We start from the raw sequence: 144,179 nt of genomic DNA, 5'->3' as shown, positions 1-144,179 counted from the left end.
GCCAGGGAACTAGGGTGACAGGTTTTGTTTCTAAATCTATGGGAGGATTGTTGATTCTACTTTCTTCTCAGCTTGTTCCATGGAGTTTCCTATAGTGTCTTATGTCCAAGTAATATTTTTAAAAATATTTTTAAAACATCTATTCATGGATAGTGAATTTTCTTTTGTTTAATAATTGTTTTTATGGATTATTGGAAATAATAAGTAGCAAATAATAAAGGTGTTCAACAGATAAAAACTAGTACATGGTCATGTCAGATATTAACAAGATGGCTCTAGAATGAATGAAATTTGAGTATGAGGGATTAAGATGACTAAAATTAAGATTTGTTGGAAGAGTGACCAGGTAAAGAAGGAAGAACATTTCATTCTGTGTGAGGGTGCATTATGGGCAAAGACCTCATGTCAGGCATAGACAAGAAAGAAGGTCACTATGGCTGAAATGAAGGTACATGGCAGAGTGAAATATAAGATGAGACACAGAAGTAGGGGTTGGATTTTGTGCAAGTAGGTCATATAAATAGGTCATATCTAGAATTTAGGTACTTATTAAAGCAATGGGAAAAACGAGCATTTTCAAAGGATAGGTGACATGTATAGATTTGTAATATAAAAAGATTGGATGCTTTCAAGCAAACAATTACTAAAAAGAAACCAGAAATAATATAATAAAAGGGATAATGAAGTCACACAATATTACCACTTCTTTGTATGTTAGAAACATAAAACAGTTAAAACAGTTTCTTCTGGTTAAATGCTCATTCTTTGGTTTTCTTTTCCCCCTTCCTCTGCTTCTCTCCACAGGGTTTCTAGGTTCAAGCATTCACATTGCCCTTTGGGTCCCCATTGGTCTCTGTGACAAAATGGTTTTCCTCATAGGCTCCTAACCTAGTACCTACTGAAGTATAAATGGTTCTATTGTGCTGTAAACTGCTCATCCAACTCTGGCTATGCTTCCCTGAACATTGTGGCTCCCTATTTTAATTCCAACATTCTTTAGATCCACAAATATTCTTAGCATTTCTGTTCCATTTCTCAACAACCCTCCTACCCTTGCATCCTAGGAAATGAGAATGCATCCAGGTGCTCTATAAAACATGTGTAACCTATTGGGACCATTTATGTCACCTTAGATTCTTCTCTGTCCTACTGCCCTTACCCACATTTACAATTGTAGAATATAGCACAAGGCCAAATGGAGACTTTCATGGATCTCATCCAGGAAATTGGGTCACTAGTTCCAGTGTTCTCATGTATACTCTTACCTTTCTGGAAGTTTCTATTGCATCCCCAGAAATACCATCATATCCATCCAGCAGAACCACAAAAATGCACACATATCCTTGCATTTCCTCACAGAGGACATAGAAAGGACATTGATGTTGGATCCTTTGCCTTTCGCCTTCTAATGACAACAGAATTCTGCCCAAACCACCCTCCCTCCCATGATAGTCTGAGTTCTCTTAATCTCTTGCTTATAGTGAAACAAATATCCAAGGGCACTAGTCCTGGCTCATAATTTGTTAATAAGAGGTTAATGAATTTAGAGAAACCTTCTAACTTGACACCATTATATTGCTAGGGAATTTTTTTAAGGTTTTTGTTTTTGTTTTTGTTTTTGATCATAAAAGCTAAGCACTGACTTTTTTTTTTTTTTTTTGGCTCTTTGTATAACTGTAACAGTTTTAATTCTTACTCTGTTTATACCCCACACATAGTATACATATGATATTAGTTAGTCAAATAGAAGTTGAGTGCAGGAGGGGTGCCTGGGTGGCTCAGTCAGTTGAGTGTCTGACTTCAGCTCTGGTCATGATCGCACAGTCCGTGAGTTCAGGCCCCATTTTAGGCTCAGCACCGAGAGCTCGGAGCCTGGAGCCTGCTTCGGGTTCTGTGCCTCCCTCTCTCTCTGCCCCTCCCCTGTTAGCACTCTGTCTTTCTCTCAAAAATAAAATAAAAACATAAAAAATATTTTTAAAAAAGTTGAGTTCAGGAACATTAAAAAATAAAACAACTTAATATGTTTCAAGAGATTTCATCATTACATAAGGAAGACAATTATCTATTGTAGTGATATAAAAGGGAGAGGATTGGATTATGTTGGTGGTGACAGAAATGGTAAAAAGTCAATGGATTTAAGAGACAAATCTGGCCTGTCACCTATTTATGCTAATAAGATTTTATTGTGACACAGTCATGATTATTTATGTAGTCTCCATGGCTGCTTTTCATTACAACAGTAAAATTTATCCATTATGATGGGGACCACATAATCAACAAAACCTAAAATATTTACTACCTTTTCCTTTACAGAAAATGTTTGCCAACCCCTAATTAATAGCAAAGTTATAAATTCTATGCACTATACACACTGTTTATGAAAGATATCAAAAAGATTGTTTACTATTGTAAACAATTGGCTTTGATCTTAATTGTTTTTACTTCATGGTCTAGAGACAATTGATGTATATGTTATTTAACTTCATATAAAAAAGGCCTTTTGAAGTCAGCATTTACATTCAGTTTTTAAAAATTGATAATCAGTTGTTTTATAATTATTCTTTTTTAGAGTTACTTTTTAAAACATATGAAAAATTTAAACATAAAAGTAGAAAGAATAACATAATGAACTTTCATTACATGTATGTCCTAGTTTGAACAAGTATAAAGTTATAATAATTTTTATACCTCCACACCACTTTACTCGTGCTTATTTTGAAGCTAACTCAAGACATATATCCTTTTGTCTGTAAATATTTCAGTAAATGTCTGAAATATAACTACCCTTTTGTAATATAACTGTAAGACATCATACCAAAAATGACAGTAATTCTTTAATATCAAACTATCTTACAATTTTAGGTACAATTATATTTTATATGTTTCAATCACTATCCTGTAAAACCTATATGGTACAATTGGTTAATATGACTGCTAGGTCTTTAGATCTAAAGTTCCACATTATTTGTACTGTAGAGTTTTCTACATTCTGGATGTTGATGGTTGAAACTTTGTGGTTCCATTTAACATGTTTCTCTAACACCAGTACTTCCTATAAATTCACAGCCAGATCTAGAATCAGGTTTATATTTAGCAAGAATACCTTGTATGTGGTATTTATAGAGGCAGTGTATAGAGGTTATAGAGGCACTTGATCATTTGTTTTTCTTTGTAACTGGCATCCATTGATGATTATTGCCTAGATCTGTTACTTCACTAGGGCTGCAAAATTGTGTGAGTTTAATTCTATAATTATTTATTAGCTGAAGTATTTCTATAAAAAGTCTCTAATGAATTATTTTTGTTTTCCCTGAAGCATAGTCCATATAGGAAAAGTGTAAGTTACTATTTTTTCAAAACAATGAAGTGCTTTCCAAGCTTGTTCCCTAGATGAGCATGGAGGATGTTTTCATTATTATAAAGTAAGTAATGGATTGAAATGTATGTGATGTGTTTCACTCCATTGCAACTATGTTATTCTTAAGATGCTCAAATTGTCCCAAATTTAGGCAAAGGGAACCTATTCAAATTAGATTCTGGAGTCCTTTTAAAGAGTTAGTAATCTTTTATAAATTCTTCATTATTCTATCAGACATGAATAACCCAGTTTGTTCACATCCTGATGCAGACCTAGAATCAGCTATTTCTCCAAGGAGTTCTGTATATTTTTCATGAGAAATGGTAATAAGCACAATCTTGATACTAGTAATGCATGTTATTACTGGATTGGTCATTATCTATATTATTTTTTATAAGACAGAACTAGAGAATACACTTTAGTGTAAGTATATTGATGCTTCCAATTCAATATCAGGGTTTTTCTTTTTTTTTTTTTATTAATTTATTTTGAGAGAAAGAGAGGGAGGGGCAGAGGAGAGTGAGAGTGAGAGAGGGAGGGAGGAGAGAGAATGCCAAGCAGGCTCTGAGTATCAGCACAGAGCCCCAGATGGGGCTTGAACTCATGAACTGAGAGATTATGATCATGATCTGAGCCAAAACCAAGAGTCAGACACTTAACCAACTGAGCACTCAGGCACCCCAGGATTGTTCTTAATCTCACTAATCTTACTTCTGTATCTCCTCCTTTTAGTGTTAAAATTCCTTGTTCTCAAATGACACCAACATATCCATTTGCTGTACCCTGTGTAAGAAATATACTACAGTCTCAGAATAATGAAACCAATAGTACCAATAATATTACTAAAAATTATTTTTTGTATACGTAGACGTTTTCTGTACTTTAAACAATTACTTTACTTCTAAATTTTACTTCTAACAATTACTCCGTGTATCTTAGTAATTAACAATTTATTTGTTGACTTATTTTAGTGGATTTCCATTAAAATCATTTATAATTATGGAAATTCCTATATGATTTTGAAATTGAGCTATGTAAAACAAATACATAACCACTTTATAAAATGACTTGGAAAATTCCATAATTCTTTGTCATATATGTTTTGTTTTAGAAAAATCTTTACTTCATCCCCACAAAAATTTCAAATCCCTTTTCTTACCTACCACCTGTATCTCTTCTTCTACCCACCTCCCATTTAGAACATTTCTTTAAATGATAATCAGCCTAGGAAACCATGATGAAAAGGAAAATAAATATTATACCATAGTTATTTAAGCATTTCTTTCAAAAGAGAAACCACAGCATTTCCTCCCAAAACTATGCTTGAAATATATTACTGAATTCTATCTCAGGGAAAATAAGTATCTATACACATGTAATAGAGTTTATAAAGATATACATATATACTTTAAATAGCACCTATTCTTGTTTCTATGGATTATAATCTTTAAATAATGTTAAAATGTACTCAATACCCTTCAATTATCTATCCCTTTTTCATATTATCTTCTTTATGGTTAGTCTGTTGAAGGGTACAACAAGTAATATTTATGTCATAAAAGCTTCATTTCTTCCCTTAAATGTGGATTTGGTAACAGATGAAAGCTGGATGTTCAGCTAAATATGGATTTGGAAGTATCACAATTAAAAATGTGATGTATCATGACTATTTTCTCTTGAGGGCTTTGAAAATGTGTCCTTACTGATTATAACATAAAAATTCGCTGTCAGCTGCAAGCTACTCATGACTATATAACTAAGTGTAAGTGATTTGACTATGAGTCAACTTATTATGCATTTAGTAAAATACCTTGTACCACAATTATATTTTAAGGACAATCCAATTATAGCTTTTTTAAAAAATCAAGGAAAGATATTGAGTACACCCATTTATTTGCAATTACTTTCAGCTTCATATTAATATAGATGATAAACACAGTTTCTCTTCCAAAATTTGAATTTTATGAACTGTAAATTTGTCATGTTGTCTGCATTGTAATTTATCATTTATATAAACTATTTTACCTAAAAGAGTTTATATTCATAATCACTGATTTAATATACTTCCCATTTCAGTGAATGCTCTCACTACTGCTATAAATGATGCTGAAATTTTTATTTAAACTATGAGGAATCTTTCATACAAGTAAATTAAGTAGCAAGACCAAGATCATAGAAATTTGTAGTACAGAGAATATCAATTTTTATCTAATGATAGCTTACAATTTATTGTATTTATACTAAATACAAATGTATACTAAATTACAAAACCAGTTTTCACTGAAGAAAAAATTAAATTTAGGCAATTTAAACATGTATAGCTAAATGGCAACCAAAACAATGATAACTATTTTTCTCCTTTCAGTGTTTTCACATTTGGTCTTCTACTCTTGATCTTCTACTCACCTATTATTACCATGTAATTCCATACCAAACGTGGAGGGTTTTGTCTGTTTCCTTTTTTTCCACTTTTAACTCAGTAATTGAATTTTCAAAAAATTACTTAGGATTAAGTTTCTTTAAAAGAACTTATAGGGGCGCCTGGGTGGCGCAGTCGGTTAAGCGTCCGACTTCAGCCAGGTCACGATCTCGCGGTCCGTGAGTTCGAGCCCCGCGTCGGGCTCTGGGCTGATGGCTCAGAGCCTGGAGCCTGTTTCCGATTCTGTGTCTCCCTCTCTCTCTGCCCCTCTCCCCCGTTCATGCTCTGTCTCTCTCTGTCCCCAAAATAAATAAACGTTGAAAAAAAAATTAAAAAAAAAAAAAAAAAAAAGAACTTATAAACTTATAAAAGAAGTTATAAACAGCAGCATGCTAGACAAAATTTAAAGCCAATCAATAATATTCTCCAGTTCTTTCTGTCCTTGTTCAGGTTCTCTCATCCCCACAGCAAGATGTTTGTTCTAGTAATATCAGTTTATAAAGAACTTTATGGAAGGCTCTGCAGGAGAAATTGCAACAGGTTATTACTGAGTCTAGAGAAGATACATGCAGTGGATGAAAGGTTCTATTCCTTGTCAGGTAGCTGAAGTACCCATTGTTTATCTATAACCCTCAAGTCTTTTTCACAGCTGATCATCAGGTCACTGAAGTTCAATTCTTTAATGGTGATTTGGTAGCTCCAGAATTTTCTAACAGATAAAGTAAGATGAAGACAAGTTCTTTAATTCATGAATCACCATGGAATTTTGGCCAGAACTGATTTGATGCATAACCAATAAATATATTGTTGAATTATGGTTAACTATACCTAATAACAATAAAAAGTAGGAAGAGGAGGAGGGAGAAAGGAAGAGAAGTAAAAATGTAGTTATTACTCCCTCTTCCAAACACTTTAGCAGAGTATTTAGGAAAAAGAGGAATGCATTTATTGTTATTCAGGATTCTGCTTGTCTGTGAAGGGTGAATAGATCTCCCTTTAGTTTGCAAGCGTTATCAGGAACAAGCTAGTCTGGGCCACTCTTTGTGGAGAAATCAAATAGAAGTTCAATCTACAGTGCTCAGTTTGTGGCCAGCAAAGGAAAAAAGATTGCCTTCTCTTTTAGAAGAATCTTGGTCTTGTTTATGCAATATGATTCAGACTAATTGGGTTTTGTAGTAAGTATTAATGTACATGGAATTTTAAGAGAAATAAATTTGGCATTCAAATATAGCAGGATTCTGCTATTTTAAAATGGTATTTTCTGGGTCACTAGGTGGCTCACTCGGTTAAGCATCCAACTTCAGCCAAGTCATGATCTCATGGTTTGTGAGTTCGAGCCCCACGTGGGGCTCTGTGCTGACAGCTCAGAGCCTGGAGCCTGCTTCAGATTCTGTGTCTCCCTCTCACTTTGCTTCTCCCCAGCTCATGCTCTCTCTCTCTCTCTCTCTCTCTCCCTCTCTCTCTCTCTCTCAAAAATAAACTTAAAAAAAATTAGTGAAATTTTCTATATTGTCATCTATAATCTCAAAAATTCTCTTATGATCTTAGTTTGATTTATATATACTTGTTTTCTCTTTTTCCATTTCTTCTTCTGTTTCTTTAAAAAGTACTTCATGTGCTTTGTTTATGCAATAGTTTAAAATATCAATTAGGAAACCATGGTTTATATACTTTGAAGTAAGTTTTCAAGACAAAACTATAAAAATATTTGTCCTAAGGAGTCTTATTTTACTAAGAATTTAGAAACTGAAATAGCCTGAGGAATGTAGGAAAACATGGACATTTCATAAAATAATTTGGTTCTTAAAACAACATGAAATAAAGCGAAACCATTTTGTAATCTCATTCCCTGAATCAATTCCCTTTGAAAATCTCAGTAAAAGCCTTTTACATTTGATAGAAATCTCTAGATTTGACCAAAGAAAATGTATTTTAGATTATGTAATTTGAAAAAGAATGATTGATTGCTTTGCTTTTTTAAATCAAAATAAAAGTTTTAACTACTGTGGAGGGAAAATGATTTCAAAGGAAATGAATCATTTATGGGTGAATTTTATGCATGTTTTAAATTAACTGCTCAACATTGTACATATTTCTCTTATTCTGGTTAGGAATGTTTGCAATAATTGGGGCGCCTGGGTGGCTCAGTTGGTTAAGCGTCTGACTCTTAATTTCAGCTCAGGTCATGATCTCTCAGTTTGTGAGATAAAGCCGAACACCAAGATCTGAGCTGACAGCGTGCAGGAGCCTGCTTGGGATTCTCTCTCTCCCTTTCTCTCTCTCTCTCTCAAAATAAATAAATAAATATTTTTAAAAAGAGAATGTTTGCAATAATTTAAACATCTTATCTTTTTTTGGAATAAATTTACATTAATTTATTACCAAAATTATTTAGATATTTTTTTCAAAAATTTTAAAACTTATTTTGAGAAAGAGAGAGAGAGGGAGGGACATGCAGAGAGAGGGAGAGCGAAAATCCCAAGCAGCCTCTGCACTGACAGTGCAGAGCCTGATGTGGGGCTCAAATTCACAAACTGTGAGATCATAACCTCAGCCAAAATCAAGAGTCAGATGCTCAACAGAATGAGCCACCCAGGTGCCCCTTAGGTATTCTTACTCTCATATAGTCATGATATTTTTTTTTAAGTTTATTTACTTGGTTTGAGAGAGAGAGTACACATGCATGAGTGGGGGAGGGGCAGAGAGAGAGAGAGAGAGAGAGAGAGAGAGAGAATCCCAAGCAGTTTCTGTGCTATCAGTGCAGAGCCCTATGTAGGGCTGGATCTCACAGACCATGAAATTATGAGTTGAGCTGAGATCAAGAGTCAGATGCTTAAACTGACTGAGCCACCCACATGCCCCCATGATAAATTTAATTGATCATGAGTCAATTTAAATTTAATTTGATTAACTTACATTGAATATATTTTGAAGATCTGAAAATGATTTTAGGATTTTTTCCCATGCATAGGCCTATTGAAATTAAATATAAATCAAGTGTTAGAATAAAGTTAAATTTAGCAGATTTTAACCAATTTTACAGCACAAATTATGTTCCCTATTGAATTCATTAATAAACCAAACAATTAGAGGGGCACCTGGGTGGCTCAGTTGGTTAACCATCCCCAACTCGTGGTTTTGGCTCAGGTCATGATCTCATGGTTTCATGAGTTTGAACCCCACATCGGGCTCTGCACCAATGGTGCAGAGCCTGCTTGGGATTCTCTCTCTCCCTCTCTGCCCCTCCCCTACTCACACTGTCTCTGTCTCTCTCAAAATAAATAAATAAACTTAAAAAACTTTTTTTTAAGTAAACCAAACAATGAGAGCTTTTTGATAAAGTTTTCTGAAGTCCCTCTTTTATTCTCAAGCGGCAATTCAAAGGTACAGATTTTCAGATTGAGTTCTTAAATATATCTTAAATTCATTCACTATAGGACTTATTTTTGGAAACATCAATACAACTGGCTCTCCCAGTTTTAAGTTTTATGATCCAAAGTTCTAAATTAACATCGTTTTCCAAATAGAAGTTGATGCATTTTGATTTCTGATGGTAATACATATGCCTTAGCATAACAAAGGTGATAGATTCTAGGCCCCTTAAAGAAGTTATGGGTGGCCCAGTAGTGAATTTAAAAGAGCAAAAATTTTTATTTAGTTTTTTTTTCTAATTAGGTTTATAAGATAAATGATTTTACTCTCCATAGAATGAACCTAGTAAAGTTTATCTAATAAAAGTTTAGCTCTCAGGATTAGATGGATCCACAGGTTTAGAAAAGGCAACATAAAGGTGTCTATGTGGGTAGGACTTTGGCATGAAGAAAGTACTGTAACAGATGATAGATGTATGCTTCATATAGATGGAGCACAACAGCAAAAGGAAACCATTGCCTGACAATAGAAAAAGATATGCATAAAATGCCTCAAAACACAGATGCTGGTACATACTTAGCAAGTGCTGGCTCTGTAGGCTATTCCAGCCTCTTGAGGAACCCTCCAGGGACCTCAACACCCAAATTGAAATCATCAATCTCACTGGAATCAATAAACAATGCTAACAAGCTAACAACCCCCCACAAATCTCCTCAGACCCATGGTCACAAAGCAACACTATTAATCAATATGTTTCATATCTTGGCCAGAGGGCAGTGTCATAAATGTGTATTTCTTATTTTAGCAGGAAAGCTAAGACTAATTCCAGACCTCCTTAAATTTTCACAACACAGTCAATCTGCCAACTGATAGTCAAGGCCTTCTTAGGACAAAAGGCTCGTTTTTAGTCTGTCAATAGCGCTTGCCTTATAACGTTATATAGTAAGATAGATAATCAAAGCTATATACAGAGTCCAAACATTTGTAATACCCAGTGTTTGGGTTTGGTATGGAATTAGACAGCAACGCCATCTAATAATATTGGCATAAACTTTTTCATATTTTTGTACTAACTATAATTTTTTACCTCCCTGATCATATAGCTTTCAGTACTTTATGGTATATATCTACTGAATGATTAAGAAAATAATCTACCATTAATCAAGTCTAAGTCTTCTTCAGGCCAATTGTTACTGATAAAGAGAATGTCCTGAGAGGGATTTAATTCAATTTCCCAGTATATATTGCAAAGATTTCCCAAATTTAGATACTGGAAAAGACTCACTATATTCTACACATCATACTCATGTTGGCTTTTATTTAAAGACAAATGAAAGAGATGATGTACCTGGCTGCCTCAGGTAGTGTGTGAGACTCTTGATCTCAGGGTTGTGAGTTCAAGCCCCATGTTGGGTGTAGAGCTTACTAAAAAAAAAAAAAGAAAAAGAAAAAGAAAAATGGAAGAGAATACAGGCAAGCATGAAGGTTCCAAGAAACATTCCCATGAGCGAGCTTCCTAGGGCTGTTTATTCATACACACTGACCTTGCTCCTTCTCCAGCTTAAACCACCAAGATCTGTGCAAACAATCTTAGCTTTGGGAGACCTCAAATACGAAGTTCCAAGCATGGCTTTTATGGCTCTCTGGCTACATAATAAGCCAGCATGATTTAACTGGTTATGCTGGTTGCAAACCATCAGTAAAGAAATTAAGTTTGGAGGATTTCTAGCAGAAGTTTAGAAATTTAAATAAATCATCATAAATCCCATCATCCTTATTGTAGCAAAGAATCAAAGACAAAACATTTGGGAGTCCCCAAAATTAGTATTTCCAACTCACCTGTAATTAAAATCTGTCTCACATATTTATGATAATCAATACCAGTATTATCATGTTCCTAATACATATATACATATAATACAAGTAGGTAGACAATAGGAAATTGTCTCTTTTTTTTTTTGTAATGATTGTGTGTGTGTTTAAATAAGCTCTACTTCCAATGTAGGGCGCGAACTCATGACCTTGAGATCAAGAGTCTCACACTCAAAAAAAAAAAAAAAAAATCACATACTCTACCAACTGACCCAGCCTGGCACCCTAGAGAACTATTATGATAGGTGACAAAAACCCAGTTTACAGAGACAAAGATGCTAAACAGTGGCAAGGGAGGGGGGAATATTGTAAGGACTATGTATAGGGGGAAAAAACATTACAAACCCCCCCCCCAAATATTAAGTATGTGCTTTGAAGCAGGGAATAAAGACAAACTGCTCAATTAGGGGCTAGGGAATAGAAGAACCAAGTGAAAAACTGACTTGCAGTCTTGACATTAAATTACTTACCCAAATTTCCTTAAATTATTCTCCATTTAGAGTCTGTTTTTCCTAAGAGCCAGGAGTATGAACAATTTTACAGATGGGTGCTGACAGAAGAGATACCATGATACCACAATAAGGTATAAAACATTCAAGTATATTTGTTGTAGTCAGTGATAATTAAACAGTTTGAAACCATCTGAAATATGGAAGTAAAAGTCAGAAAATCAGAGATTAAAATGCAGAGAGCTGATTGGTGACAGAATTGTTATTCCCAGGCCAAATGGGCTTGCTAATATTCTTCTTCCAACATTAAACCCTGAAATTTTGCCCCTCGACCCCTACAGGGATAAAGCTTGTCCAGGATTATTTTTCCCATATATGAGCGCAGAACAAGTGCTTCTGAAAATAGGAATTTCCTAAAGAAAAATCCCAGAATGTTAATCTCTGGATGCCCAATCTTAAATCAGGATCTCTACTCAAATATGACATGGCTTTATGAGGAGTAAGTGTGAAGATGTGGAGAAATAGGATGGAAATTGTCATTATACTCTCCAACTTTTTCTACTTTGTAGCAGCAAATTCCCTTTCCCATCTGAAACATGAGGTTTGGGGGATAAGCATATCCTTCAACAGCCTGGAGCCTACTTCAGAGTCTGTGTCTCCCTCTCTCTCTGCCTTTCCCCCACTTGCATGCGCTTTCTCTCTCTCTCTCAAAAATAAGTAAAAAAAAAACCATTTTAGAATGTACAATTTACATAATTTTTGCATCATATCCAATATTCCATATTTAAATTAATGTATTATATATGTATGTATGAAATAAAATGAAAATGAATTACAATATAAAATAAATTAGAATTATATATATAAGTTAAAATCAAGAAGAAGTATATTTTAAATAACTGGGTAGACTTGTTTTCAGTAATCTACCAGATTAGCAGTAAGCAATGGTCAGAATTATTCTTTACTCTGGTGTTCTTCCTATTCTGCTTCTTTAGTAAAGGTCCATTCTTCAATTCCTCCCAGTTGCATTGGTTTCATCTGATCAAGTGATAGCATGTACACTATATATAATGCGTTAGTTTTCCTTTTCCCTTCTTTCCCTTCTTTCAACTCCGATATGAAAAAAGAAAGTATCAGGGCACCTGGGTGGCTCAGTCGGTTGAGCATCTGACTTTGTCTCAGGTCATGATCTCATGGTTCGTGGTTTGAGCCCTACATAGGGCTCTGTGCTAACAGCTCAGATCCTGGAGCTTGCTTAGGATTCTGTGTCTCCCTCTCTCTCTGCCCCTCCCCCACTTGCATTCTGCCTCTCTCTCTCTCTCTCTCTCTCTCTCTCTCTGTCTCTATCTCTGTCAAAAAAATAAACATTAAAAAAATTTTAAATAGCATATTTGAAAATAATATGCACTGGCAAGAAAGAAAAATTAAAAAACAAATCTTAAAATGTTATCTCTAAATATTCAAAGGTTTGATATCAGACAAGAAAACTATCACTATTTGAGACTCTCATTGATAATTCTGGATAGACTGCTAGAATATTGAATTATTTAGTTTTTGTTATTAATAGTAGAATGAGAAAGAGGCCAAACATGTATCTTGAGGAGAGGCAAAGTCAAGTTATAGACATTTCGCCCATACTACTAATGTTCAGAGACAAAAAATAGATGAAGATTTCCTTCTAGAAATACTCCAGCTCTAACTTTTTCTTGAAGCTACTCTTGCTGGATCACTGGAAGAAGATCAGAATGTAAAACTTAAAACCTAAAATGATTCCCAAGTGTTCATATAAGTGAACAGCACAGCAATACCTACATCTGATATAATTACCCTTATCCTATGAGTAAGGAAAAAAATGAGCAAGGAAAAAAATATTGAACTAATGGTGAAGTCAGAGAATATGCCACTAAGATATGAACCGAAGATAGAACAAAAAATACGAGCATCAGAAACACAAAGTAAATAAATATATATTAATTTTAGAAAAGTATTAACACATAAATCAAAGTAAATCTTTTCTTCAAGAATATTTGTGTCAGTGTTACTTTTAAAAATGGAAGAAATTAAGATGCCCCAATACAGAAATATCAAATAGACTGAGATGTCCAGACAATGAAATACAACCTTTAAAACTGATAGGGAAAATGACCACAAGTGGTGTTTAAAATCACCTTAAAAATATAGTGTGTATAAATATAGTATATATATAAGCATATATATATATATATATATATATATATATATATAAGCATATCTATTGAAAGATAAAACAAGATGATAATAGCTATTCTCCCAGGGTAATGAATTTGTGGGTTATTTTTTACACACTTTTCATAGAATTTCTATATTTTTAAACTTCCTTTACAATATAATAATAAATTCTGTAATCAAAAATATTTAAAAGAATAATGATACTAGTGGAGCAAAAAGGCATAAAAAAGTAGCCAATGGTAGGAATGATAATTTACTATTAAAGGATAACAATGAAGAAATCTCAATTCATTTCTGCAAAGGTAAAGAAGAAAATGAATATTACATTACTCAACACACTGAGAGAGCAAGAGTGCTAGGGAACAATTATAAAACAATATAAAACAATCTGTTTTTTGTTTTTTTTTGTTTTTGTTTTTTTCATAAGACTGCCCCTGAAAACTCACTACATGAGACAATTTCGTCTCTGTCCAAGATAAATTCTGGGCAGCCCCACTGCTTTTCACTCTGTTAACAAAACCACTATGATCATTTTAGTGCTGAAACAGCTCTCACTCTGTAATTAATATACACATATAGGTATAAAAAAACCTCAAATTCAAAGTTAAAATGCTTCCATATTCTAGCCAGACAAGCTTCTCCTACCCCATCTAACAACTTCAGGGTTGGAAAGATAGAGGGGAGAAGATGTAAATGATAATGGGGTCTTTCTTAAATGAAGTTTTCTAATCTATACTTCCAATGTAAAGGAAATACAAGACCTACCTGGACATTATGACTTCTCCTTTGAGCTTCTGGTCCAAATTGACTTCCTTAATTGGGCCCTTCTCTTTCCTATTCTCTCTCCTTCTCTAATAGTCCATGATAGACCCAGTCCTTTGACCAGTCATTAGTGGGATTTCTTTTCCAAACCATCCAGACCTCTACTTTGCGGCCATAAACTTTTTTTAAAATTTTTTCTAGGAAGGAAGTATGAGTTAATGTGTCCCCTAAACTTCCAAACTTCAGTAACCTATCAGATTCTCCAACTAGTCTTATTTAAGTCTTTATCATTATGTCTGAGCTAAGGGAGAAGCATAATCTCCTCATAACAAATTTACAACTTTACTTGAAACTCCTTTCAACTTTGCTTTTATATCCTCAAGTGGTCGAGAAGCCAAAGGCTGCAAATACAATTTTTTAAAACTGTTGGAAATCCTAAGGCGCGGACAAGCACTTCATTTTACTATATCTGGCTGACGAAGGGGATGGGGTGATTGGTCCTTTGACTTCAACAGAAGCCTCCCCACCTCCCCTGCCCCCACCAAATACACATCTTGTATATAGACCTGGTTAATGCCTTCTACAGAATAGCTCAGCACCACTTGCCTTTAGGCCTTCTCCTAATTGACCTATTTCCTAGCCTGTAGCCTCACATGCCAGTTCTCATAGTTCAGTCATAAAGCCACATTCATATAACTCAAAACATTGTCTCAGCCTGTGCTGGGGTGAGGAACAGTCTCCCATGGCCTCCGTTAAAAGCATCACTGAAGGGAGTCTAGAAACTTCAGCATTGGGGCGCCTGGGTGGCGCAGTCGGTTAAGTGTCCGACTTCAGTCAGGTCACGATCTCGTGGTCCGTGAGTTCGAGCCCCGTGTCAGGCTCTGGGCTGATGGCTCAGAGCCTGGAGCCTGTTTCCGATTCTGTGTCTCCCTCTCTCTCTGCCCCTCCCCCGTTCATGCTCTGTCTCTCTCTGTCCCAAAAATAAATAAACGTTGAAAAAAAAAATAAAATAAATAAAAAAAAAAAAAGAAACTTCAGCATCAAGGAAACCAGACCAATGGAGGCTTGTCTTCTTCCAGATGCTGTCAAGAGGAGACAGAAAACACCACTCAGAAGTGTGGAGCACATAACACGATAGGATGGACTTTATCTCTTGAGAGACAGGAAATAGTGCTATTTAATGAGCAGTGTTTTAAACTGCCTCCCTGGAGGTATTCTTCGTGACTGAGCCAACATCTGAGTTTTCTTGGGAGTGGAAATGTTTGCACTTGCTTTTCCTCCTTCTCTGCTTCATTTCCTCTTCTCCTCAGCTTTCTTCATTTGAATGACATTCACCAATAAAACATTTGCATGAAAGTTTGCCTCAGGTCATGTTTTTTAGGGAGTTTAGGCTAATGCACTCTGAGAGAAAAGTAATTTACTGAAAATAATTTAGGAGATTATTGTGAAAGGAACGTGATTTGCAGATGGTCAAGAAATTACAAATGCCTCTGACATCATGTAGCGGCTAGGCTATTTACATCCTATAAAAATACAGTTTGAGAAACACCCTTCACTTCACTTTGGACCAGTTTATTTTAAATCTGAAGTTTTGACTCCTCATTTTTTAGGTAGATCTATTACATTCAGAGACACTGTAAACCTACTCATTCGACCTATGAAAATTCCAAGAGGTCATGATTCTCACTTTGAAAAGGAAGATGGTAAGTAGCAATAAACTTTTTGGGCAAAGACATATGTGTAGCAAGAATCATCCACAATGACCTCTATTTATTATGACCTCATATGAGAGCATTGAGCCAGTAACAGCTCAATGTCATAAAGATGAGCTGACCCAGAGGATGCAAAGCACTAACACTAGCATCCAAATTGTTTTGTACTGAAACATCATCTCAGCTTGCACCTGGCACATTGACTCTACTTGCTGACACTGAAACTGGAAATTGCCACTTGGCATTATCTATCAAAGTTTAGAAGGATAGAGGTTGAATATAGAATGTAATACAGTCAGGGTCAGCCTGTACTTATGAAGACAATTTTCTGAATTTCATTGATGCTGAAATGACACTCTTTATATTCATTCAATAACTATACTCTGAGAACTTTACAGTAAATACTAAAATAATTTCCTGCATTGCCATCAATTTAATGAACCTAAATTTCCAGAGTAACATCTAACTACTAATTGTATACTTCAGTTGGGGTAGGAAGAAGAAAGTCATAATTATAAATATGTCATAAATAATAATAATACCCTGAATGTAATGTTAGATTATTGTCACTGAATAATCAAAATAATTGCTAGAGTCATCGGGCACCTGGGTGGCTCAGTCGGTTAAGCATCCGACTTCGGTTCATGTCATGATCTCACAGTTCGTGGGTTCAAGCCCCGCATCAGGCTCTGTGCTGACAGCTTAGAGCCTGGAGCTTGCTTCGAATTCTATGTCTTCCTCTCTCTCTGCTCCTCCCCCGTTCATGCTCTCTCTCTCTCCTTCAAAAATAAATAAAAACATTTAAAAATTTTTAGATAATTGCTATAGTCACAGTAGGAAAAGGTAATGTCTGTTTAGTGCTTCTGCTGTGTCAGCCCCTATTCTGAGTGCTTTATGTACTAAATTTCCTTTTTTCCCACATGGTAGTCAGCCTTCAATATGGTTGTCATTTGATGCCCACATACCTGGTATTCACAGCTTTGTTCAGTGCCCTCCCACTTTTGTATGGGTTTGTTCTGTTTGACCAATAGCATGCAGAAGAAATGATGGTATGCCATTTGCATGATTAGATTATTAAAGGCAAAGCTTCCATTCTGGGTGCTCTCTCTGTCTTATCACTGACTATAAGGTAAGCAAGCTTCAGTGTTGTGAACATCCCTATGGAAAGGCTATATGGAAAAGAACTAAGACCTCCCGTCAACAGCCAGAGAGGCAGGGACCTGCCAACAATCATGTGAGTTATATTAGAAGTGGTCCTCCAGCCCTGCTTAAGCCATGAGGTGATTGTAACCCGACTGTAACTTTTGGAGTGACCCTGAGCTAGAGGACCCAGCCAAGCCACACCTGAATCCCTAATCCTTAAAACAGTTGTGTGAGATAAGATGTTTTTTAATTTTTTTTTTATGTATTTATTTTTGAGAGGGAGACAGACAGAGCGCAAGCAAGGGAGGGGCAGACAGATAGAGGGAGACACAGAATCTGAAGCAGGCTCCAGGCTCCAAGCTGTCAGCACAGAGCCCGAGGCGGGGCTCGAACCCATGAACAGTGAGATCATGACCTGAGCCACAGTCGGACGCTCAACCGACTGAGCTACGCAGGCACCCCAATATGTTTTTGTATATAAGCAGCTAAACTTTAATTTGTTATGCAACAGTAGATAATACATCCATAACAACTCTGAAAGGTAGGTGCTAATATATCTTCACATCACTGTTGAAAGGAGGTTTCTTTTTCGATTAAACTTTCTTAGCACCTTTATTGTATATCCACTGGTAATGTATGTGTGTGTGTGTCTCTAGAGTCTCTATTCTTTTCCATTCATTTATCTTTGCTAGTACCCAGCAGCCTGGATTACTGTAACTTTTAGTAAATCTTAAATATAGTAGAGCAAGTTTTCCAGCTTTGTTATTTTTCACAGCTGTTTGGCTATTATAGGTCCTTAGCTTTTCCATGAAATCTTGTAATTAGCTTATAAATTTGTACACACAAGTCTGATGGGATTTTTGGTGGAATTGCCTTGAATCTATACATCAATTTGGGGAGAATTAAGACCTTACAATATTGAGACTTCTAATCCATGAACTTGATGTATCTTTCCACTTATTTACCTCTTTTAAATTTCTTTCAGAATTGCTTTATTTCCAGTTTCACATCTTTTGTTAGGCTTATTCTTTGTAACTTTTTTTTAGAACATATTCCTCACTAAGGTACTCAATCTTTATTACTGCTATCACATGCTGTGCCTTCCACTACTTCCCTATATTTCACCATTATTTAAAAGTAACATTTTCAAGAGAAATTTATAATGTTCATAGTCACCAAGTATTACTAATGAAATATAAAACTCCTCATATTTTAATAAGTAAAACTGAAGATCCATAAAATTAAACCATGCCAGAAAATCTCTTAAAAATTGACCTCTTAATTTTCTTTAACATTTCTTTAGACTGGTTCTAACAATACTTTTATTGATTATAATACATTTAAAAAATATATTCCATAATTCTATTTCTTTAAAAATACTGTGATCTGTTATTTAAGAATTATTTACTTACCATCCATAAATTTAAAATTGGAATGCCTTGCAGGTCCAGATATTACCTTCTAAAGGACATGTGAAGGGAGCCTGAGTGGCTCTGTCTTAAACAGCTGACTTAATTTCGGCTCAGGTGATGATCTCACAGTTCATGAGATCACATCCTGCACCACGCTCTGTGCTGACAATGTGGAGACTGCTTGGAATTCTCTCTCTCCCTCTCCCGCACACATGCACTCTCTCTCTCTCTCTCTCTCTCTCCCTCTCTCTCTCAATAAATAAACATTTTTAAGAAGATAAAGGACGTGTGAAAACAGTTTACCCTTGTAACCCTCTCTCCTAAGTGCTTTTCTTCATTATGCTTATACTCAAAATGTCCCAGGAACTTCTTTCAAAGTACTTAGGTATAGGGTCAACCCACAATACAAAAAGATCTTGTGAATTTCAGGCAATTGTGTATTTTATTTTATTTTATTTTTTTAAATTTTTTTTTAACATTTATTTATTTTTGGGACAGAGAGAGACAGAGCATGAACGGGGGAGGGGCAGAGAGAGAGGGAGACACAGAATTGGAAACAGGCTCCAGGCTCTGAGCCATCAGCCCAGAGCCCGACGCGGGGCTCGAACTCCTGGACCACGAGATCGTGACCTGGCTGAAGTCGGATGCTCAACCGACTGTGCCACCCAGGCGCCCCCAATTGTGTATTTTAACAAAGACCCCCAAATTCCAGACACTAGCTAAAGAATATTACATTTGTTATTTCATTTTGTTTAACCCACACAGAGCCCTGAGAGATTGCTATTAGGAACCTCACTTTCCAAAAGAGGGAAAATAAGACTCAGAAAAGTAATTAATAAGGAAACCCATCTAGTTACTGTGCTTATACTCACCATGCTCTACTGTGTTGCTTATTCATGAATGGTTTCTGTAAAATCGACTAATGATTTCCAGCACTGTCAGTTTACAATCAGAAAAACAGACTGCCATTGGAAGTAAACATGAATGACAGAATTACCACAGGAAACAGACTATCACACCTGAATAGAAGAAGTCTCACAGGAAGCGGGCCATTATCCCTATTCCAGCATGGTCATGTTATGTTCATATCACTTCTTCTTCCAAGCCTGCCCTCCTGGCACCATGGGTGTGTAACCCCAACATACCAAAGCACAGAGGGGGTGTCCACTCTTACCCCTGCCAGCTTTCAAGATTCTATGGCAACTTTGTGAGAGTCTACTTTCCTTTAAAATGGGGGAACTTATAATTTACTTTATATCGTAAAACCCTCTGCTTTGGCTATTTGCTCCAGGAACAGATGTAAAAATACCACAGTTGCACCATCAGGTTTTAGGGAGAGAGTCTCAAATACTCCACAAGCAGTATGCAAAAGTATTGTTAGCAAAGAGATGGTCTTAATTGGTTTTACTCTGATTCAAAAAGAAGTCAATTTCTGCCCATCTTGGCTACTCAGTTTAACTTTTAATTTCACACTTTATTGCCTTTATTTTTGCTGTTCTTATCACTTAGACTGTTCTGTTATCTTTGTTTTGCTTGGTTAACAGCTATTTACTTTGGCAAGGCAGTCTTTACTTCAAGCAGCTATTCCTTCCTGATTCTTTCCTGATTTAGTCAACATAATCTACTTCATTTAATATTACAATGAAGAGTAATATGGGGAACTGTAAAGAAAAAAATCCATACATCAAAAATTAGCCTTTATAATTAACAACTATGACCTTGAACACACGAGAACAGTTTAGGCCTCCTCAGACACTTTAAATAGCAAAGTGCATTCTTCATTAGATCACAGAATATATCAATCTATGGCAGAATATTAGTCATTGATTAAGCAATAATCAATAGGGGTGTCTGGGTAGCTTAGTCAGTTGAGCATCCTACTCTTAATTTAGACTCAGGTCATGATCCTGGGTCACGGGATTGAGTCTTGTGTCAGGCTCTGCCCTGACCTGCTTAAGAGTCAGAGTCTCTCTCTCTCTCTCTCTCTCTCTCTGTTTCCTCCTGCCCCTCCCCCCCACTCACACACTCACTCTCTCTCTAAAAATAAAAATAATTTAAAGAGCACAACAAATACTTAAACTGAAAAAAGAAAAACCGTGTAGCTGATTACTTCTTCAACTTGTTAAAATTTCTTTTATAAATTTCCATGTATTGTATTCCCGTGACCACAACATAAATTTTTAGAAGAGATTCCCAAATCACAAATACTATAATATAGGAATTTTAATTTTGTCTGCTATTGTTGTAAAATGTGGTATTCCCAGAGATTGTCACCACAGAAATACATTCCTCAATATTATGTTTTCAACTGAACTTCAAAGACGATAATTTCACTGTTCAGACAAAGAGAGACTTACTGCCTCTAACAATATATTTCTCATTTTCTTCTGGTGCATACGCTCAGAGTTGTGAGGCCATATTCCCAAGTAGCCTGAGAATCTGCCCCTGTGTTACAAATTAAGTCTGGCTTTGGTCATTTTACAGATTCTCTGCAGAGAATAACAACTCCCATTCTCTCAAGTTTGCCCAGCAGTTCAAGGAAATGTCAATAAAATGGGAAACATAAAAATAACTTATCTTCTGGGATGCCTGAGTGGCTCAGTCAGTTAAGCCACTAACTCCTGATTTCAGCTCAGATCATGATCTCATGGTTCGTGATTTCGAGCCCTATATTGGGCTCTGCACTGACAGTGAGGAGCCTGCTTCAGATTCTCTTTCTCTCTCCCTCTCTTTCGTCTCCTGCCCTGCTTGTTCTCTCTCTCTCTCTCTCTCTCTCTCTCTCTCTCTCTCTCTCTCCTCTCAAAATAAATAAGTAAACTTTAGGAAAAAAACTAACTTCTTCTCTGGTGTTTTTAAAAGCATTCAAAAGTTCCAGAGGTTGAAGAGGGATAAAGAAAATATGACTATATAAAAGGAACTTGAAAGTTATGTGGGTTGTCTATAATTTTTATATTTGTGGAGCGTAATGATGGACAACAAAAACAATAGCTCACTGTGTGCCATAGTATGTGCTAGGTACTGTGTAAAATGCTGAAGAATCAATTATGAGAGAAAACAGTTTCTACACTAAATGACATCACATCCTTATAAATCCCTAAACTAGTCTTATTAGATGATCTTAGATACAAAAATTCACAGACCAACCAAATACTTTCTCAACCTACCTATATAGCTTTAAAGGTCACTTTCTCCCAAAGTAAAATGTGTTGTTGGCTGTTCCCAAAAAACCTGCTAAACTTTTGAAAATCAAGATCTCTTTTGCCATTTTAATGTAAGCATAATTGCCAAATACACATACAAGTAATTTTCTAAATTATACTTTTGTGTGTCTGGAAAGGAAGAAAAAATACCCTAAATTAGGAATACCTGACAAAGAAGAAGGAAAATGGAAGTAAATTCATTTGGTACTAACATAAGAGGTACTCTTGACTCTTTCATTCTTACAAATACTTCACTGACATTACTGTCCCGACGATCATTAATCTTCCTGATGTGACACTGCACTTCTGTTTACCACAATTCAAAACCAAGAGATAATTTACCTAATCTGATAATTTGCATCAAGAAGCAACATAGTTTTTACTGATGAAAGAGTTCTTACTTTTAGATGAAGTATTACAGATATTGTTTATAAATAAATATTGTAGTATTGAAAGTGAATAAGTACTGCTGGAACCTTTCAGCTTCTGACTACTGTCCCTAAAAATACTCGGAAATTTCACCTCTTACTTTGGTGTAACAATTGTTCATAAAATACACCTTGTCTTTTTTATTAAATCCTATTTTTTGATATATCGATAGCTTGCTAGCTACCAAGATATAAATATACCAGGTTTCTTTTAGACAATTAAGCACAAGAGAATTAAATTAGTTGTCTATCTGCTTAAATAACCTTTACTTTATTTAACCTCTTTGGTAACCATGGAGGTGGTTACTATTAAATACTATTAAAGAATTAAACTCTGAATTATATAACTTGCAGGGACCATTTTGCCAGAATTTATTTACCAAATAAAAAATAAATCTCTAACACAATTTTATAACTTAATGCTCTCAGCTTATACCTGCGATTTCCAGAAAACAACTTAATCTCCTTTTTTATAATGTTCCATTCTGGCTATATTTATCTTCTCAGAGGAGTTACAAGAGTTTCTTTATTTTTCTTTATAGACCATTTATGGACTGAGAATGCTGAACTCTGACACAATATCCGTAGATGGGAGAGTTCTTCAAGGACCTGTGACCAACAGAGATACAGAGTTCATTTACAAATCTAAGTGCAGTCTTATATATAGTACCCCAGAACAACCGGAGATTGTATGCAAAGTGATGTATCTTCATGTCGTACTTATGCCTCACAAAATAAATCCTTATTCAAGAAATTACTAAAAACAAAAATATTATTTTCAAATTGTAAGTACTTATTCTTTTTTTGTTGTACATTTAGGGAAATGTTAATACAAGGTTGATATAGATATTGATATTAATACATCTATTGATAGAGATAATAGTGTTTCCCTAGGGAATTCATATTTTCATATCACTTATTTTCATGTTCAAAAATATACCACCATGGATAATCTGCAAATTTGATCCATTAATTACACAAACCAAAGTTAATTATATGCCCATGAGGTATATGACTTAAATACTCACATATTATAGAGAAAAGGCACAAATAAGGTGAACAAATATCAGATAAAGCTTATTTTACACAAATTCTAAAACATTGTTAACTCTGTGATTTTGCACTTGATTTCCATCCTGTCTATTGTGTCTCATACCCCAATACTGTTCCTAAAATGCCATTTGCCAAGAGCAGAGAGTAATCTCTAGAGTCCCAGGAAATGTTTAAGGCTACACAAGAGATAGATTTTATTCTTCCCTTAAGAGCCATCGTTAAGAGCTTACCACTTGCCTATTAGATCTGTTCCATCAGGCATATTGGCCATTGGCATGACTACCAAAAGCAGTTTGCTTATCAGTCACTTCCGAGCATCCTTCAGGTCATTAAAAGCAAGTAGAACATGGTGTAGTAGAGCAATCTGACTGTTGAACATGAAAAAAAAATAGACTTTTTCTTTTTCACAGGCTTTGCAGATATTATTGCATAAATTCATATTGTGGAAGGTTAAAACAAAAGGCTAAAAAGTCTATCTCTCACGAAGTCAACATTGTATGCTGCCAAAATAAAATACCCTTTATTAACACAAATTCTATCTGCATTTTTTAAACAATGTGCTGTAAGCTAACTCATGAGTGGTAATAGAATGCCACACAGCTGAATGCTCCTTGCAGATCTGCTGAAGCATGCTCCTTTAATCAAGAGCATTTGGATCTTCCTTTAGAAGCCTTACAGTGATTTAAAGAATTTGACCACAGCAATTACCAAGCTCACACATCACACAGTTTCATTAAAGATCTTTTCACTGCTCATTAACATCAGCCAGACATGACACAAGAATTCTCTGTGATTACTCAGAGGAATTTTAATTTTTATTCTAAACGTTTACAATGGATTATGCTATTTGTCAAAGAGTATTATATACTTTGGGGTCTAACAATGTGGGGACTTAAAGGAACTGGGGCATTCCTAAACATGGCGATGTTTAGGAATGATGTAATGAATGATGTGACATCACAGAAGACAGCCTTCACTTCAGTATGAGATGGCTTTTCCTTTGTGGTTGGAAATTATTCTAGAAACTTAGTTTTATAATTAAAAAAAATTTTAATGTTTATTTTGAGAAACAGAGAGAGAGCGTGAGCAGGGGAGAGGTAAAGAGAGAGGGAGACACAGAATCCGAAGCAGGCTGCAGACTCTGAGTTGTCAGCACAGAGTCTGATGTGGGGGTTGAACTCATAAACTGTGAGATCATGACCTGAGCCAAATTCAGACACTTGACCAACTGAGCCACCCAGGTGCCCCAGTTTTATAATTTTTTTTTACTGTAAGGGAAAGCCATGGCATTTTTCATTCCCCTAAGATTATTAACTTTTTTTATTAGTTTTTTTAAATAATAATATTTTAACAGAAATAGTTGTAATATGAGTCTCACTTTGCACTACCTTTACTACCATGGATAATTTACATTTACTGAATGTTTTTTTAATAATTGTCATTATTCACCCACATTGAAAGCTGTTTTAAAGACTTGCTTTGTGATTGCCAAATATCTAATCAAGTACTGGGTTTGAAAGCATGGCAAAACTTTTACTAGAAGCTTAAGGCAGGGTTTAGACTCAACTGGATAGAAAACCCTTCTCATGAAAAGTTCCCACTGCCTTACTATGTTGTTGTTGTTTAAGTTTATTTATTTATTTTGAGAGAGAGAGAGAGTACATGAGCAAGTGTGAATGGGGAGGGGCAGAGAGCGGGAGAAAGAGAATTCCAAGCAGACTCCATGCTGTCAGCACAGAACCCTTAGTTGGGGGGCTCAGTTCCAAGAACCGTGAGATCATGACCTGATAAAACCAAGAGCCGGACTCAACTGACTGAGCTATCCAGGCACCCACGTGGTTCTAAAACGGACCCTAGAGGAGGGAAAAACACCTTAATCAACATTCTACTAAGACCATACAAAGTGAAAATGAAATGACACCTGAAAAAGAAATTAGGGTTGTCAAAGAAGGGGGAAATGAATACTGAACAGCCAAAATAGCCAAATATAATGGACATTTCATAATTAAAGTAAATCAATGCTTCTTACATGGTTATACTTTTACATTCTCTGTAAATATGAAGATCCATTATACATTAATATTTTAGTAATATTAAGGCCCTAGAGTCAGACAGATATGCCTCACATTCTAGCTCTACCATTTCAAGTTGTAAAACTTTGAGCATATTTTGTAATCTATTTATGCCTTATTTCACATACACTGGTCATCTATTATGGCACAGAGTATTTGAAATTTCTAAACAAAAATCCACCATAAAACAATATAATTATTGCACTCTGTCACTAATTTCATGGAAGTCATCATGAAGAGTAAAAAACTATACAATTCCAAATGTAGTTAGCTAATTAGTTGGGGCTAATTACTATTACTAGTATTACCTACCATTGTTAAAGGTTGCACTTAAAGAGTCCTTGGCACTAAACAAGCTCTCATTAAGTGCTAGCTTTAATGACAGCAAAAATAACCATTATTATTTTAAGAAACCAAGAATATATATACAAGTGGATATTTTTTGCGAATGAGAAATAACTGGACTAAGAATTTCCTTAAGTTAGATAACAATTTAAGTATTATAAATTACACATGCAAAAATTGTACAATCAGGGTAAACAAAATCACTTTGCCTTCATAGAATAACAATAATAATACTGCTAACATAATTATTAAAATTACATTTACATGTGCACCTGTTTTGATCCAAACACAATCCATAAAGCCTTCTAACCAGGAAAGATAATAGTAATTATGAAAAATAATAATATCAGAACTTCTCAAGGAAGTGGGCAGAAGAGAATGCAGATTTTCTAGGACCTGAAGATTTTAATATGAGACGCTAAAAAGTAATATAAAATTATGAATATATACTTAAGTACAGGATCTTGGAAGGATTTGTTATTTGCCACTTGGTTAGTCGGCCTCTGGAAGGAGGTACTGTCGTTATCATGATTTTATAGATAAGAAACATGAGCCACATAGTGTTGATATAGCATGACCAAAATCACACAGATGGTGAATGTTAGAGATAGATATCAAAGCTGATATTGTGCTTTCATTTTACACATGAGAAATTGCAGTTTCAGTCAGTTTATGTAACTTGCCAGAGGTCCAGAATTACTGAGTGGCAGAGGCAAGATTAAAACCCAGATCTGTCAAACTCTAAAGTTCGTACTCTCTATGCTAAGCTTTTGATGCCAACTCACGAAGAATTCTGGCACAGGATATTGTATTTTTTTTTCAGATTTTCATTGCTTTTGATCAAAGAATCAAAAGAATGAGAGTTAGCCTAGATCCTAAAGGAATTAAGGCTAATTTCAAAGATGAGATGGCTATTTTCTCTAGGTACATAAGCAGAGGTAGTTTTTATATGCTTTATATCAGGTATCACTGTATCTCTTATCTACAACGCAGTCCTCTATTATGTCATAGAGTATTTGAAATTTCTAAACAAATATCCACCATAATATAAATACTCTATTCTTTACAAATATAGAAAAGCTTTGTTATAACTTTAGAATTCAAGAAATTACTCCTTTCGATTTCATTACTATAACTCTCCATAGAACCACCTTTCCCCTTTCATAGTATCGCATATGTAAATTAAGTAAATTGATGGTTCTCCCCTTAAGAATATAAATGAAAAAGTGTATCTTGATATAATATGTTGAGACCAGAATAAAGTTAGTGGGAAATATAAATATTTCCACTAAACTTATTTCTCATAGTGTGTCTAGGCATTGTAAATGTTATGCAACTTGACAGGCTAGAGGAAGGTGTTTTGGTAGTCTAGCATTCCTTTATATTTTTGTACCATTAGGGTGTACATCAGATAAAAGGAGATTTTAGAATTTATCAATTATCCAACAGTTAGATTGATATGAAACAGTAGCCATAACATTTGAGATTCTTTAACAGGTCTTAGTAACTCTTTAATAATTCTTTCTCTTTTTCTCTTGTATCACTCAATACAAACATACACTACATTCATAGGTATAATGTTAATTAGTAATCTCCTTAAACTACTAGTTCCTAGGAAGGCACTTTTATGATAAGGAAGTGTTACACTGAGCTCATACTCATGAAGTTCACTGGTTTTACCTTATGCCGTGTTGGAGTTGTGATGGGATATTAGGACAATATAATGATCTTAAATGTTACAGATCAGTGGTTCTAATCTTTCAGTTAGTTGTTGGTCCATTATTTTTAAAAATATTCACAGAAAAATGGGGCACCTGGGTGACTCAGTCAGTTAAGCCTCTGACTCTTGATTTCAGCTCAGGTCATGATCTCACAGTTCATGGGATCAAGCCCTGCTTTGGACTCTGTACTGACAGTGCAGAACCTGCTTGGGATGCTCTCCCTCCCTCTCTCTCTTCCCCTCCTCCACTCATGCTTGTTCATGCTCTCTCTCTCAAAATAAATTTAAAAAATATTCACAGAAAAATAAGAAAACTAATGAAACCATAGAAAGTTTTTCATTATGCTAAATTATTTCTTTTAAATAATCACCTTTTATCTGAGATTATGTTTTTCCTTCTTTTTAGATGTTAAAATATTTTTTCTTTCATGTGGCTAAAGTAAGCAGAAGGGTTTTTTTCTTTTTGGCTGCCTTAGAAAAATTAAAAATTAGTATTCTCTGTAAAGCACGTAATTTTTTTAAGTAAAATGTTACTCGACTATAAAAATCTAAAAATATAAGGGGTTCCTGGGTAGCTCGGTTGGGTAAGCATCCATCTTTGGCTTAGGTTGTGATCTCTCCATTCCCAAGTTCAAGCCCCACGTTGGGGAGTGTGCTGACAGCTCAGATCCTGGAGCCCATTTCAGATTCTGTGTCTCCCTCTCTCTCTCTCTGCCCGTCCCCTGCTTGTGCTCTGTCTCTGTCACTCTCAAAAATAAATAAACATTAAAAAATATTTTTTTAAAAATCAAAATATACAAGAACCAGCATTACATAGAAATTAGTATGACCTATATTTTTAGCTAAAGGAATATGTATGTATCTTAAAATCCTTGTTGAAATAACCCTTCTCAAGAAAAGTATCTAGTACCAGATACCTTGTTTTCTCTTTCTTGTATCTTTGTATGGATTGACATATATGTGGATGTGGATTTGCCTTCTTGAACTACGTTGCTTCTGCAAGCACCACCCATTGGTAGCGTTACAGAATTCCTTGTTTACTATTATGTTATGCTGCACAAAATCGTCAGAGGCCAGGGGCATATTTTAGGACAAAGGAAGTATAGCAATGAGCTCACGCCCAAAAAATTTACTGGGCTTGCCATATGTCACATATCCTAGGAGCAATATGCTTGATAGGGAATGGTAAACTGAAGACTTAGTTAAAATAACTCCTGAGAGATTAAACCCTGTGCTGTCATTATCTATCTTACAGATTGCTGAATATTCCATAAAATAATGGCCAAGATATTGTGACAAAGTCTCCATTGGCAGGGTGCACAGATCTGTGATTCCAAAGCAATGACCTTTTCTCTGATACACTACTAAAATTTATATATTTTCTATCAACAGGACCTTTGGTTCCATAGGTTTAGAGATACCATTTACCAACAGTACACTATTTTCCTGGACTTAGTCCCAAGTCCCAGGCCATTCTGATCTCCTATGCCACTGAACCAACAAGGAGAGAAAAGGTCACTGTACCGAACAGGGTATTTGATGCTGATGACTAGGAGGTAATTGGACTGCTCCGACTCAGTAGTGCCAATGAAAACTTATGAGATGCCTTCAGGTACCTTTTAGTGCTGCTATGCCCAGTAGTGTTTCTTCTTAGAAAACTCTAAGAACACAGTAGACCAGTAAAACCAGTTAGTACTCAGCTTAAGCAGAAAAGAAGGTCTGGCTTATCCACAGGTAGAGTCTCACTTGGTTGAGGCAGAGGGTAAGAGAAATGTTGAATAGTGGTGGAAAACAGTTATAATTGTCAACTTTGGCCTCAATGCTAATGACCGAAAAGGACTATAGTAGCTACAGTTTTATATCACTTAATAAGTTACTTTCTACAACATCCTTCCCCCCCACCCCATCACCACCGCCCCACCACCACCGCTATATGGAGAACACAAGAGTACTTAAAACCTTAGGTTTTAGGTAGGAGTAAGAACTAATTAATGGTACCCTTTTATGATAAAGTAGCTGATCAGACCTCATGCTTTCAAATGTACAGACAAGTTGTAGAAAGAAGACAAGAGGCAAAAAAGTGGACTGTGCTAGGTATCTTTGATCCTTCGGATTCACTTTATCTCCTGTCTCCATCCTGCCCTATTTCTTCAGGAGGCTGATCCCTATGGATTACATCAATAAGATCACCATTTACACTAGTTTGGAGTTAAATGCAGTCTTTGGGGAGTCCTGGCAGGAAGTGAGAAAGAGAAACAAAGAGACAGAGACAGAAATACAGAGACAGACTAAGAGTGAGAGAGAGAGAGTGAGAGAGAAAACAGAAGAGGAATATCAAGGTATGTATTCCCATAGCTCTCCCTTTGTGAAGTTGCCTTGAGCTTTCAATGCCCTCACATAAAGGTCACATCATCAGTGTGGCTCCTGTCAAGGTGGTGTGCTCTATCTTGACTTTTGTTTGTTCCTTCTCAATTGTAGTTTCCTCCCTCCTTTTGACACTTCAGGCATAGGGGTACTGATAGCAAACTGCTGTTCTATTTGGATCCCTACATTATTCTTGTATTTCTCCCCAAATTTGTAATTTGTATTTTGGGAATAAACTCTTTTTGAATTATCTGAATGTATGTGAGCCATGGTTTCCTGTAAGAACTCTGACCATCTGTTTTCATTTCACTCTAAGAGTAGAACACTCTGGAGATGGAGGAGATTCAGGTCACAAAAAATCATCAGGGAGAATGTATATGCAGGAACAGAGAAATCAGGGCAGAGAAACAAACCCACAAAGTGTAGTACTTCACCAATAGAAAATCCACTATTAATTGTAGAACATATAATTTATAGCATACACTTTATACAATAGATTGGAACAATGGATTAATAAACATTCTTTTAAAAATAAATAGATTTCACATAAACTATGGTATGAACTTTCTGATGAAAATAAGGATTCCTGCAAAAGAGACATTGCAACTCAAATCAGCACGTGTAAAGAACAACACAGGACAAAAAGGAATCAGTAACATGTGATCAGTATCATAAGCAAAGGACATTCCGTAAGGACAGTACAAGACTACTCATAGTCATACCTGCCTAAGAGGATTTCAGTCTCTCAATGTGGACAAAACTCTAAGTGAATATATATTATATTCTTTTATAGAAAATTATTTTCAATTAAACATTACTGACTGTATTGTGATTATTAACACCTGATTTTGCTTTTAAGTTTGTTTTCATAAGGTTCTAATTTCTTTTAATGTAGAAAAAAAACTTAGGTATTGTGATAAGTAGAATAGTGTAAATAGTGTACAGGTTAATAGATGTATTATGGTCCTGACCATAATGTGTTTTAAGATACACTGTTCTAGGGGTGTCTGGGTGGCATTAAGCCTCCGACTTCAGTTCAGGACATGATCTCATGGTCTGTGGGTTTGAGGCCTACGTCAGGCTCTGTGCTGACAGCTCAGAGCCTGGAGCCTACTTCAGATTCTATGTCTCCCTCTCTCTGCCCCTTCCCCACTCTCATTCTGCCTCTCTCCCCCTCTCTCTCTCAAAAATAAATAGACATTAAAAAAAAAAAAAGATATGCTGTTCTAGAATGAAGTTGGAGGGGGAATACCATTATGACAAATGTATTTTTTAAATATTTTTACAAATATCTAGATATGCTGTTATTCATTAATGGAAAATACTATTTATGGGAAAAAAAACCAAACTACGTTTACTCCATTAAATGACAAGCATTTGCCTCTAATATTGAAACCTTACATTGCTCTAAGAGTTCCTGATTATATCCATTTCCTATTGCACTTCCTTTTTTCATGTTTTTGGATGAATGAAACAAGATTGAACAAGTTGTATGATACAATTTTATTTATTAGTGGGATGTTTTGTAGTTTTTCACAAAGCATATTTCCTTTCCCTTTAATTTGCCCCTCTGAAACTAACTGTGCTTGTGAACTTTTTATCTTGAACCAAAATATTTTCTATTATATCTCTGAAATAGTTACAGACTTACTTGTCTTCTAGCAAGAAGTTTCAGTCAGTTATACTATGCACTAGATTTATTTTTAAACTCCCTAAAAAATGGTTATCTCTGTAGTAGCTCCATCTATTATGCTATCTTATGGGTAGACCTCTTATTCATAAGAAGAGAGGAAATAATAGTTATGTCATTAAAACAGCTAAATACGGTGTGAACTGAAGATGTTAGTGAAAATGGTGATAGAAAAATTACATATGAATATGGACATAGATATGGATATAATAGAGATAGAGATACAGAAAGAGAATTTTAGTTTCAGTCACTACTTGATGTAAAATAAAAGTACAACTTTATGCTATGTTTAAAACCTAAACTTCTAAAAATAAATGACATTGACTTCAAAAGTCAAACTAAAATAGATATCAATTTTATCAACAAGTTAATAAAAGAAATATCTCACTTCTTAGCTTAGTGGTTTTATAGATGCATTGATAAATTGTTAGGTAAACTACACAATTCAAGTTTCCAAATAATAATTATATTATAATTTGATGTTAAAATTGAAATTACTTGGGGAGAATGGAGTAGAGAAAACAATGGAGTTAGAGGCACCAAACTACAGAGGGCTCTCTCAGGAAGAGCCCAAGAGGGAGGGAGGTATTTATCTTGGAGGTTTTGGACTAGGAAGGGTGAGGTAGTCAATACCTAGAATTATTTTCTAACATCTCATCTTATAAATATCTTTAAATGCAAGTAATTTATACATAGCTGTTATTTATTGCAGCATTTTAAGAACCTGGGATGTTAACAGATGCTGCCTAGTTTAGACAGTAAGAGGTTTTACTAATTATCAGCCTCACATTAATTATTTACATATGAAGAGCAGAGTTGTCAATTTTTATAATTTTTGTTATAACTTCTCCCCTCTTTTAGAAAACTTGCAATTTGCATTGAAGTTTTCTCCAATTGAAAATAATTCTTGAGGCACTTGGGTGGCTCAGCCAGTTAAGCATCCAACTCTTGATTTCGGCTCAGGTCATGATCTCAGGGTTCATGGAATTCAGCCCAGAGTCAGGTTCTGCGCTGCGTGTGGAGCAAACTTGGGATTCTCTCTCACTCTCCCTCTGCCCTTCTCCCCTGCTTGAGCTCCCTCTCGAAAGAAAGAAAGAAAGAAAGAGAGAGAGAGAGAAAGAAAGAAAGAAAGAAAGAAAGAGAAAGAAAGAAAGGGAGGAAGGAAGAAAGAGGAAGAGAGAGAGGGAGGGAGGAAGGAAGGAAGGAAGAATTCTTTGTAAAAATTAGTATAATTAGAACCTGTTGCAAAGCATTAATTAAATATGTAGCCTCAACAACTGACTTAATTCCTCCATTTCTGATTCTTGCTTCGACTTACACAACATGCATTTCAACTTGTCTAATGTCCTGTCTATTTAGGCAGGAAACTAAAAATGTTACATTTCTCAGATTCCTGGCCAACTATGGCTCTGGATGTGATTTAGATTTTTCCAAAGAGATGCATCTGCTTGAGACTTAGATTCGAGAAGTAAATCACTAGAGAAGAGCGGCTAAGCCTCAAGTTTCTCTTTTCCTTAAGTAGATCAAGTAGAAGATAATCATTGGACAGCAGTTTTCTGATTCCTAGTCTCCAGCCAAAGTGGCGGGATTCTAGAATCATCAATTCTGCTGGTTATTACCTCGCTCCAAGACTGACAAAAGTAGTGTCATTCTAGAATCAGTGACCAGAAATCTCAGATTGCGTTTGTCATAGATGCAATCTTCAGTGGGCTGGTCTTACAGTATTTTGCTGGAAGTGATTCTTAGGAGTACAGGTTAATGACTGATCCTCCAGTCTTTTCCAGAGTTTTGTAAGTACCATTCCCTGTATTAAAACCCTCTTCGCTTAAATTAGATAGGAGAATCACCATTAACTTCAGTTGAACCCATACTAAACATTAACTCATGGGGCTGTTATGAGGATAAAATGTAGGTGATGAAATATAAAAGCAATTCAGAAGCCAGTGTTTGGCCATCAGTAAATGTTAGAAAAATTAGTAAAGACATCTTTTGGTGAATGTATTTTATTTGTATAAATATATATCTTTTATTACATAAGCGAAATCTAAGATATTCTGTATGTTTTGCCAGAATTCTGAGTTAAATAAATTTTCCAGTGTCAGTGTTATTTTTATTTTTGACTTGTATAATGTTGCTTCTCTTTATTATGTTTTTTGTTTCCACAAAAGTCAAATACAAACATCACCAAGCCAATTGAAATTTGAAGAATCAGTCTATATGTGTGATTGCTGGTGGTGTCAGTCATTGATTTAGAGTGTCAAAAGATAAATTGAAAAGTGGTTTATTCTTACAACTAATCATTGTGGCTCCACTGTAATCACTGATTTCACTGTGTATATCCATACTAATATTTTTCCTTCAAATCTGGAATTGTTTCAAACAAATATTTAAAGTAATTTTATTTGGCTCTTCCTTGTGTCCAACAAAGAATTACAGACTACAGAAATACTTCCAATAATTGAAGGAAAATAAATAAATATATGGCTGTTTATGTAGTGTTACTAAATAAATAAATAAATAAATAAATAAAAATAAATATATGGCTGTTTATGTAGTGTTACTTTTCAAAGATAAAGGCTCAAGAAAATGTAAACTAAATAAATATATGGCTGTTTATGTAGTGTTACTACATAAATAAATAAATAAATAAATAAATAAAATATATGGCTGTTTATGTAGTGTTACTTTTCAAAGATAAAGGCTCAAGAAAATGTAAACTAAAAGCCTATTGCTAAGTTATGCAAGAGAGAAATAAATATGCTACTATACATAGTATAATATTGTACAGTATAAACATGCACACACACCGCCATGCTTCCTCAATTTACATTGCATGTTTTCTCCTTCACCATAGGTTTTCGCCCCCATTGCCTCTTCCCATTGCTTCACTCTGCTGTGTTTGGTATATGTCCTTAATATGTAGGTACTCTTATTTTTAAATAATTTTATTTTATGGCTGTGTTTTTAATATGTACAAATGATATTTACCTACGACTATAATTTCACCAATTTTTTTCATTTAACATTATAGTTGACGATTTTTGTTTTATGTTTATCTAGTTCCAAGTGCTAAATTCTGCACAGTATCCCATTTCAAATCATTTTTAATTTTTCTGTTCATGGATACATAAGTGCCCCCAATTTCCTGTTACCACAGTCATGCAGTAACAAATAGTGACAGTGTCATTTGGGCAAACAGTCAGTGGTGGGACTGCAGTGTGAGAGGAAACACACAGTTACAGTCTCAATAAGGGTTGGTAGTTAGCCTTCCATAGTAGCACTGACAGCTTACGCTCCATCAGCAAGATTAATCTGCTCTTAATTTTCTATAGTCTTTTCAACAACTTGGTACAGTCTGCTTACTTATTTCACGTCTGAAGCATAGAACACAATAGCTAATAAGAAAATATATAATCTAGGGGCGCCTGGGTGGCGCAGTCGGTTGAGCGTCCGACTTCAGCCAGGTCACGATCTCGCGGTCCGGGAGTTCGAGCCCCGCATCAGGCTCTGGGCTGATGGCTCAGAGCCTGGAGCCTGTTTCCGATTCTGTGTCTCCCTCTCTCTCTGCTCCTCCCCCGTTCATGCTCTGTCTCTCTCTGTCCCAAAAATAAATAAACGTTGAAAAAAAAATTAAAAAAAAAAATATAATCTTATCTATCCAAACCAGAGCATTTTTAATAGCTAAGAAGAGATCATGATAACTGCAAATAGATATAAATCATAAACAGGTTATGCTAGGCAAACCAGGTCGTTCACCCTGTGACACTGATGTTTTAAATATTTGTATTTATTTATTTGATTATTTGTAAAGTTGAACATCTCCTCCATTTTAGCCAGCACATTAATTCTAAAAAATACTTACCTCCTTTGAATGTTTTTCTCTTAGTTTCTGGTCTTTTTCTTGTTAATGGGCAAAGTTTACTGTTATCTTAGGTTCTAATCCCTCGGTATTACTCATCTTCCCCCAGCCTGTAATTCACCTTCTTGAATTCTCTATTGTTTCCTTCACTGAAGAGAAGTGTGAATAAATACATGTCACTCACTGGGGACTTTGGCAATACTTCATGACATCATAGTAACAAAAATAGTCTCTCTTACTTTTAGAATTAGTACTATACTTTGCCTTTCACACTGAAGTCTTTGATCCACCTAATAGTTACATATAGATTTGAGCTCCAGGTAAACTTTATTTTTCTATAGATTTAAGCCAGTTTCTCATTCCCACCACCTAAACAATCTGTCCTTCCCCCCACAAATTTGTTAAACCATGACAACCAAGTTCCCCTGTGTTAATGGAACTTTTTTTTTTATTGTTTTGTTACATTGTTCTAGTTGGGGCTTTTTTGGTCATATGCACATATCATGAGGTTTTGATTGTTGTATCTTTACAGTGTGTCTTAATATCTGATAAAGGAGACACTCTTTTGTGTTTAGAACTCATTTAGCTATCTTCGGGCAATAACTCTTACATTAAAAAAATTATTTTATTTTTTTTTTAATTTTTAAATGTTTATTTATTTTGAAGGAGAGAGACAGAGTGTCAGCTGGGGAGGGGAAGAGAGACAGAGAGAGACAGAGAGAGAGACAGAATCCGAAGCGGGGTCCAGGTTATGAGCTATCAGCACAGAGCCCAATGTGGGGCTTGAATTCACGACCTGTGAGATCATGACCTAAGCCGAAGTTGGACACTTAACCAATTGAGCCACCCAGGTGCCCCTTACATGAAAATTTTTAAATCAAGTAATCAAATTCTACAAAATTTCTGGAATGTTAGTTTTAAATGTATTGAATTTATAGATTAGTTTGAATGCTAGAAGCTTTACAGAGTATGTATATATACACCACCATCATGGTGTTCAGAAGCTAAGCTACTGTCCTCAAACATGATTCATGCTTGTTTTTTCTTTTCCTTCTGAATCTGATAGAACAACTGCAAGGTAGAACCTATGTCATATCTAGCTTAGGAGAGTCTGCGAAACTCTATTTATGTTTTATGCCTCTGCAGTAAAGGAACACAGGCTAGGGAAGCTGGTATCTATGTTGAAAGTCCTAAGTCAGAGCATCTGTCCCAAGGATAGTAAGCATTAAAAAATTTACTCCTACCCATACCTCATGTTTCCCATGCCAAAAACACACCAGTTTCTTCCTTATGAAGCAAACTTTAGGAAAAAATGTGGACTTCCATGTTGTTTATAGAAAAAAATATATATTTTTTTGGCTGGCACAAGCATTGTGGGCTTCTTGGCAGTCAAATCCCTTTGCAAATTAATAAACTGGTATGCTAGGTTAGCTTGTCATATGACTTCTTTCCAGCAAATCTTATCATTAACATAAAATCATCAAGTTTCTAGATCTTAAAGTAATGTGATATATTTCTTATAAAAATAGCTGCTATAATTACTTTTGTCCATGTATGCATGCACCTTTAATGTGGTTTTATACTCTCCCATCACTAGGTGATGTTTATTTCCCATTCCTTTGAATCAGGGCTGGACTTCTAACTTACGGTTTCCAATATAATCTTAGAATCCTCAGGTAATTGTTTGAAGTTGGGGTCAGCCTCCTGAAGGATGAGAGACACCACAACACAGCTTACAATCAGCACCAAACTCAGATGTGAATTGGGCTGTCTTAGACCATACAGTTCCAGCTGAGCTCTTAGTTAACCAGAGCCATGATCCCAGTGAGACCAGAAAAAGACCACTTAGCAAAACCCAGCCCAAATTTCTGATCCACAGAATTAGGGTAAATAAAATGGTTGTTGTTTAAGTGAGGCTGGGAAAACCACAACCACAGGCCAAATCCATCCCTCAACTTTTTTATATATGGGACTTCAACCTAAGAATCAATCATTTTTATATTTTTAAGAGATAAACAACAATAATAACAACATGCAAAAGCAACAGCATGTGGTCCACACTGTGTAAAATATTTACTGTCTGGCCTTTTACACCATTTTAAACCACTGTGTTTGGGTTGTTTATATGCAGGAATACATAAAGTGCATGTCAAAGCTTGAAACTTGCTTGTCAAACCAATTGAAGTGGTTCTTTGGTAGAACTAAATTTAAAAGAAAATCTGCATACATTGAAGGTAATTTTATTCCTTCTCACTCAAACTGAATGCATAAATATTCATATGTATCACTCATAATGAAACTATCAGGATCATGTATGGATATAAAAACATTTTATAAATTATCAGGTACTATAAAATATAAGGTGTGATGATTGATTTTGAGAATAAAGAGGTAAATGATGACTAGCTTCTAGAACATAGTGGAAGCTATAGCAAAGGTAGTTTCCAAAGTAAGTTAGCATTAGCCTTATCAAAACATGAGAAAATTAATTTCCCAAGAAAAACATTTTAATGCTTTTACAATTTTTCACTGATTTCCCACTCTTTAATGCAGTCAAGAATTAATTAAGGCGAGGGGCGCCTGGGTGGCGCAGTCGGTTGAGCGTCCGACTTCAGCCAGGTCACGATCTCGCGGTCCGTGGGTTCGAGCCCCGCGTCGGGCTCTGGGCTGATGGCTCAGAGCCTGGAGCCTGTTTCCGATTCTGTGTCTCCCTCTCTCTCTCTGCCCCTCCCCTGTTCACGCTCTGTCTCTCTCTGTCCCAAAAATAAATAAACGTTGAAAAAAAAATTAAAAAAAAAAAAAAGAATTAATTAAGGCGGTACTTGCTTATATCAGCTACATAGACATATGTGTTGAATCATTAATTTTGCATAATTTAGTCAATTTTGGTTGATTTAGCAATTTTTCTATTAAGACCATTTTCACCTTACATGAATTGTTTAAGATAGATAGGTGATGTTAAATAGATCGATCGATAGATTATAGATAAATTTAGTTATTAGTAATTGCTTGGATTCCCAGGCATATGCTTTGCAATTATGTTGCCCTGAGTTGTTACCTAAAGAACTCATTTATCTGAAGAAATGCATATTGTAATATTTATGTATAAATATTTCCAATATTATGAAATATACATTTTTACTATACATTCTTGCAATACAAATTCTTTTATGCACATTAATACGTTCTAATATCTCTTTTATTATCCTAAGAGAAGTAGAGAATGGATCTTAGGTAGACTGAACACGTGTCCAAGTTTGCTGTAAATTCAGGTAAAAAATTGCTGTAAATTCAGGTAAAAATGTAGTCCTTCTTCTGGAATCCCTTAATATTTAAGCTCCTTCACTGTTAGAGAACTTCCAATTTGCAAAATAAATTATATAGTTACCATAATATCGGGAGAAAGTAGCAATCTCCCCTACAAACTGTATTATATTTAAAAATGGTCTCCTTAGGGGTCGCCTGGGGTGGCTCAGTTGGTTAAGCGGCAGACTCTTGATTTTGGCTCAGGTCATAATCTCATGGTTCATGGGATCAAGCCCTGCATCAGGCTCTGCACTGACAGTGCAGAACTTGCTTGGGATTCTCTCTCCCTCTCTCTGCCCCTCCCCTGCTTGCACATTTGCATGCTCTTCCTCTCAAATAAATAATTTTTAAAAATGCTCTCCTTGTACCAGTATCAATAAATCTTAGATTTATACCTACTTACCATGGTAAGTAGTTTCAGTTGCCAATTGCCTTTCTTCATTACCTATATTTATATATTCCTTTGTTTCTCAGATATAAAGTCAACTTCTTTATCTGCTATGGTAATTCAGATTTGATCCTATTGTTTTATTCTGCATGATTATCAGATAGTCTATACTGATGGAAATCTTCTTTCCATCGATAATAAACTAATTATAGATAGTTGCAGGTCAAAAACTCCCATTACCATTTCTCTTAGTAACATCATTGAAATGTTCACATTCACATTTTACCACGGCAAATAACGTTCCCATATACATTGCTTTAGAAATCAACAGAATACCATGATGGATGGTTGCATGAGTCACTCTACATCCATATTAAACACCACCCATCCTTTAAAAAAAAACCACTGATTTTATTGGTGTGTAGAAAAGAGGGATTTTTTTATGTGTAGGTTTTATTACAAAAACAAGAGAAATTTCATAACTGTTTTTGAATATATATTACTTAACAACACTGTAATTCACGGTAATTATTTTCCTTTTTGTTCCTTCCAAAGTATTTATTCTTTTAAGTGAACCCAAATTTTTAATACACCTCTATCACATAAAGGTGATCATGCGCTGTGAGTTTCAAGTAATTTTTAGCAAACCACTCTTTCGCCATAATATCACGGATCATAAGATTTCTGATTCATTCTGCATAAGTATATTATTTTATATATGTTTTCCTAACTGTGACTTAAGAGTATGATTTTTGTCAGTCCATATTTTTGAAGACTTTTGTTAACAATCATCTTCCAAGGACCAACAATGAATGCTACCAATGGCTATTGCTTTGTACAGATAAGACAGAGTCTCTTGTATCTACATACCCTCTCTGATGTACTCAACAAATCAGGTTCATAGTGACATAATTGCTTGTTGTATAAAGTATTTTTTAAATTAGAAAGGATAATACATAGGAAAACGTGATCATGCATAGGAAAGATTATACATAGGATTGGTATGTTAAGAGAATGTATTGAATCTTCGTTGTTTTATTTTGGAGAGAGAGTTTGTCTGTTTCCTTTATTTTCATTATGTCAAGTTTAGGTGTCATTTTCATTATGTCAAGTTTAGGTGTTCAGAAACCCTATGCCCTAATTCTGTGCTGTAAATCCCAGAGGATTTTTGTCTTGTTACATTCCCATTCAAAATAGAGATCTAAAGTTGTGTTCCAATTCTGATATGAAATGCAAATACCTAAAACAATTTTTTGTATCCTTTGCAAAGTTCTGTGCAACCTCAGCAATGTGTTCTGAGAGCCATGTAGTCTCCACTGCAAACTGTTTCCGCTTCTGTTCCTACAAAATATACGAAGCTGAGAAAAACTTGCATAGAGCAAATGGGGGATTCATTGTTACATAAATCCAATTAGATGCCTAGGAATATAACCTGCATAAACAATTAACAAGACTAGAAATATTATGTTCTGTGACTAATATAACACACTGGAAGTGCCATCCATTTCAGACTTAGGTATAGATATGTAACAGAGTAATTAGTTATATCCTTTGGTCTAAGGAATAATTAAGTAAATTATTTATCAACTATATTTATTTTAGATTTAGAACTTTATCCATATCTCTCCAAATGAGTTTTTAGTAATATTTCTTATGATTGTAAGTGACTTTTAGTATTACATATTTTACACTGTTAAAGTAGTCATGCTAACCAAAGTTTCACAATTAAGCACATTTTTACGAATGATGTTATATGTGCTACTGGAAATTAGGAATCAATAAAGCAGATACTCTACCACTTTCAGAAAGTTTATAGCCCCATAGGGCAGATCTAAGATAATGTAAAATAAGAGATTCTAACCCAATATAGGAGTCTTTGAGGAAAGGATGCTTACAGTGGAATAGTTCAGCCTGACAATGGGGTGGGACAAAGTCAAGGCATGGAAGGACATGTGCAAAAACTGTTTCGGTATAAGGCATTTTGCAAGAGAAACTGATCTGTAGAGGCAGGTTTAGCTGATGGTTATGATATCTAGGGGTTATACGGAGGTTATGATAAAAAGTGTCTATAGGATGAATTTATTCCATATTAAGCATTTAGGTTTTTAGTGCTTGAGCATATATGTATGTAAATATGTTTACATACACATATTTAAATATATATATTACATATATTGATTTAAAATGTTTTGTAAGTAATAAAATAGTTTGAAATTTCTTAATGTGCTACATATTAGCCATGTACCATATGTGGACTAAATCTTAATCCTCTACCTTGAAAAAAATTATTGTTCAAAAAACTATCTTAGTTCTGTATAGTCTTCCTAGTGAATTCTTTGTGCTATGTGAAACATGTCTGTAAGTTTAGCAAGAAACTAATATCTTGTAAATTAAAAAATAAATGTTTACCTAATTATTGATATCCTATGTAGCTTGTACCTAAACCTAATTGACAGGTACTTAACAATATGGATTTTCTTCTTTTCATAAAGTGCTTATTTAGGAAATGTTCGAAACAGTCTTTATGAACAAAACAGTCATATTTTGTAAAGCAACAGTGACATCCAGTGACAACTGAGATTTAATCAAAGAATATGTTTTAGATTTGCTATACAAGGAAAAGAAAAAGTGTTATTAAGTATTAAACTACACACATTTTTTTCTATTTGTTTTAAATGTTCTAAGAATGTATCCATATAACAAATCATTGGGTGAAAATATAAACCAGTCAATCACTTAGAGAATGAAAAAATAAGCCATGGATTGGGAGAAAATATTTGCAAAGCATGGCTGATAAAGGATTATACCCAAAATATACGAAGAACTCTTCAAATGCAGTGTCCTATGTCACAAGGGAATTGCAAGTTAAAACAACAATATATCACTACACACTTAATAGATGGCTAAAATAAAAATATACTGATTATAACAAATGCTGGTAAGTATGTAGAGCAACAGGAATTCTCATTCATTGCTGGTGGGAATACAAAACGTTATGGCCACCTGCTGGGGAAGTCTGCAGTTTCTTAAAAAGCTAAAAATGGTCTTATCATCTGGTCCAGCAATTGTGCTCTTTAGCATTTACTGATATAAACTAAAACCTTATGTCCATACAAAAACCTACACACAAATATTTATGGCAGCTCTATACAGCAGTTTGCACCCCAAACTGGAAGCAACCAAAATATCATTCAGTAGGTGAGTGAAAAAACAATTGCGATACACCCACACAACAGAAGAGTATTTAGCCATAAAAAGAAATGAGCTATCAAGCCACAAAAAGGCATGGAGCAAAGCTAAATGCATATTTTCAAGAAAGCAAAGCTAGTCTAAAAAGACTATGTAGTGTATAATTCTAACTATATGACATTCTGGAAAAGACAAAGCTATAGAGAAATTAAAATGTTTAGTGGTTGTCAGAAGAGAGGGATGAATAGATGAAGCACAGAGGATTTTTAGGGCAGTGAAACTATTCTAAAGATTCCATATGATGCTATAAAGGTGAATACATGACACTATGCATTTATTAAAACCCATAGAACTGTACAATTGTGAGCCTCAATATTAACTACAGACTTTAGTTAATAATAATATATCAATGTTAATTCATCAATTGTAACAAATGTGCTACATAATGCAGTAAGTTAATAATAATGGGGTAATCTGAAACTGCTTGTATGGAATAATATGGAACTCTGTACTATCTTCTCATTTTCAATGTAAATCTAAAGTGTCCTCAAAAGCAGAGTCTGTTAATTAAAAAAGAGTCAAACAACAATCATTGACAATATTAATCTCTCGCAGTGAATGCATGTCTTCCCCTGAATGGTAGATCATTACCAAGATGTTTCATGGGATTATTCATCATTCTTATTGAATATTTGGAAAGTGAATATTGAGGGAAATGGTGAATGTGTAGGTATATTACAAACTTGCATAAATTAAATTGGGTGTTGTGTGTGTTTGGGATGTGGAGGACTTCACAGTCATGCTACTCTGTGGCATTGAGTAATTCAATATTTTCATTGTAGTTTATCATTTCTATCTTTATTTTATTATTTTTTAATGTTTATTTTTTGAGAGGAGGGAGGGGCAGAGAGAGAGGGAGACACAGAATCTGAAGCAGACTCCAGGCTCCCAGCTGTCAGCACAGAGCCTGACGTGAGGCTGAAACTCACCAGCCACAAGATCATGACCTGAGCCAAAGTCAGACGCTTAGCCAACTGAGCAACCCAGGCGCCCCTAATTTACCATTTCTAAAACCATAGTGGTAAAAGTTAATACATGGATTTTTTTTTAAAAAAATCACAATTTAATGCAATCATGATAGGATGAAAAAAATGGAATGCCCCCACTATGAAATTAACAGAGGTACATACAAAATGTCACATGAGTTACAAAAATATATTATAAGAGAGATACAATGTGATAATAGTTCACACTAAAAAGTAAATGTTAAGAGATCTTAGCTGACCACAGTTTTGATATAGCCTATTCACAATAAAGATTTTTATTTAAATTGCCTTAATTTTTTTAATTTCTATTTTTATTCTGGTTTCATTTTTTTATTTTAATTGTTTTTTTTCAAAAACAAAGGGAGAAATAAGTCAATGGTGAACTCCAGTGGCTAGACCGCATCTGGATACTATGTTCAGTTCTTGTTGCCTATTTTAAGAGAGTCATTGACAAGTTAAAGCATCTTAAGAAGCGTTTAGGTGTTGAAATTTGTAATATGAGAGCTGAAGAAACTTGAAAATGTTTAAGCCAAGAAAGAAAAGCATAAATAATCAGTAATAGTTACCTTTAAATAGTTGAAGTCTCCCTGTGGAGATACCATTTTTTAGGCTTACAGGAAAATTATTAGCAATAGGTGAAACAGGGAAACACATTTTATTTCAATGATTTTCACTTAAGCTAACATAACTTGTTCACACAAAACTGACTATATTAACATAACATTGAGACACTTATTGATATATCCTTTCAACATAATTAGAACCCGTTTCTATTTTTATGCAGCATAAGTAAAGTCGAACGATAGAAATCTTGAGAGAAAAACATAGTTTTTGCTAACTACCCATTATGAAATTGTTAACAAATAATGTTAATATCTGTCCACATGAAAGGCTCAGAAGCGTATAAAATTCTCTTTGTAATATTTAGAAATGACTTCTTTCTTCTTTCATCCCTAAGTTAGTATGTACATATTGTCTCAAGTAAAGACGATACAAAAATGTATAAAGAAAGCTTTAATCATCTCCACTCTTGTATTTCTTTTCCCACAATATTGACTTAATTTCAACAGTCTTTAGTATATTCTTTCATACTTTCCCTATATTAATATGAATATCTTAGATACATGCACATGTAGAGATTATTCGTTTCTTTTACAAAAATATGGGTCACAAATAGTACACTTGAACTTTGAAAAAATTCTCTTGACAAACATATTGACCATTCCTTAGGTCAAAAGCGTGTTCAACCTTTGTTCTATTGCTAGATGTTCAGTATTCCAGCTATTTAGTTTTATATTGAAATCATGCTGCCTGCAACAAACATCTTTGTATGTGTATGCATGTAACTACTATTGCATTTATTTTTACATGATATTCCATGGACACATCTTTTAAAGTGGAAATGCTGGGTTAAAGACTATGTATTTTCTTGTTTGTTTAATATCTTTTACAAATTGGTTTTCTAAAACTTGTAACAAATCATGAAAAAAGTGAAAAAGAGATTCATTTTCTCCTATTGTGTCATAGCACTGGATATTATCAAATTTTGAAAGTTTGGTAAATCTGAAGACAAAAATATTATTTAATTATTGCTTTAACTTGCATTCCTGTGAGGCTGAAATATTCCTAATGATCATGTTACTGTTTTATTTCTTCTTCTATAACTTGCCTGCTGTATTAGGATAATCTAGGATATGCTCTGATAATATACTAACCCAGAAACTTTGATAGCTTAACAAGGAGAATTTTATTTCTCAATCATGTTACATGCCCAGAATGAATTAGCAGCAAACCCAGATCCACAGTCACTCAGGGACTTAGACTGGAAAAGACCCTTCAGTGTTATATCTGAACTACCTATAGTATTTGTTCCAAGAGAGCTTCCAAAAACTCAAAGAATCGCAGAGGAGACATAAAAGCTCTTTGCAGCCTTAGCTTTCAGATACTATCTGTGACTTCTCACGCTACCTAGTCTTATGGTATCAGACTGTTAGTAAGTCTGGGAAATACAAATGAGGTATATTTGGGGAATATTTGATGGCTATTAACCATGTCTGCCACAACTGCCATTTTTCTAGCTTGGTATTTGTCTTTTCTTAAATCAACTTATCAGAACTATTTGTAGGATATATTAATTTTTTATATTAAGATATATTTGTTTAGCCTTTACTACTATCATTTGCCATTAGCTACTTTGTGGTATCTTTTGCCACACAATAAAAATGTGTAGTTAAATATATCCCTTTTATACTTTTATCCCTTTTCTATTTTCTGAATATGTTCTGCATTTAGTAACACCTATAGCACTTCATTTTTCTACTATTTTTGTAAAGTATTTGTTCATTTTCTTTACATTTAAGCATTTACTTCATTGACAGTGGTTTTTAAATAATGAAGTAAGATCTGCCTTTTCTTTTGTCAGATGATTAATCAACCCACAGCAACATTTATTAAATAAACAATTTCCCACTGAATTATTTCCTATATAACACCATGTTAGACTCTTTTAGGCTTTTTATATATTCCATGAGTTACTATGCACCTTAATGAGATAATATACTTTCTTTTGCATATGATGTTTTCATATTCAATTTTAATATCTAGTAAAGCAAGAACAGAACCTCTTCTTCCAGTTTGTCTTTGTAATTTTAGTAGGTATAATTCTTCTGAAATATAAAATCTTATTTAAAATCTAAAGTAAAAATCAAATTATTATGGAATTGCTTGAAATTATTCATTAATTTTGCAATCATTTCTATTTAGGTACATAGTTTCTCCATTTTGCACAGGTCCTGTTTAATGCCCATCAAAAATACACCAAAAACAAATTATACAGATTTTTCATTTTTGCCATTAAATTTATATATGGGTACTCTGTCATTTACTGTTTACTATTTGTGTGTTCATTATTTGCTACAATAACAGAGTATTTTTTATTTCCATTTTTCAATGGTAATTGTTAATAGAGAAAAAAGGCTACATTGATTTTTTTGTGTGTATTAACCTAAACAGTCAACAAATTTCCTTACTGATGTACTTGTAGTTTCTTCAGTTTTCTAGGTATACAATCTGGTTGCCTACATCTAAGAGTAAGTTTCTCTCCCTATTTTAATGTGTATACAATTTTTTTTTTATTGTCTTGTTGCATTATCTAGAAGAACAGCACTATCCAACAGAATTTTCTGTGATGATGGAAATGCTTTAAATCTTCACTACCAACAGGGGAGTTACTAGGTGCACATGGCTAGTATAACTGTGGAATTGACTTTTAAGTTTGATTTAATTGTAAATCATTTAAACATTCACATGTGAACAATAGCTAATGTATTGGGCAGTACAGACCTAAAGTGCCAAAAATAATATTGAAAAATTTCATGATAATGGACATTCCTGTCTTTTTGTTACTTTTAATTATCTCAGTGTTGCACTGTCTTACATATTGTTTGCTGGTTTATCTGTGTATGTGTGTGTGTATGAATATTCTTCATTGTTTTTAAGCAATTTCTGTCGATTCCTCTTTCCTTAATAATGTTTAGATATTTAATTCTGATTGCATATAGAATTTTAACAAATATTTCTTGACATATGTTTTTTCTTTTTTTAAATATTTGTATTTTTTCCTTTTTTTGTTGTTGTTTATTTATTTTTGAGAGAGAGCACCATGTGAGTGGGGGAGGGACAAAGAAAGAGGAGGACAGAGGATCTGAGGTGGGCTCCGTGCTGACAACAGAGAGCCGGATGTGAGGCTTGAACCCATGAACTGTGAGATCATGACCTGAGCCAAAGTGGACACTTAACCAACTGAGCCATCCAGGCACCCCTGGGGTTTCTTTTTAATGTGTATGTGTAATTGCTTATTTGGTGCCCTAATTCTGAACAAAACTTATATTTCTAACTCCTTTCTGCTTCTGGTGTTATTATTTTCATGCTATGGGAAATTATATTTCTAATCAATGTATTTAGAAAATTAATAGTGCTAAGTGAATTATTCTAGAGTTTCCTAATGTGTTATGATATTAAGGTTATGATAAATATGTAAAATGATATAAGAAACATTCCATTTTTCTATGATCTAGAATATTTCATGTTACATAAAGCTTTAATGTTTTATTCATAAAAATTTATGTTTATATAGAGTTGTTATTAAATAATAAGAGCTCTGTTTGTGTGATTAAAATTTAAAACACTGAAATAGAGTATGAACTGGGAAGAATAATATGTGTTAGTTGGCAAAAATTTTATCCTATACATGCAAGTTTTTACTGAATTTAAATAATGTCTTTAAAACTAAACTGTATTCCTCTTTTTGACTTTTAATTGATTATTGGGAAACTAAAGAACAAATAAAGAAAATAAAACAGTACATCATAAATAAAGTGTAGTTGTTACTCAAATTGTTTTGCAGACCTTCCAGTTGTATTAAAACTCACTTATTGGGGACACCTGGGTGGCTCAGTCCATTAAGTGTCTGACTGGGGGTCAGGTCATGATCTCACGATTTTGTGGGTTGGAGCCCTGCATTGGGCTCTGTTTGGATCCTCTCCCTCTTTCTCTACCCCTCCCCCATTCACTCACACATGTTTGTTTTCCAAAAACAGCAGTAAATTATGTTGTTCTAATAAAGTCAATGCATTATGACAATTTTATGAAATAAAATGCCTGTATAAAGGGTGAAAAAAAGTTTCCAAATGGGATAATAGCTGTCATCTGGAATACCTGGCAAATGCAAATGTACAAACTCTCTGAAAAGATACATAACCCAAGACAGGATTATCAAAAATAATCTCACTGTGAAGCTGAAAACATTTTGAAAGTTATTTGTGTCATAAATAACCACTAGCAACCACATAGTCAACAGGATGATTAGAGTACCTAAAACTTAAAAAAAAAAAAAATACTAAAGAAAAAAAAGGCCAGAAAGTACATATAAAATCATTAAATAAAAAACAAAAAACGAAAAGCATAAAACAAAAAACACCAAATTATGAAAAAAGGCAGAGTTCAAAGAAAATCAAATAGAATTAAAATACAGCACAAAAATTAAAAATTTATTGAATTGGGGCACCTGGGTGGCTCAGTCAGTTAAGTGTCAGACTTCACCTCAGGTCATGATCCCACTATCAGTGAGTTCGAGCCCCGCGTCGGGCTCTGTGCTGACAGCTCAGAGCCTGGAGCCTGCTTCAGATTCTGTCTCCCTCTCTCTCTGCCCCTCCTCCTCTCACTCTCTCTCTCTCTCTCTCTCTCTCTCTCTCTCTCTCTCTCTCAAAAGTAAATAAACATTAAAAAATAAATTAATTAAAAATAATAAGTATTGAATCAATCAAACAGCAGATTAGACACAGAAAGAATTAATGAACTGAATATGAGACCTTGAGATATAACCCAGAATGCAGCACAGGGAGAAAAATAACCTTTTCTTCCTATTTCATTGAGAAAATAAAAGCCAATGGAAGAGAACTTCCAAATACACCCACCACCCTATCTGCCCATGTTATGCCACTCTACCCATGTACTCTCTAACACCAGCTACATAATTTGGGGGGTCTAGTAGCAAAAGGAAACTGTGGATCAGTTGATCAGAAGTTAAGATGGTGATGGCACAGTATTAAACTAGGCATAGAACCCTTCTTAGTGCAGTCCCCTGCATGATTGCATCAGTCTCACTGGCATGAACCCAGTGAGTTCAACCTTTACTTCTGCTTTTATTAATGAGCTGCTTGTCTCTGAGCGAAGCTCAGTACATCTCCCAAGTCACTAAATCTTAGCTCTTCTTAGTTATTCAAGCTCGCTCTTCCCAAATTAATTTATTAATTCAATGCATTACCAGTCAACAGTAACTGGTTTTGAAGAAACCGGCACACCAATATTAAACTTCATATGGAAGATGTAAAGAGTGAAAAAAAAATAGCCGAAAGAACTTTGAAATGTTTGAAACAGAAGATGAAAATGAAGATTTCAAAGCTAAAGATTTAAAAGTAAAATTTTAGAAGAAAATGTAGAATAATATATTCATCCATGTTACGATAGGTAGAATTTTTTATATAAGATTTTTAAAGCACAAGCCATTAAGGAAAAGACTGATATATTTACCTGCCTCAGTATTAATCCTTATTTGACAAAAAAACAAAAACAAAAACCACCCACTCTAAGCAAACCAGAAAGACAACATACATATTTGGAGAAGGCATCTCTAATTCATATAACCAATAGAAAATATTTCCCAAAATATATAAGAAACATTTATTATTTAAATAAAAACAAGACTGAGATCGGGTGGCTCAGTCGGTTGGGTGTCCGACTTCGGCTCAGGTCATGATCCCATGGTTTGTGAGTTCGAGCCCCGTGACGGGCTCTGTGCTGACAGCTCAGAGCCTGGAGTCTGCTTTGGATTCTGTGTGTGTCCCCCTCTCTCTGCCCCTTCCCTGCTCATGCTCTGTCTCTCTCAATAATGAATAAACATTAAAAAAAATTTTTTTAATAAAAACAAGACAGAACAGCAAACCTAGTATTTTAAAGAGTCAAAGGATATGAACAGGCATTTCTCAGATCAGTAAATCAATAAATATGAATATTTTCTTACAAGAAATCTAAGAAATAAAAGCAAAATCAGCAATAAGATGGCATTTCTTAATATCAGTATATCAGAAATGTAAAATTCTGACAACACTTTTTGGCAAGCATGTGGAGAAATAAGTAGTTCTTATATAGTTCTGTGATGATCAATATAGAATACCTTGCATTAACTAAAAAGCCTCTTATTCTACAATGCAGCAATTCCAATCTTACATATCTATTTAGAACATACGTTTAGATTTGTGCAGGATGTCGTGTAAGAATGTTCACTGAAGCAAAAACAAGTAGAAAGCAAGCTAATCAAACTAACTTGCCCTAAGCATAGAGATGAAAAAAATTAATTGCCTTTTTTTAAATAAATGGAGGGGCGCCTGGGTGGCTCAGTCGGTTAAGCGTCCAGCTTCAGCTCAGGTCACGATCTCACGGTCCGTGAGTTCGAGCCCCGCGTCGGGCTCTGGGCTGATGGCCCAGAGCCTGGAGCTTGCTTCCGATTCTGTGTCTCCCTCTCTCTCTGCCCCTCCCCCATTCATGCTGTGTCTCTCTCTGTCTCAAAAATAAATAAAAGTTAAAAAAAAAATTAAAAAAAAAATAAATGGAATACTATACCAAAGCAAAAGTGAAAGGAGATCCACAAAGGTAAATACATATACATTTCAGAAATGTAATCATGTGTGAAAAAATGTAGTTGCAAACGAAATAGAGTAATATACTATTTATGTGTTTTTTAAAAAACAATTGGCGGGGGGAGGGGGGTTGCGGCACCTGACTGGCCCAGTCAGAAAAGGAAGAGACTCTTGGTCTTGGGGTTGTGAGTTTAAGTCCCGTGTTGGGTGGGAAAGTTACTTAAAAATAAAATCTTAAGTAAAATAAAAAACAATTGGATGAATTATTTGTGGAAAAAAATCATATATAGCAATGTACAACATCGTAAACAAAAAATATTCACCCCAACTTCATGATACTGACTACTAAAGAGGAAGAGAGACTGTGGAGTGGACTGGAGTTAAAGTTATTTCAGACAGTAAATAAATCTGGGTCCTTACTGATTATGAGTGGTACATGCTATCCACAAAGAATGAATAGAACAAGTATCAGGAGAAATGTTTCAAGATGGAAAACAGCCCCCTAACCCATGTGCCATAAAAGAATGTTAATACTCACCGAAGATTATTTCCATGCTTAGTGACATGTAGATAATGAAGCCTGAAATATTACACTAAAGCAAATGCATATCAGTTGTCATCTATTTTTGTAAAAGGAAGGATACACTCCCTAAATAAGATAAACATGAAAAATCTAGATTGATCTTGTCACTTATGCATTTCATTACTTCAATTTTTGTGAGAGAATGAAAACCAAGTTTTGTCATACTTTTCATGGTTTAGTTTTACTTTAGTCTTACTTTAATGAATGTGACCTGGATTCTGAATGACTTCAACATCAAAAGAAAGAAAAATGACTATTGTCAAAAAAGTGGAAATAGATACTCTTCTCCGTCCAGATGGGTTTTTGGCAGGCACCTCACTTTCTAAACTCTCAAATGAATAACTCATATATGGATTTGACACAATCCTAGTAGAACTCAGAAAAAAAAAAATCATGCCATGAAAATACCATTTCCTGAATTGGTTTTGCTTTTAATGGAACTGAATTTACAAGTACAGCACTTCTAATTAGCCTTGCTTTTCTGAGTGTGCAAAATGGACACCACCTGTTTATCACTATCTTTCCATTGGAATATAAGGGTTGTGGTTTTGTGATTGCTCATTACATGTTAAGGTACCAATTATTCAACCTTATTCTGCTTACTTTCTAGAATACCTTTCTAGCCTGAAACAACACTCAATTTAAATTTATATTTTCCTTGTTTCTTCTTTTAATTATACTCATTAAATTCTGAGAACGCTATTACTTACATTGACATTTTCCTATTATTCTTCTGCTTCCTTTTGCCCCTTAAACATTTTCCCCAAAGCCAGATCTTTTCTTCAAGTCTTCTGATAAATCCCTCTGCAATTATGACTTTGTCCTACCCAAACCACATGTTTATTCAGACAAAATTTGTCAACAAAGAAAACTGAGATAGTTTGTGCCATTACATGGCCAAAAGCTATGTCATATGCCTGAGTATTTCCCCTGACCCCTTTGATGAAAAACGCACTTAAATGTAAGTTCCAAGAAAACAGCAATGTTTATCTGGTTTGTTCACTGCTATAGTCCCAGTAGTGTCATGTAATAGGTGGTCAAAAAATAGCTGATAAATGGATTATTCAGAAAACACCTGTTTGGGGGCGCCTGGGTGGCGCAGTCGGTTAAGCGTCCGACTTCAGCCAGGTCACGATCTCGCAGGGTCTGTGAGTTCGAGCCCCGCGTCGGGCTCTGGGCTGATGGCTCAGAGCCTGGAGCCTGTTTCCGATTCTGTGTCTCCCTCTCTCTCTGCCCCTCCCCCGTTCATGTTCTGTCTCTCTCTGTCCCAAAAATAAATAAATGTCGAAAAAAAAAATTAAAAAAGAAAACACCTGTTTGTATTATGGTGAAGTAGAAAGCAGCAAAGCATTAATGATGACCATATGTTAAATATTAAAAGTTATTAATCACATTAGTACATTATTGCATAAGATATTTTCTATCCTACTTATACAATATACTTCATAAAGATGAAGTTGTAAAATATGTTATAAAGCTATAATTTTTATAGGGCTGAAAGTTTGCAAAATACCAAGGCATATCAATGTCTAAGGACATATCAATTGAATTTATATTGTGCATATTTGGGTATCGCTTAAATTGTCCAGTGATGCTTTGGATGAATAACAAACTAGATGCATGCACAATTCATAAGTATTTATGTATTTATTTCATAGCATTGATCTTTCTTGACTTCATTTTAGCAAAATTAATAATTATAATCAACATATTGACAATTTTGTTCTACTTTAAGTATATGCAATTTCAAATATTTTGTCAAGTGTAAATTAAATCTAAACATTTAAAAATTTCATATTTTCAAAAAGTTTTTTCTTTTAGAGTATTGAGGGGCGCCTGGGTGGCGCAGTCGGTTAAGCGTCCGACTTCAGCCAGGTCACGATCTCGCGGTCCGTGAGTTCGAGCCCCGCGTCAGGCTCTGGGCTGATGGCTCAGAGCCTGGAGCCTGTTTCCGATTCTGTGTCTCCCTCTCTCTGCCCCTCCCCCGTTCATGCTCTGTCTCTCTCTGTCCCAAAAATAAACAAACGTTGAAAAAAAATTAAAAAAAAAGAGTATTGAAAGTTATTTATTAAAATATATGTGCAAAGTGAACATTTTTAATGAATATCAAAATTTAAAAGAATGACTGAAATTTTAATAGGATTTTTTGAAAATATGACAACCTTACTAAGTGTTTAAAAGTAAATTTTGAGCAGTTCTGGTTTTTGGAGTTCATCTAGTTGCCAATGAAAATATTATTATACTTCACATTACATACAGACCTATGTATTAACAAATTTCATACTTATATGAATTATTTAATATACCAGACCCTTCCTCACACTCCATGTACAACTGGTCAAATACTCCTGAATCTGTGTGTTCCTCCAGAAATGGGCATTGGAATCAAATGAGAGGCCAGAGAAGCCAGTACTACTGTGAAAATAATACATTCTGAGATCTATTCCATTCCTGCTACCTGAGACAAAGGATTTGACAAAGTAATTATTTTTGATTTTGTAATTAGCTGAGCACATCTGCCATTCAAATCCTCTCTGTGCGCAGGAACAGAAAAATGGGATCACTTGCAATTGGAGAAGTCTGCACATAACACCTGGATTAAATGATCAAAATGAACATCCATCATCAGTAATGAGACAAACCAAATCGCGTGCCCTCTGATGGAAAGAAATGAGAACAAAACAGCCTCACTTATGTAATAGTCCAAGAAGAAATGCATAACCTAAATTAATTATGAGGAAATACGAGGCAAACCTAATTAAGGACATTCTAAACTTGCCTGTAAATTTCAAAGTGCCAATAAAAAGCCGTGGTATGAAAAAATGCCTTATATCTTGATTTATGTGCTAATATGAAATTAACTCTAAGATATATGTTTTAAATTTTTTTAAAAAGTTGGAGAACTGTGCGTCAATTTTGAAAAAAAGTTAGATACATATATAAATAATTTCTAGAATGACAAAGAAACAGTTAATAATGGCCACCTCTGGAAGTGGAATCAGGTGGAGAGAGAAAGATGTTTATTTTCTACTTCTACTTTCTACTCTTTTCTTTACTGTATGATTTATTTTTAAACTAAAGACATTTTTTTATTTTTAATAACTTTTAAAATTTCTATGACTTGTAAATTTTGTTTTTGAGTCTTAGAAAATGGAAACTATTCTCAGGAAAAAAATATATTGTTTTAAATTATGTAACACAAGACTGATCATAGGTCATGGTACCTGAGGTGTCATTCCATCCTTAATCATTAACTAGCTATGGCTGTTAAGCAAAGGTACTTCAATTCTTTTAGATTTATTCATCTTTATAGATGAGATTTATAGGTGAAATTTCTTGTAATTATAACCTTAAATACTCTTAAGAATATATTAAGACATTTAACATGTTGTCAACAGAGGGCAGTAATTAACCACAAATAGTCCCATGTTTTCCATGAGCAAGAAATAAATCCTATTCATAGAATTTGAAGGAAGATAGTATTCAGAGTACCACAGTTTTTCTTGCTATTTTTTAAAATTGTGATTATATTCCAGTTTTCTCCCATTCAAATAAATACTCCAAACAAGCACTGCTTTTTCCCACTCAGGTCATGATCTCACAGTTGGTGGCTGTGAGCCCTGCATTGGACTCTATGCCTGCTTCAGATTTTGTGTCTCCCTCTCTGTCTGCCCCTCCCCTGCTTGTGCTCTGTCTCTCTCTCTCAAAAATAAATAAACATTAAAAAAATTAAAAGAAAAAAGGAAATGAGACACAAAAGATAAAAAGGGAAGAATATAAAGTGAATGATAAGGCAAGGCCTTGTTGACGGGAATTAGAATGTCATTTACTCTGCCTTCTGATCATTTGTGTGGTGCATGTCGATACAGTAGTGCCCACTGGAAAGATCAGAGACAAAGGATTACTACAGATTTGGATTTTAAACTATTCTAGGCTACTTACTGTCTGTACATGCTAAACTCTGGCGAACGGAATGAAACTTTCCAAAGCTTATATTCCTTCAAATCCAAAATAATAACAATAGCTACTTTAGAGGATTAAGGATTAAAATAATTATTTATAAAATATATAGGAAAATACTATATATATATAGTTGCTCAATAATGTTTATTAATATCATGATTATTGTTGCTACTATATTATCATACAGATCTCCTTGTTGTAGTACAACTTAGTCTGATAGAGGAAATACTGCATTTTATCCTTAAACATATATATGTATGTACAAATAAATATATATAACTATGTATTGTAAAACCTTGGATTGCAAATAACTTGTTCTATGAGTGTTCCACAAGATGAGCAAACATTTCTAATAAATTTTAACCTGATGAACGAGCGATGTCTTGCAATACAAGTAGTACATAACACTGAATGTCACATGATCACAACTGAGCCAATGGTTCTTGAAATTCTCTTTGATATACAAGTGCTTTGGATTACAAGCATGTTTCTGGAATGAATTATGCTCGCAAACCAAAGCTTTACTGTGTGTGTGTGTGTGTGTGTGTGTGTGTGTGTATACGTATAATGTACATGCATGTGTATATATGTATGTATATATTCCTTTAACAAATAATAACCAACATTTTGTTTTTATGAACCAAATTTTGGAAATTTGGTACATGTTTTAATAGTTAAAAATGAATATCAGTTTACCTTTTACCTCAATTTTAAACCTTTTAAGAGAGAAAAACCTGGGATACTGGATGAGAACTTTTTGTTGTTTATAAATCAAAAAAATATGCATGTTAAAAATGGGAAAAATGATTAAAGAATATAGATAGCACTTCACAAAAGAAAAAATAAAAGTGATGGGGTGCCTAGGTGGCTCAGTTGGTTAAGCATCCAACTCTTGGTTTCTGCTCAGGTCATGATCTCACATTTCGTGGATTCTAGTGCCGTGTCTGGTTTTGCACTGACAATGCAGAGCCTGCTTGGGATTCTCCCTCTCTCTCTGCCTTCTCTCTCTCTCTCTCTCTCTCTCTCTCTCAAAAATGAATAAATAAACATTTAAGAAAAAAATATTTTTAAGAAAATGAACATTCAACTTCGCTGTTACTCAATGGACTGCAAATTAAAATTTTTGCACATTTTGCCTATAAAACAGAAAACAAACTTTTTAAAGGTACCTTTGAGGGAGTTGGTATATGAGTACTCTCATAAGGTGTGAAGCTCAATTGGTTACACATTTATTTGAAAATATAACTGTAACCATGACATTCTATCTTAAAAGGTTTAAAAAATTAATTGAGATGTGAATTGAACAAGAATTTGTTTTTACTTTTTAGATATTGAAATCAGTGAAAACCTCTAGAAGATAAACTTACACAATTTTGTATAAATTAAAGAAATAGAATTTTACATGAAGCTCTTGGAATAACTTCTTTCTAATCCCAGCTTTAAAAGAAAATATTTTATAAGGTGAGATTTTTCTTTTGTTCTCTGTAACCCTGTTTACTGAATAGGAATTGTCATCATTAGTGACATCAGTTTATTGTTCTAAAATGAAGGTTTCAAGAAGACAAGGCTTTTACCTGTCTAGTTCTTTATTCTAGAATAGTTTGTCATATAGTTAGTACTCAATAAATATGTCCATGTTGTGTATGTACATGCTGTTTTATTTGACACTTTGAAATTTTTCCTAAGAAGTTTATAAGTAAAAATATTTTAATAAAAATATATAAACTTATGAGAAGTAACTTCTTAAATTTCTAAAAAAAGTTTATCTGTTAGCAATATTTTTATGATTCTTACAAAAAAATCTAGTCAAACTCTGACTACCAACCATTCTTGCTTTTGTAGCTGTGTCTTGTATCATTAGACAAAGGGAGATAGATAATCACAAAACCTCACTGGTGAGCCATTTTTCTTCAGAATTACAAATGACACTGAGCAGTATGTTTTTTTTCTGGTTCTTTTTAGAAAAGATTAGTGAAAACACAAATATATACTTAATAAAGAGATAAAAATGGTTTTAGTTTAAATAAAATAAATATTTTGAATGAAACATTATTATCCAAAGTTATTTCATAGAAATTTAAGTAATCAGGATAAAATTAAAAAAAGACAGTTTATATGCAATTTCTTTGTAACCCATTACCTGGTATCATTTCAAACATTTTTTGAGATATATTATCACAAACATAATTTTTAGACCCTAATATAATACAGATACATTCTAATACACGTATGTACACATTACATATAGCAGTTAGACTAATTTTACTCAGATGAACTTGAACTCTCGTCTAAGTCTTGTTTTTAAATAGACTTACCAAAGTTTTATACATTTTCTCCTCTACCTAAAGCTCAACAACCCTATTCCACCTTTATAACTTTTTCTAATACTGTAATAACCTAGAAGAAATATTATCAGATAAGCATCTCTACAGTTTTTAATTCCCTCCTGTCACATTCCAAGAAAAGAATCTTCGTTCCTGGGAGACAAATGTTCTTCCAGTGTCATAGTATTATTGGAAGATGCAGCCATTTGCCTAATAAAATACAGAGGTCCATGGATCTGTTGGAACAGCCTGGCTGACTTCATGAAGTAAACAGGCCTCACACCTTTGACATAAAATAATAAAATACATAAATGATGCCAATATGGTGGCAGGGACTACAGGCTTTCTAGAATATATTTCTGTGGAATTTAGGTCTTTTACATTCATTTAAAAGCCTGCAGCTTTGTAACAGCAGGATATTGACTTACTAAATAATGAAACATTTGTAATTAAATAGCATGGAACTATTAAAGTAATGTATTAGAAGGGCACCTGAGTGGCTCAGTCGGTTGAGTCTCCAACTCTTGGTTTCAGCTCAGGTCTTGATCTCACAGTTTGTGAGTTGGAGCCCCACCTCAGGCTCTGTGATGACAGTGCAGAGCCTGCTAGGAATTTCTCTCTCCCTCTCTCTCTGTCTCCGTGGCTTGCTCTCATGTGCTCTCTCTCTTAAAGATTATATACTGTACAAAAACATGTTAAATGATTAAAAACAGACTACAGACAGATAGACACAATGTAATCTCATTTTGAAAACAGAAATGTATAATGTACATGCATGTGTATAGAGCTATCCATGACAGAGAATATATAAAATAAGTTTTGTAATGCCTAGAGTTGGGCAATACATATGAGTAATGTGTGTGTGTGTGTGTTTTTTTTTTTAAGTTTATTTTGAGAGAGAGAGATATACGGAGAGGGAGAGAGAGCATGAGTGGGGGAGGAGCAGAGAGAGAGAAAGGGAGAGAGAGAATCCCAAACAGGCTCTGCCTTGTCAGCACAGAGCCCGATGAGGGCTCTAACTCACGAACTGTGAGATCATGACTTGAGCCGAAATCAGGAGTCAGAAGCTCAATCAACTTAACCACCCAGGCGTCCCTATATGAATAAAGTTTTATTTGAGTTTGGTCTTTTCTGTACTTTTCTTATTTTCTATAATTAACATATACTTTTATTTCATTAGGTATTTCACTGATATTTTATTTTATTTGAAATGAAAACCATTTGAAACAATGTCCACTTTCTATATTTAGATGAACTTTGTGGAGAAGCCACCTAGCAGGTCCAAAGCTTGCAGAGTGGAATTTCAGAGAAAGAATATGGGACACACTATCAGTTGGTGCAGGATCAGGCAGCTGAGTAGAATCCCCAAAAGTGATTAGTTTTGCCAGGATTTGGCTCAAAGTAGAATGATGGCTCTAATGCAAAGATTTTGCCCTCCAGGAGATACTGCAAATGTCTGGAGACATTTTTAGTTGTCACCATTAAGAGGAAATTGCTACTGGCATCTGATATATAAAGACCAGTGATGTTGCTACAATGCACAGGAAAGCCCACTGCAACAAAGAATTCTCTGTCCCAAAATGTCAATAGTAGAAAGGTTGAAAACTTGGGATAAATGTAAAATGTAACCGCTGCGAAGGCCAATAAATTGGGAGAAAGCTGTAATGAGTTAAGTTGGCTATGCTATTACCTTTGTGCAGAAACTGAAACCTTCTCGAAATGACCTTCTGTACTTATCTGAAAGAATGAGCTAAGAGTCTAAGAACCTGGGTCTCCCTTAGTTTAGTTGATCTTTGCGTGGAGAGCTGAGATTACAATCAAAGAAAGCATGAGGATGGTTGGCTGTTGTCTTGTGTTCTGAAATTCAGGGCAAGATCACATTATCTAATCATCCAGGCTCTCTGAGGGCAGGATCTATCAAGGGATTGTGTGCTTTTCCTGGTGCTGCATTGTATTTGTTCCAAGATTTATACTTCGATATTGCAAGACTTAAACTGGTGTCGAGATTACATGTCAAGAATGCTATTACAGCTTTTAGTTTATTAGTCACCCAGTTCATAGTAAAATAAGTTGATGCTTCCATCTATAAAGAGCAAAGTAGTACCAAAGAAAGTTTATTTATTTTCATCACAAGAGAAAAGAAAATGGAGGCAAAAGGAAACCCATTGCTAGAGTAAAATTCTAAAGATGTTTGTTGCCCTGCGAGCATGGGACAGGCAGCCGAAGAGAGTGCTATGTTAAAATTCACGCATCTTGCAAGGTTAGTCACCTCCTTTGTGAGAAAGGCTATTAAAAGAAAAATCAGTACATTTAGAAGAGGAGTGCTTTTCCTAGTTCCAAAGAGTTGTTATATTAGCACCTATCGGCTATCAATTCTATGAAACTGGTAGTGAAGTTAGCCAGGAAACTTTTTTTTGCCTTTCATGTACATTGACTTTGAAAATTATGTTATAAAAGAGAACAGCCTCATTTTATAAAAGACTCTCTACTCTTTCAGTCACACTGTGATAAAAATGGTCAAATAGAATAATGTTTCAGAACTTTTTCTTTTTTTTAATGTTTCATTGATGCCAAACTTTTTGCTTTCATTTACGCAGATTTTAGAATTTTAAAAATTAAAAATTTTGAGAAAATGAACAGTGAAAATGTTCTCTTTCTGGTCTTTTGTTGTTATATGTCCTTATCGATTTTTAACTTAAATATACATATCAAGGAAAAGGAAAAGAAAATACCAAGCATCCAAGTAATTACCATCTAGAATTAATATATGCTAACATTTTCATCACATTTTCTATGTATTTACATTATGGTGCATATTATTTTAGATAAAATATAGTATTATGTAGTATTTTTACATAAAAGATATAAAATATTACAAATACCATTGAAGGTGAACAATTTTTATAGCCTTTTCCAGTTGTATTCCTCTCCTTTCCTTTTTAGAACAACCAAAATAAATGTGTGTCCTTTTACTACATATATATCTTTATTAAATATACAGTATTACTTGTGTGTATTTCCAAAGTTAAGTAAATGATATTTTTGATTTTGAATTTTTCTTAAGATTTTATTTTTAAGTAATCTCTACACCCAACATAGGGCTCAAACTTACAACCCCAAGATCAAGAGTCACATGCTCTACCAGCCGAGCTAGCCAGGTGCCCCACATTTTTTACTTACTGATATATTCTTAAGTTCTCACATGTTTATACATATTCATGAATACCTACTTTTCCAAATAGTATTCCATCAAATGGATATTACAATGTATTTATATATGCCATATTTATTGATTTTTAAATTGTTTCTTACATTTTTACAAAAATATTGCACTAGATATTGTAAATATCTATTGGTGCACAAAAACAGTATGTAAATTTTTTTTTTAGAATAGAGGTAGAATTTATAGGTTAGAGATTATACATCATTTTAAAAAGTACTAATGCGGCTTTGTGAAAATTTTTTTCTATTTTACTAAGAAGGACAATAAGTATTCATTATTTAAAAATTTTTTTTTAATTTTTTTTTCAACGTTTATTTATTTTTTGGGGACAGAGAGAGACAGAGCATGAACGGGGGAGGGGCAGAGAGAGAGGGAGACACAGAATTGGAAACAGGCTCCAGGCTCCGAGCCATCAGCCCAGAGCCCGACGCGGGGCTCGAACTCACGGACCGCGAGATCGTGACCTGGCTGAAGTCGTACGCTTAACCGACTGCGCCACCCAGGCGCCCCTATTTAAAAAATTTTTTAATGCTTATTTATATTTGAGAGAGAAAGAGACAGACACAGAGCACGAGAAGTGGAGGGGCAGAGAGAGAGAGAGACAGAGACAGAGACAGAGAATCCAAAGCAGGCTCCAGGCTCCGAGCTGTCAGCATAGAGCCTGACCCGGGGCTAGAACCCATGAACCGTGAGATCATGACCTGAGCTAAAGTTGGATGCTTAACCAACTGAGCTACCCAGGTGCCCCAATAAGTATTTATTATTATGGTTATGGAAACATATAAGAAAGGTAACATAATCTAAAACAGAGAGGTAGTCTTACCTAATAGGACTATATGCTCAGAATTCAAACTATCTGGATTCAAATCCCACTTTCATTAATTAGCTGCTTGAATTTGCACAAATGAATGAATCATTTATCTTTATCTTCAAATAGGAAAATAAGACCCATCTCATGATGGTGATGGACACTATCATGAGATGGGTCTTAAATATGGCACATGCAGAATAATACCTGGCACTAAGTAAGCCTTAAATAAATATTAACTATTATTGTTATGTTTGTTATTTATACTATTGTTTTTACATGTGTAGCTATATTATCCTTACTATTAATCAAGGCATAAGAAGGACTCAAGAGTTTTGAATACTGGAGGTAATTCTCTGGGTCTTTTAGTCCAGTTGTTTCATCTAATGTCAGGATGTCTTTTGAACAGCTTCCACATGTCACTTTCCCTCCCTTATTTCTTCTAGGAGTGAACATACTCTTTATCATAGAACAGCTCATCCTATCTTTTTAAACTATAATTGGTAGGAAAGTTATCCTAATTTTAAGGTAAAAATATATGTCCCCATTATCTTCATTCACCTAATTATTCTGGAGCAAACTAGATTAAATTTACCGTCATTTCTACACAACCATCTCCTGAATACTTTAAGATAATAAATACAATGACTCGCCCCACCCTTTCAGTTTCTATTTTGAAAATTAAATATTCTGGGTTTAATCAAAATGTTTTAGACATAAGTACTTTTAAAATATCTAAAGTGTATGCCTTAAAAAAAAACTAGGTTTTATCTCACTACTCTGAACACATTCTGCTTTGACAGTTGTTCTCCTAAACTATGGTCCAAATATAAGAGCAAAATACTGCAATACTGCAAAGGGAAGTGGGAGTATTACTTTCCTTATGCTAGATGATATAGATCAATTATTGTGACCTAAGATTGTATGATACCTTTTTAACAGTCATGTCACTTCCATAGGAGTTACTTCACAGAGGTAGATGTATGATGAATCTTATACGCATCAATGAAAAGCAACAGAATTTACTCTTTATTCACATTTTAGAGATACAGATATACATTCCAGATTCTCCCAGAAGGAGTTAGACAAACTAAATATGATTAGGAAAAAAAATCACATTAATGAAAGTGAAAGTTCTAACTAATCTTACCATGCTATCTAATAGAATATCTGATTCTAAAAACCTAGAAAGAAGAAGCTAGGAATTCAACTTGTTTTGTTTTTCCTCTCAGACATTACATTTTAAAAATATCAATAAGTAGGGGCGCCTGGGTGGCTCAGTCGGTTGAGTGTCCAACTTCAGCTGAGGTCATGATCTCATGATTCGTGGGTTTAAGCCCCATGTCGGGCTCTGTGCTGACAGCTCAGAGCCTGGAGCCTGCTTTGGATTCTGTGTCTCCCTCTCTCTGTGTTCCTCCCCTGCTCTCACTCTATCTCTCACTCTCTCAAAAATAAATAAAGATATAAAAAATAATAATAAATAAAAAATAAATAAAGATATCAATAAGTAGCAATAACTGTGAAATGCAATGTTTAAGCACAGATGATAGAAAGATTTAGCTTTCCCTATTTTTTTAGTTAATATTTTTTTTGTCTCATGAGAAAAATCATTTGCTCAAGATGTCTGCCTATTAATAATGTAAGTTATAACTGAGAGTCCTGTGGAGACTCTCTTGAGAATGCTAAATAACCCTCAACCATGAGTAGACCTTCAAGTTCCCACTGTTACCACTACTTCTCAATAACCATTCTCATAAAAAAAATAAGAAAATATACACTATTAATTAAAACATGAACTAGACAAAACAAAAGTAACATAATGATTCCAGTTCTCAAGTTTGCATTTATGCACTTATTCTGATTTCCATGTGAAAATTCAGTCTAGTTTGAGAAGAATTTATTTTTCTGTAGATGGAGTCAGCTTGTGACCATAAAATTCCTAAAAACCTTTTTGTTATGATTATACTGCTAACAAGAATTTGTTTTAATCCACAACATATTTCAAATTGATTGGTGCTTAATTTTGTTTATACTGTTGTTTACCATCAGTAAATTTCCAGAAAGCACTCCCCCCCTAATACTTCATATCCTACAATCAAGTGCATAGGAAGAAAAGGGGGAAAAAAAAAAAAGGGAATAGGGCTCCAGAAAGACAGAAGGAATGAGGTCCAGGGGTCTAATTTTAGTAATGAGGTATCCATAGTTCTGTATTCAAGATTATGTAATATAATAATATGGATGCAGTCAAGATAATATATCTATGAGGGAAGAAGATATATAAGTAGAGTGTATATTATGCATTTCTACTTAACACTTGATAGCAAAGTACCCCCAAATTTACAGGGTTTTTAGCAAGAAAGCGTTTATTTTCACTCACCTTTGTGCGTTGAATGATCTGGATCATGTGGGTCAGGAGAGTCATTTGTCAGAGAAAATGAAAAAAAACAAAACTACAGAATCATAAAATTCATAAACTTCTCACAAAACTCATAAAAATCTACTTACCTATTACTTCTTTGTTTTTTATCTGCTCATTCTATGAACCAAACCTAGCAATATAGCAAAACTTGATGTCAATGTGGAGGGAAAATAGCCTCGTCTCTTGGTCACCAAGGAAGGAGTCTGTGGGAGGTGCAGCAAATATGTTTGAACAAATAACATACTTTACCACAGAGAAAAGTAGACAAAGAAGCTAAGTATTCCCTTACTCCCTGACATATATCTAAGCCCCTACTTCCCTATGAGAAGAATTGCTTTTAGAAAACTCCTTTCAGAAATTAAGAAAATTGAGATACTTCATGGTTAAAACAAACCAAACCAAAACGAATTTTTGTATCAGTAAAAATAGGGGCTTGAGAGTTAATTTGTTTTGTTCATAATAAAATAAATAGAAGCAATTTTGTACCCATGTTTGTATGTGTCATACCTATTACACAGAGTTTCTCTGGATACAATTTGATACAATTTAGATGCCATTCTTTTTTACATTTGAAATCTGAAAATGTGTAACGTTTCCATTTGCTGATCAGATTTCAGAAATTCATTCTCAGGAAAGTGAAGTACAAGCTGTCCATGGTTTATATTCTAGATAAAGGATGAAGGCTGAGACAAAGAATTGAAGCTCAAACACTCAGCCTTTGCCGAATCCAATTCAAGACCTTTGTAGTCACACTTTGTGACTTTGTGATAAGTAATTGGTTGAAATATAAAGCAATAGAATGTCTAATCTTTCCCATACTTTAGAGTAAACCGACATGAATAAAATAGTTGTTCAATGTGATACAACTTAATTTCATTTTAGATGTTTATCAAAACTTCTGCATATTTTGGTTTTTGACATCCTAAGTTTGTTCTCTGTCCTACAGCAGAGAACTCTTCTCATAGTTCCTCATAGTGTACGCTTCTCATAGTTCCTTCAAGGAACTAATTTCCTTCCATATTTGTCTCACTCATCTAGTTAGTTGCCTGAACTTGTTGAAACATTCAGTATATTTTAATGGAAAAGATTCTTAATGGGTAAATTAGGAAATGTTTTCTGATATATAGAACAAGTAAAGAAAAAAAAAGACTATTTCCTAGCTTGGATATGAATTAAACAAACTCCTAGTAAGAGCCTGGAATGTTATTTGTGTTGTATGGTGGTTGGAAAGAAAAAGTGAACAGAATGGTAAGGAATGAAAAGGAAAGTACCTTAGTATTAGGTGGGCAGTTGAAAATCCAGATGCTGATTAGATACAAAGAACTTTAGGGGCGCCTGGGTGGCGCAGTCGGTTAAGCGTCCGACTTCAGCCAGGTCACGATCTCGCGGTCCGTGAGTTCGAGCCCCGCGTCGGGCTCTGGGCTGATGGCTCGGAGCCTGGAGCCTGTTTCCGATTCTGTGTCTCCCTCTCTCTCTGCCCCTCCCCCGTTCATGCTCTGTCTCTCTCTGTCCCAAAAATAAATAAAACGTTGAAAAAAAAATTAAAAAAAAAAAGATACAAAGAACTTTAAGATACAATGGCAAAGAGTCAAATTGTTGGTGAGAAAATTTTTTTTATCCGACTAATTTAGACTTACACTGACTTGTACACAGTGGAATGGCAAGCTGGTGGCAGAACTACAAGAGGGAGTGCACGTAATCCTCAGAGAAGAGAAAATGTGAGTCCACAAAGCAGGGTAGTGACAGACTATCTTATCTTAATAATTGACCTTCATGTCCCCAGGCTCTCTCCCGCACAAGAATGTTCCGGTTTGTGTAAGTTATATGGAAGAAAATGGTGAAAAGTTTTCACTGATGCAACATAAATATGAAATTGATGATTTCTGGGAAATTAATTTTGGCTCAGCTGCCACTCTTTGAAATAAAGTTCTTCACATAATAAAAAAGATTTCTCAAGATTTTAGTGTGCTAAAGAGCAGAAATTCAACCAAGTAGATATGAATCTAACCAATTGCCAGTTGGTTTTGCTAAGCGATTCATAAACTGGGCAGCATCCCATCTAGAAAATAGAGGAGAGCTCCAAGGAGTTGTACAAAATGGAAGGTTTTTTTATAGGAAGTAGGTGGAACAAGAAAGTAAAACAAAAGAAAGGATTGTTCCAGGCAAGGTCACTTTTCCTTAGAGTGAAGGGCAGGAGGTCAATATTGGGTGAATTATCTTATCTGCCTTTGGGGATGTGTGAGGGCCCATGTGACAGATTACTTCACTGGTGCTTATCAGGAAATTCCAGACTAACAGGTTAAGATTTACCTTTCTGCTGGGGGAGGTTGAAATTGCAATTAGGTATTAAGCCCCAGTTTAGTGACTTGGCCTAAGTGATGCCATTTTGGGCCTCTGGTTATCTTTTTAACAAGGGAAACAGGGATTGAGTGCTACAAGGATGTATGTTTTTGAGTACTTAGGAGAACTGGAAGTAGACCTGGAGAAGGACTTTGCTGTAGAATTCAGACACCCTCTCTCACCTCTCCTGTTCCCAGTCTTGTCTTGCTTTCATTCTTTCTCATCTCCTCTCAGAGGCTGTACATTCTCTGTCATTCTTTTCATCATTCTCTCTCCACATAATCATCTTGCATATATCATTACAGCTGCCAGCTCTTTCTCTATGTCAGCTTTTTAGTTAAGAGCTTGGCACCTACTCTATACTTTTTCTACAGCTCTTAGTTCAAGTTCGAAAAAAGAAATCTGATTGGCTGAGCTTAATTCTACCCCAACAAAGCCTGTAGATTAGCCCCCAAATTAATCAGTGTTCATTCCAATCCAAAACCAGGCAAATTTCCTCACAAATGTGAGTTAGGAAGGGAACACTGAATATGCTTGAGAGGCAGAGTCTGAGGTAATAAGGGGTAATTATGCAGCAAAGTTTCATTGTTAAAACCAAAGTTTTAATGCACACAGCAAAGTTTTTTGTTTGCTTGTTTTTTGGGGTTTTTTGGTATGAAGTACAGAATAGGTGTGAGAAAACACAAAAGAGTATTTAAGCATCTGCACTTTGAAGTCAGACCACACAATGTGAATCAGAGCTCCACAAACTATACTTAACCTTCCAAAACCTGTAGAAACAGCCATTAGAAGGGAGCAGGATTTGTCATCCCAAAAATACGCCTCTCTGGCATAAGGACTATTTTAGGCTGTTTTTTGTTGTGGGGTTTTTTGTTTTGTTTTGGTTTGGTTTTTGGTTTTTGGCCAAGTTAGAAAGGCTTTATTTTTATTTAATATTTCACTGGCTTGCTTTATAACTTTTATTTACTTAAATTTCCTTAATTGAAGTATAGCTGATAATATCACATTAGTTTCAACACAGTGATTGAACTAACATTATACTATGCTCATCACAAGTGTAGCTACCTACCATCTATTACAACACTAGTATTGACCGTATTTCCCATGTTGTACCTTTTATCCTCATGACATTCATTCCATAACTGAAAGTCTGTATCTCTTACTTAGGGTGATTATTTTAAAAAAAACAACAGACACGAAAAGCTTTGAAAATGGAGAAGTTATCGGGGCCCCTGGGTGGCTTAGTCGGTTAAGCGTCTGACTTCGGCTCAGGTCATAATCTTGGGGTTTGTGGGTTCAAGCCCTGTTGGGCTCTGTGCAGACAGCTCAGAGCCTGGAGCCTGCTTCAAGTTCTGTTTCCTCTTCTCTCTGCTCTTCCCTCGCTCATGCTCTGTCTCTCTCTCTCTCTCAAAAATAAACATTTTAAAAAGTTAAAAAAAAAAAGAAAAAGGAGAAGTTGTCTTTTATTAAGGGACATTTACGTTTATACAAGAAATCCCCATCAGTACAGGCATCTCCCTCTGTGTGTCAGGAAGAAGAGAATAACTAAATCTTTAGAAATTTATCACTGGAGAAGGCAAAGACTTAAATTTGCATAGCAACCTAATCCTTGTTTGCTGTGCTTTTCCTGATAGTCTCCCATAACTGGCTCACTCACCCCCAACATCATCTTTTGTCTTTAGAGATGTTTCAGATGGTAGCTTGGGCCACTTCAAGGAGTCATTCTGCTTTCCTGGGTATATCCTATGTATACAGAAAGTATATATGTTACTAAACTTCTGTTTGTTTTTCCCTGTAAATCTTTTATTATAGGGTGGTCTCACCCAAGAACCTAGAAGGGTAGAGGGAAAATTATTTTTTCTCTCCTACACCATTGTCTAGAGGAAAGAATTTTATTTGTCCTTCAAGGTCCTTCTAGCTGGAATAAGAATTAAATTGACATGAGATAAACAGGAGAAAATAAAATTTAATTTTGTACATATGGGAAATCCATACAGACATGGAAATTCCAAAGACAGGCAAAATGAGGTATATGTGTCACTCCGAACTAAGGAGCGGTTAGGGGTCTGATACTTCAAACGGAAAGCATGCAATTCACTGGAAGATAAAAAAGAGTAAATATTCGGTAAACAAACATTTTCAGGGCTATCAAAAACAATAGGACCTAGAGACTTTGATCAAACAGGTCTTGCTAGGTTCTTCTCTACCATGCCTAGTTCATATCATAATGTAGTTATCTCTAGTGATAGTTCTATTTCCGAAGCAGATCCTCTGTCTAAATCCTTTTAGGCTGTCGTGGGAAAGGTAAACAGTCTTTTCTGAATCTGCTGAGTTTTGAGTGCTTTTAAATAAAAAATAATCTTCATGCCAAATTGAGCCATCTTGGGGTGGCCTGTCCTGGGTACCTTATTCATAAGCTAGTTGTGAGAATTAAATGAGGTTATTTATGTGCTAGACCCCTAATAATTATTTTTTTTTATTTTTATTTATATATGAAATTTATTGTCAAATTGGTTTCCATACAACACCCAGTGCTCATCCCAAAAGGTGCCCTCCTCAATACCCATCACTCACCCTCTCCTCCCTCCCACCCCCCATCAACCCTCAGTTTGCTCTCAGTTCTCAACAGTCTCTTATGCTTTGGCTCTCTCCCACTCTAACCTCTTTTTTTTTTTTTTTCCTTCCCCTCCCCCATGGGTTCCTGTTAAGTTTCTCAGGATCCACATAAGAGTGAAACCATATGGTATTATAATTATTCAGTAAATATTAAAAATACAGAAGAAGAAAAGTTACCACTCACACAAAGATTAAAGGAATGAAACAAACAAAAAAAGAAAAGCCAAAGGCACAAAGACAATCTAAAAAGGGAAAAACAGGAAACTGATGGATTTTTTGATCAAATGACTGAAACCTTAATGGAATAGTAGATTCTGAAATCATAGGAAATCTTTAGTGATCTTAGTCTGATATGATCATAATTCCATTATGAAAACACTAAAGGTTAGTGGAAGAGAGCCAAAGCATAAGAGACTCTTTTTTTTTTTTTTTAACGTTTTATTTATTTTTTTGGGACAGAGAGAGACAGAGCATGAACGGGGGAGGGGCAGAGAGAGAGGGAGATACAGAATCAGAAACAGGCTCCAGGCTCTGAGCCATCAGCCCAGAGCCCGACGCGGGGCTCGCACTCACGGACCGCAAGATCGTGACCTGGCTGAAGTCGGACGCTTAACCGACTGCGCCACCCAGGCGCCCCAGCATAAGAGACTCTTAAAAACTGAGAACAAACTGACGGTTGATGGGGGGTGGGAGGGAAGGGAGGGTGGGTGATGGGTATTGAGGAGGACACCTTTTGGGATGAGCACTGGGTGTTGTATGGAAACCAATTTGACAATAAACTTCATATATTGAAAAAAAAAAGAAAACACTAAAGGTTAACCTCATGACAGCAACTTACAGCAGAACAATTGGACATATTTAAGAATTTACAAGTTATGTGAAATAATATCATTATCATCATAATATAAACAATAGTAATAAACACAAAAATTTACATTTATTGAAGGTGCGTGTCTTAAGTGCTTTATATATGTTTATACGTATACATACATGTATTAACCCATTTACTACATATATCAAATTTAAAAACCTTTATTATTATTATGTTAGGGAAAAAGAAATGGATGCTCAGAGAGTTTAAATAATTGACCAAAGTTGCAAAACTAGCAAAGAGTTGAGGTTCAGGGTTCACAGCCCATCATTCTGCAATAGATAATTCTCTAATCCTAGGAAACTTCAGAAGCCCTCAGATTGTTTTCTTAAGTATACCGATAATATGGATAAAATAATTTGAAGAAAAAAACAAACTGGAAAAAGAGGTCATTTTATTAAGTAACAATGTAATAGTAAATATATATTGTAAAAATATATAGCTCTGAGGGTAAAAGTGTTTTTTTCTTTTTTTAACTGATTATAAAAAGAATCCTGGAAAGTGAAAGATATAGTTCTTCAAGAACAGTAATTCTGAATTCTGTTTCCTTCATTTTGTCCATAATAGAAAAGTGTTTGGCGAAATTAGCCTAAATACTATTGGAGTGACCTAAACAGGAAGCCTGGCTATTCCCAACTGCCTGTGATCTCTGAAACCAGCTCTGGGGCTCCCTCTTTGCTCCAATAGACAGGAGCGACTTTGGGCTACATAATCATCAAATTCTTACCTCGCCCTTCACTGCTAGTAGGATCAGATTACATTTCTTTCACTATTCTCCACTCCCCAGTTTCTTGATCTGTTTAAAAGAAGTAGAAAAGATATATCTTCTCTTCAGTGCCTGGAAGGGAAAACAAAATAACCTCAACTCCGCTTTGAAAAAAATCTTTCCAAGAACTTTCTTCAGAGATTTGACTCGTGAGTACTTGGCAATATACTTTCTAGCCCATGAGAAATAACCTTTATTTTTTCTTGGGAGAAAAACAGGGTACTGAGAGGTAAAGGCTGGTAGGGGAGGACCATTGTCTGTAACCCTATAAAGAAAATTGACTCTTCTCTGTAAACAGAGTAAACTCATATTTCAGTGCAAAATTAAGTTCTCAGCACTTTGCATTTAGTTCTAATGCAAATATATATGCAGTATATATTTATGCTTGAAGACCTTGAACATTTTTGTAAGAAGTTGGTGAGATGTAGTCTTTTTTGTAATTCTTAGCTTGTGGTAGCAATTTGTTACTAATTGTGTGTTTAATTGGAATTTTCTGAAGATTTGGTTTACTTTTAAATAGCATATATTAACATATAAAGAAATATGATTGAGAGACTCCCTGGCAGCCTTATGTTTAAAGAACCTTCTTCCATTACCTTTAATTGTTGGTAGTTAAAATGAAGCATAAACATTAGAATTCTTGTAAACTAAATTAAATATTTTATGCCTGTATTAACTAATCTCTCTAAGGAAATACTTTACAAGCCTTCGAAGAATAAAACTCACATTCTAAGATACTTAAATAAGAATATATATCATTTCACTATTTGTAGTACAATGATGTTAATTAAAGCAATAGATCACATACCTACATGATGTACTATCATGTTCATGTTGGTTATGAAACATTAAAATTTGCTTCTGGTAGCCAATAAAAGCACATAATATAAAAGTACACAACCACCGAACTATAATGAGACAAAGTTATTTAACTGTGGAAAAAGCTCATTTGTGTAAGTAATACCAAAAAATGAAGGCCAAACAGTGCCATGTAGGAAAAAAAGAAAAGATAAGCAACAGCCACAGTGTGACTCAGTGCTCTGGAAATTAGTCACAAAATGACTTTGTAAATTGTGTGATAAACACAGAGGGCAGAACCCAAGCAGGAAATCTACAGCCCAGAGAGTCATATTTTATGTATAAAGGCATAGTATTTACATCAGAAGGAAAACATGTCAATTTTGAGATACTGCAAAGTTTTTAAACCTAAGAAAATCCTTTCCTAAAACAGTTTTAGATTGTTTTTAATTCATCATTCTAGTGCATGATTATTTCAAGACATTTTATCTGTATCTCCTCTAATCTTTAAACTAAAAAATGAATACTGTCTTTGAAAATGTATTGGAGTATGCAATTTAATTCAGAGCCTATGGGTTAATAAAATTATATAAGATATTCATAGGGATCAAAGGGGTTAAATATTAATGTGGATACAAGTAATTAACATTATAGATGTAAAAGCAAAACTTTAAAATACTTGGAGAAGGGCACCTGGGTGGCTTAATCGGTTAAGCATCCAGACTTTGGCTCAAGTCATGATCTTGCAGTTCACAGGTTCTAGCTCTGCGTTGGGCTCTGTGCTGACAGCTCAGAGCCTGGAGCCTGCTTTGGATTCTGTGTCTCCCTTTCTCTCTGCCCCTCCCCGCTCGTGCCCTGTCTCTCTCTCTCTCTCTCCAAAATTAAATAAAAACATTAAAAAAATTTTTTTAATTAAAAAATTAAAGAATGTTGTTGGAGAACTTTAATGACATACATATTACTGTTTGGTTCCTCTTTCCATTAGGTTTGCTGAATGGCACAAGTTTTGTTTTGTTTTGTTTTTTTAAAGGTATGGTCTGATACCTTTAAGTATTTGTTTGACATTCAATAGACTAGATCAAAATGTGGCTCCTGTTCAAATGGATTATGCCATCAGTTGGTGCTTGCTGGTCTGATTGTAACTCTAGGCTTCACTTGCTTGTTGGTCATACAACTATTATGACTAAAATCATAAACATTTTTGCTAAATTTAAAAATAAAATAATCTATGAAGTGGGAAATTGTGTTATTAAACTATACTTTTTATAATATTAAGTTACTCTTCTCTTCAGAATTAATTTCCTGACCATTATTTTATCTATATTATTCAAATTCAAAAGATAATTGGACAAGATGAGTCCAATCTGGAAGAAAACTACTGGAAGAAAAGGCCAAGTTCAAAAGGCTTTTACTTATTCTCAGAATACCTAGCAACTGACCAAATAGTAAATGCTATATATTCTTTAGAAATGGTTGGTTTAAATTCAGTGTCACAAACTTTTAAGACACATTTCAACTCAGATCACTACCTAATTAGCAGGAAAAAAAAGTGCAAAGTAAAAATCTTTGCAAAATAAAAGAATAAAGGGCAGGAGAAACAATATGAAAAGGGAAGGGAAGTACTTAGAATAGGATTTTTAAAAAATACCTTATTTATTAGTATACATAAATAAGTTGAATGATAATATTGGTTAAAATAAGTTAATTATATCAACAATTTATTTTTGCTATGTAGACATGATTTAAGAACTGTACTATAATTCACCTATTTCACTAAAGCCTGACTCTAGCACCCTCCCGTTTTTGTTTTCCATCTAAAACATTTAACTTGGGAAATTAATTTACACATTTGTCTTTTTAAAAACAAAAATGTTCTTTTGTTGTTGTTGTTAAAGTCTATTTACTTATTTTGAGAGAAAGAGAGAGAGAGAGTGGGAGAGGGTCAGAGAGAGGGGGAGAGAGAGAGAGAGAGAGAGAGAGAGAGAGAGAGAACTCCAAGCAGTCTCCCCACTGTCAGCACAGAGCCTGATACGGGGCTCAAAGTCACAAACCGTGAGATTGGGACCTGAGCGCAAATCAAGAGTCAGACAGTTAACCCACTGAGACATCCAAGAGCCCCTAAAAACAAAAAATATTCTTAAATGTATTATACCTTTTATAGAAATATACCAAAGCTGTAATTTTTTGTTTGTGCCTTGGAGATATCTGAATTCAAGAAATTGAGTGACTATTAAAGTCCTTGTTTCTGAATATTAAATTTCATCAAAATGAAGAAATGTTGCAAGATATTCCAGAAGGTTCTTTCTCTAGTAGGTCTCTGAAATCCTCCATGACTGGTTTCTTGGTGTGATGTATCATCGCCAGGAGCCCAGTCTTCCCACTACTCTTTTTTCCTTGTCTTCACTTCTTCTCCAAGTGGCAGGTGTCATGTAGAACCAAAGCTTAGGATTCAACTACCAAAAGGCTAAGGATGACCTAGTCATTGCCACATTTCTTCTTTCCAGAACCAATAACAAAAAGCACTGGATCCATGTCAAATTTGCTATGTTCACCTCTCTTCAGGACTTCCTTTGGGATCCTATGTTCTCTCTTAGTTGGAATAAACACATTTTAAATTTATTTTAAAAACAAAAGAGTAAAAGGACACCATGATCCGTAGTAGAAGTGCCAGTGATGCAGTATTTCTATTCCAATTGTTCTGTCTGGTGGACCACAGTTCCCTGAGGTGACATGGACTTACTGCAAGGAATTCCCTAATCAAAATGTAATAATAGCATAGTAGCATTCTCTGTAGACTGAATAAATATTATGTGTTGTTGATTAGACTATTTCAACATCAGAAATGTGAAACTATCAATCAATATGGCACTAATAAAATGTAGTGTTTTTATTACCAAGCATAATTTACCACTGGCATCCTTCAACTGTACCATACCCTCAGTGCTGCCACCACTCTGCTGCCAACCTCAGTTTATCTCTCCTCTTCATGATTCATATCAATGTCTATCCTCGCCTCAAATCCCATAATATCCCATCTCTAAGCATCACCTCGTTCTTTACTTTACAAGACTTAAAAATGGAGTAAACTTTAGTAATGGGATGAGCCTTCAGAATAATAGTGTTTGTTGCAAACTTTTGATATTTTTAAAATCCATTTAGGAAACTTCAAATTATCTTACAAAATGAATCAAAATGATTATATTAAAATAGCATATGCCTACTCTTGCTCTTTTTTGTGCCAACTATTTTCAAATATGCATGAATGTAAAATGAATGAATTTCTGATTCATACTACAAGAATGGACCTTGAAAGCATGCTAAAGTGAAATAAACCAGACACAGAAGAACATATAGCATATAGTTCCATGTGTATATCCAGAATAGACAAATTCATAGAGCCAGGGAGTAGATTAGAGTTTACCAGCATCTAGAGGAAGGGATAAATGGTGAGTTACTGATTAATGCATACAGAGTTTCTGTTTGGAGTGATGAGAAATTTCAGCAGTTGATAGCAGAAATGATTGTACAACACTGTGAATGTAATTAATGCTACTGAGTTGTACACTTAAAAATGGTTAAAATAGCAGGGGCACCTGCGTGGCTCAGTCAGTTAAGCCTCCAACTCTTAATTTCACCTCAGGTCATGATCTCATGGTTCATGAGCTTGAGCATGTCGGGCTCTGTGTTGACAGCATAGAACCTGCTTGAGATTCTCTCCCTCCCTCTCTCTCTCTGTCCCTCCCCAGTTCGTTCTCTCTCTCTCTCTCTCTCTCTCTCAAAATTAGATGTTAAAAAAATGGTTAAAATAGCAAATTTCATGGTATATCTACTTTACCACAATAAAAAATAAAAACAGAAAACTATTAAAAAGAATTCAGTGTATGGAAACCAATTTGACAATAAATTTCACATTAAAAAAAAGAATTCAGTGTGAAGAATTCTAGATTCATGATAATATACCTTTTATATTTTCTCAATAGAATGAAAGTACAAATATTATAATATTGGATATCTAAATTTTAAAAACTGAAAACAGGATCTTCCTGTTTTGTTTCCTGATGCAAACTGGAACCTATTTTTACCTGATATTGCTGTCCTGGAGGCTAATGTTTTTTATTCATATTGTCGTTTTTGGTTTTGGTATCAGGGTAATTCAGGCCTTACAGATTGAATTGGCAAGTACTCCTTACCTTATGTTAAATTTTCTGGAGTAGTTAATGTAAAATTTGTATCATGTCTTCTTTAAATGTTTGGTGGCATTCATCAGTGAAACCATCTGGGACTGAAATTTTCTTTGTGGAAAGGTTTGTAATTACAAAATTCAATAAAAAATAATTATAAGCTATTCAGATTATTCATTTCTTCTTGAGTGAACTTTGGTAGTTTGTCTTTCAAGAAATTGGTCCAATTATCTAAGTTGTCAAATTTATACGCATACGACTATTTCCTTATACTAGAATCTGTAATAATGTGAAACCTTCATTTCTTGATATTAGTGGTTTGTACATTCTCTATTCTTTTATCAGTCTCTATTAAGATCTTTTCATTTTTCACTTGTTTGTTCATAAATAAAATGGACTTTTAGGCAATATATAATTTGGTCTTGATGCTTTACTCAATCGGGAAATATTTGCCTTTAAATTAGAGTGCTTAGAGCATTTATATTTGATGTGATCATTGATAGGTTTGAATTCATGTCTCTCACTTAGCTGTTGTTCTATTGGTCCTATCTATTTTTGTTTTCTTTTTTACTTACTTGGGGTCTTTTGAATTCAGTATTATTAATGATAATATTTTATTGCCTTTGTTGGTTTATTTGCTATCCTTCGTTGTTATTTTAGTGGTTGTTTGGGGGCTGAGAGTATACATCTTTGACTCATCCCATTCTACTTTCAAGAGATGTTAAGCCATTTCTCTAATAGTACAAGAAACTTCAAACAGTGTACTTCTACTTTTCCTTCCCTGGCCTTTGTGCTATTGTTGCCATATACTTTGCTTCCTTACATGTTATAAATTTATTCTGGTTTCAATTAGTCATCTTTTTAAAATAAACTTTTTACTTAAATACATTTAGATTTACAGAAAATTTATGAAGCTAAAAAGACTAGCCATATGCTCCAAACTCGTTTTATTAACATCTTATATTAGTAGGATACATTTGTCAAATTGATGAGCTAATTATCTTTTAAAGAGATTTAAATGTTAAAAAAAATCTTTTATATTTGCCCATGTAGTTACATGCTCTGGCATCTTCATTCCTTTGTATAGATCCACATTTCCATCTGATGCCATTTGCCTTCTTAGGCACATTCCTTTCTTTCCAGGACTCCAATTACATGTATATTAATTAAGATGCTTGAAATACCTCAAAGCTCAATTATTTATACCAGTTGAGGCAAACATAATCCCAAATGATAAATGCTGTAGACAAAATTTATATTTAGCATTAGAATTTGGTCTTATAATCAGGTGAAAGTGGGTACATTATTCAGATTTCTATATATCTTATTGGAGTTCTGTGGTTTTAATCTCTTTTAGCATAGTTGTTCAGTCCATGAGGATAGGAAACAGGTACACAACAAAGAAATTATTGTGCATCCACATCCTGATGTTAATGTGCTTTCTCAAAAAATTGTGAGATAAGCAATTTATCTTAGAAACACCTAAACCTTTTTTTTAGTGCCCATAATTTTATTCCTATTTTCGTCTTCCCAGGATTAACCTTTTTGTGTATGCTGTGTATGTTTTCTCTTAAGGAATTGCTGACGAATGTATCAACTAAAGAAAGATGTTTAATCCAGGAGAACTTAAATTAGCCACAATTCACATGGCAAGAGATTTCTTTTTTAAAATTTTTTCTATATATGGTCAGTTCATTTAAAGCCATTTTAAGTTTGCATGCATTAATTAAAGCCCTTTAAAAAGTAAAAAGTCCTTGAAATACCATTGTTTGCCATTTCATTGTTATATCAACATTACTCTCCCCACTACCACTTATCTGCATTCCATATCATCATCTCCATATTCAGAAACCAGAGACATACAAGTGACGGTCTCTCCTTGTAGTAGGTACTGGACGCCTCAATTAAACAGAGTGAGTGGGCATTCACAGATGCCCAGAAATGTGCATAAAAAATATCTGTGCATGTGTGTATTTGTATTTTAGAAAGGAGTCTAATTTCCCTCAGATCTCAGTAGCTTATATCTCACCATGAAGGATATACCTGAGATGTGATTAAATATCTAAAGAAAACAGAATATAGAGTTAGGATCAAAAAGAGTATCAAGTAATAATATGTCCTAGAGAAGGCTAGATAAAGGAGTTATCTTTGTAAAGGTTTTTTGAAGATTTTTATTTTTAAATAATCTCTACACCCAACGTGGAGTTTGAACTCACAACCCTGATATCAAGAGTCTCGTGCTCTACCAACTGTGACAGCCAGGAGCTCCTCTTTATAAAGTTTTTCGTGTGAGATAAGCCATAAAGTTATCCAACGAAAAAGAAATCTTTGAGAAAAGATCTTTTTGAAAAGCCAAGGGAGAGATTAAATCATTTTTAGATATCTTTCAGTTCTATCATTATACTTGAATAAGCAGATTCAATTTTTAGTATCTTCAAAGCTGAGTATTAACTCAATATGCTTTTTATATATTAGGTCCTTTGCATGATACAAAAAGTATGCAATGCCATACAGTTCAATAATGTATAAATTAATTTAATTATTAATATTTAAAGTAGCTTACAAAAAAATCAAAACTCTGTTCTCTATTCTCAGAAAATTACAATCAAAGGAATTAAGTAGGGCATTTAACAAGAAGAGGTTATCGGATTCCTGATTATATGAGTATGTATTAGACTGAATTTGGATGGGAGAAAAAGAAATGACAATTTGGACAAACTAACTGGTTTTTATAAAAATGTAAAATAATGAGCATTCATTGAGGAGGAACCAAGAAAAACAGAGAGCTATTTATTGGATCCTATGAGAAAAAAAAAAAAAAAGTGGCACCAATTGCCTTTCATTCTCTGGGCCTACAGTTCTCATTCTCTTATGGGTTTGACATTTTATAGTCTAAATTGAAGTAGCTGAAGATCAACATGCTAATGGTTCCTGGAAGTCCATGACTCAGCTCCCTGGGGTTTCCCTGTTCCTTTACAGTGGTGATTCAGAGAAGTTGAACTCAGGATGTCATCTAAACATATGGGTACAGTCACGAACAGCTGCAGTTTCAATCTGGAACTAAGCTCAGACACCTCCAGATAGTTTTCATTAGAGCACAAGCATAAATTCCAGGATTTTTCCATATGAGGACTTATTTCACCAGCAATTACTCTCACTGAGTGAGAAAACTGATCATTATTGGTTCACCATGTTTACTGTACTTCAGGATAAAATCTTTAGCTCATAGGGGCTCCTGGGTGGCTCAGTCTGTTAAGCATCCTACTCTTGATTTTGGTTCAGGTCATGATCTCACGGTTTGGTCCATGAGATGGAGCCCTGCATTGGGCTGGGTGTTGACAGTACAGATCCTGCTTCTTCGGGTCCTCTGTCTTCCTCCCTCTCTGCCCTTCCCCTGATTGTGAGCACTCTTTCTCTCAACATAAATAAATAGAGATTAAACAAAACTTTTAGCTAATATTTGGAACCATAATACTTTTCCAGTCAGAAAGAAAGTTACCTGCTTCCTCCTCTTCAAAGATCCTTCTAGCTGGACTAAGAATCAAATTGATGTGAGACAGATTAATGGAGAAAATAAAATTTAATATCGTATGTATGGGGAATCCATATAGACATGAAAATTCCAAAGACAGTCAGGCAAAATGAGGTATATATGTCATCCTGAACTAGGGAGTCTGAGACTTCAGAGGAAAGGAATGCACTTCGCAGAGCAATAAGAAGAACAGATGTTTGGTAATTAGATGTTTGCCTTGCCATACAAATCTTGAGGTCACTCAACATAAAATTCATCTCTGCTAGTAACCCTTATTCTGGGAAAGAAAATAAAAATTTCTCTCTTTTTTATATTTTTTTTACATTTATTTATTTATTTTTGAGAGACAGAGTACAAGTGGGGGATGGGCAGAGAGAGAAGGAGACACAGAATCCGAAGCAGGCTTCAGGCTCTAAGCTGTCAGCACAGAGCCCACTGTGGGACTTGAACTCACAAACCGCAAGATCATGACCTGAGGTGAAGTTGGACGCTCAACCGACTGAACCACCAGGTTATCCCAAAATTTCTCTTGAGCTCGTAAGGTGTTGATTGCCTTCAGCTCAGAATAATCATTATGCCAAAGTGGCCCATCCTGAGGCAGTCTGCTTGGGGCCCCCCCACACCATACATAGGCTAGCATTTTGCTGTCCTTTTCTCATATAAACTAAGATAAGTAGAAGCAGAAAATTGAGAAGTTTCTAATATATTTATCTAAGCAGAGACAAAATCTGTGATGACGGGAGACTCTGAGGGGAAATTAGAAAACTTGACCAGACTTTAGTTATTGACTCTTGAAATAAAAAAAAGGTAATATCAACCTGAATTGCATTAGCTATGAATCAAAGTTTTAATTTGAACGCTATTAGGAGGGTCTCAACCGTTTTTCTGTGTCTTTCCAAAGTACATATACCCTCTGATCATAGATGTTACATTCAATGTGAGTTAATAGATTCATTAGAATTAATACAGTATTTGTATAACCAAAAGATAATAGATGATAGATATGTTGATAGATAAATAGATAGATAGTTATATAGAGAAGCAATGGTCCTGCAATACCATTTTCCTATCTTGCTCTATAATGGGTACCTAGAAAAGCAAATATAAAAAGTAGGAAAAATAGAAGCAACTGTAGATCTTCCAATATTGTTCTGTTTTTAAATATGGATGTTGATAATAATAGAAAAAAAAAACACAGTTAATATATTCAGTTCTTTCTCCTCACAGCTGTATTTATTGTATTCACTTGTATCTTTTCTATTTCCTTCTATTTGAAGCTATTGGCTTCAGTAGTTAAGCAGAACTGAATTCTCAGAAACCTCCATTTTGGTTTGATATAGAATACCAACTTTTGTCTCCCTCCTCCTGCTAAAGAAAAGACATGAATACAGTATGTTGTGAAACGCTTTGCTTTTAAATAAACTTAGTATGGGAAGTAGAGTTACTCTGATAAGGAAAGATAAACTCAAAGAAATGAATGACATCTACTTCTGAACAGCAAAAAAAAAAAAAAAAATAAAAAAATGTCTTACAAATTTAACTGTAAAATCTAGACAATATAATTCCACACATATTGTTCTAAAAGACTTTTGGTAATCATGGGTAAATATATAACAAACAATCTTTGGCATTATTTCCTCTATTATGAGTTTCTACGTGATTTCTCTTTGCTCATTATATTTTTAGTATTTGAAGATTTATATCATATTTTCTTCAGACTTGACTTACAGATTTTTAGAAATATTTATACATATTTACATTTTCCTGACTCATAACTTCTAATTATCTCTTTATTCTCCTCTCTCCCTGCCCATCACTTCTCAATTTTCCTTCTCAATTTCCCAGCTCTCTGTTCTCTCTTAACTAGCAATAAGAATTAGTATTTCTTAGTATTATTTAAAGGGAGATTATTTTTCCTCTTTAAATATATAAACATAGAAAAATTTTTAAAGATTTTAAATTGTTTTAATTGATGAGTTTCTTCTTGACTTATTTTACTTATAGGACATAGGTCCAAAACAGAGAATAAAAATCCCCTAGTTAGAACTTGATGAAATGTTAGTTTCTAGAGATTGTAAATAACCTGAAATCCACTTTAGGGGAAAAAAGAGGAAGATATTTGCAAGAACAGTGGGTCTTTCTTGCACCAGTTGCCTTTTCCTTGAATGTTCGCAATTCCCATGTTTGAATTGAAGTTCTGCCAATTTGCAAATGTAAGACTTTGGGGGGGTCTGTTTGTGGGATTCAGTTTTCTCCTTAAAAATACCTATCCCTATGGTTTCTTTTATCTCTAATAGTATATAATTGCATCATCATGCTCTCCACTTCAGTTTTTATTTTTGGGTTATAACATGAAGATATTCGCTCTTTCTCCCTACTGTCACCGTTTCCTTTCTATGGGATTGTCTTTACTTTTTTCTTACATTATACATGACAAGCAGTTAGGCTCACACAGTGAACAGCTTTTAATGTATTATTCTTAGAAGAAACTCTCCAGCTTTATAAACTCATATGTGACAACTGCTTCTGAATGTAAAAGAGAGTAACAAAGTTTTTTATCAATGAGATTGTCACAATCTAAAACACAGATAAGTGTTATGATGTGACCTATTAACTAACATTAGGGAATTTCACATTACACAAGTCTCCGGAAATATGACTTCCTGTAACAGGAGCCAGATCTAGTAGATGTTTCCCTAGTGGACTGCCAGTCTTTAAGTAAACACGAATAAAGTCAATAGTCTGCAGTTATTTCAGGATGTGTTTTGTTGTTGTTTTATTTTTGAATCACCCTGTGTTTCTAATATTAATTTACTTATCAGGTCAGAATGTTTTGCTTCATTGTTTTCCATATTTTATCTTTACCCTGGGTATATTTCTAAAACATAATCTAAAAATTTGACTCTTGTAGGGGCGCTGACTGCTCCCCCAAGCATCCTTTATCAAAACAGTTGAAAAAAATTGGTTAATAAGCAGTTTGTGAAAGTAATAAAAGCAAAATAACTCTCAGGTAGGTTACATTTGGCTGGGCGTAGGACAAAACCACAGCCAACTAGCTTAGATAATGAGGCTACTTATTTCATTATATTATCTTACTGTACAAAGCACAGAGGTAATATGCTTCAAGACCAGTTAATTCAACACAAATCCAGGTTCCCCTGCCATTTTATTTCTATCATTTATAGCAGGTAGTCTTTATCTCAGGTAGGTCTCAATATTATAAGATGATTGCTTCAGTCACAAGCATCACATAAAGACAAACGGACAGACACACCATGTGGCCTTTTCCATGTGGCTCCATTTAAAGCAAGAATCTTTTTCAAAAGTACATAATCTCGAACCCTGGGAAAATAGCATACTTTCTTTCTCATATCATTGGTCAGAAACTTATCATATAGAAATAATTAAACCAATCACCATAGGGGAAATGGAATCACTACGATTAAAGTGGAGTAATGAAGCTTATTATTTATAAATTTATTCCTGGAGTAGACATAGGCTATCTTTCCCTGAGATCTAGATTTTGAACATTTTCGGCTTACTAACATCGATAAAAAGTGGTTACAAATGGTTGTTCAATATGAAAACAAACAAGAAAACTGAAACAATTTTAAAAGTTAAAAAAATGACAAAAAGATATCCATATTCTCACTAGCCTAATATAGTTTCCCTTTTTAAAACATATTTTTCTGCATGAACATCAATTTTATCTGATCTTAAAATAGACATATATTTTTTTGTATTCAGCTTTTAAAATTCATATTATCATGATTATTCCCCCACTTTAGCTTCTAGTCATTAACATTACCAATTTAACTTTGTGTAATATTACATCTGATAGATGGATGTGTCACCATATCTGATAATTATCATAACATTGCATATCTACATTAAAAATGTAACATTTTTATACTAAAATAAACATGAGTGTGCATTTAGCCATTTTCATATATTTAAATTTCCAAGTATGTGATATTGCTAGCATAACATATCATCTACATTTTTTGAAGAAAGAATGTACACATAGGAAAAATTATTTGCGGATGATTAAATAGCAAACCACTTACATGTTTCCTCTTGCCAACACTCCTCAAAGTCTTGCCCTTGTGGTCTTTTATCTCTGTCCAATTGATAAAATCCAACTCTGGGTCCTTCAAAAGTTTATTTTTGATATCTAGAGAGAAGAAGCACTGATTTTCACAGGCCAATTATTATGAATTTATAATTTTGGATCCCAGAGGTCCAGAAATCCTTTAACAAGAAATTTTCAATACCTCCTTTTATTTTGTCTAGAGAAGATGTCAAACTCTCACATTTTTAAAAATCCACTACTTGACATTTTGAACAATCTCAACCTCTTATTCACCTAGAAAACTGAATCACAGCAACAACATCTACTTTCTATTTGCTCTTCAACAACTCCTTCACAAAATACATACATGTACATACACTCACACATCATACCTCCCCAACCCCCCCAAAAGAATACTTCTCATTTTGAAACAAATATTTATTTATTATTTTTGAGACAGAGAAAGAGCACAAACAGGGTAGGGGCAGAGAGAGAAGGAGATAGGACCTGAAGCCACTCAGTGCTGTCATTAGACACCGTGATGCGGGGCTTGAACTCACGAACTGCTGGGAGATCATGACCTGAGCCAAAGTCAGATGCTTAACTGACTGAGACACCCAGGTGCCCCCACCTCTCATTTTAATGGAATATACTCTTTTCTTCAGGTCTAAATTTAGACCCTCTTTATCTGTTGCCCAGGATCTTCTATTCATGTTATAGGATCCTCTATTCATTTTTTTTTTTCTGCTTTAGTTTTTTCTCCCTCTCTCTAATGGCAGAAACGTATAAAACTATACCCTCAAGAGAAGTTTCCCTTTACTTTTCTTATTTTTCCGGATACATTCATGAAATGATACCCTAACTTGCTGTGTTCACAGCCTCTATTCCAGTTCCTTCGACAGCTCACCTGCCCACACAACTATATCAAATCTTTTGTCATTCTGCAAGGGTACTGACAATGTCATTGACACTAACCACCATGCCTTCCTTTGAACCCTCTGTGCTTCAGACATTGTCAACCTGCAACACTTTCTTGAAGTGCCTCCCTTAGCATCCATATCACTATAGCTTCCCAGGTTTCCTCCTGCTTCCCTGGCCATTTCTTAGTCATCTTCTCAGACCTTTTGCCTCATTCTCATTCTTTGGAGTTTAGTTCTAGGGTATTCCTTTCTAATCCTCATACTCCCCTCATAGAGTCACAGATTACATGAAATTAAAGTTTGTAAAAGGAAGAATGTCCGCTCCTTAGCAAGTGCTATACAAGTATGTGTTAAAACTGTTTCATCCACTACACAGAAGAAATTATCATTTATACTTTGATTTTCACATTTCTTTTTTTTAAGTTTATTTTTTTTAATTTTTTTTTAACGTTTATTTATTTTTGAGACAGAGAGAGACACAGCATGAACAGGGGAGGGGCAGAGAGAGAGGGAGACATAGAATCCGAAACAGGCTCCAGGCTCTGAGCCATCAGCCCAGAGCCGGACGCGGGGCTCGAACTCGCGGACCGCGAGATCGTGACCTGAGCTGGAGTCGGACGCTTAACCGACTGAGCCACCCAGGCGCCCCTATTTATTTATTTTGATAGAGACAGAGACAGCGTGAGTGGGGCAGGGGCAGAAAGCAAGGGAGAGAGAGAATCCCAAGGAGGCTCCATGCTATCAGCACAGAGCCCAATGCGGGGCTTGAACTCACGAATCTGTGAGATCATGACCTGAGCCGAAACCAAGAGTTGGACACTTAACTGACTGAACCACCCGGGTGCCCCTGATTCTCACCTCTGGCAGAGATGTCCGTCCTGAGCACCACATGTACATATTAGGCTTCTTATTTCATGGCTCCAATGAATGTCTTACAGAAACTTCAAACTCAAAGTGCCTCAGACTGAATTCATCACCTTCCTAAGGCAACAGGTTCTTTTTCTTTTTAACTCATTACCTGGAACCATCCACTGACTTTTTGTTAACTCAGAAACTATAATTGTCCTTGATTCTTCTCTCTCCTCACTTTCCATGTAATTTTAATCAACAAATTATCTTGAATTTACTTTTTAATTTCCTCACAAATTGGGCCACTTCTCCCAAACTACACTTCCAATGGTACTACATATCATAGACAGCTTTCATTTTAAAATATTATCTGGAAGCTTCTGGGTTTTCTGATATTCCAGAATACACTTAAACTGACTCCATAAAAACTTCCAAGTGTACATGTTAGGAGGACTTCTTAGTTTCATGTTTTATATTTTGTGCGTGTTTGGTAAACATTTGTGATGTTATGACATGAAGTATGGAGGATACATGTAATAATGCTTGATAATTTTTATATATGATAATATATTGTTTCGTTGGGTCACACTGTGCTTCAAAATCTAAGGCAATCTGAACCTGCCATTATTTGATCCTGTCCCTTACATTTATTTCATGTTTTCATTAAGGGTATATTCTTTCCTTTAAATAAAATTTATTATATGAGTTTTCCTTTCATTAAACTTTAATGTATAACATTTCTTGTACATTTTGCTTGCTCTTTATCCTAATTTCTCAAGTTTTCTTCCCAAGACTTCAAAGGTTTTTGATATTTCACTTTATCTAGGATGTGTTTCCCAGATATTACCCTTTCCAGTTTACAACTCTTACATTATTAAGAGTACTAATCATCTAATACTGAGTATATAGCTCAACTCTGATGTTCATCATAGTGTGACATGATTTGACATACTGTGTTTTTTCACCTTATTTTGCAATTTTCTTTTCGAGAGAAGAGTCTTTTTCTTTTTCTTTTCTCTTCTTTTATTTCTTTTTTTTTTTTTTTTTTTAGAATTTTTAAAATTTTAATACAGTTCAAATCAGTGTGCTGGGTTCATTTCAGCTCCTTTACTGCCAAACCTGGGGGGCAGGGACTGCTTCAGTTTCTCTGCCTTCTCTTGGTGATGACCAAAGTGTAAAGGTATCTGCTGCATCGGACTTTAAACTTCACATTATCCTTATTATTATTATTTTTTTTAATCTTGACGGAGGAGAGATCTAGAACAGTCCATGAAGAAAGCAGAATGGTGGCTGCCAGCGAACTTGGCACCCTTCCGCCTGGTCATGAGCAGAAAGTCCTTGATTTCTTCAATTTTGTGAGGCATGGTTAGGAGGGGCACAGGCGAGTGCACAGCAGGCAGAGTGGAGAGAAAAGTCTTAATCTAACTTACTTTGTTTAGTATCAAGCTAAACTCAAATAGTTTAAGGATTATAAATGAGAATGCTGATGAGGTATGATGTTTGGTGATATTGAAGATGTCAGGAATTCTCTTGAAAAGAGTGATTCAAACAATGATTCTTTGAATTGAGGATAAACAAGATCTTTTTTTTTTCCCCCACATTTAACCCCCTTCCATTTTTTTTTCCTCGTTGCCTGAATTGGGATAAGTCACATTTACCATTCTGAAAACAAATGTGGCCATTTCTTTGGTTCTTTACTCTCATCAAACTTTAGGCTGTACTCTGGAGATATTTGCTACTTCTGTACACACTGGAGTTTGCAGGGGTGAAATTTTGCTAAGGAAAACCCACTAAGGCCACGCATTCTGTTACGTGTGTTTTCCACATATTATCTTTATTCAAAATCAACACAGATTATAACCTGTTCTAACCCTTTATTTAGCAGCTAAAAACCTAGAGTTGCATGGATGTTTAAAGCTTTTTCCTAGTTGACAACTAGAAAGAACCAGATTGACGTTCAAAAGGCATCTTGTTCCTCTCTTACATCCATTCTTTTCACTTTATTTTTTGCAGTCTTACCCTACATATGAAATAACATTAATATATTTGTTTGCTCTCTCATCTCTTTAGACCCTTAATTTATTTTGAAAGAAAATAGTATACCAGAGCAGATGCATATATTTATTATTACCAGTCTTTACTTTGCATCTTCATACTTTGTAAAATATTTCTCTAATTTGGTCACAGACATCATACTGTCCACAAAGACAGTCACTTTTTATTGCAGTTCAAATGAGTGATTGGTAAAGTTTAAAGAAACACATATACACTCTCACACATACACACCATTTAGGCAAAGACAAAGAAATAAACATTTTTATAAGCCCCTGAAAAAGGTGTATATTGGAATTATATACCTGAATGGCAATTTACACACGTGCAAATTCTTAAAAATGTACAAGATTTTGTCCTAATAATTCCTTGCCTGTGAATGTACCAAAAAGGAATAGTGAAGGAAATTTAAAAATGTTAAACTTCAAATATATTTATTACATTGATGTTTGTAATGTTTGTGATAACTTAATTTTCTAATTGGCAAAATAAATTCTAAAACAATAAGAAATAAAATATTATACAGTTATTAAATGAGGTTATATAGGTCATTTTAGAGAGATACCTATATCCTCATGTTCAATGACAAAGGAGGTTACCAAAATACATATGTGCTGTGATTATTCACGTTTACGTAAATATTAGCATACATATACATACACTAATACACACATGTTCACATATATCTGAAATCATATGCACCAGTGTTTTTTGTTTTGTTTTGTTTTCTCTGAGTGTGTAGGTTGATGGCTATTCTAGGATTTTCTTCTCCTGTTCTTTATGTTTTATGATTTCTTTTTTTTTTTATTTTTTTTTTTGACGTTTATTTATTTTTGGGACAGAGAGAGAGTATGAACGGAGGAAGGTCAGAGAGAGAGGGAGACACAGAATCGGAAGCAGGCTCCAGGCTCTGAGCCATCAGCCCAGAGCCAGACGCGGGGCTGGAACTCACGAACCACGAGATCGTGACCCCAGCTGAAGTTGGACGCTTAACCGACTGAGCCACCCAGCGCCCCTATGTTTTATGATTTCTTAGAAATGAACATGTATTACCTTCCCCAGTTAAGAAGACCGTTTTAATTCTGTAAATATTAATAAGGTCAGTTGGTCAGAATCAGTCTCTCAATAATACTCTCCCTCTTTAAATGAAGGTGTTTATTAAATCTATTATAATTAGTAATACATAGTCATAGTATATTTTGCCTATGGCTCATACTATCTTAACAATACCAAACAGAATGCTTACTTTATTTAAAAAAAATATTTATTGAGATATAATTGACATATAACTTTGTGTAAGTTCAAGGTGTATAACATGTTGATTTGATATATTTGGAAACTGCAATGTGATTATTACCATGTTAGCTAACATCTCCATTGCATCACATAATTATCACTTGTTTTTTGTGGTGGGAACAATTAAGTTGCCTGTTAACATTTTTGAAATTTATAAAATAGTATTGTTGTCTATAATTATTACATTGTGCATTAGATATCCAGGATTTTTTTTTTTTATCTACCAGTTGCAAATTTGTACACTTAAACAACATTTCCCCAATTTTCCCACTCCCATCCCCTATTAACTACCATAGAATGCTTGCTTTTCATTTGTGCAGATATATCACTTAGATGAAAACTAAGTGATAATACTATGTTTTTTCTAGATAGAATCACACATAAATGAAATAGACAATTTCTAAACGGTTTTATTAATAAAAAATGTCGCATTTTTCCCATTGCAGAGATGGGGAAAAAAATAAAATTTCCAGTTACTTAAAACTTATAAGCTTATTATAATCATAGAAGTTATACTGAAAGAGGACTGAACTATAGATATTTCTGAATGAAAAAATTAAATTGGTATCATGAAAAATATTTGTAATCAAATAATTGCAAAATACATATAGAAACAATTTCTGTAGATACATCTTTCATTACTTTTCTGTTGACATTTTTTATAATAAATATAAAAAGAAACTGACACCTAACCGACTGAGCCACCCAGGTACCCCATTAGTGATTATTTTGTTAGTGTGTAAATATTTCTGCATCAGTCTATCCGTAAATATGGGAAGTTGGCTTTTGGCCCAAACCTTAGCTAACCGCATTCAAGAAGGGCACAGGTCAAAGCCTTAGGGGGAAAAAAAAAAACTGGCGGGAGGGGGGTCCCTTATACTTGGGAAGATGACACAAAAATTCACCTAGTAGCCAAAGATTGAATGAATAGATTAGAACAAGTCACACAAAGGAACCGCAAAAAAGGTACCTGAAAAATCTTTAAAGCATCATATTTTCTTTTTTCCCCAAATTTTAGAGGAAATAGAAGACACCTATACAAATCTAAAAAAAAAAAAAAAAAATCTTGGCTAAAGACCAAAGTTGAAAACAGCAAACTCCTATTTTATTTGAGCCTTATTTCAAGCATATAATTGTAATTAGCTGTAGAATTATTTGGGATTCATATTCATATTGTAGATTGAGTCTTCATTTAGATTTTCTCCCTAGATGCCTGCTTTTAAGCTATTTTCTTACATTGGTTAATCAATTATACTTGTAGGATTAGCAACCAGAGAAACTGGTTTTTATACTGTAGTTCCTCTGGTGACATTGCCTGCTCATAGTCTTCAATTCACAATAAAGGTAATATTTCAAAGGCAAATAAATACAGACAGATATAAGTAATTGACATATTGGATAATATTTTCCTGAAATGTATTTAGTCTCTATCCCATAAGTCTTGTTTACTTTAAGGAACCTTTGGGAAAGTTGAGGATCTAGTCTTGCTTCTGTCACTTACTAGCCATGTGATGTTGGAAAATAACTCATGTATCTCTAACATAAATTCAGCATACCTGTGCCATTGGCTGTATAGCATTATTGTCCAGATACAGTGACCTGATAGATAAGAAACCACTTCAAAAAATGATAAGACTTTATTTTAAAATGATGTTTTATAAATGCCGTATCTTTGCATTTCTAATATTTCTTTTTTTTTAACTTTTTAAACATTTATTTATTTTTGACAGACAGACCACAAATGGGGGAGGGGCAGAGACACAGAGGGAAACAAAGAATCTGAAGCAGGCTCCAGGCTCTGAGCTGTCAGCACAAATAGCCCTGACATGGGGCTCGAACCCATGAACCGTGAGATCATGACCCAAGCCGAAGTCGGACACTTAACCGACTGAGCCACCCAGGCACCGTGCACTTCTAATATTTCTTAAAACAAATGTGGTGTATATTCCCTATAGCCAGAATCTCATCACATTTTATCTAATTTTAACCTTATTTCATAGATAAATAATCCTGATGCCAAAATAATGCTTATAATGATGACTCAGTGTTCCAAGAATGTGGACCTGGGGTTGGGGGGGGGGGGGTAGTTAATAAAGAGATAAAGAAGGCTCTGTACAGACTTGTTAGAATTTATTATGTGGCAAATGTGCAGTCACACAGCCTTAGACCTCTCTTGAGAAGCCACCCAAACATTTGCATTCCCACAATGTATTTATTAAAAAAATATTTTTTGCCTGAGAAAAGTCTGGCTCTGAAATCTCTTACTGAGATTATGCAAGTTCAGAAACTCTCCATCCAGGAACAAGAGTTGGAAGCCTATTAAAAATAGTTAAAAAAAAAACATTTCTGGACCCTGGTCATTATGAATATTTGGAAATTTTCCATTGAAAATACTACTCATAAAAAATGACCTTCAAAACATACAGAGAAAATAGAAAACTATAAAAATCCCTGAAGGGTTTTTATCTTCCCCTTCTCTCACCATAAGTTTTATTTTAATTCTCTATTTCTTCATTCATTATCCTTGGTGTTAGTGTGCAGCAAACTCACCCAAAATGTGAAAGAGCCAAGGAGACACATAGATTAAAGATAAAAGAAGGCTCCAAACTTTAGTGGGCAGAAAGGTAGCCCCCAAGGGATCAGCCAAATTGTGTGGATGGCAGTCATAAACACCAAGAGGATAACAACGTTAGCGACTGCTGAGCAGAAAATTGGAGTTATTCTTCAATCTATTTTTTCCTCTTTTCTGGTTGTCAGGTTTGTCTGTCCTGTCTTTCATTGATACACCACAAAGAAGCAGCCAAAATGAAACTCCTCCCTTTTAGACATAGCAAAGTATGCATTGATCTTGCAAATTAACAGTAAAACTTTAAAAAAGAAGTTCAATACTATGTGAGCTCGGAACTTTAAATTATATAAGCACCGTGCTGATAATACACAACACAATTACACAATATGAAATTTTTCCAGATTAATTTCAAGATGACAGATCACAGAAGATAACAAGAAAGAGTACATTCCCGGAACTAAAGGTAGAATAGATCAGTAACTGTCTACATATTGTTTCCTGTCTTTCCCAAAATTATGTACTAGAAATCTAATGCTGTAATTCCAGCCTACTCTTAGTGTCTTCCATTCTCTGTGAGCTTTTTGCTCTTTGAATCCTGCCCTAAGTTCTCATTCACATCAATGTCCATTGCCATTCCTTTTGAGTTCTCTTCCAGTCACCAAAGCCAAATTGCCAACATATTTCTAGCTCCACTTGACTGCGATCCTTAGAATATTCACTTTACCTTAAGATCTGTACTGCTCATCTTCTAATTTGTAGCCCAGGAATTCTTGGCTTGCATACTAACCAAATCAGTACAAAAATGTTTCTCAGCTTCTCCCTAATCTCTTTCCAAATTAGTGCTATGCTTTCAATTATTTTCTAGACCTTCATAGAATCTGAGGTAACATTCTCAAGGAAGAATAAGCTCCATGAATATTGAGCTTCGGTTTTTTTACAGTGCACCCAACATGATGTCAAACATTACTTATACAAATTATAATAACTAAAATTTACTGAAGCAGTCACCATTCTAACTCCTTTACATTTAATCCTCACATCCAGTGAAGTAGGTTCTAGTAAAATACCCAATTTATAGATGAGTACACAGAAGCAAAGAGGGGATCAATATATTATCAAATTCACGTAATTGGTAAGTGACTAAACTGGTATGTGAAGTTTTACAGTCTGTACTAGTTTACCAGGGCTGCCAAAACAATATCCCATAGACTGGGTAGCTTAAACAATAGAAATTTATTTCCTCACAGCTCTGAAAGCTAGAAGTTCAAGATGAAGATGTCAACAAAGAATGGTTTCTTTTGAGGTCTCTCTTCTGGGCTTATAGGTAGTAAGTCTTTCCTCTGTGTGTATCCATATCCTAATGTTTCCTCTTTATATAAGGACACCAGTCATATTGGATTAGGGCCCACCTCAATCTCATTGGTCCTTAATTATGTCTTTAAAGGCCTTACCTCAAAATACAGCACAGTCTGAGTTACTGGGGGGTTAAGATACCATATGAATTTGTAGGGGGACACACTGAGCCCATAGCACAGTCTCACTCCAGACTCCTTCTGTTAACCACAAACAAACCTAAAAAAGAGAAAAGGCAGAAGGGAGATGGGGAGAGAGGAAGGAAGGAAGGAAGGAAGGAAGGAAGGAAGGAAGGAAGGGAGGAAGGATAGCAGGAAAAACAGAAGAGAAAGAGAAAAAAAGAAGGAAGGGAGGAAGGAAAGATATTACTTGGGATCAGAGCATGGGACATTACTTGGATTGATTTGATGGCTCTTGGTTTCCATAAGGGATATAGTCATCTCTACCCCAGTGATATAATTGCCAAGCAGAATAACCTTGTAGGCAGCCAGAAGCTGGGTACTTTATAGACATTGCTGAAGACAGAATTCCCCAATTCTTGGGAAGACAGCTTGGTATGGTGATATGACTATGAACTCTGGAGTTACAGAAACAGGGATGCAAATATTAGCTGTCTCATTCTATTTGGAAAATTAATACTTCTTTTCTGAGCCTCAGTTTTCTTAAGATGGGTATAATATTTCATGTAGAATAAGATTATTTTGGGGCGGGGGTGAGGACAGAAGGAGAGAGAATCTTAAGCAGGCTCCATGCTTAGTGTGGAGCCCAAAATAAGGCTCAATCCCATGACCCTGGGATCATGACCTGAGCCTAAATCAAGAGCCTAATGCTCAACTGAACCGCCCAAGTGCCCCATATTTTTTAAAAGGATTGTAGTTGATAGAAAGTTCATAGATGAGCCTATATCCTCAACAAGTAAAAATCTCAAGGTTCTTCCCATTTCCTTTCCATTTTTGGCTCCTCACTTCCTAGATTTATACTGACTACTTCCCTTTCTTTCACATAATCTCTCAAGAATATTAATATCATAATAGTGAAATAACAAGTAATACATTTCTTTCACCTAATTATCTCTTTTCTAAGTACACTTTTTAAAAATGTTTATTTGTTTATTTTGACAGACAGAGAAAGAGCGGGGGGAGGGGCAGAGAGAGAGGGAGAGAAAGAGTCCTAAGCAAGTTCCACATTGACAGTGCAACATGAGGCTTGACCTCAGGAATCATGAGATCATAACATGAGCCGAAATCAAGAGTCAGGCGCTTAACTGACTAAGCCACCTAGATGCCCCTCTAAGTTCACTTTTAGGCATCCCTCCTACACACTACCATCTCTTTGGACTGGGTGTTAGCAATTGCTCTTTTTCCTCCTTTGATTTGGAAAATACCTGCCACTTAAGTAAAATTTTATAAACATGAGATCTAGTCTATTCATGTTATATTTTCCTTTAAAAATTTCCTTTTATACAAATTCTTCAACTGAAATATTTCATACTTCCGGAAAAGTAGAGTATGCAATTTAAAAAAGACAATTACATTTAGAAAAAGAAATATGGATGAATGACCACTCTATCACATTTGCTGCTAACCCCTCTTTATTATTTTGTGTGTGTGGGAGTGGTAGAAATAAATAAAACTGCATGGATATATGAAAGATCCATACTATACCCTAATTTTAGCTCACAAAGTATACTCAAATTAATTCACTTATTTATCAAGTATTACTTTGTCATTTTGGGGGTATCAAACATAGAATGTGAAAGTTGCATAAAGTGTCTATGTTCACAATGGAAAATGCTTTCTGCTCAAGGCAGTGAACATGATACAAATAAATATGTAAGTGGTGATAAGTGTTATTCAAAAAAACAAAGCAAGACATAATTAGTAGGAATGTGAAATGGTGCAGCTGATTTGGCAGTTCCTTAAAAGATTAAACAAAATTACCGTATGATCCAGCAATTCCACCCCTAGTTATATACCCGGGAGAAATGAAAACGTATGTCTGCACAGAAACTTGTACACAAGTGTTCATAATGTTATTCATAATATCCCAAAAGTGGAAACAACACAAATGCTCACTGACTGATAAATCGATAAATTATGGTATGTCTATACAATCAAATATTTTCAGCAATATAAAGAAATGAAACCCTGCTATATGCTATAGCACGGATGAACCTTGAAAACATTACGCTAAATTAAAGAAGCCAGACACAAAAGGCCATTTAGTATATTATTCCATTTATATGAAATATCTAGAGTTAGGTGATATATACAGACAGAAATTAGATTAATGGTTACCTAGAGATGTGGAATGGGGAAACTGGGAAGGGAGGAGGTAATGGCTGAAGGGTATGGAGTTTCCTTATAGGTTGATGAAAATATTCTAAAACTGATGGGGGCAGTGTTTGTACAACTCTATAGATACACTAATAGTTACTGAACTATTGGATTATTTTTAAAAATCAAATGTATTAAAAATAAAAATTGGTGCTCAAGATACTTATATGGAAATGAAGAGCTAAGCCATAAACCAAGATAAAATATTTATAATGTATACGTTTGGCAAAGAATTTATGTCCATAATAGGTACAGAACTTCTACAGTTCAGTAATGAAGAGACAAAGAAGCTTAAAAAAGAAAAACCAGGTTATTGGGATAGAGAATGATGAGGTACTGGTGCTGGTTACTTTTTAAATATGGTTCTCTAAGAAAATCTCTTGGAGGAGAAGCTATCTGGAAAGGGTACCAACTAAAAGAAGAGTTTGCGGGGCGCCTGGGTGGCGCAGTCGGTTAAGCGTCCGACTTCAGCCAGGTCACGATCTTGCGGTCTTTGAGTTCGAGCCCCGCATCGGGCTCTGGGCTGATGGCTCAGAGCCTGGAGCCTGTTTCCAATTCTGTGTCTCCCTCTCTCTCTGCCCCTCCCCCGTTCATGCTCTGTCTCTCTCTCTCTCTGTCCCAAAAATAAATAAACGTTGAAAAAAAAAATTAAAAAAAAAAAAAAAAAAAAAAAAAGAAGGGAGTTTGCTAATCCAGTATCTCGGAAAAGCATATTCTCATGACAAGAAATAGTGGTTTTGGGGGTTTCTGGGTGGCTAAGTTGGTTGCGTGACTCTTGATTTCAGCTCAGGTCATGATCCCAGGGTCATGGGATGGAGCCCTGCTTTGGGCTCCCCACTGAGCATGGAGTCTGCTTGGGATTCTCTCTCTCTGCTTTCCCCTCTCCCATCCTTCTCTCAAATAAATTAATTAATTAAAAAAAATTGTAGTTTCAAAGTCTTAAACCTAGAAGTTGTATGGTTTGTTCAAGAATTAGCAGTTTCAGTGAGGCCAACAGATTAGTAGGTAGTGTCCATAAAGCCAAGCAATTACAGGAAAGACAGGAAATAAAATTGAAGGGGAGCTGGAAATGACTTATTGGGCACCCTTTCCCTTGGTGAAATGACCCTACCTCAGGATGATGATGATGGTATAGCGAAACATTTCCCAGCTCCTGTCTTATATTTTTAATTGCCTTTATACAGGCCCACTTAGAAGACATAACCTTCACATACAATCTGTCCAGACTGAATTCATCCCTGATATGCACACCAATACTTACATTAACTTCCCTATTTCTATGATTACACAACAGTTTACTCAGGATGTGCTGGAATTCTCTGCCCTTCATATCCTGCATTTACTCACTCAGTTTTGTCAATACTTAAAAAGTCTCTCCTACCTGCCCTTTTCTCTGTGGTTCCATGGACAACTCCCTGTTCATAATTTTAATCTGATCTTCTGCAACATTCTAGCTGTTAATTCCTTAAACTTTGCCCTTTTGACATGTTTCCATATATGCTGGATTTTATTAAAGCACAGATCACATCGTGCTTTTTAATATTTTTCTGGTTCAGAAAATCTACTGACTTTTCCTTAAACGTAACATTATTTGTCAAAGTATTTCCCCAAAATATTTTATGGGACAGTAGTCCCATATAAATTTGGAAATGCATTTAGTATATTCTCCCATAGAAAATACAATTGTACATTACCATAATAAGGATTCTATGAAAGTCCTACAGTTGAGAAACCTTTCTAAGTTTTTTAATTCTGACATATATATATATATACATATATGTAACAACTAATAACACGTTGCCTAACTCATATTCTGAGAACACATCTTGACCTAAAAGGATAAAATTGATGCTGCAAATTAGCACTAAAGTAAAAAATAGAAAACGTAAACTATACTAACTATAGATTATTCTGTGAAGTGCATAAAATGGGTTCATTAAAATGCATAAATTTTTAGAACTTAAATGGAATTTAAGGACAATGTAGCAAAAGTCATGTGTTTTATAAATCAGGTTTAAAAATATAAATTTATTTCCAAAGGTTACTTAACAGGCTGTTGGCAGAGCTAAGTATAGGAGTTTTAAATTTTGGCCCCCAAAAGATAAATACTATTTTTATTCAAGTTAAATAATTTAACATGAATTTATTGTCCACTACTATGTACCTGGCATATACAAAGATATCCTGACAATTTATCTAGGCATTGTTATTAACATTGTATATTTATTTAACTCTGTTGGTTACATGTAAATTCAAGGCTTCCTCTAGATTTTTAAGTCTCTCTTAGTGTCTAACATATCATCATGCACAACTAGTCACTAACATAACACCTTTATGTAATATATTCTTGCTATATAATTAAAAATTAAAGGGGACTTGGTAAGACTGAGGGTCCTCCTTCTGGTTCATAGCTGGCACCTTCTTGCTGTGTCCTCAGATAGTGAAAAGGATGAGGGGTATTTGTGGGGTCTCTTTTATAAGAGCATGAACCTTATCCCTTAAGACCTAATCACCTCTGAAAGGCCCTACCTCCTAATACCATCACGTTTGGGAGTTAAGATTCTATATAAGAATTTGGGGAACACTAATAATTCAGACGATAGCATAATCCCACCAACAATAGTAAAGGTCCAAATGCTCATTAACACTTTATATTGTCAGCTTTTATTAATTTTAGTTGTACTCTCTCACAATAGTGCTAATTTTAATTTTTCTGATGACTATGTTGAGTATCTTTTAATATGCTTATTTTCCATTTGCATATAATTTTTTGAGAAGTGCCTATTCAATCTTTAACCCATTTTAATTGGATTATTTATTTTTAATTCCTTATACATTTTCAATGTATAATTTTCAGATACATGAGTTTCAAACACTTTCTCACAACTTCCTTTTCAGTGTCTTAATGGTGCTTATCTTGATGAGCAGAAAATCTTGATTTTAATGAAATGTAATTAACAGTATTTTATTTTATAATTGGTGCTATGTCCTGATTCAGAAATCTTTGCCAACCTTGTCATGAACATATTATCCTATGTTTCTTTTATAAGATTTAATGTTTTATATTTCACAGTCAGATCTTTGAACTCCTTTGAGTCAATCTTTCTGTACGATACCAGGTTGGGTAGTAGATATTTTTAATGGGGCCAGATATTCAAGAAAGTAGAATGCAGAAAGGTATAGTGAGTTAACCGATGTACAGCTTCAGTTTGGGTTTGCTGTCTTGTTTGCCGTTTTGCAATGTAAGTTAGTGATGCTTTTGGAAGTTTTAAAAAGAAATCAATTACAATGATATGTAATTAAGTCGGTTCACTTTAAGTGATCTCCACAAACTACAGCTTTACCAGTGTCATAACAAATTATAGTATTTTTTCAGTGGTGTGCCCAAATCAGTCTTTTGCTCTGGAAGGCTGAGTGCTTTTGGCCACTCTTCAGGGGCAACATTGTGGAGAAGAAAGAGGACTGGACTGGTAATCTGCTAACTTGATTTCAAACTCTGTGTGTCATTAATTAGCTGTAGTTCGCTGCAGGGCATTCTTGTAGTTTTATCTGTCCGACACCCTTCCTTTCTTCTGGAAGCAACAATCCGCTCCTTCTTGGAGCTACATTTGTCCACCCTAAGACCCATACACTTATGTTAAGATTTGCAAGGTTACTACATTTTCTTATTTTCCAAACCTGAAACAAGTCCATTTCAGCTCCCCCAAATCGATTCCAGTCTCCCAACAGCTTGTCATCTCAAATGTATTGGTCTAAAAGTTTCAATTCTTCCAAATTGAAACCATCAGTGCTATTAAGCTATTTGAAACTAGTCCATAAAGAGAAGCAGTCACATTGTTTTCATGGAAGAATGTTTTAAGGTTTAAAATATCAGTGCGGTGCATCCTACTATTGTAGAGAAGGCTGGGCTGCACTGAGGGGGAATAAAGCTTGTCTAAGGAGTGCAGTAGCAATGAGCGACTCCTGGCGGTATTCAGCTCCCGACTCAGATCCAACCACAAACCTTCCTTTCTGATCCTAGATTATTCTACCTTCTCTAGAATGAATAAGATGATGACCTTTTGACCTAAACTGTCTGAGCTGCCTTGTGTTTCTTACAAGTAAGGAAAGTCTAAAACCACTAAAATTAGGCAACACTCTGGGCCAATATTTTAAAGAGAATAATTTGATGAGTTTGAAGCCCAAATTCTCATCAAGTTCTTCAAGCACCCAACCTCAGCCTGCTCCCTAAACCATGGGACAGGAAAACATGCTGTATTTTACAATCAAGATATAACAAGGTTGTATATCTCAAAGAAACTAATAGAAATAGAAGAGTCCTTGAAAGACTAGAAATTTAACTGATAGACTCTTCAAAATTATGTATCTATATGCATATATATATATACATACCTATTTGTGGATTCAAATACTTTATGATATGATATAGAAGGTACGTCACACTGCTATTGACTAAAAAATCAAGTGTATGTTAACATTTACAAAGTGTTGTGAGAAAACAGGTTGTACCTTTCAATAGTAATTTTTATGATGCTTAAAGCAAAGGGGGATTATTTATTATTTATTACAAAGCTACAAACACCTTAATGGCGTGTATTGCAGCTATGATTTGTTATAGGCGTAAACACAGAATTCTCTAAATTGTTTTAGATGGAATATCCATTCCTGCATTTGTGACTATTTACTGATAAGATTTTGTTTTCTTTCCTGACTCTGATAACATCCTCAGTGGCTGAACATGTGCCTATGTTCTTTCTTTTTCTCTTCCTGTGCTGCATGAACACATTTCCTTCCATCTTTGAATCCAAAGGAGACAGAACCTTTAAAAAAAATTCAGTGTGGTTTTCCATTAGTTTTTACTGTGGATCTCTAAATCATTTTGAAAGAGGAAGTCTCACTTTCCTGCTGAAATCTATTTCCCTCAGAGTGTAAATGTGTTGGTTTATCACTTAAAGTCACTTTTCTGTTAAACTCTTTTGAATCAGATAATAACTGCCTAAAATGAGGGTGAACGAACTGAGGTAAAGGACTCAATAGAATGCTAGACATGTATTTTGTCCGCAGTTCTGTTTGCTCTCTCATAGAAAACCTGGTTCGGAAATTGGTTATAAAAACAAATCTATTTTAAAGGAAACAAGACAAAAATTTGTGAAGTGCCTTTCTTTTTTTAAAAAGAAATACTGGGGGCGCTGGGTGGCTCAGTCGGTTAAGCGTCTGACTTCGGCTCAGGTCGTGATCTCGCGGTTTGTGAGTTCCAGCCCCACGTCGGGTTCTGTGCTGACACCTCAGAGCCTGGAGCCTGCTTCAGATTCTCTGTCTCCCCCTCTTTCTGACCCTCCCCCGTTCATGCTCTGCTTCTCTCTGTCTCAAAAATAAATAAATATTTAAAAAATAAATAAATAAAAGAAGTACTGAAACAAAGGGAAAGTGAAATCAGGAATTTAACGTTGCCTGCATTAGTGAAATAACAGAAGAATGTACAAAATATTAAAATGTAATTAATTCTGGCTGAGAAAGAAGGGTAGCAAATATTCTTGCATTAGAACTGATGCAGATAAAATCTCATATGAAAATGGATCTTAATACATACTTAGCCATGTTGATGAGGATTTACCCATGTCTCTCAAATACTGCCATTTTAAATTTGCATTCTGGAGGCTGAAAATGAGCTATGTACTTGAATATTAGACATATGTCCTGAATGTCTGTCTACAGTAGTAAATGCCACATACACGTTTTAAATATAACTCATGGAATTTGTGGACAGCAGTGTGTGAGAATACACATTAAATGTCATAGAAATTTACATGTGGAGGCATGCATAAGATTCCTACCAGTCTGCAGACAATTTGACATTACTCTTAATTAAGTATATCTGGGTTCTGTATTTCAGAGATAATTTCTACAATGAAGAAAGAACAGATTTTTTGGGCTTCTGTGTATCTGCTGCTTAACTGTGCTTCTGCCCCTCTTAGTGCTGTCGCCGAGGATGCTGAGGAATATACAGATGTCACAGGTAAAACGTTAGAAGCATTCATCTTTTTCAGCTAGTTAAAGCTCTCAATTTTAATTCAATAATTTAATATATTTTTCTCCATTGTGTAGAAAAATTAGCTTTTGCAGAAGTGACATTTTTCTTGGGAAATGTCTTATATGTAAAATGTAAAAAAAAAATCCAAACAACAAAAAAATGAAACTTACACCAAAAAAAGTCACTTTAGCAAGGAAGGCTCTTTTTTTCAGGCTATAACATCTTAACATTGAAGGATCTCTAGACAAGTGCAGGTAGCAAAGTGCTGTAGAAACAGCTCTCTGTGAACCGTGATGCCACCCTTTGGCTGGGATAAGTGTGAAAAGAAAAAGGAAACTACAGACATTCTCTCCTTTTCTTGCCTTATTCTCAAAATAAGAACTTCCCAGATGAGTCCAGTGTGAGAACCTAACCACACAGGACACTGGGAGATCTGGCTTAGTGCAAGTTAATTCTCATCCCAGAAAGCTCTGTATCTAAAAAAAAATATTAACAATCAGCAATAGAACAAAAAAAGGACTGTACCATGACTGTTATTATAGATTTCTTTCTTAAAAGTAACATTTTTGTGGCAAATTAGTAACACATTGATAGAAATCTCAAGTCATTGGTAATAGTGAGAGAATATGAACAAAGTGATAGCTTCTATTCATATGTAATGTTTATGATGTACAAAAGACTTCCATAAATATATTTTTATTTCATATATCTAACCACTCTTTAAAGGGATTTAATTCAATATATTTCCCTTTGATAAAGACTAAATAAATATATATTATGTGCCTGAGATTGGTAGGTCCTAGGGAAGCAGTGATGAGTCAGACCAAGTTCTCAAGAATCTGTTTCACGGAGAGACTGTTCTATTGCCAGTGAAAAAAAAATTGTTATAAAAATTTCCTAAAAATGAAACTATTTAATAAACACTATAATCTGCTTTTATAAAATGAGAATTTAGGCATTATGAAATAAGCTCTAATTCTTCATTTGCCCCATTTATCAAAAGAGATAGCTTCCGATATTCTGGAAGTTGAGCAGAGAAGGAATGTAGAGAATAAAATCCCAACAGGGAAACAGCGGGCAACCCATCTTGGGAGGTGGGAGGAGAGAGGATCCCCAATATTGACCTAATCTAATCTCCTCAGTTAGCCTGAGAAAATGCACGCCAGGTCACCAGAAGCTTCCTGAAAATGTTGCTGTTGCCACAGTCGGCCAACAAGCCAGAATTAACCCACCAATAATTAAGCCAGAGTTTAAAATCTCTGGATAAGTTCAGAAAAAACCAAGCTGGCTAAGAAAACACCTTTATCTCAAAGTTAGACTTGAAGGTCACTAAACTGACTAGCTGCACAGTCTTAACCAGTTTTGGGGCTTGGGGTTTTGTTTTTAATTAATCTTTCAATAACATGATTCCATATCAGAATCCATTCAATTTTGAAGATACCATTTATCACACTGTGCCAAAGTCATGACATCTTTTTATAGAAGTATACCATTTCATTGAATAGAGTATTATCATCTTATAAGAAAACATAAGGTTTTATTGCTTCTCTCACAAGGGAATAGTAGAACTTTTCTTAATCAGTCTAACCAGCGGGGAGGATGAAAAACAATAAACCTTTTGATAATAAAAAACGGTAGTGACAAGATTTTTTTTAAATTCCTTTAGAGTGGGAGAGAGAAGATTAGCAGGGAGCATTTAAAGAAAAGCAGGTGTCCTTCATAAGATTTAGAATCAGACAGACCTAAGTTTGGATGTGTGATTTGTCACTCAGTGGCTTTGCAAAATTAGGTGAGTTATGTAAACTCTCTGACTCCCAGTGTCTTTATATATAAAGATGTAAATAATTATGTTCATATGGTTGTTATATGAACTGCGTAGAAGCACCTGGCACATTTTGTGGCAGGGAGAAGTCAGAGCATATGGCTGCGTTCTTTTTTTTTTTTTTTTAATTTTTTTTTAACGTTTTTATTTTTATTTTTGAGACAGAGAGAGACAGAGCATGAACGGGGGAGGGTCAGAGAGAGGGTGACACAGAATCTGAAACAGGCTCCAGGCTCCGAGCTGTCAGCACAGAGCCTGACGCGGGGCTCGAACTCACGGACCGCGAGATCATGACCTGAGCGAAGTCGGCCGCTTAACCGACTGAGCCACCCAGGCGCCCCATGGCTGCGTTCTTAAATAGTAAATTCCATTAAAACTCTAGACTCCCAAACAAGTTCCAGGAGAATGAGGACTCTAAAAGGGATGTGACATATCCCCAAATATTATCATGAGCCTTCTATCCAACATCCCAGGGCAGGGGGAAGGGAGACTGAAATCCTCAGACTATGAGACATAAAATACAAGAAATCAATGACAAAAATGACATAATATAAACCATAATTCTGTCTGGCTGCATCAGATTAAATTCCTGTTATACTGCTCTGTATGTGTTTTCTAGTTACTTGGTGTTAGGCAGATCCTTGTCACTAACACTTTCCTCAAGTCTCAGTTTCAAGTCTCAGGAAAGCTCTCCCTGATCCTTCAGACAAGCTTAGGCATCTTAGTACACACAAACACAGCACCTTGAACGTCCTGAATATTTATGTAAGTAAGTCTTCAGTGTCTGCATGCTACATGAGTGTGTGTGTGTGGGGGGGGGGGGAGGGTGTCTGCTGCCACCTGATATTTGTACTATCACATCCGCCCTGACCGCTCAGTGCCTGACACATATCAACACACGATTGTTAACTTTCAAAAGGATTTATCCGAAGTAAGAAATAAAAACCAAGACAGACTTGCATCCCTTTTGGATGGAGTGCATGGCACCACATTCAAGGGAGCACACCTCATCACTCCCCCACGTCAGCGATGTGCAAAGTGTGGGTCGTAAGCTGATGGGACAACACAATATTCTAATACATGATTCATCTAAAAAATACATTAAAATGTGAACAGTAACGATAAAGAACCAGGTAATAACTTAATAAAATATAGTTTACAATTAATTCTTAGTGTTTCATTTGGGAAGTTGTTGTAAAATCACCTGCTTTCATTATTGAAACATTTTTAGTTTTTATAAAGTAAATTTGAGAAAAAAAATGTATTGAGTGGAAATCCTAGGATTAAATCTATGTCCTTGACCTAAATGCCAATCTAGAAATCTCAGTCATGCAGATCTGTGACAGTATCACTCAATGTTAAGAATGTGTGAGATATTTGGTGTAAAACTATGTGGGGTCAATTCTAAAGCCAGCACTTATGGTGTGAACTGAGCAATTAATTTCGATAGTGCTATTTTATAATTTTTAAAATGGTATTTAAAAATACCTAATTCAGGGGCGCCTGGGTGGCGCAGTCGGTTAAGCGTCCGACTTCAGCCAGGTCACGATCTCGCGGTCTGTGAGTTCGAGCCCCGCGTCGGGCTCTGGGCTGATGGCTCAGAGCCTGGAGCCTGTTTCCGATTCTGTGTCTCCCTCTCTCTCTGCCCCTCCCCTGTTCATGCTCTGTCTCTCTCTGTCCCAAAAATAAATAAACGTTGAAAAAAAAAATTAAAAAAATAAAAATAAAAAATAAAATAAAAATACCTAATTCAGAAGGTTGTTGTGATTATTAAATAATACAATTACAAAATGTCTGGAGCACAATTATTCATAAACAACAGCTGTTACTACTACTACAGGCATAAATATGGTACTAGCTTTCGTTTTTGTGGTGATGGCCTGCCACCTGGTGGCATAATTACTAAATAGCAAGTTGAGGGAGCGATATTTGTTTAATAGACAAAATGTAAAGTAAAAGTTTTGGCATGATGAATAGGACTATCAAATACATCAAAAGTCAAAATCAGAGGAGTCATCAATGAAGATGTGACGATTTCTGAATATCTGAGGTAGCATCAACATGGGAATAAGGAATCATAATATTATGAGGAGCGCTATAGGAATTTCTGAAAAAATGGGATATAAGCCATAAGCTTCAAAATATCTGAATATTATTTATTATTCCTAGCTAATTCTCAAAATTATTTATGTTACTCCTGAGATCCTGAGACCTATTCTAAGATCAGACATTTATAGAACTGACAGGTCAAATTTTTATCGGTCACATAAAAATGCATCCACAAATACATTGTGCTAATGCAATGATACTTATCGTGGGTCTGCTCTCAATCGAGTGCACTGCTTAGAGTCTTTGAGGCAAAGTTTCTAGCTTCTCACAACTTTTAACAGGTCAGAATGTCAGTCACAGTATTCTAAATCTTTAAGTAAAGAAAGGGAATATAAGCAGCATTTACAATTATTCACAAATATACTACCGCTCAGAAAAGCCTTTCAGTCATTATTGAACTCAAACTGACAACTGTAATTTCAGTGATGAATGGGAAAGATATTTTTTCACAAATCATTTTTTCTTTATATTTACATATTTCTCTATGGAAAATATTTTTACCAACTCTAAAATGCTGTTGTATATAATGTATATGTATTATGTATAAGTGCTCTTATATATATAACATTTATCATGAACTATAGAAAAAAGCACCTGTGTGTATAATTTAAGAAAATAAAATTTCAGGGAAGTCTAAGAACATTTAAGCAAAATTATAATTCTGAAGTACACATTATTAGATGCCAGAAACTTTTAATATGCCTTGAGAGACATTTTATTTATTTCTTAATTTTTTAATTTTTTTAGACACATTTTGAAGCCAATCATATTCAAAAAGTTCATCGGCATAAAATATTAGGTACATCATTAAAAAGAAAAGGAAATGAGATTTAAATTTATATATGTCAATCAACGTTATTTACTCATTTCGTAAACTATTTACATATATATTATAGAGATTGATTGGCTTTTAGGACATTATATAATTGGTATAACAATTACTTAAAAATATCGTATAAACACCCAAATTATATTTTTCAACTGCACATACCCCACAGGAAGCTGAAAACAGACAAGTGCACAGGTGCATAAAATTCAAATTAGTTAAAGGTTTGACCAGTATTCTAACTTGTAATTAGCCAGTTCATGAAAATTGTGTTTGGTGTGAAAGTATATATGTCTTTTGTAGATGAAGATCTATATGTCATAATAAATCTCTGTTCTATGTTTTTCTACCTTATCACATTTGGAATCCGAAAACTTAACTGTTCTATAATTTGTCAGCTCCATTTATTTCAATTGAAAAAAATGTCAATTATATTATCAAAGAAATAAAAATGGTGATATGGTATTTTATAAATTAAACTTAGATTTTTTTTATGGTTAAAAGTTGCATTAAATTGATGAATGGATAAAGAAATTGTGGTTTATATACACAATAGAGTACTACGTGGCAATGAGAAAGAACGAAATATGGCCCTTTGTAGCAACGTGGATGGAACTGGAGAGTGTGATGCTAAGTGAAATAAGCCATACAGAGAAAGACAGATACCATATGTTTTCACTCTTATATGGATCCTGAGAAACTTAACAGAAACCCATGGGGGAGGGGAAGAAAAAAAAAAAAAAGAGGTTAGAGTGGGAGAGAGCCAAAGCATAAGAGACTCTTAAAAACTGAGAACAAACTGAGGGTTGATGGGGGTGGGAGGGAGAGGAGGGTGGGTGATGGGTATTGAGGAGGGCACCTTTTGGGATGAGCACTGGGTGTTGTATGGAAACCAATCTGACAATAAATTTCATATATTGAAAAATATATATAAGCCATAAATAAATAAATAAATAAATAAATAAATAAATAAATAAATAAATAAAAATAAAAGTTGCATTAAGGGGTTGAGATAAAATTTACATGTTCATAAATAATTACCATGGAGTGAATGAAACAGCATATTAATAACTTATGCATAGAAAGCTATATTTTTAATCCTTCTAAGATTTCAGGGCATAGTTATCATTTTATGACCCATATAGAAAATGAAAAATAATATTCCAATTATTTTATCACAAAGAATTTTAACATTACTGAAATATAGCTAAAGCTAGACATTAATTCGATATAGGTCATTAAAATAACAAAACCTGAAGGGTAGAAGACATTAGATAAACTTACCTATTCTAACTTTGATGATATGCCTATCTTCTCTTTCAAAAAATTCACAGAAATTTTGAAATTACAGGAATTCAGCACTGATTTCCTTCTCGATGATTTATATCCACAAACTTTTTTTTATTTAATGCTTTTAAAATGTTGCATATATTTTTACAATGATGACATTCATTCATATTTTTCAATGTAAATTATTTTATAGTGTATTAAAACCCTTTGGGGGAAGATACCTAGACTTCATCAGTTTTCACTTAGCAGAATACTGCTGCCCTCTGAAGGGTAAATTGGTTTAGGTCATTTTGAGGTTTCAATATCCCTCAGAAGTGACCAGAGTGAATACTTAAAGTCTTAGAAAATATATTATAGACAATCCTCAGAAGTACGAAATGGCATTATTTGGTCTTTATTATTTTGGTGGTACCAGCCACAATTGTCCATGTCTATCATACTGATAAATCTATAAGCAAATGCAACTTCTTTAAAATTAGGCCTCTATTGTTGGACTTAATAAAATTTAAAAATTCTGCTCCTGAAATCATTGTTTCACCATATGCTAACTAATTTGGATGTAAATTTTAAAAAATAAAAAAATTAAAAAAAAAATTAAAATGAAAAAAATTGAGTTTTCTGTATGTACAACTCCCTTCACAAGATATGAAATTCTTCTGTGACTAAAATAAGTGACGGAATACTGAGGGAAAAAAAATTCTAACTCAAGATCAAAATATTGCCTCATTCTATTTTAAAACATAGACAGTGTTGTATAACTTTTTCAACATTGCTAAAATACCGTTACCAACCATGGTAAGTAAAAGAATGGACCATGATATATATGTACTTGTAATATCAAACACCTATACTTTCATAATTAGGGAAATGGTTTAACATGGTATGATATAGTACACAGATATATGAATCTAGATATACTATTGTTTGTAGCAAGTTATGTGTAAAAAATGGCACAACTGTGGTTTAGAGAGAGCAAATCAAAGAGTTGACGTCAATGTCTGCCCTTAAAAACTGCTGAATTTAAAAAGATGTCTCTATTTAATTTCTAATGTCAACACACTTGTTACCTTACAATTGCTACTCAGTTCCACATTGATCAACTGGTATATTTTTAAACAAATCCATAGCAAGAGTCTAGAAAACTATTCTACATTTTCCTTTAATAATCAGTAATCAACTATTAAACTCTAATAGTTGATAAAACCTGTTTCATTGGTGTGTTTATAAACTTTATGTACCTGTTGGATAATCTTGAATAACTTGTCATGGTTTCTTCAGCCTGTGTTATTTCTGTTGTACTTTTTCAGAAAAATTAGGACATTCTGAAAAGGAAATGAAAATAAAGAACGTTATTGCAGTATTGATGAAAGCTTATATATCTTTTATTTTTACCTTGTAGATGATGGGTTACCACCACTGAAACTTGCACATTCATTTTGTGCTTTGAAAGCAGATAATGGCCCATGCAGAGCAATCCTTACGAAATTTTTTTTCAATATTCACACTCAACAGTGTGAAGAATTTATATATGGAGGATGTGAAGGAAATCAGAATCGCTTTGAAAGCCTGGAAGAGTGCGAAGAAAAATGTATAGGAGGTAGGTTTCTGGGGACAATTATTACCCAAGAGCCATTAGGTTCCTTTAACTTTTTCAAAAAGTTCAGGGTTATTAGATCTAATGATAGATTTGATAATTTTAGAAAAAAAAGTTAAACTATTTTAACATTCCAAGGAACATTTTGTTCACATTTTTGGCACATTCATGTGCAAATATCGTTTTTCATTGTTTATATCAGTTATCATAAGTTATATTAAGCCCCACTTATTATCCTATATTTATTTCTCCATAATAAAGAAGAAAAACCTTTAAGTTCACTAATTTTATATCTGCAATGAAGTGAGTATAATTCAGTCTTCCTGGGCAGCTGTGAGCTGTTAGTCACACTGACTTGGTCTTTCCTTATCAGTACAGTGATCTTCTAGCTATTCCTGTCAAAATAATGAATCTGAGAATCCACTTTGAGGCTCTCAGTGGCTACTAATGAGAAAATTCTAAACTGCATCAGAAAGCAGAAATAGGGGCATCTGGGTGGCTCAGTCAGTTAAGCATCTGACTCTTGATTTTGGCTCAGGTCATGATCTCATAGTTTGTTAAGTTCAAGCACTGAACTGGGCTCTGCACTGGCAGTGAGGAGCCTGCTTGGGATTCTCTCTCTCTCTCTCTCTCTGCCCCTCTCCTACTCTCTCTCTCTCTCAATAATAATAATAATAAACATTAAAAAAAAGAAGAAATACATATATATATGAAAATTAAGTCATTTTCTCTGGGACCTTGGAATATTGTAGAAAATACTATACTTACTGACCCCTGTAGATTTTACTGAGCTCAACTTTTCATATTTTTACTAAGTAATAATGTTTAAAAGTATATCATATTATATTGTTAAGGTTTATTGAACACTTTTATTTTGCTTTAATCCTATTAAAACAGCATTGTTTCCTGAATTTTACAAACTATAATGTGGTTTCATCTCGTCTCGTGATAAATCCCAAATCACTTCTGGTCACATTTTGAATGCTTTTGTCTCTGTTTTTATTCTTCTGAATTGTGAGCTATTTAAAGGATAGAAGAAGCTGAATTATGTTTATTTCCCCAGTTTGTAGCCCCAAATTTCCCCATAGTGTGTTCTTAGCTCGTTGAATGAAACTGTAGTACTATAGAGACGATATCTTTAGTTAGTAACACTAGGTGCCTTGCTTTTTCGCAAAACAGGCAGCTGTGCATTTTCACTTTGATAATGTTTTCCAGAATAGCTTTTACAAAACAGCCTTGGCATCATGATGCTCTTGCCTGTGGGAAAATGTCAGTTTGGTGAAAAGAGAGAACTTTTCTCCTCTGTGACTCTGTGGGGTGCTTTGTTGTATGTTCCAGAGCTGACAGAAAAGGATTGATGCGAATGTATTTCCTTGACCTCAGAGCACTTATTTCCTTCTTTCTTCTCCATAGATGTGCTGGAAATGTTACTAACACAGATTAAGCAGTTCAGTGATCCTCTGTAGTGCCTTTGGTTTTTGTGATTGCCAGGTCATTTTCCATTCATTATACCTCTTTCTCTTCCATACTGGGCCAAGTATCCTTCTGTGTTGAGTTGAATATCACTCAGGTTCAGCACCTTGGCTCAGAGGCCTGGTTGCTTCATTCTTTGTAATTCTCACTTTTTCGTTTAGCAGCCAACACATTTTCATCACCTGGCCTCCTTCCTGAAATACACACTTGTTTCTTTTTTACAATTCACAAATCGTTTATTTCACCATTGTGCAAAAGTAACCCTTTTCTTTAGGAATTAATCAAACATAATCATTTGGTTCTTCACTGACTGTCTTGCTTATAATATCTTCTAAAACATTATTATCTGTTCATATACCTAATGTATAAATACGAGTCTCTTGCTTCCATATCCTTATTACATCTTCAAAAGCCACTTATGTTTTATTGTTTGAATATCTGAGCGTTTTATATAGAAAGCTACTGTTAAGGATATAGCTAGCATATAGAAAAAGCATTGCTAGACTTTTAAAAAATCATCAAAGGAGCAATTCCATCTTCAGCTATGATGGAGTAGCTGGAACTGAATTTTCTCTCATAATACAAATGACTAGAAAAGTGGACAAAATATATGAAGCAACTGTTTGCAGACATTGATCAAAAGGCAGTGCAGGGGTGTCTGGTTGGCTCAGTCAGTTGAGTGTCTGACTTCAGCTCAGGTCATGATCTCATGGTTCATGGGTTCGAGCCCCATGTCAGGCTCTGTGATGACAGCTCAGAGGAGCCTGAAGCCTGCTTCAGATTCTGTGTCTCCTCTCTTTCTGCCCCTTCCCAGCTCATGCTCTGTCTTTCCCTCAAAAATAAATAAACATTACAAAAATTAAAACAAAAAAGGCAGTGCAGGCTTGCGATCTTTGAGAGAAGGGACACGTGAGGTGAGGCTTGCCTTCTCTCAGCTTTCTGCATGAACACGCTTCCAAACCACAGTCACTGGAGGGGAGCCCAAACACAGCATGGTGGTTTCCCTGGTAGAGAATATGGAATTGGAGATTGGGGATTGAGGTGACTGGGCTCTGAGGCATAATATGTTGGAGACAATGGACATATGTGGAGAAAAAGGTAAAAAGTCTGGATAAGGGTCTCTTTGAATTTGTCACTGAATAACAAAACTGCATGCATTTGATGAAATTCCTTAAGTTTGAGAAAATAATTATAGTGATTTGTAAGTGGGACAACTCCCAGAGTTCTCATATAACGGAGAGAAAACCCAAATATATTGATGAAAAATTATAAGAACTTGCAGAAGATTTTAGTTATCTCACTGGATGAAAGGACAGTGTAAATATTTATATACACATACTGGCAATGAACAAATAGAAAATTAGACAAAATTTTTAAAAGGACAATTCCATTTAAAATAATGGAACATGAAATTCTTAGGGGTGGATATAAATTCAAAAGTGCACAACATGTACAATGAGATCTATAAAACATTGTTAAAAAGTCATTGGCAAATAAAGAAGACTTTAATAAACAGAGATAGAAAACCTATTAAGAGATTGAAAGACTCATTGTTGTTAGGATATAAATTCTCCCCAAATGGATCTGGAAATTCTATCCTATTCCAATCAAATTCCAGCACATTTTTCTTTGTACATTAATTAGTCAACTCTAAAATTGATATGCAATAGAAAAGACCTAAAATGGCAAAACAATTCTGAATAAAAGAGCAAGTTTGGAGAATTTTATCTGATTTCAAGAGTTATAGTACAGCCGCAAAAATTGAGGAGGATGTGAGTATAAGGACAGAAATCAGTGGAACAGAATAAATAGTCTAGAAACAGTACACAACCATGGTTATTTGATTTTCTATGAAGATGGACATATTATTTTTATAAATAGAATAACAGTTTAATAAAGAAAGAGTAATAAACATGATAAAAGCTCTGCTTCGTTTCAACCTGAATGTTACTTGTTACTCTCTGAAACTCTGTTTCTTCCTGTGCACATTGAGGATGTGATAATTACATAGACAAATCATTAATGTTACTTACACAAATATTTATATTACTTGTCCAAGGGAAAGATCCTTTCAAGTAAATAATGTGACCGTAGGCTTGAAAGCACTTGGAAACATTAGAAAATAACCACATCAACATGTTGTCATTTTATCCTGCCATGTCTGCTCATGTCTCTGTCTACTAAATTATATATATTTTTTTTTATTAAAAAAAATTTTTTTGGGGGGCGCCTGGGTGGCGCAGTCGGTTAAGCGTCCGACTTCAGCCAGGTCACGATCTCGCAGTCCGTGAGTTCGAGCCCCACGTCAGGCTCTGGGCTGATGGCTCGGAGCCTGGAGCCTGTTTCCGATTCTGTGTCTCCCTCTCTCTCTCTGCCCCTCCCCCGTTCATGCTCTGTCTCTCTCTGTCCCAAAAAAAATAAAACGTTGAAAAAAAAAATTAAAAAATAAATAAATAAAACATGCTGCTTAGTTGACATAAGGTATGAATATTATAGAAGCAGCCAGTGAAATCTCTCAAAAGTGGTCCTCTTTATGCAGAGAACCTAATTATTTTACAATTAACTAAGACAATGTGACCATTTTAAGAAATTGTTGGGTTTTGTTTAATATGTAATTACTTAAGCATAAATTATTGACAGAATGCTATTAGATGTTTCATTATAGAAATTCATACCAATTTTTAAGTGTTTTTCCTAGGGAAAGGGAAGATGGTATAAGTATGCAGCACGTAAAACATATGACATACATTGTATAGCACGGCTTGAAAGGTGAAATTCTGTATTATGAGGGAAGACCAATGAGAACTATAGCTTGTGAACTACCATGCCTGAGAACAGGGCAAGCCAAACATTTCAGGAACTATGAATGTGTTTAGTTGGATATGTACGCACAGCTCTCCTTGTGCATGTAAAGTTGCTTTGTTAGCTGTTTTCAAATATGTATACTTTTGTTTGGTGTGTTTACCTATGTAATAATAGAGGCATGGAAACGAAGTTAATAGGTTTTAAAAAATAAAAAGTTTGCAAAATGGCTTTAGATGCATGGCTTTCAAGATGTTTTGTCTTTTGGGTTAGTTGCTTTTTTTCCCACAACATTATCTTTGATTGCTATTTTTGGGAAAATAGGCACATTGTAGTGTCGGAAATTAAAGAAGTAGATGAAAGACATCAAATTCTCATTAACTTTATAACCAGTCAGCCTCTACAGCAAAGTTAAAATAGGTATATTTAATTTCATAGAATTTCATCAATTCCTCAAACAGGTTTAAAGGCTCTAGAGAGTATGCTGTCTATATTAATTACTATTTTATTGGTTGGGCTAGTAGTGACTTTTCATGGGGCTTTCATGGGGATTTTCTCCATAAGGAATTAAAGAGCATGTAAATACTTTTTCCATTCTCCTTATTTTTAACTTTGTCATTTCATGTTTTATTTGTTCAGAATTGTGAAGACCTATTTACTAATGAGAGTCTTCTGTCCATATAGTCATTTTCCTACCTGCTTAGAATATTTTCCAGGCTGATTTCAACAAATAAGAAACATTAAAAATTAGTCTTAAGCTCTTACTCTCTGCTCTCCTACACAAGAGAAAAAAGATGAAAAAAGAATAGATTAAGTTACAATTCCTAAAATGTGTCCTATAATTATGAACTAAATTATTGGATATTAATTACATTTTAATATTTGTAATAAAATATTTAAAATGTGAATTCGGGGCGCCTGGGTGGCGCAGGCGGTTAAGCGTCCGACTTCAGCCAGGTCACGATCTCGCGGTCCGTGAGTTCCAGCCCCGCGTCGGGCTCTGGGCTGATGGCTCGGAGCCTGGAGCCTGTTTCCGATGCTGTGTCTCCCTCTCTCTCTGCCCCTCCCCCGTTCATGCTCTGTCTCTCTCTGTCCCAAAAATAAATTTAAAAAGTTGAAAAAAAATTTAAAAAAAATGTGAATTCATATATATTGGGGTTAAAGGAATTACTAAAATGGGAATTAGTAAAATATACTCTCATTACTCCTTAATATATCATTAGTAAATGTTATGGGTTTTTTTTTAATGTTTTTATTTATTTTGAGACAGAGACCATGAGCAAGGGAGGGGCAGAGAAAGAGGGAGACACAGAATCCCAAGTAGGCTCCAGGCTCCAAGCTGTCAGCACAGAGCCCGATGTGGGGCCCAAACTCACAGACCGTGAGATCATGACCTGAGCTGAAGTCGGACGCTTAACTGACTGAGCCACCCAGGTGCCCCTATGTTATGTTTTTTTTTAAGTTTATTTATTTATTTTGAGAGAGAGAGCACGCATATGTGCACCAGCAGGGTAAGGGGAGAGACAGAATCCCAAGCAGTCTCTGAGCTGTCAGCACAGAGTTCGATGCAGGCTCAATCTCATGAACTGTTAGATCATGACCTGAGCCAAAGTCAAGAGATGCTTAACTGACTAAGCCCCCCACGTGTCCCAGTAAATGTTATGTTCTAAATAAATCTAGGAAAATACGACAATTTGGATAATTTACTGTAAAACTTATCTATTTTTCAGACTGTAATTGGCATAATTATCAATTAAATAGGGTGTTCATGGTTCTTATTTTCAGAATCCTAAAAGATAATCATTGGTAATATAAAAACATTTAAATTCTAGTGTGTTGAATCACATAGTTGAGTTAATTCACATGTATAACAGCTAAACTAATCAAACTTGGAATGGAATCAGAAAACAAACAAGTTATCTCTTTTAAAACTGCTTGAACGTTGAAATTAGGCATTTCTTTTTTTTTTAATTTTTTTTCTTTTTTTTTTTAATTTTTTTTTTCAACGTTTATTTATTTTTGGGACAGAGAGAGACAGAGCATGAACAGGGGAGGGGCAGAGAGAAAGGGAGGCACAGAATCGGAAACAGGCTCCAGGCTCTGAGCCATCAGCCCAGAGCCTGATGCGGGGCTCGAACTCACAGACCGCGAGATCGTGACCTGGCTGAAGTCGGACGCTTAACCGACTGCACCACCCAGGCGCCCCGAAATTAGGCATTTCTATGTTCCCATCCAATGGCTGTTGTAGGCAAAACAGTATAAACTATTTAGCAGTCTAGCCTGATATAATGTTTATCTGTATATATTCTTTTGCTCTCATAAATTAAAACTGTAACAAATGAGTTGTATATAAAAATATTTTAGTATAAGCCTATTATAACAATTCACTATCTAATTAAAGCACATTAAATGAGAGGTTTTTATTTACAACGAAAAAGACTCCTGAGGTTTCCTTAATATTAAAAATACAATTAGAAATATATCTTTTTTAAAAGACTATTGAATGAAACATAGTTTTCAAAATTCAAAAAAGAGACTTCATTACCTTCTCTTTCAAAGATGTTTTATTCTCCAAAAAATAACCCAACTGCTGATTTGGCTCTGAAAGAGGTATATGAGCCAACTTATTCTCTCTCTCTTTCTTTCTCTCTCAGTCTCCCTCTTTGCCTGTCTCTCTGGCCATACAACTAATTATAAGCTGCCTTGACCAAAGCTCTTCTGTGTAAACCAAATGATTGTACAACAAGCATCACTCAGCTTTACTTTTACATGAGTAAATTAAAACCACATATTAATCAATTTTATTTTTGAGACAGAGAGAGACAGAGCATGAACGGGGGGAGGGCAGAGAGAGAGGGAGACACAGAATCGGAAGCAGGCTCCGGGCTCTGAGCCATCAGCCCAGAGCCCGACGCGGGTTCAAACTCACGGACCGCGAGATCGTCACATGAGTTGAAGTCAGACGCTTAACCGACTGAGCCACCCAGGCACCCCCTATCGTTAATTTTTAAAGTTTATTTATTTGAGAGAGAGAGAGAGAGAGAGAGAGAGAGAGAGAGAGAGAGAGAATCTTAGGAGCCTGAAGTAGGGCTCCACGCCCTGCAACTAGAGTTGGGGCTTGAACTCAGGAACCACTGTGAGATCATAACCTGAGCTGAAACCAAGAGTGGGAAGCTAAACTGACTAAGCCACCCAGGCACCCCTCATTACCTGTCATTTAAATTAGAACTTAGAATCCATACTTTTATATGGTGGGTCAAAGACAAGTCGCATCCTAGTTCTTGAGTGGAGTCATTCCATTGATTCTTTGATGTTAAACCAAAAAATATGTCACAGATACTTTTTGTTTCATTTCTCTTCTGTACTTGGAAATAATAATACAACTTGTAATTGGGTTGAAATAATTATTCAGGGAAAGGAATCAGGAAAAAAGATAATTCTGGTTTTTTCCACCCCTACTATCAATTCTCTATAGAAATTGCCTGTTTTTATATGCAAAGTAGGCTACTTGAATTACTTCCATATTTCACATTATCTTAATGACTTTTTAAAAATATAACTTATTGCCAAGTTAGCTAATACATACAGTGTATACAGTGTGTTCTTGGTTTCAGGAGTAGATTCTATCTCAATTACTTTTTTTTTTAAGTTTATTTATTTCTTTTGAGAGACAGAGACAGTGCATTGCGGGGAGGGGCAGAGAGAGGGAGAGAGAGAATTCCAAGCAGGCTTCTCACTGTTAGTGCAGAGGCCGATGTGGGTCTTGAACTCACGAACCGTGAGATCATGACCTGAGCCGAAATCAAGCGTCAGATGCTGAACTGACTGAGCCACACAGGCACCCCATATCTTAATCACTTTTAATCACAGATCTTTTGAATAGCAAATGAAGTTCACCATGAATTCTTGCTTTTGTCAATGTGTTAGAAACTTTCAACATCATTTTTGAGACAGTACTATGTTACAATGTAGATGGCTTCATATTTATAATATAAAATTAATCTTTAGATAAGAAATTTATTTATTGACATAGGAAAGAATAATTTTAATGGTAATAAACACATCATTCTAATTTTTTTACATTGAAATGTATATGTAATTTATTTATAACTTGTGGTAATTGATACATGTTTTTCTCGCAGATTATGTAAAGACCAGGACAGAGACCACATTAGAAAAAGGTAAACATTCATTTCTATGCTAACTAGAATGTGTGTAAGGCACTTAGAAATTCAATTTTTAGTTTTCTTTGATACGGAGTTCATCATAACCCCATGCCATCTTTGAAATGGTGTTTTCAGTAGATATAATGAAAAATTAGAAACAAATACATGCTATTTGGTAGGGAAGCCTTCAGATGCTATATTTACACCCATTTTAATAAAGCATGATATTTAGTATTAGATCAGTCACATTCCAGAGTCATGCACATGCTATTTCAACATCTCCGGAACAGTACTTTAGATGCCTCTAATCTTTAGTTCTCAGAGCTCTAATCCCTTGATATCTCAGCATTGTGTAGCTTTGGCAAGCTTTATCCAGTATTCCCCTGAATGAATATATGCCTTTGAGTTGTCAACAGTCTGTATGCAGAAGTAAATGGAAATATTTAACAATAAGTGCTCTTGTCAATGTTATTTAGTGTGTGTGCATACTTTTTATTTTGTGATTTAAATTATTTTATTTATTGATTTTACCTAAAAATAATTATTTTCTGATGAATATATTATATTAGCACATGAAAAAATGTACCAGTATATTAAGAAAGATATTCTCCTTTTAGGAAAGTCTAGGAACTTACTTGGTCCAATTACCATTTATATCATTTGCATTTGAATGACATAACAATAAACAATGAGATCAAATTATTTAACTCAGACATGAAAAAGCTACAAAATTCAGTGTATTTCAATTTTACTGACTTTGATTTAACTGTGTGAGGGAGTTGAAAGATTTGTGAGTGATAACCTTAAGACATTAGACTTTGAATCAAAATTTGTAAAATAAATTCAGTGGCAAAGTTTGTACAAATACCATTGATGGATATATTTACTTACAAATTTTAAATTAGCTTTCTTAAAATGCCGAGTTAATCTTTACAAAAATGTTCAATGCTTCAATTAAAAGAAAGGAAATACCAATATTTAAATGTTAGAATGTTTTTATAAAAATGTGAAATTAGGAAAAAATTACATGCAGATAAAATTTAACATATAATTATGGTATTTATTGTACATTTAATAATTTAGAATCCATTTTTTTTTACTAATTCATGTTAATATTTTTCCCAAAATGCAGTATCTTATTGTTAGCAAAGTTAATTGGCTCCAAACAGTAAAAATATTGACACTGTATGAAATACAATCTTATAAACTGTAAAGCACAGTATACATTATTAGATGTGAGGGAAAAGAACATGGGATACACAGGCGCTTACCTAAGAACCACAGGAATCACTTCCCCTAATTGAATCCCTTTTTCCCTTTCCTTTCCTCTATAAAATGAGCATATTCAGAGAAACAATTCTTTTACCTTTAACAAGTTGTGAATCTACATTTTTTTCTGAGTTTTGTCAGATTGGAATTAACTCAAGAAAAAATATATATATATATCATTTCCTTAGATACAAGGCAAAAATGTTCATCCTGTGTAGGTTTATGGAGTTCTTAATCATCCTAGAATAGTGGTTATATTCAAGAGCAAAATAAGGGCTCCTCAATTTTGATTATAACCTACTCCAGTTCAACTGCATTGCTTTGCTCAGTGAGATCACCAAGCCTCCAGAATCCCCAATCTGTAGAGTTCAACTTCAGCGTTTGTAGGAGATATGACAATAAGTAGGAGACCCAGGGACGAGAGATATGCTGTGTCAAAGGAAGAGCAAAGATCAAGGAGCAACTTGAATGAATACATTTGTCAAGAGTCAGGGAGGTAGGTGGCAAAGTTGCTTGGCTTAAAAGGTTGTTAGAGAGCAGTGAGGTAGGTAGGTAGGTAATTAGTTTCCTAGTTAGGAGTTCCTCTTCTCTTCGTTCTTAATTGATATAGTACATGGAAATTAGAGACTAAAGCTATCAATACTATTCACATGTGTTAAAAAATGTTCAGATGCCATAACCAATGTATAATAAAGACCTCTAAGCATATCAATTTGAAGTTAACTCTGTGATATGTTTTCTAGCATCAATATTGGAACAGTTATAAAGGCAACCATTTTGAAATGGTCTGGTTTAAAACAATTGTCAAGTATGCAGCCTCAAACAAAAGTTAACAGTGAAAATTAATGTGGTTTGTGGAGGTTGGTCTATAGCTTGAAGTCTGTATTTTGTGTTTCAACCAAGCATCAGTTTAGGCCAAGGATTGTGTATATAGATTTAATACGAATATTACTTTATCTGAGGAATATAGTGCATGAGTTTCTTGATTTGTAGCCTTATTTTAAACTGTAGACCCAAGGAGAATTATTTTGCAAATGTGCAATTTCAACTCTGTCCTAAAATAAATTCATATCCTACAATGGGTCCCCATAAATAACAACTTGTAGTGGCAGAATTTCTTAATTATAGTTCTCAGCATAGTTTCTTATTGTTTTCTATTTTTATATGCAATATATTTTACCTCCTCCTTTTTGTTAAACATAGAATTCTTATATTCTCTGTCAAGATGATTTCAAATTTAATAAGTACACGCTAAGGTCAAAATGTATCAAAATAATATTTGAATGTATTTTTTGCTCTTTCTCTTATAGAAAAGCATTACAAAAATTTAGAATTGTTTTTTTTTCCCTTGTGCCATAAACTTAACCACAAATTGTTCCTATGGGAATAATAGTAACATTCACCTTGAGAAACAAGAGGCAATAAAGAACAAACAAAATAACCTTCAAATTGGTACTTTGAGAAGTAATAGAAAGTAGATATTTTATACTATATTAAATAGAATGTTTTATTTAATAAAACAGTGCTCTCATGGGAAATTGTTTTTTTTTCTGAAGATCTGCAACTGTTGCAGAAATCTTTAACATTATTAAATATATGCTCTTTTCATAGTAAAACACTCCTGAGTATTGCTTCCCTGAGACAGAAGAACAAGTTGCTTTAAGATGTAAAAGGATATACTACAGTTCATTTTGCCACTCTGGTAATATAGGTGCAGGGGAAAAATGAAGAAATTGGAGCTTTGCCCTAAAAAATTCAAGCCCCATATATCTTGCGGTCATAATTTTGAAAATAAATTTAATTCTCTTCTTTACAGAGTATGCATGTAGACAAGGTTTGTAATGTAGATCACAGTGGCACAACTTTGTGGCAGCTGTGTTTAGTCTGGTTTGGAGTACTATCAAAGAATGGGTATTAGGTTTTTTTCAAATGCCTCTCCAATCCCTGAACATGTATTTCCTTTCTGATTCTATACTGTTGGAGTCACTCCAATGCCTGGAAGAAGAAAAATAAGAGACACAGTGGTAGATGTCACACCTAATACAGATTCCAGGATAAGTATTCAGGAACTTCTAAGAATAGCTCTGAAAGCTTCCATACGCCTCAAAGCTTCTGCTCCAATATTTTAAAAATTGAAACCATTGTAATAACGCAAGACATTACACTTCTTTCCCAAATGAGAGCCTACCCCTGAAAAATATGAAATATTCCTAGATCTTTCCTAAATGTCAATGCACGTAAGCCTAATAAACATAATTAGACCAAAATTTAGGCATAATATTTTGTACTTCCAAACCAAGGGTAAAATAAAATACCTTTATTCTCTCCATTCATGAAATAGTTGATAGTTATTGCCCTACTAATTTACTATGAGAAATTTAGAACTTGAAATTTCAATAGCAACTATATGTAACAATAGATGTATCTTTCTTATTCTAAATGTCACAGTAGATGCAGTAGATTATTTAATATTGTGCAGTTGTGGATAAAGTACTATGTTTACCTTTTATCTTTCACTTTTCATGTTTACTCACTAAGTAACTTCCACTTTGTCAGTTATACATTTAATCAACACAAATTATTCACAAAAAAGAGTATTCTTTCCGACATTTTTATAATTTCTAGAAAAGCCAGAGTTCTGCTTTTTGGATGAAGACAGTGGAATCTGTCGAGGTTATATGACTAGGTATTTTTATAGCAATGACACAAAGCAGTGTGAACGTTTCAAGTACGGTGGGTGCCTTGGCAATCAAAACAACTTTGAATCACTTGAGGAATGCAAGAACACCTGTGAAGATGCAGGTAAGTTTACTTCCCATCTTGTTTTACTTCATTTAGAGTCATTCCTTTAAAAATAAGGCATCTTAGAAGATGTTCAGCTTTACTCAGTTTTTGTTCCAGCCATGCAAATGAAGATACATTTGCATCCACTAAATCTGCTAAAAATTAGTCACTATGTTAACTTAAAAAAAAGAGGGCACTTGGGTGGCTCAGTCAGTTGAGCATCCAACTCTTGACTTCAGCTCAGGTCGTGATCCTAGGGTCATGGTCTCATGGTCATAATCTCAAGACCCACGTCAGGCTCTGCTCTGACAGTGCGGAGACTGCTCAAGATTCTCTCTCTCCTCTCTCTCCCTCTCCCCTTCACTAAAATAAAATAAATAATTTTGTAAAGCAATAGAAAGTTAAGAAATGTATAGTGGAAATTATTTCCATAGATTTTTTTTAAATTACATTACTTAATTTTCTTTCCTGAGAATATTGTAGTACAATGTAGGCATAAGAATCAGGCTGCTGAAATCCCTTAGATTTATAACAATTTGAGAGCAAGTAGTACTTTGCAACCTACCACAGAAAATCAATCATCTTTTTTCTAACCATAACATTTATTAAAGGATTGCCTTAAACTTTAACTGTTAACTGTTTTGGCCAAGAACTACAAAGTTGCTCACAGAAATATTATCTTTTTAACTGTATATATAACTGTATATTAACTATATATGTGAGTATAGTAAATATTTGCTGTTAACTAATTTAACATAGCAATGTGAAAAAATTTTCAGAAGTCTACTCTTAACACAACCACTATGCTTTGCTTTACATGTACAATTATGAACTTATCACACTGCTGTGTTTTAATTGGCTGTATTTTTTTCCCAGTGAATGATAACCAGCTGGATATGATTGTGAATAATACATTACTGTCTGAGACTACGGAGAGTATATTACCACTTTATTCTACAACTAATATGTTACTGCCTGAATCTGTGAATAGTACATTACCGCTTGATTCTGTGAATAATGACTCCTTCACTCCCCAGCCTACCAACGTCCCTAGCTTTTTTGGTAAGAATCTTTTTAAAATTGCTACCAGAAAAATATTATGGTAGAAATAGAAGTGGAATGTATATTAGAACTTTGCTTTTTCAAACAATGTAGTTCTTGTTATCAGGTGTTTGCTCACAGGACAGATTAGGAATTTGTTGAGTAACCATCCCCAAAGGTTAGGTCACTCAAAAAGGAATTTTCTTTTGGATTTCTGCAAAATTCTTTTCTGGGCTATGCCTGGGCTATTTAGGGCTATCCTGAAGATACTTTTCAGCATATTTATCAAATTTAAACAAACATTAAGGAAATATACCAACAAAACTGCAGAGCTGGAAAAAATAGTAAAATATTGGAAAACATAACCAGAAACCACAAATATCTGGGCAGTTAAAAATCATCTAGAAAGCTGAAAGTTAACAGGATAAAGATAAGGTCCTACCTAAATTTTAAAAGTCACATGTGCTCATTCAAGAATTGGAGATTTTGCTTAGAAGCAGTCCATGTGAAAGTTTTAAACGTAAAGTTGACAAGAGTTGGAAGAGTTATGTGGCTGTTAAATTTGTAGCCTTTGGGTAAAAAGAGACAGGGGCAGGGGTTCTCCACCCCAGCCATGTATCAGAATCAGATGGTATTCAGAATCAGACAGTCTCTGAGCAGGTCTTTGCAACAAACAAACAAACGAGCAAGCACATGGCAAACAAAATGTCTGCCCAGATGGATTTAAAGCACTGCAAATGTTAACTATCCCTCATCTAGAAGGTGGGATATACATACCGAGTTTAGTCCCACGCTGACCTGATCACGTCTGTGGGATTTGCTTCAGCCCTGAATGCCATACCTTAGAAGTCACAAAGAGAACCGGAAACATGTTTACAGAACGACTGGGAAGTATAAGGAGATGTGAGAGCTAAAGAGGGAACATCATATAGGCTCTATCATGTGAAAGAAAAATTAGGTTCTCTACATCCCTAAACCTCTGTCCTCTCCATTTTAATCCGCTCCTCCCCACATCCTTACCCTTCCTTATTTCCCTCAAGCCAGCCTAAGGATCAGGATTAATTTGTGAAGTCTAAAGTAATGTCTCTTTCTGTAAAGTATTTATTTTTTAATGTGAGGTCTTAAAAAATGAATGGGTAGTTTAGGGATTAAATTCCCTAAATTGTAGGCATTCAAATTCTAATAGCACTTGAGATGTCATTAAAGGACATATAACATTTCAGAGGGAGTTTGAAAACATAGTATATTCAAATGCCTTCAGGTCCTTAGATTAGATTCTATAAATAGAGCAATGAACTCAGTGCCAGATGAATTTGAGTCTCATTTTTAAACAATACTTTGTAATCATGGTAAGAATAAATGTCTTTCTAGTTCTGATTTTTTATCTGTAAACTTAAGTAATTTCATTGCATTGTTTGTGTTCTTGCAGCCCTGTGTCTTTCAGTGACATTTTGTTTAATCCAGTTAAGAGTCACATATTGAAAAAGCATGCTAAATCCTATGGTGTGAAAGATGTGGAAGTTTAGAATAACAAACTTAATGGGCTTAAAGATACATGTGATACAATATATCTGCTAATAAAATAAATGCATGAAATCAATTTTCAATATGTTTCAATATTTTTTGTTTGGATTACTTCACTAATTCAAATAAAGGTCTTCATTCATTTGTCATTATAGTCAATGGAGTAAGTCAGGAGATGTTTGCGCCTTAAAGTTTTATGAAATATAAAAATGATTTTTGGCAGGTACTTTACCAATATAGAAAGGAAGAGACAGGCACCTGAGTGACTCAGTCAGTTAAGCGTCCAGACTCTTGATCTCAGCTCAGGTCATGATCTTGAGGTTCGTGAATTTGAGCCCTCCATCGGGCCCTGTGCTAATGGTGCAGAGTCTGCTTGGGATTCTGTCTCTCCCTCTCCCTCTCTCTCTGCCCCTCCCCTGCTTGTGCTCCCTCCCTCAAAATAAATAAACTCAGAAGAAATGTCTTAATAAAAATTTAAAAAAAAGAAAGGAAGAGATAAAATACATGTGAGAAAGTGAGTTTTCAATACTGTCTGATAAGTGTCCTGAGTTTTTATGTAGCTGCACAATAAAAAGTATACCAAATTAATGGTTATAATGATAAATTCTTAACTAAGGAAACAGTAAAAATTCACAACATGAACTTAAAAGAAAACATTAAGAGGATTTTTATTTAACACAAGAGACGTTTAATTCTTTTATAGTAACTGCATTTAAAATTAGGGAAAATCTGCCTCCTTTCTTTTTGTCTAGAGAATTTTATTTTTTATTGTATTTGTTTGCTTCAAAATCTAAATTCCTCTAGCCAGTTTGACTGTTTTTCCTTTTTTTTTTTTTTCTAGGAGTATTTATTTCTCATTCTTTTGTTTTTCTAACATTCCTAAGTCAAAACATGAAATAATGTTGCAGGAACTACTATGGGAAGTTTGATACCAAGAGTGGCTTAATGTGTAAAGGGTGACAGTGAAGCTCCACCTTAACTATTTTTAAGATCTTCATGATCCCTCGCCCACCCCATCCAAGTACAGGTCGGAATGCAGCCATCCCTCCTCAATGCGACCTGGATGATCCTTTCTCCATCTCATCCAAGTAGCGGAATGCAGGAAGGCAACTGTGCCCCCATGTTTCCTATACCTAGATTATCTCTCTCCTATTCCACCAAAGGTTTTTGCTGAGGTCTATGAAGACACTCTTCATATTCCAGCTCTAAAATAGCTACCTCTACCAAAGTTTGCAATTATATTAAGATATTTTATTACAATTTAAGAAAATATGGTTCCATGGTTTTTTTTTTTCATTTTCTTTTTAACATTTATTCATTTTTGAGAGACAAAGACAGAGCATGAGTGGGGGAGGGGCAGAGAGAGAGGGAGACACAGAATCCGAAACAGGCCCCAGGCTGTGAACTGTCAGCACAGAGCCCGATGCCGGGTGCGAACTCACGGATGTGAGATCATGACACGTGAGCCGAAGTTGGCAGCTTAACTAAGCCACCCAAGCCCCGCTATGGTTCCATGTTTATGTAAGACCTTGTTATTCTAGGTTTTAGCAAATGTGTAAGCTTCTCTGTATTAGTTTCTTTTGAAAAGATGTAAATCTTTTTTTATTTTGATTCAGTGATAGGAACAATATCATACCCCACAACACAAATAGGATAGTATTCATTTAAAATTCTTTCCGTTAAATAACAGTCCTTAGGTAGGATATTTGAATATTCCCAAAACACGCTAGATTATGTTGTTGTTATTAAGTAGAATATTTTTAAATATAATTTTAAAGTTTCTCTTCATGATGATAATAGGAAACATTTTGAAAGTTTTGCATGCTTTTACTAGAAAACGGTTTGGTGATTTTTTAAATTGCTATTTATTCTTAACTACATATTGCACATAATCTTGTGAATTTTTTTTTCTAGTGAACCATCTTGACTGAAGATATCTGAATGCTTACCAAGCATTCTCCCACTACATGTGTGAGAGAAATAATTCTAAAACAATCTCTGTAAACATGTGCAGTTCTGTGCATAATTTTCAGAATGAAAAACTACCACAATTAGTTTTCTTTGACTTTTCCCTTGTGACTGGCACTATATTATAGTAGATAAAAGACTCCGAGCCTGAAGAGTTGGGCTCAAATCCCAGGTCTTTCACTTACTAGCTGTGCAACCTTGAGATACTTCATAACCTCTCTGAACCTTTTTTCCCAGTGTAAAATGAGGATGATAATATAGTACCCACCTTACAGGTTTTGTTGTCAAGTGAAATCAGTCGATATACATAGCTCACTTAGCATAGTGCCTGATACCTATTCCATGCTATATAAATATTACTCATTATTATTATTTATGGGATTCATAGAAATACACTGACAGTGCAGAGCCTGCTTGGGATTCTCTCTCTCTCTCTCTCTCTCTCTCTAAATAAACTTTTAAAAAAGTTATTTATTTTCTTAGTTCTCTTTACTTCTGTATGTCAGCTCTTAATAGCTGCCTTGGGACTACATCAGTTATATGATACTTGGGAAAAAAATCTTCAGATAGACTTCAAAAGCCCACTGGCAACTCACTCTGATATTTGGAAAATCATTTGGGTACCTGAGACTCACTTTCTCTTGCCTGACTGTATTCAGCATATGCCCTATTGGCCAGATTCTACATACATGTGGAAAAAAAAACAGGGAGAAAAAAAACATAAACATAAAACAAACATATACAGACACACGTAGACATACACATACATCTGACAGAGAAAAGAAACACCTATATATTTGACCTAGTCCCTCATTGCTTCATTGGCCTTTTGGAAGCGATGTTGTATAAACTGCCTGAATGAAAGTCAGACACCATTACTTTTAATTTATAGATTTGCAAGACAACGTTGTCTTCTATTTGGCCTCTTGTTGAAGATGTGCTTATACATGGCAACCATGGAAACTTTTTGGAAAGAAACCATCCCCCATAATCTAAAGAGTTAAACATGCAGCTACATACCACAGTTAATCACCAGCACTGTCAACAACTGTGAAAAACCCCACTTCATCAAAAACCCACTGAAATAGCCCCCAAAAAGTGTCTTGTTTTTCACAATGTGCTCTCAGACCAAGAAGCACAGAAACTTCCCTCATAATCTAAAGATGCCTGCATGGTGAATCTGATGCCTCATACCCTGATTTTCTGATAAGGTGACTTTCTAAAAATAGATAGCTTGTGGAAGGGATCCATAAGACCTTCTATTTCCTGCCGGTAGAGCTGGTGAAAAACAAAAATGTGGCACTTCATCTCTGCCAAGACTGCTTCATCCAAATACAGTCACCCTAGGTGACCACTGACTACTTTCGCTAATCCTTTTCTTCCTGGACCATCTCTGGTTTTAACAAGGATAAATTTTCTGCCCCAGTCATGAGATTCCTCCAGAGAAGTGTTTCTAAAACTTGAATACACAGGTACTTTTAAAGAAAAAAACCATAGACTTCTAATTATTTTTAAACCAAATTATATTGTATGACATTAATTTTGTATGGACAAGTAAAATAGTAGGAATAAACTAGTTATGCATGTGACGATTATACAACCATAAATCAAAACTTATTCACAAATTAATACAAGCTACAAACAAATTAATGATGGCACTTTAAAAATATTTTTAATATTTATTTATTTGTTTGAGAGAGAGAAGGAAAGAGACAGTGTTAGAGAGAGAAAGAACAGGAGCAGGGGAGAGGCAGAGAGAGCAAGAGACACAGAATCAGAAGCAGGCTCCAGTCTCTGATCTGTTAGCACAGAGCCTGATATGGGGCTCAAACCCATGAACTGGGAGATGATGACCTGAGCCAAAGTCAAAAGCTCAACCAACTGAGCCATCCAAGCACCCCATGGCACTTTTTAATTGAAATTGGGGGCACCTGGGTGGCTCAGTCAGTTAAGCGGCCAACTTCTGGTCAGGTTGTGATCTCCTGGTTCATGAGTTTGAGCCCTTTATCAGGCTCTGTGCTGACAACTCAGAGTCTGGAGCCTGTTTCAGATTCTGTGTCTCCCTCTTTCTCTGCCCCTCCTCCTCTCACATTCTCTCTCTCTCTCTCTCAAAAATAAACAAACATTAAAAAAAAAAAGTTGACATACAGTATTATGTTAGTTTCAGGAGTACATTTATGGTGATTTGACATTTATGTTCACTATAAAATGATCACATAAATGTGGTTACCATCTGTCATCATACAAAGTAATTACAATATTATTGATTATACTCTCTCTGTTGTACTTTATACCCCCGTGACTTATTTTATAACTGGCACTTTGTGCCTCTTAATCACCTTTACATATTTTGTCTATTCCTCTACCCCCTTGCCTTCTTACAACCACGAGTTTATTCTCTCTGTTTATAAGTTTTGTTTTTTATATTCCAGTATAAGGAATGGTAATGGAACTTGTCTTTCTCTGACTTATCTTATTTGGCATAATACCCTCTATGGCTGACCATGATCTCACAAATTGCAAGTTCTCTTTCTTTCTCTCTTTCTTTCTTTCTTTCTTTCTTTCTTTCTTTCTTTCTTTCTTTCTTTTTATGGCTGAGTGATATTCCATTGGGGGTATGTATATGTATGCATATACCACATCTTTATCCATTCATTTATTGATGGATATTTGGGGTGCTTCCCTATCTTGGCTATTGTAAATAACACTGCAGTGAACATAGGGGTGAATATATCTTTTTAAATTAGTGTTTGCCTTCTTTGGATACTCAGTAGTGAAATTATTGGATCATAAGGTATTTCTAATTTTTTAAGAAGCCTCCATATAGTTTTCCATAGCTGCATAGAAATATACTTCCATCAATAGCACACAAGGGTTCCTTTTCCTCCACATTCTTGCCAATGTTTGTTATTTCTTGTCTTTTTGATACTATTCTGACAGGTCTAAGGTGACAACTTGTTTTGATTTGCACTTCCTTGATGATTAGTAATGTTGAGCTTCTTTTCATGCACAGTAAAACCTTGGTTTGAGCATAATTTGTTCAGGAAACATGCTGTGTTTGAAATTGTTCATAATGAAACTTAGGAGAAAAGGTAATTTCACTAAACTTACCATTTGGTTTTGTCTTGGATTACCTAATACAGATAGTAGAACCTTGGTTTGCAAGCATAATTCATTCCAAAAACATGCTTGTAATCAAGGCACTTGTATATCAAAGTGAATTTCCCCATAAGAAATAATGGATTCATTGCACAACCCAAAGATATTCACATAGAAATGATTACAATGCTGTAATATAATACAAAATAATAAAGAAAATATAAAATATAAAGAAACATAAAGAAATTAACCTGCACCTCCCTTTGAAAGGCTTCGTGGCTGGTATTAGGGAGACAAGAGAGAGGAGGGTTATTGTGTAGGATGACTTTCATGATCACTAACGGGATCCCTGCTATCTCTTGGCTCAATGGAATCTTTCTGCATGGGGGCCTTTGTATATGCTCTCACAAATGTTGACTACAGGCCAGTATTAATAAACTCTTATCATTTACTGCTTTTAATGTAACTGGCAATAAAGCAGCAGAGGAAAAGGGTCTATATCTGTAAGCAGCCTGACCTAGAATGAGGCAAACCATTCCTAAGTTTACCTTTGTATGGAAAAGTGAAGGACTGTCCACAGGTGCTTTGAAGTGACAAAAAATACACTAGTGCCAGTTGTGGGCACCTTCCAACATTCTGAAAAATCCCTGATTTCTGCCAAACACTGTGGCCTGAGACCCAGCATCCGAGCACGGGAGACAATCACCCACAATCCCGCAGCAAGAGGAAGAGAGGGAGAGAGAGAGAGAAGAACCATTGGCTCAGTTGTGATCATGTGATGTTCAGCATCACATACTACTCATATTGCAAGACACCACTCATTTATCAAGTTAAAATTTATTAGAAATGTTTGTTCATCTTGTGGAACACTCACAGAACAAGTTATCCACAATCCAAGGTTTTACTGTATTTTGTCGCCATTTGTATGTCTTCTTTAGAAAAATGTCTATTCAGGTCATCTGCTTACTTTTAAATTGTTGTCGTTTTAGTGTTGAATTGTACAAGTTCTTTGTGTATTTTGTGTATGAACACTTTTCAGATACATCATTTGCAAGGAGCTTCTCAGTCTTAGAAGGTTGCCTTTTAGTTTTGTTGATCGTTTCCTTTGCTGTGCAAACAAGCTTTTTATCTTGATGTAGTCCAACCTGTTTATTTTTGCTTTTGTTGCCTTTGCCTGAGGAGACAAACTCCTAAAATATTGGTAAGACCAATGTTCAAGAGTTTATTGCCTATGTTTTCTTTCAGGAGTTTATTTATAGTTTCAGGTCTTAACATTCAGGTCTTTAATCCATTTTATTTTTGAACATGGTAAAGAAAGTGGTCCAGCTTTATTCTTTTGCATGTAGCTGACCAGTTTTCCCAAAACCACTTATTGGAAAGACTTGTTTTTTGTCCACTATGTATTCTTCCCTCCTTTGTCATAGATTAATTGACCATATGAGTTTGGGTTTATTTCTGGGCATTTTTGTTCCATTGATCTGTGTGTCTGATTTTTGGTGGCACATGTTTTTTGTTAAAAGGGGAAAAAATCCCCATTATCATATGAATTTGGTATATATTGCTATAGAGCAGGTTAGGAATGAGGAATAGGTTAGAAAATCTTGTGCTACTCTATGTTGTAATTCTCTGACGGCCCTTCTTCTCTTTGAATAATGACCAATCTTTGCAAGAATAAGTTTGAGAAGCATTATTATAAAATCTATTAATTAGGAAAATCCCAACTCCATCTTTTCCAGGGACACAGTGGAATATGGTTTCTAGTCTTCCATCAGATCTTAATGCTATTAAGTGGATAGCTGACTGGTTAATGCAAATATGATCACAGAATACATAAAAGCCTGGAACTCTGGTCTGTTATTTCTAGAATCAGTCCAGGGTGAATATGCAAATTCAATAATTCTTGTCTTTAAATACTTGATGTCTTTGATTACTGCTTGGCTCAGCACTGTTACTCTCAAGATTTGTTTCCATTGTCTTCATTTGATGACCTATCTTTTCCCTATTCAAACTTGATACACTCCAACTCTACGCATGTAACTTGGGGTAAGAAATATAGAAGACATTCTGAACCTGAGCTTCACAGGAGAGAATTTGCAAATTGGATATAAAAAGGAAGTTGTGACAGCTTTCTTTTTCTAATAACTATTAAAATATCTTTACTTATTGTTATCTTCTAGTTAGTTTTCAGAGAACATATCATAGTGGTTAAGAGCACTGGGTTTGGGGCAAAAAGATGTGGATTTAAATTCTAATTCTATTTGCCAACTCTTTTTTGTGGCCTTGAAAAAAAATTATACAACTCTTGGCCTCAGCTTCCTCATTTGTTATATGTAGAGAGCATATCTCACAAAATTTTGTGATCATTATGATGACATATATAAAATTCTTAGCCCCAGGTTTAACATGCAATAAGGTGTCAAAAGTATTAGTATTTGAAGTTTTTGATGATGATTATCTGGTGTTGGTGAACGTTTATAACAGGAAAAAATAATCAGGGGTATTACTTGTATATATTTTATTAGTAATAGTTTTTTAATATAACTAAAGCCTGTAACCTTGATCTGAAGTATCTTCATTCAGTATACTTAATACTATTACCTGAAATAAAATAAAGCACTTCTAAAATTCAAACATAATTATAAAACACCAATACATAGTTAGTGTCTTTGGATCATATTTCTAATCAGAGGACTTGCAAATCTGTGTTTCCAACTTTCTCTTATGACCTGAGGTTCAGATCCATTATACTTAATGTCGGTTCAGTTCAACAAATACCTCCTATATGATGGGAATTGTCACGGGAACTGGAAGTCTTTTGATAATAAAAAGGAAAGGTGGTTTTAGTGCTTCATAGGCTTGCCTTTGAAATGGGGGAAAGGCATAGATACAAAGATGACTTCACTGCCTGCACTATATGTTAAGACACAGAGCTGCACAAGTGTTATGGGAAGACAGGGTCACAATATTGTACTTCCACTGCAGGGTATCACAATTAAAATTTTGTCTTTTTAAAGCCTGGGTTCTATCTTCTATCTAATATCTTGGATTTATTTGTGTAGATGCTGGCTAATGCATGGGCATAGTTCACAATTCTCCCTTTATTCAGGGATTTTTCTAAGTAAAGCTACAATGAAAGAAAGCCATGATAAAATTATAAATTATAGGGGTACCTGGGTGGCTCAGTTGGTTAAGTGTCCTGCTCTAGGTTTCAGCTCAGGTCATGATCTCATGGTTCGTGGGAAGGAGCCCAGTGTCAGGCTCTGAACTGACAGTGCGGAGCCTGCTTGGGATCTCTGTCATCCTCTCTCTGTCCCTCCCCTGCTTGTGTGTTCTCTCTCTTTCTCAATATAAATAAATAAATATTAAAAACTAAAAAACAAATTCTAAAGCTTATAACTATATTTCATACTATATTTTAAAATATTCCATCTTCTAGGTCAATCAGTCTAGAAATACTAGAATTATCTTCTCTCTAGCTCTCTTCCTGCCCACAGTCAATGTGGTAATTAATTTTATCTATCTCCAATGTACCTACTTCAGTTAGGGTCATCTCATATTCTCCTTTATTGCAAGTCTCCTGTAGAATTTAGCCTACATATGCCTGGTTGAGCTTGCTTCATGTATCAAGAAAGAGCAGAATTGTCTTTTTGATCCTTCGATACTTTTGGCTGTTCATTAATGTCTATGTCATAAAATCCAAGTCTATAAGTAGTCAAAAACCTTCTTAATTTGGTCTAAATCTACTCTTCCAGCCCTGCATCCCACTATACTCTCCATGTACTCTGTTCTTCAGATAGCCTGGAGATTTCAAAGTACCCCAAACAAACCAGGAATATCCTGACTTTTGTGCTTTCCTTCACCTACTTCCCCTGTATCTCTTCCCCTTGTTGAAATTACACTCTTCCTTAAATGCCAATCAAGAAACTAAATAAGCATTAATTTTCACCTTTCACTAAAATCTTGTAGGTTGTTCAATTTTGCAGATTTCATGAGGAAAAACTTTTCTAAATATAAGACATAATTATCTCAGGATAAATTATACTCGGAACGGTTTCATAATTTGTAATTTTACCATGGCTTGCTTTCTTTATGGTTTTATTTAGAAAAATCCCTGGATGATGATAACTTTGTAAACTCTTTCTATTGGGTTAGGCCATACCTAGGCCAAGAAATCCAACCAATAAATAGCTATACAACTTCTCTTCTTCTTTTTTAATCTGTGGAGGCTTCCGTATCAGGGCAAGGTATCTTACTGTCTGTTCCTCCATGACCTTTCAATTTGAAATGCTTTTTACATTTCACTTTCAGCTACATTACTGTACACATAGGCCAAAAACAAAACAAACAAACAAAAAACCCAAAACCCCAAAACCAAAAATCAAAAATCCAAATCAAAACAAAACTCCACAGTACTCATTTTCCCATTCCCTGCTGTCTTTTCTTTTCTATATAGAATGTCAGTTTCTGCCCATTTAACACCAATTCTCCCTTGTTAGTGAATGGACTTTTCCTGTAGTACAGATTTACTCTCTATAAGTAGCAAATTGACAGATGGCAGGTTTACTCTCCATTTCTAACCACAGATTCCAATATCCAGCCTTTTCCTTATGGCCCCAGGACTCTGGGATCTAAAAATATTTTTATTATCTAATAATATTTCTAACATTATATATGTTATTTTGTAATGTGAACATTATAATGGCAGACAACTTGAAAAAATAGAAAAGAAAAAGGAAAATCAACCATATTTGCATTTCACAGAGGCAATCGTGGCCAAACATTCTAGCATATTTCCTTCTAATATTTCTTTGCTATTTTTGATTCCTACCACACCATGAAGTAAATAAAATACAAGACTGAAAGTAGCTTCTGGAGAATCCCTAACAGCATAGAGGAAGCTCGGCATTGTGGAGCTATAACCTGGAGAACAGCTAAGCTTCCTACCTATGAAAACCATCTCTACAGTAATCAGCTACTTTTGTGGGTATGAGGAGAGAATAAAAGTGAATATAAATAAATGCACTGGAGGGGCTCAGTCAGTTGGGCATCTGACTGTGTCTCAGGTCATGATCTCACGTCTCGTGAGTTCGAACCCCGCATTGGGCTCTGTGCTGACAGCTCGGAGCCTGAAGCCTGTTTTAGATTCTGTCTGTCGCTCTCTCCCCTTCCCCTGCTTGCATCCTGTCTCTTTCTCTCTACCCAAAATAAATAAACATTAAAATAAATAAATACATACATACATATATACATATATACATACATACATACATACATACATACACTTCAGTAAGGTCCACATTAAGTAATTGTTTAGGCAATTTAAAACATCATTGTGTCAGTATATATTTATATAAACTTTCAGCAGAAAATTCAGCAGCATCTACCCAATTATAAATTGAATATAGCTTTTACACAATTCTAATTTTAGAAATGTCTCTAGAAATATCTGAACCAGTGTATAGATGCTCATGAGCCATTATCTGGAATTGAAAAAAAAAAATCATCTATATACACATGAGTAATGGATTGACTAAGTATACTATTGTCGATTCAAGAAATGAAATACTGTACATATTAAAAATGATATATATGAATATGGAAACATTCACAAAATATTATCAAGTATAAAAAGATACACAGTACTATATGCTCATACAGTATATGTTTACCTATGCAAACAATTTGCAGGAAGATATCCACCAAAACACTGAGGGTGGTTATGGGACAAGGGTCAAATTATAGAGAACTTTTGTTTTCTATTTGTTATACTTTTGTATTAATTCAGTGTTTTACAATGATAAACTGTAATTAGAAAGTTAAAATAGTTTTCTCTACTAGAAAATCATGGGAAAAAAAGAATATGTCATTCAAAGGAAAAAGGTTTATTATTCAATTCCCTAAAATGATCTCAGAAGACAAAAAATTTCCCAGCAAGTCATGGGGTGGTTCATAAATCCTAAATTGGTTGGTAAAATAAAAGCCTAAATATTAGGTATGTAAAGTGGGAGCAGAAAGACACCATAGTAAATATCCAAAGTGACTATAAAATTTAAGGTTTACAGTCTTAAGTTTCAGAGAAAATTTACATAAGCCATTTAAATATATAACTGATTTTTGGAGTACCACCTTACAGTTTAGCAGTCATACTAGATCATGGCAGTTCCTGGCAGAATAGAAGTGGATCCTGAATTCTGAAATCTATCATAGACCCTCTAAATGGAAGCTATTCAACTTGTTGCTAATGGCAAGATCAAGACAGAATGCATTTGGTTATAAAATTCCCTTTGGAAAATGAACAGAAGTCAGGTTAGTGTCCTTTTATTCTTGCTTAAATATCTGAATAATTATAACCTAGATCAAAACAATTACATTATGCAACTACTTCAAAACCTTTATATTTTCTTTCATTGTAGATATCAAAGTCTGGATTTTGAGTAGGTGAGTGCTTATGTTTATCTAGAATAAATATGTCAATTGAAAACAGTCAAGCTTATCTCCTCATGAGGTACAAGAAATTTCAATTTCCTCACTTTTGAAGATTGAGCCAGATGGTAATCAAGGACTCAAAAAATCTTGGAGCTAAAATGTCCTTGAGAAACCATCTATTTCATATTTTAATTATATTGTTGTCTGTGCTAAAGTAATCCAATGATACTCTCAACTTCTTAGAGTTAAAATGATTTTAGGAGAAATGAATTCGTTTACATAGAAGGTAGAATTCATGTTCTGAAGGTAATAGCCTTACAAAGACTCCCCATCTGATAATTATTGTATTAAAAACTTTTAAAAGTTAACTATTTATAATACAACATTCTTAGTAACTAATTTCAAATTTTAACCTATCAAAATACTTGTATTTTTAGAATTAGGAATTGTGATATTTATCTGGGTCGAAGGTGAGTTGTATTTGATAATCTGTGTAGGTAGTGATTAAAGTCAGGACAAACAAATTGAGATAGATGGACAACAGTAACTGGGTCAGTCACGGATAGATGCTTTTTAAGCAGGAGCCAGTGTCTGATAAGAGGGACAATTCAAGTCCATATGCCAATTCCCAGGAGGTCAGAGAGCAGCAAGCCAGACACACTCTGGTTCTGATGTCAGAGTTTCAGATAGAGGCAATCTGATGCTTGAGACAAATTAACTTGTAGTGAAACTCTCTGATGGCATCTGTGCTGGTCAACTATAAAACCCCTGCCTTCTTCTTGCCCTGTCCCATATTATAGGAAACCCTTTCCCTTGGCTTTGGAGTAGATTTGGTGAATGGCAGACATTGTTGGAAGACTTGGTGCCCAAAGAAAGACAAAAGCTAGGGTACCTCTCCCCACCAAACTTGTATCCTCCATGGCTTCAGATCCCCCTGCAGAGGCTTGTTATTGTTCTAGCTTTCACCTGGTGTTCTAGGCTCTTGGCCTAGGATAACAGAGGCTCCTCCTTTGTTACCTTTAGTCTGGGGATTGTAGCCTGAGATGTACTAGTCTATTTTGCTCTTACTTTGAAGTAGCCTTAATTTTGTGGGGCCAGGTTTACTACAGGTTAAGGAAAAAGAGGGATGGGATTGCTTCATGTTTTCAGAAAATTCTGTCTTGGGGGTGCCTGGCTGGCTCAGTTGGTAGAGCATACAACTCTCGATCTCCAGGTTCTAAGTTCGAGCCCCACGTTGGGTATAAAGAATAAAAAATAAAATGTTAAAAAAAAAAAGAAAAAAATTATCTCTCTTGGGATAAGGAACTTTAGGTGGAATCTTGCTATTCAGACATAATAATTAACATTTGTAAAGAAGAAGTGTACAACTTACAGGTACATCTATGTATATTATCTTCAACTTACTGTGGGCTAATAAATCTTGTGTACAAAGTGCTAAAGTGAAACTGATGTATAAAACTTATCATCATACTCACACACCGGCTATGAAGCATCTATGGGTGCTTGTTGAGAAAAAAAAAATAGCCATTTTTCTCTATTTCTCAAATCAGGCTGATTGCTTGTGGAGTATTTCTTTTGTATCTGAATACAGGTGATAACTTGAAAGTTTGTGGAGACAGAAGTGGTAGCAACTGGTAACCTCCTCATATTCCAGACTCTGGGTTAATGAGAATCCAGAGCATATACATTGGGCAAGTTTGCACAATAGTAGGGCTCAATTACAGTGTATCTCTACTATACTGTTAGAAAATTTCTCTCACGGAAACCAATATTGGAGGCAGGAGACTTCAACATTGGAAGTTAAGCATATATTTTCACCAAATAACATCTTAATTTATATCTATGATGGCAATAATCATGCGCTATACTATAGCCCCCAAATAGGAATACATAAAAAAGAATTTAGACTACATGACTTTGTTTTAGTTTTATAGATCTAAGATGTTCTTTTAAAATCAGTATTTGTAGACCTAGGCAAAGACAGTATTCTTTATGTGATTACAGTTTTTGAATTTTGACAGAATTATCATCTTTCTAAAATGTCTTATATATTCTTTCTATGGTCATACCATTCCATTTATTTTCCAGAATTTCTCTATTAAATAAGCCATTATATCAAGACACTCTAATCTTTATTTAAATTATCAAGAAGGCAGGAGGTAAATCCAGATCCTTATTTTTTTCATGTCTAATTAGGATTATACTACTGTTCATTACTTTAGATTAGATCTCATGTTTCCTTCAAATTGTTTCATTTTATTTCTTTTATAGTCTTTTCATTTAGGGTTTCCTTGCCATCAAACCACTTACAGCTTTCTGTACAACCTCTTTGCCTTCATTGGCTGGATTCCGCAAAGTTCTATTTTCTGCCAATTTTGCACATTTAGCATATCCTCTCTATTTTCTGTACCACATCTCACTATTTGGCAAAGCCAGTACAGTTTTCTTTTATTGATTCCTCACCATCTACCACCTTGCCTGCAGTATTGGCTCACTAAGATCAAGCAGTTGAAATCTGCTGTTAAGAGTATCAGCTTCCCCTCACTGATAAGAATTCCCAAAAGAGCTAAAAGCTACCATTGAACTAAAACTATTTCTCTGCTTTGCCTTAAGAAAATGAGTGATCCATGGGGCTCCTAGGTGGTTCAGGTGGTTGAGTGTCTGACTTGGGCTAAGGTCATGATCTTGCCAACTGTGTTCGGGGCGGGGTGGTGGTGGGAGCCACATAAGGTTCTCTATCAGCCCAGAACCTGCTTTGGATCCTATGTCCCCATCTCTGTCCCTCTGCCCCTCCTCCATTCACACTTTCTCTCTCAAAAATAAACATTAAAAGAAGAAGAAGAAGAAGAAGAAGAAGAAGAAGAAGAAGAAGAAGAAGAAGAGGAGGAGGAGGAGGAGGGAAATGAGTGATCCTTTTACTACCCTAGTTGTATTTTCTTTCTTCTGTTTTTAAAGTGGTTAGTCCCACTGACACATCAGTGTGTCTGTCTGGCTTCAACCAAGTGTTTTATCTTACCTGCTTCAGCAATATCCCTTCCTTTGCAAAAACATCTAACTCATCTAGAACTGATTTTTCCATTCACAAGAAAACTTTCTTACTAAATCAAACCATCTCTTCAGGGCTCCTTCTCTGAAGCTTGAAATTAGAATTTGCTATACCTGAATTCCTGTGCTTTAAATTGTGATTACGTTACATCATTTAGAACTTTAGTCAAGAAAACACTCTTCCTCAGCTTCAATTCTTGCATCATGCAGCAAATAAAGATGTGCTACATCAAATAAGGATTTTGCACCGCCCCCAAAGTTGAACATTCATGAACAAAAATGATATATAAACATTGATTGTTTTTTTCAAATGAATTTGAAATTAACAAATTTTTGTAAGTTAATTTTTTGAATAGTAGTTTCTCTTATTAGGACAACTAGTTTTTTTCATTTTAAAGAGTCACCATACCACTTCCCTTTAACAAATATATCTACTTTTTTATTTATTTGCGATAGATCTTACTGTAGTGTACACATGGCGATTAGTAAAGCATTTTCCTCAAATTGAAATACATGGATTTCAGAGAGTACTACCTTTATTCATTCAGATTACTGTTTTATATAAACATGCCACAAGACCGATCTATAAACAATAAATATTAAAGTCTCAGATTAACTATCATATGTGATTTACCGTGTTTTCTTGATGTTCTTAGAATTTTACGGTCCTTCCTGGTGTCTGACCCCAGCAGACAGAGGATTGTGTCAAGCCAATGTGAGCCGATTCTACTATAATTCAGTTATTGGGAAATGCCGCCCATTTAAATACAGTGGATGTGGAGGGAATGAAAATAATTTTACTTCTAAAAATGCATGTCTTAGGACTTGTAAAAAAGGTACAGAAAACATTCTTCCCCTTCAGTAGTACTTAGGATAACAATTTTCATGAAATTGTGAACAAATTTTAATCTAAGAAAATATTATGAAGTTAGTTCTATTTATAATAAAAAATTATTATAATTAAGCTAATATATGTCCCCCTTTTAATTATTACATCTAGATGATAGTTCTGGAGATGTCAACTACAATTTCTCTTAATGTGTCTTCACAAAAAATATTCAGTTTTAAACAAAACATTTTATTCTTTTAATATTTATATACTAAGCTTTCATTTAAAATGATTATACCAAAATATTTGTAAGCTATCTTATAATGCACATTTTAATGTGGTTACTAATTTTCTTCTGAATATAAAAATGATGCATGTTTACTGAATATCAATATATAAATAAAAATCACATATAATTCCACCAACCATATACAGCCACATGTTCACTTTAATAAAACAAGCATGAATTTCTAACTGAAGATGAATAAAAATCAATAACATTCTTATCCATTTTTGCTAATTCTTATATATGCAAAATGACTTCCTTAGAATTAGGTTGTTCTACACAAAGACAGACAAATTAGAGGCTTTTAAGCCAGTTTTTGTTTTAAATATTAAAGGATAATTTGAGAAAATTTTAGATAAAATGTTTTATTATATTACTTTAATATGCATAATAAATTTGTTTCTCTTCCTTTTGTAGGCTTCATCCAAAGAACATCAAAAGGAGGATTAATTAAAACTAAAAGAAAAAGAAAGAAGCAGACAGTGAAAATAGGATACGAAAAAATTTTTGTTAAAAAAATATAAATTTGGGGGCACCTGAGTGGCTCAGTCTGTTAAGCGTCTGATTCTTGCTCTTGGCTAGGTCATGATTTCATGGTTGGGGAGATTGAGCCCCACCTTGGGCTCTGTGGGTCAGGTTCTGTGCTGACAGCATGGAGCCTGCTTGGGATTTTCTCTGCCCTCCCCCACTCACATACTCTCTTTTTCTCTAAATAAATAAATAAACAAAATAAATAAATAAATAAATAAATCTTACATTGTTACATTAGTTCTAAATATTTTGGATGAAACTTTTCACTATAATTTTTATTTTTTTTCCTGAAATCCTTTTAATGAATATTTCCATCAATTTTCTATGTACAAGTTAACTGCTATTAATACATTTTTATCAGAATTCATTTCTTAATCTAGTCAAATTGCTTACTCAAGGACAATGATTTATTAACTGACTACTGTGAATTTACCTATTCTCTCAATTCCTTTATATTTTTCATTAACTACAAGCTATCATTTACTGGCCACATCAAGACAGTCCATTTTTCCATTTGGTGATTCTCTGTTTGATAATATGTTTTCATTTATTTGTTTTGATCATGTGTATGATTATCTTTATAGTCTATGCCCAAATTGATAAATGCAGATATTAAGGATCAAGCACTTTTTGGATTTCACATCAAACATGGTGACAAGCATTTGCTTCTATAAGGATCGCTCAACTGTGCGAAAGCTGGTAATAATACAATTCTATTATGTGCTTCCCTCCATAGACATAATTTTTCTTTCTTATAAACCAGTACCTCAATCAATCTTGAGCCATACCATTATCTGAACAAAGAGAGTCAACTCTATCATGTGCCTGCCTGATTTTGATTGATCTATTTTGTGTATGTATGTGTGCTTATGACTAACTATATTAGTAAAAATGGTTGAATAGTGTTATGTTAAGTACAGATCATGGTAAGAAGAAACTTGGTGGAAAGGAAAGTTTTTAATGGCAATCAAAAGTGAATTGTGTTTATATACTTCCTAATTTTATTGTTTAACAAAATTTTCTCTTACCCCAAATAGCAAGAATACTGAATCCTACTGAAACTTATTCATTTATCATTAAGCTTTGCATGCAATGCAACCAATAAGTAAGTCATGGGGGAAGTAAGCTTCAGGGGGAAGAAAAAGTCATGTTATTTATGTAGAAAAGGAAGGTCTACTACTGAAAAGTCTATCAGCAAGGAAGATTCCACTAGAAAAATCTATGTACTATTCACTCTCAGGGTTTTAAATAATCTCTCCGTGGAGTTAGTTCACTTTATCCAGATCCTTTTCTGCTGATCTATGTGCAGTCTGGCATCTCAACAGACTCCTAGACATTTCAGTTCCTATAATATTCACGTCAAACTTTGCATTTAAATTTGAACTTGTCATCTAGAAACAACTAATCACTTCATCCGCTAAGTTTAGCTTTATGATTTCTCTCTAGCAATAGTATTATAATTCTCTGTTCCTAGGACTTGGAAGTTTGACCCCAGTTTTGACTTCTTTTTTCTCATGTACATATCTGATCAGTCTCTAAACACTAGTGCTTCCTTTTTCATAAAGTTCATCCAACTTCAGGGTTTTTGCCCCTACTGCATTCTTCACATCAGTATTGATTTAATTCCTAAGAATTAATTCCTTAGAGCATATTTCTCCACCACTCAAAATCCATCAAGGACTCACTAGTTGGTACTTAACCCCACCCCATCCCCCACAATTTTATTTTGTTCTATATATATTACACTACTGCCCTCTTTCATGACTATTTCAATTTAATTAAGGGTATATACTGTTCACTAAATACTCTTTATTTAGTCAGCTTATTCATGCTGATTTCCTACTTAAAAATATTATCTTTTCCAGACTATCCATGTGAAGTCAGGGTTCAGCTGATGTGAGCTATAAAATTACTGTTTTGTGGCTGAATATGAAGTCCTAAGATACAATTACAAATTACTTTCATCCTAAAGCATAAAAATTATATCATTATAAAATAGTGTCAATTTTTTTCACTTAAAAATTTTATATCTTGATTTCAAATATAATATATACATAAGTAACTGCCTTAGACTGGATCTTTGCTGTGGAATTTGAGACTTGGAAATCAAAATCCCTGTGAAATATGCTTTGTATCATTATACATGGAGAGTAATACCTTTAAATAAACAATATGGTCTCCTAAGTTAACCTATCTGCCACCAAGGACATAGAAGTAGTACATTAGTGAGTTGACGGTTTTCTCCAACAATCATTCACGGGTTCATTACTTAACCAAGAAATACTCACACTCAGATGATTTCTAATTTTTAATGCATGAGAATATTATTTTACTGTGTTTTAAATAAGAAGCTCTCTGGTTGTATTGTCTTACTTTGTGTTACATAATTAAATACATCTAACTGTGAATTTTATATAGAATTACTTTATACAGCATTTATATGTATTTACCTACTTAGTTTTCTCTCTGTTCAAAATTAATGAATCATGCTGAAAACTGCCCAAATGATTTTAGTGTTTACATTATAATAAATAAAATATTCTAAATAATGAAGCATAGCTGTTATGTTCATGAAGGTTTTTTTTCTTTCTTGTTTTAAAATTTTTTTAATGTGTATTTATTTTGGGGGAGAGACAGAGACGGAACACAAGTGGGAGAGGGGCAGAGAGAGGGAAACAATTTTGAAGCAGGCTCCAGGCTCTGAGCTGTCAGCACAGGGCCCAACATGGGATCATGACCTGAGATGAAGTCGGACTGTTAACCAACTGAGCCACCCAGACACCCCTCATGAAGGTTTTATTTTATTTTTTATTATTTTTTATTTATATTTGACAGAGAGAGCATGAATGGGGTGGGGGGGGAGGGGAGGCAGAGACAAAGGGGGTCAGAGGATGTGAACTGAGCTCTGCACTACCAGCAGCAAGCCCAGTGCAGGGCTAGAACCTACCAGCTGTGAAATCATCTTGAGCTCAAGTTGGACACTCAACCGGCTGAGCCACCCAGGTATCCCATGAAGTTTTTTTTTTTTTAATGTTTATTTTGAGAGAGAGAGAGAGAGAGAGAGCGAGCATGCAAGCATGAGATGCATGTGAGCAGAGAAGGGGCAGAGAGGGTGAGAAAGAATCTCAAATAGGCTCTTTGCTATCAGTGTAGAGCCCAACCCCAGCTTGAACCCATGACTGTTGCATCATGGACTGAGCCGAAATCAAGAATTGGATGCTCAGCCAACTGAGCCACCCAGGTGTCCCATCATGAAGTTTCTTATACCTCAGAAAAAATTTAGTGTTCTTCAGTTATTACACAGATTAAGTCCTAAGACAAAGGAAAAAATTGTTCCATAAACTCCAGTTGACTTTCACCTTCTTTAATTAGAATTTGCTAATAATCTCCTTTCAATTACAAATGTGTATTCATGTACTAGGACTTCTTATTTGTCGAACACACTAGTACACGTGCCTTAAAATCCATACTCCAACCCATATTTCTACCAATCACCTCATATAATTCTATAAATTATATATATATGTGTGTGTGTGTGTGTGTGTGTGTGTGTGTATTTAAATATATTTCATGTAACTATGTATTATATATGACTTCCAATCTTGACTATTGAAAATGTCCTGGCCCATTTCCATACCAGAAGAAAATGACATTAAAGTAACTATTTAGGAGAAATCTAGGGTTCTTTCATAAGCTGCTCCTGCTCTTATCTCATTTTTTTGAAGTTAGCATTTGAATTTAGTCTCCAACCTTTGACTTTCAGTTCTTTCTTAAGAAATTTAGCATGAACACACCTGAATTGCTTTTCCTGTATTCTGCTCTATAGAACATGAGACCTTCATCTTAGTCTCTCAGGACCAATCTCTGAACTATAGCTGGTGTCTTGGCTAGAATTATTCAGACCACTTTTTTAAGGGAGTAGTGATACATGGTAATTCATTTTACCAGAGAGACAGACAGAGAGAGAGAGAGAGAGAGAGAGAGAGAGAGATGTGTGTAAGCATTTACTCATATAATACAATAAAAAAAAGCATTATGACAGTGAGTAGGACTTCCTCATCCAAAACTTCTGACTAAAATTCTTCATCTAAAAAAATTCTGGCCCCAGCAGTCTGAAATGAAACAAGGATATATTTGATCACAAAATTGGAAAGGCTAGGGGTGTCTAGGTGGCTCAATCTGTTAAGCTTCCAATTTTGGCTCAGGTCATGATATCTTAGCTTGTGAGTTTGAGTCCCACATCGGGCTCTGTGCTGACAGCTTAGAGCCTGGAAGCCTGTTTCAGATTCTGTGTCTCCCTCTCTCTCTGCCCCTCCCCCACTCTCTCATGCACATTCTCTCTCTCTCTCTGTAAAAATAAAACAAACATTAAAAAAAAAAATGGAAAGGCCAAAGGTATTTTACCTAAGTATAGATGGACTCAGGGCTTTATACTGTCAATAAAACTCAGTCCATCTTTATTCCTGATTCTGCTGCCCAACATTTATTACCTTTTTTAATATCACAGGGTTTCAAGATGACTTCCAGAATTTAAGGCCCACATCCTCTCCAATAAAGTTTTCTAGAAACATTTAGACTTGTTCCCTGGCCTCAGGCACGATCCATGAAAGAAATAATTGATAGGCTGGATTTCATTAAAATTAAAAATTTATGCCGTACAAAATCTAGTATCAAGAAAATAGAAGACATTGAACGGGGAGACAATATTTCAAAAGACACATCTGATAAGGGACTGTTATATAAAATATTCAAAGAACTTTTAAAACTAAAAAAATAATAACCTTATTAAAAAATGGTTCAAAGATCTTAACAGATACCTCACCAAAGAAG

The 144,179-nt window shown here is 34.7% G+C and overlaps 1 protein-coding gene across 3 annotated transcripts; it reads left to right on the top strand.

Annotated features, from left to right (window-relative positions):
* The first annotated feature begins 33,307 nt into the window (after nt 1–33,307).
* TFPI (tissue factor pathway inhibitor) lies at nt 33,308–139,365 on the top strand. Of its 3 annotated transcripts, none has more exons than XM_040475602.1 (9): nt 33,308–33,369; nt 56,438–56,570; nt 100,328–100,450; nt 107,912–108,109; nt 116,524–116,562; nt 120,442–120,618; nt 121,477–121,662; nt 138,360–138,539; nt 139,236–139,365. In XM_040475602.1, the coding sequence occupies exons 3-9, from the start codon at nt 100,342–100,344 to the stop codon at nt 139,340–139,342; spliced, it is 996 nt and encodes a 331-aa protein (XP_040331536.1). In that variant the 5' UTR covers nt 33,308–33,369; nt 56,438–56,570; nt 100,328–100,341; the 3' UTR covers nt 139,343–139,365. The 3 variants fall into 3 exon arrangements, 2 of the variants coding, with proteins under 2 accessions (XP_040331536.1, XP_040331537.1); XR_005790421.1 differs by lacking the exons at nt 33,308–33,369; nt 56,438–56,570 and adding exons at nt 70,541–70,625; nt 134,646–134,670 and having other exon boundaries at nt 139,236–139,280; XM_040475603.1 differs by lacking the exons at nt 33,308–33,369; nt 56,438–56,570 and adding an exon at nt 70,381–70,625.
* Nucleotides 139,366–144,179: the final 4,814 nt, after the last annotated feature.

Source organism: Herpailurus yagouaroundi, unplaced genomic scaffold (assembly GCF_014898765.1).
Source record: "Herpailurus yagouaroundi ecotype Mexico unplaced genomic scaffold, PumYag 140, whole genome shotgun sequence".
NCBI lineage: Eukaryota > Metazoa > Chordata > Mammalia > Carnivora > Felidae > Herpailurus > Herpailurus yagouaroundi.
The sequence above is the reverse complement of the archived record's forward strand: the minus strand, read 5'-3'. Positions and strand labels throughout refer to the sequence as shown.

Bases quoted from the DNA above. Each gene is read 5' to 3' on its own strand.
- TFPI (XM_040475602.1), top strand. From the start codon at position 100,342: ATGAAGAAAGAACAGATTTTTTGGGCTTCTGTGTATCTGCTGCTTAAC. The intron at 108,110-116,523 runs GTAGGTTTCTGG...TTTTTCTCGCAG, and splicing joins CGAAGAAAAATGTATAGGAG to ATTATGTAAAGACCAGGACA. The intron at 121,663-138,359 runs GTAAGAATCTTT...TGATGTTCTTAG, and splicing joins CAACGTCCCTAGCTTTTTTG to AATTTTACGGTCCTTCCTGG.